This window comes from Leptinotarsa decemlineata, unplaced genomic scaffold (genome assembly GCF_025532065.1).
Source record: "Leptinotarsa decemlineata unplaced genomic scaffold, Ldec_3_MD MMD2_tig00002159_RagTag_RagTag, whole genome shotgun sequence".
In the NCBI taxonomy this organism is placed as follows: domain Eukaryota; kingdom Metazoa; phylum Arthropoda; class Insecta; order Coleoptera; family Chrysomelidae; genus Leptinotarsa; species Leptinotarsa decemlineata.
Window position 1 is genome coordinate 2,855,708 of NW_027412574.1, and position 144,179 is coordinate 2,999,886.

The following is a 144,179-nucleotide window of genomic DNA, read 5'->3' on the forward strand; positions in this document are numbered from 1 at the left end:
ACACCCATGATTTTTTAAAATTTATTGTAATAAAATTGATTTTCCACAAAAATATGTCAGGTTGAAAATGAAATAGGTTTATGTTTAAAAGGCCATTTTATTGTTTCACTTCGTTCAATATCAGTTATATTATATTTTAAAATTATTTCACTTAGAATTGTATTTTTTATGTATTCATCTAGATACAAACATATAATGAATTTTGATGGTAGATAATACATATATTGCCCCATTCGATTCACAAAATGAAAAACTCAACAGATTCATATAGATACCCAATATAACAATAGCAATAAAGTTCATTCTCCACCCTGTATATACAATCCCAATGTATATGTATATATCAATACATATACATATATAATAATGTAAATATATACCTATCAAAATCACACCAATTGAGTCGATTTTTTTCATACAGAGATCACAGAAATGGAGTTGGAAATTTTAACTACAGAATTTGTATATAAAAGTAATACAACTATGGCAATAGCCTCATATACTGGAATGTGTAATAATTTTAGGTTTGGATATATAATGCATTGAAAAAACTACCCTTTATTATTCTCTCATTCAAGTCACAGTCATATATGAAATTTTATTAAAGCATTTTTGATATTGTCATCATTTATCACTTTGATTTCCAACAAAACAAAGTAAAGCTGCCTTTAATTTAATTATTGAAAAATATCGGTTAACATTCTATCAGTAAATTGTTAATCAATGTTTTTGTGTAGTTTTGAAGAAAAGGAAAATGATTCACAAGAAAATAGAAAAAATTTTTGGCACGTAGACGTATTTCAAAACAATACAAATTGCACTGTTTTTTTTCAACCTATAACCTAGTTTATATACACATCTTATATTTTATTTGCACATGCTTTAAAGTCTTTCATTATTGGCACCAGTTAATTGTTAGATAATGCACATATTTTCATAACTTCAGTCTTCAATGATGGGGTCCTGTGATGGGAGGGTCAGGCGAACAAACAATATTTATGTGTCTTGTGTTATTACTGAGGTCAGTAGGTCCATCAATACTCAAATCCGTTGGTTTCTCATCATACTCAGTGGAAGATCTAGAGGAAGTTATTTCATCAGACATTTCGGCAGGTTCAGATTTAACTATACTCTGGGAAATATTTGTAGCTATTGGTGGTTTAGTACTAGTGGGGGACATTTGTTGTCTCAATAGTGATATGTTTTTGATGTTCTTCAGTTCAGTTGGGTTTCTGAGAAATCTGCAAAAAAGATAGAGGAAATTAATTCACAAAAGTATTTTATATAGAAATGATTGTACAGCAAGGCAGAACTTGCCAGGGAAAACAAACCCTTCAATTCTATTGTCAATCCATTGCTCTCGTTTGAAATGCCAGCAGATATATGTGTTCCAAAAAATATAAAAATCAAGTAGGCCTAGGCTGTCTTGTAAATTGTGGTGAAGTGTTTGAAAGAGAATTTTAAATTTATCAGTTATGGGGTACTCAATTCCGGAAAGCGGACCGGGCTATTAAACCAACAGCATCCTAACAGACATCTTTCTGGGAAAATTGTTCGCGAGTTGGTGGTAAAATTTCGCGAAACTGGAGTTCGAAATAAAACGAGGCAGGGTGGAAAGTGGAAAGTGATGAAGTTGTGGAGGAAGCAGTATTGCGGCAAAATTTATAGTGCGTTCAGTACAAGAAAACTAAGCGACTTTGATCGCCACGTGGAGTTTTGCCGAATTGTAAGTGAACTAGCGACGGGAAATGATTATTTCCATTTGAATGTGTTTTAAGGAGGAGTGTACTTTCTTTTTGAATGCAACAATTGTTGTCAGTGATCGGATAGTAATCCCAATATGGTTATTCGAGCAGGACACGTAAAAAAAACCATCAAAAGTTGAAATGTGTATTGATTTTGGAAATTCTATTTTGTGTCCTTTATTCGTCTTGGAAAGTGATATTTATCTATGTTTACTCCAAAATATTATTGACCCAGATATTATTAATAACATGAACCTATATACATTGAACAGGAAATTATGTTACTTATTAGTCTGTACATATAAAACATGAAATGCCTCGCACTCTACCTCATTTAATGAAATACCTGCCAGGACGAATCTTAATCTATTGTGAAATGTCACCGCCATTGCTCCGAAATATACTAAAAAGGTTTGAAGATAACCTTCAGGGGATTGTCGTACATTTATAGCATTTGCTTGATCAATACAGTTTTTAAGTAAAATACCTGCTTTAACCTTTGCATTTTTTGAAAAACGTATTATTAGCATTTTGAAAACTCCATATCTTCTGAACGGGTGAACGGATTTAACACTATTGTTAAAAATTCAAATAAAATCAGAGTTGCAATCTATGTTACTATGAGATGATATAAGGAAGTTTTTTTCAACACGGTAAAATTATATTTTTATTACTTGGTCGAAAAATAGTGGACAATATTTTGTGAGTGGAATTTTTAATAATAGTCTGTTTGAAAACTCCAGAAAAAATATTTCGGAATTTTCAAAATTTCGTGAAACTTAAAAAACACCACCTTTCATTTGGTTCAAATGATCGGAATGTATAGAAGTTGTCAACGTTAATGAAATATTATCTATGAAAAACTTTTATATTAAAAATTAGGGGATGAAATTTAGATCTTATTCGAAATTATAAAAGTAGTATTATAGCTACGTGAAATGTATTGAACTTTTAACAAAATAGAAAAAGTTAAACAAAATTGGTTCTGACATTTTTTTGGTATCTTCAGTTGTTTTTGTGATGATTACACTTTTTCACACTTGCCTTGTCTTTGTTAATAAAAATTGATATAAAGTATAGGCGTGTTTGATATTTCAATTTTTTTATTACAAACATTTTACTTTTCGGTGTCTTTTAAACTTTTCAAGTTTAAAAGACAAAGAAGAAAAAAGAAAATAAGAAAATCTTTTTTATAAAATTGTCGACATGAAAAAAATGTTATGTTATATTTCTTTCCACTCACGAAAAATCAGAAAATTTGGTTATTCTTATATTTGTTAGCATTGTTGACTATTACTAATGAAGATCTTTGGAAATAATGAAACGGACTTCATTTTTCTTGGAAATAATTGAAAATCAGATGCCGCACAAAGTCATTACTCCAGTTTGTCGATTTTGTTCAATTGCAATAGACGCCTGTGCAAAATTGAAAATCGATACCTTGTATCTTTCAGAAGAATGAAGGTATCCTTGAATTACCTGAGATTTCTCTGATAATAAAAGAAATATTGGCTGGGCAATAAAAATAATTCCGATAAACCGATGGGTCCGATATTTCAATCAATATTTATCGAATTGATAAGACACCAATATGTAAAATCATTTATCTGGTGTCAAAACGGCTGAAAAAACTAAATTACCGTGAAACTGCCAAGAATCACGACCATGTTCTAACGATTGGATAAATTGTGAGGTATCAAAAGAAACATATATGGTATACCTAAAAGTGACGATTAAAAAACACCGATCTCATCGAAAAAAAAAACATAGAGTACTTGAAAGAACGATATTCACAATTACTTGAAAATGCTTTCAAAATGAAGATCTGAGTATATTCAATTTTATGAAGTTTATCTAGGACTAGTGGCGGCCCTTTCCGAAATTCTACAAGGAATATAGATATTTCGTAGCTGCATTAATTGAATAATTTATTCAGACGATTTAATAGTTATCAACATAATAATTCATATACACATATATGTAGTAAAATGTTTTTGGGTCCCCCGAATCAACACTCTATATAATCACACCCAGTGACTCACTTACAGTTTTTCAAAGGAGCAAATTCTAAAATTCATTCGGGATGTTGGGTATATAACATATAAACACGATACTTGAATACGAATTGAGGAATACATTGTCCTAATGCTTAGGACACTTTAAAAATAAGTAAATTGTGTACGTGCCAACCAACATTTGAATTTCAATGAAAATCAGGTTGACACTGCCCCAGGAAGTAGTAAAATGTAAAATTGAAACCGCTGGCGTAGAATAAATCCAGTTGCAATACTGTTCCCGACGTGGGTTTCACCAATTAAGTTGACGTCTTCAGGAGGATGAAGTAGACTTACATCTCGGAGATGAAGTAGACTATCTCATCTCCGAGGTTATTCCAGAAACGAATGAAATTTCCGTGGCTCAGAGTATTGAGAACGTAACTCCCCGACATTTTACGAATTTTTAATTTTTCCATCTCCTGAAGACCAAGTTTGGTGAAACGCGAGTCGAGAGGAATATTGCATTTATGGTGATTGGAAAAATTGCTTGCATTTGGACTGAAGGAACTGGTAAATTCTGCAAACAAAAATCTACTTTAATTTTTCACACATGAGACTTAACGATACTTTTCACAAAAATTGGTACGAAAAAAAAAATTCAAAAGGAAGTGAGCAGATGTCGGAATTTTCTTAGGGTTGAAGTCTAATCCAGGGGTCTCCAAACTTTGAAGCCTTCGGGTCCCAATGATTTTTTCAGTTTGCTTCAAGGGCCGATTTCTGCCCTCAACTATATTTTTAGACTAGGAAAGTCGCAAAGTGCGTGACCTAAGCAAACTTACGCTTTTTTGCATTTCAATTATTATTGTGTATTGTGACACTTAACGACACCTAGTGGCGAGTAGTGGTACTATGTACTATCTTTTTCAGCTACCCGCTGGTGGCATTAGGCGTAATTAAATATTTGGAATAACCGCGTTGGTTCGAGAAAGTTCTGGTTCTAGCTAGTGTATTCCGATCACCTCGAGATGGCAGTAATAATTGCATATAAAAAGGCTAGTGGCGCAACTGCGAGTTAGTCTGCGTAGGAAAGACGAAGGAAGCGAAACTGTCTATTGTGAAATAAAGTAACACCCGTCAATAAAAGTATTTTGATTTGACTTATTGTTTTTATGTGTGATTTGTTAGTACGGAAAAGAAGCGAAAAATCGACAGTGAATGCAGAACGTTCCAAGAAAAATGGAACTTTCACTATTTTGTGATTGAGTCCAGTAATAAGGCGCTATGTTTAATTTGTAATGAAAACATAGCTGTTCTCAAAGACTATAATATTAAACGACACTATGAATCGAAACATCTTCAAAGTTACTCCAAGTATACAGGAAGTTTGTGGAAGGAAAAATTTGAAGCCTTGAAACGCGGACTCAAATCGCAGCAATCTTTGTTTACCAAAGCGAATACTGAACAAGAGTCTGCAACTCGCGCCAGCCTTCGTGTGGCTCTTGAAATTGGAAAACGTGGCAAACCATTCACCGATGGAGAAATGATAAAGAATGCTTGATTGCAGTAGCCGAAGAAATATGCCCCGAAAAGGTAAATTTATTTAAAAGTGTCAGTTTGTCAGCAAACACCGTGGCTCGGAGGGTGCAAGACATCGCAGAAAATATATCATCTCAACTGTGACAAAAATGGACATCATAAGTGGTTTTCTCTAGCATTGGATGAGTCAACGGATGTGTCAGATATTGCTCAGATGTTGATTTTTATTCGCGGAGTAGATAAAAGCTATGAAGTGTATGAAGAACTTCTTGATATCGATAGTATTCAGGGCACGACAACTGGGGCAGATATTTTTAAGGGAAATGAAAATGCCATCAACAAAAAGAACCTTCGATGGAGAATTTTGAAATCTATAACAACTGATGGAGGCAAAAATATGTATGGTAAAAATAAAGGAGTGGTGGCACTTGTGTCAAAGGCTGTAGAAAATGATGGTGGTTCAAAACCATTAGTCTTACATTGTATCATTCATCAACAGTCCTTGTGCGGAAAATGTTTGGATATGTCTGAAGTTCTAAAACCAGTCATATCAGTTGTTAACTTCATCAGATCCACTGGGCTGAATCACCGACAATTCCGCGAGTTTATTCAACGGGTTGGAGAAAATGATTAGCATATCATACTGCCGTACGCTGGCTTAGTTGCGGAAAAGTCCTTAAGCGCTTTTTTGAACTTCGAGCAGAGATAGAAATTTTTTAAATGAGAAGCAGCGCCCTTTTGTCTTTTTAGAAAATAGTGAACGGATGTGGACGTTAGCCTTCTATGTCGATTTGACAAATCATATAAACAAACTGAATTTAAGATTGCAAGGAGAAAATCAGCTTATCCCTGATTTAAACACCAATATCAAATCCTTCAGGCAGAAAATAATACTATTTCAATCGCAATTGCGTAAAAAAAATTTCACACATTTTGAAACATGTGAAATATTCAGCCACACTACAGAGACTGAATTTCCGTCAATTTTGCAATCGAAACTTTGAGTGCTTTGAAGATAAATTTTGATACTCGTTTTTCAGATTTTGATGTCATTGCGAATGAAATTAAGCTTTTTTCAAAATCCTTTTGATTCTGACATTGAAACCCTGGCTCCGCAAGTCCAAATGGAAATTATTGATTTACGGTGCAGTGATATGCTTAAGAACAAATATCAAAATTCATCTTTGTTGGAATTTTATAAGAGTCTTCCACTGGAACAATTTGATAATTTGCATAAATTTGCTCGTGGGTTGTTTTCTGTTTTTGGTACTACTTACTTGTGTGAGGAAACGTTTTCCAAGATGAAGTACACAAAGAATGTTTACATATCTCAATTAACCGATGAGCATCTTAAATCTCTTTTGATAATTGGTACAAGTAAAATTGATCCACAACTACAAAGTATTGTCGGTGGAAAATCACAATTACATAAATCTCATTAGTGTTTTTGTTTTACTGTGATTCATCGGAAAGTGCTTGTCAAAAAATGGTCGCCATTTGAAAAATAATAGTTAGACACGAAAATGTTATTTTGTAAACTTGTCTCATTCATATTCAACACACTAGTCACTAAAACTCCGCTATTGCAATTTTCTGATATCACCTGAGGTCCATAGATTAGTTTACGTCCGATCATGGCCACCTAGATGCAATTTTAAAAGTGACTCTGAAAAAATCAAGTAGGCTGAAAAAATTCCGGAAATGTCAGTTTCTGATTCAGAATTGTCTCAGAAATCCAAAAATGTTACAATATACAGGGTGTTCCATTTAAAAATTCAGAACCGGAGCCATTTCTGCTGAAACCGGAAGTGACCGGAAAGTGAAAAATATGTGAAAACTCTCCTCTCCACATACCATTTATCTGTACCAAATCTCGTTTTGATACACCTAATAGTCTAGAAGTTATGACTTGTCTAATAGATTCGTTGACACCCGGTATATACAGGTGAAACTAATAAATGCGTGTTAATAACAAATTGCCCCGTATGAAATAACATTGATCTCATTAACATGTTAAATGAAAAATATTGGATATATTCTTTCATAGTGTGTTAGAATTGTATACCTACTTCAACATTTTCCAAAGTTTAACTGAAATAACTGATATTTCAAATTCTAAGCGAAAATTATTCAAGAAACATTCTAAATTAGCAGCACTAAACAAAATTATCGCCTATATAATAATTACGCTCAACAACGAGGAAGGTGACTAGCAGCCTATAAGAGATAAAGAAATTAGGACGTTAGAGTATGAATAAGAAACGCAATTTTCAAATCATCGATTTAAAAGAAAGATTATTACTCTGCATAGGCGGATGGCATCAAGTGGACTAAGTCGGTCGAACACTACCACTTGAAAATATTACTAGAACAGATACAATTAGTGTATTCGTATTATTGAAATAACAATTGGGATGGAGTTATAAGAAACATTTGTATGACCACCCAGAAGAAATATTCCTCGGAGGTATGTAAAGCTTTTTAGGAAAAAATATTTTCGATTTTTGTCGCATAAAAATATCAGAGCTCACTGAAAATGATGACTAACGGTTGTAGCTTCCTAAATAAATAGTTACGTTTCAAAATTTCTCATATTTATTAGATACTGAACTTTCATTTTTTTGACTCATCATTACATCTTTAGAGTAAGACAATAAAATGATACAATTATTACTTCTTAGTAAAGAGTGGTACTTTGTTAATCTTGACATTGCAAGCTGCAATAACAGCTTAAACACACTGTAAGAAGCCCGTAACACAAATTGAATATTCAGCGTTTTTGGAACGGTGAAACTTTCAAATACGTCAACAATTTCCATATAGAGTCGGTTTCGTTATGAAAACGTTTCTTAGATTAATTTTGCTCATTTGAAAAAGACATTAGGTACAAATTAAAACGGCCACTTTTACAATTGACGAAACATGAAAAGAACCATCTGAATTTTAGAATTTACTATCCTGAATCATTCAACAGTGCTTGACTGGGGACAGTGTTTTTGATAAATTTTCACGGCATGCTGTAAAATTGGTATTTATTCAAATATTTTAAATTATATTTAGTCTTTGAGAAATAGATGAAATGTACTTACTGGTAACAATGTCTTTCTCCTTGAACTTTTCTTAGGATATTCACCCTATAATAATATCTTAAAGCTCTAGACATTTTGTCGTAATTCATCGATAAATGGTTTTTCTGGATTCCCCAAAGCTTTGCAAGACCCGATGGATCAACTATTTTGAATACTCCAGTTTCACGATTTTTCCAAGATATGTAACTTGTGTATCTTTGAGCAGGATCATTGAGTAATTGTTGTAAAAAATCCCACAGTAACCTTCCATCTGCAAATAATGAAGAAAATATTGTTACAATTGGATAGATCAACGGTCTACAGAAAAATCTAAGTTACGACCTACATATTTTCAAATATACTAGCAACACAAGAAGGTCTTCAATGTGCTGGGGTTTTTGCTATATTATATTAGATATATTTGATATCTTACTTGTATTTGGCTCAGGACAGTCACTGGGAAAAAACTCCCGACCAGAATTCTTATAACTGATAGGACTGGAAGCCGATTCTTGTGGGCTTCTAGGAAGTAGATATGGTATTTGAGGCATTAAACTGTAGGCACTAGGAGTGCTAGGAGGGCTTCCATTAAAACCTTTTTTATCTGCATTATCTTCATCTGAATCCGAAGGATTAGAACCACTGCCATTACTTCCATTCACATTGAAGATAGAGTGTCCGAAACCCTGGTTATCCGCATGCAATGGGCTGCTTGTTTGGCTGTCGATCGATGGAGCAGGACTAAGAATCACTGAATTACTTTGGGCCATCAATTGAGCAGCCAGTGAAGCAGCATGTGAAGAAGGCGAAGATTCGTTGTTTTGTGATAATATGTTCCAGTTAGGTGTAGGAGGATGTGAATGTGGTGATAATGGATACGGATGTCTTGATGTCGGCGTAACGGGACTATTTGGTAGCATCCTCTGCAAATTGTTTGCTTCCCGCACTAAGATTTGCAATACATTATGCAATACATCTCCGGAACCGGGAGCTCTCTCAGATAGATCATTTCTGGTAAGAAAACACATAGCTTTTCCATTCATTTGAAACATTTCATGATCTATAGGTTGTATATCAAATTCCCTTTCTGACCATTGCAAAAAAGTAATTACGTCTTCCCTATTCCAGAGTCTCGGGTCTGAAGGAAGCGAAGCTGGAAGTTGACTTTTGTAATCCCACAAAGGAGACGAAGGTGGATTCTGGTGAGATAAAGGTGGAAAACCTAATGGATACCTCCATAGCAGATCTGCATTGAACGATAGAGGCAAAGGAATACGGTCCATATTTGTGCTTGTTGCGATGGGAGGAAGATGCCCTGGAATAAGCTTCATTTTCAACCCTAAAACAAAGAAAATTATTTCAACTTGCATTTATTTTCAGTCATCTGTTATTGTTTTAAAGAAGTTAAACTTGTTTCAATCACATTATTCTTCTTTAGCATTCCAGAATTTTTATTCGTTTCAAATATAATCTTATTTTTTAATACGTATCACATTTGCACATTTGGACGTGACAGTTTAGAAAATAGATGACTTCTCAAGTCAACGAAAAATTCAAGTTTTTGAACAAGCTAAGTTGTATATTTTTTTGGTCCATTAAAATAGAGTTTTCGGTTATTGGTTTGTGGTTCTGTTATCAGTTGACTTCATCCTAATATGATTGAAAAGCTAGAACTGGGTATCAATTGTGAACGTCAAGTGTAGGAAGTTAGTGTCCAGTTGCAGAAGAGCCAATCCCTAGAATGAGAGGACGTTGAGCCAAAAAATGTGCCAACTTTCAGTATTTGGATCCGATGGTTTTAAGAAGTACCATGAAATATGTAAATGTCGGTGAGCTCTCAAAATTTGACTTTCATTTTTCGTGTTAATTTGAACTCGCTTCACTTAATAATCGGCCTCTGTCTTCACTTTCACCTGATTTTCTAGATTTGTACTCACACCAACCCATTTTTTTATCCGCAGAAATTTGACATGTTTAAAATGTAATCTTGAATATTTCATCAAATCGATTGAATCTTTATCACTAATCATTATTTCTAGGAGCAATTACAGGAAAAGTAAGTACATTTGTGAATTCCAAAGTTGCACAAAATGCAAATATAAAACTAAGCAATTGTTGAAACCCGGTTATCTGCCATTAAAATAGCGGAACTTCCGCCAGGGCAATTGATATTAGATTACCCTTCTAATGGACTAACCTGTCGGGTCGATGAACAATATTTATTGTCTACTTTCGAAGTGTGTATGCTGAGGTGGTTGAAGAGTAATTTTTTTAGCCGGTCTCTATGATGGAGAACGTCTCAACATTGTATACTGCAGCTATCTCGATAATTTGAGATGTTTTGCAAAGAAAGTAATAAAGAGTTACACAAGAGTTACAGTAAGAATTAGCGTGAGAAAAATGTTCGGGAAAATTGGGTTACAACTTTTAATGAAGTCTGGGTCAGAAGAGGCGAGGAAGATTATCTTAACAAAATCTGAAGAATTGATAGAAAACTCAAACTACGAATATCAAGATGAGAAATTGTTCCTTTGATGGACATATCCATACCCTGACCTGGTACCACTAATGAGATTTATATCGGATAGGAACAGGGCTGTAATAAACTGTATCCATCCAACAAAAAAAGCAGCCTTAACAATGATAGATGCACCACGCACACTTGCCAATCAGATATAACTGCAATAGGCTGTTACAGTGTCGAATGATCGCTCTCGTGCACTTTGCATGATAATGTTTTGAAGCACTCTGTTGCTTGGTTGGACAGAGTATAGTATTTTACAGTAGTTGCCAAAAATGTGGTTTTCATTACTTTTGGACCAAGTTCTCCATTATTGGTGAAAAATAACACTTGATACGTGTATAGGTAGTGTATCCAGCAACAGGTTACTCCTATAATTCGAGTGCTTTGTCTAAAATATTTATTATTATGAACATTGGAAGGTGAAAAGGGTACTGTTTAAAATATATGTTTTTGTCAATCTTACCGTATCGAATCGTATTTTGACATTGAGTACACTAGTTTTCAGGAAGTGTTTCAAAAATAATAGGGTTTTTTGTAGGACCTCCAACATGAGTGCATTAGAATTAATTTTCGGAACACCAAACCACACTTCCGAGGTGACTATGACTCAAAAGTAAAATTTCAAACGCTACTTCTTAGAACTTTTGACAAGGTTTTTCTGGATAATAATTTGTTGTCGGTTACTTCTGGAACAGTTTCGGTAACGGATTGTTTTGATAAATGGTAACTGATAAATCATGATAATTTGGCGATCAATTCACCGTATATAAAAAGTTTTCATTTTTCATGTATTATTACCAATTACTATTTTAGGTTTCCTTCCGAACACTAGCCACAAAATCACAGTAGGTATATCATATTTTATGAAAAAAAAAATGTTGCATCAACATTCCAATATTTCCAAATCTACGAAACTTTACCAATGACGTATTATAAAACATATTATGAAAAGGTTCAGTTTTATTTATGTTTATTCTCAGTCTGTGAAATATCTGATGTGTAAGCTGCCAGTTGTCAATCCCACCGTAAATTAAGCATCGGTGAGTTAATAAACATTTTGGTAACCAACTTCCAATATAAACATTTAGAATTGTTTTCAAGTTTTGAAAAAAACTTTTGATAAAAATTCTTAATCTGGATTCAATTTTAAAATTTCGATAAAATTATACTAATTTGTGTTTAACTATGCTATAGTGATAACGAGTCTTCAGCGGCACTGGAATTAATGAATGTTGAAGAGTACAGTGGTAAAAAACTTTTGTCTTGAATGGTACTGGTCTCATATAAAACAATCTCCTTAATTAAGAAAGTATAAGTGTGACTAAATACTTTGTTATTCTGAGAAGTTCATCAAATCAGTTCAATAAAATAAAATTCTCCTTCTGAAAACAGTTTTACTATATACAGTCCTTCTTGGATACACTTTTTTCACTGTGTTCTTCCAATAACATCTTAATATAAATGGTATGTCATAAGTTGGAGGGTAGACTCACGTTAATTAACATGGAGCAGAAAAGACACAAAATAAATAAAAAGCAAGATGACTTCTGAGAATCATTGAGAGTTAAAATGTGGTCTCGCGATCGCAAATAACAACTCTGTGGTGAGCGTCAAGCAGTGTCGGACACATAATTTTTGAACGGTACCTTAAAGGAGGGGTCCCTTAATTGAGCATACATATTTTGACGGTACTCTAGCTGGTTATTTCGATAACTAAAGTGTTAACATGTGTTAGGAATCACACGTTGAAAGGTAACACCTCGTTAGTCCTCAGATCGCACAAGTTTCGACTTTTGATGAGAGTTGTCGTTAGTAGAGAGTGACAGCTGGTTAACGGAAAAATAGATTTCAACAGTGGTTTGAATATTTTCATGTCACGATTCGAAGAAAGAAAAAACTATAAATGAAAAGTAATCATTGTGATGAAACAACTATGAAATGTGAAAAAAATGTCTCATAAAAATACTAAAATTGAGAACAGCTAGGTTTTAAAAGATGTATTGACAAAAATAAAATTATATTTATGGACAGGTTTTATAAAGGTAGTATATATATTCAACCACGGTCTATCAGTCCAGATTTTGTTCTATTCAATCGTTTGTAGAAATTCGTATGAAATTCTTCAGGCGACTTTCTATATAATAAATGGCTTATTCTATTCCTTTACTGATATTTTTGTAAAGTAAATAGTGAAATCCATTCAAAACCATCAGACTGTCACAAAATACGAAGCTGAAAAACAATTTGTTTCATATAACTACCAAATGATCTCTGAGAAAAAAATTGTGTTAGCTTGCTCTCATATAGACAAAACAAGAATTGTATGTAACAATTCTGTTACTTTTCATAATGAATATTGAAAAATCTAAGAAATTATATCTGAGTATGAGGGTGATTTCCTAACAATTAATTAGGGTCTAACGAAATCTCAAATATGTTCATTGTCAAAAATTAAATTTCTTAATAATAGTTTTTCTGAACAACTCAAATCAAGCTGAAAGCTGAGCTCAAGGATGGGATACAGTTCGACCCTCTGAATAAATGGATATTTGTTGAAAAATATTTAAATACTTTATTTGCTTTTGTTCACGTCCATCAATAAATTCACCCTTAATATATCAAATGACATCTGTGAACAATTATTTTCAAACCTTTCCTCAATTAGAATGAGCTATGTCAAAATTTGCTAACAAATTAGCAAACCTATCGACTTATCGTTGAGGATGAGAGTCGAAAATGTACCCTTAAGTTTTGAAAAAGAAATTATCAAAAGGAAAGCCTCATATAATGGAATTACCTAAATTTATTGTTCTTGGTATTCAACTACCTGAACAATTGACTATTGAGGTGTAAGATTATCTCCAACAAAAGCAAACCCTGGATTCGATAAAAAAATTCCAAAGAACTTTGTCCTCAAAAAAAATCGATTGAATTTACTGTGACGGAACTTAATTTGCCGCGATCTGTTCAAAAGGTTGTATACCCACCTTAACTTAAATTATTTTTGTATGACAGTTTTACATTATTTTTCAACAAAAATATATTTCGAAATGATTTGTCACGTTATGGTTGACTTGAATGTGTCAACGTATTTGTTTAGCAATAAAGATACATTAAGCGAGTGGACCAGAGAACAAATTTTCAGAAATCAGAAATCAAGAGGCACTGTGAAAGTCTAAAACAAACATATCAGACGTTCTGCCTTCAGATATACCCATATTAGTAATAGGAAAAAGTATTCTGTTAAATCTTTCATTCAACTGACTCGAGCCATACTGAGAAATCTCGGTTATAATCCAAGGACTGATGATGACGAATTTGGAGAATATATTTTAAAAAACTATATATCAATGTTAGTGAGCCCTGAGACAAGAGTTTTGCAGTTATTTCATTACTGTGCAGCACATATTTAAAAAAAAGTTCAAATTAATAAGGCGCTGTCAATTATTGCAATTTATTGCACTTCTCTATCGAATATCTTCGATAGTTTCTTAATATATACATTAATCTTTTTTTAATGTTTTTGCCAATTTAATTTGTAAAAAATATAAATTTTCATAAATCAATCTGTTACTCAACTCAATCAATGATATCTATACTAATATAAATGTGAAAGTTTGTTAGGATGTATGTATGTATGTTTGTGGCTCCTTCACGTCTAAACGACCGAACGGATATAGATGAAACGGATAAATACAGCTTATACATCAGAATAACATAAAGGCTACAATTTACAAAGGTTGTGTGTAATTTTGGTCATAATATAACGATAAGTATCAAGTCGGAAAAATTCTGGCTTCCTGTGATCTACCTTGGCGTGCGCTGCCTATACCGTTGGAGTTACATGCAGATAATGTATCGTAAGATTGTTTATCTTAAATAGTTCTAAATAAAAGTTCATGATAACATATATTTAGCTCTTATGTGGAAGCCACTATATGCAAAATACTGAGCCATAAATACGATTATATTGGATACTTTTTTCACAATACACATTTTAAAATATCTGTCAAAGTCTTATAAAAATTGATACAATTGTTGTTTTAGGTATTTAATATAGATAAACTACACAAAGAAATTTGGACAAATCGTTTAATCGTGATCACGATAAGATTACTTGACGCAACGCAGTAAGTCATTATGCGTCGCGTATACTGTAAGACTACGGGGGAAAATGCGCGGGGTTAGAGGAGTGGTCTAAGCGATGAAGCGCCATCGCCAAGAACGCGACCCGAACGCGGGCAGACGCGTGAGGGCAGACATCGTTGTCGGTTCTGTTAGTTTCGCTAATTTATTTATAGGTAACAATTCGATTTTTGAAGCTATTCATTACTTTTACTGAAAGTTACTTCATGTGCATGATCTACACATCCATGTATTGAGTTACTTATTTTCGAATTGATTACTTTCTTCCTTTCTTCGGAAGATTCCCTCATCCTTTTTTTTGTATCAAGATGGAGTAGTAGAAAGCCAAAAACTTTCTTTCCCATACCTAATATCTTCTTAAATAAACAACACCTATTTATTATTATGTGAATATTTTAAATTACAATGTTATACCCCTACTGATTGTATACAAATTAACATAGTTATTAATTTCAAAAAATATTTTTGAGTAAATGCTTATACGAACTGCAGAATGATAATAAAATCTTTAAGTTTGTCAAAAAGTATGGAATTGCAATAACTTCCGAATGTAAAGCGTTTCTAAATATAAAATTCGGTAGGTATACAGGTATTATTGAAAAAAACATAGTAATTCTGAGATTTACACTAACAAATGTCGTTACAAGCCGAAAGAAGAGCAGGCGCTTTCAACACTAATATTCTTCTACCTATATTTGTAACAACTAACGACTCAGTATCTGCGAACTGATAAAAGTGCAGTGTGTTTAATTTATAAATCCAGAAATGTGATAAATATATGAATGGCATGTATAATTAATTACCTGATACATCATTTGCCATCCTTTCACAATTGTTGTTGACCTTTACATTAGTCGAACTGATATCGCCTTTCATTTCATTTATATCAATATATTTTGAATTGTAGCTACTTTCCTTTCAAACTCTCATATTGTTTTCAAATTTGTTTATATTCCCGAGTATTATTATCAATATATCTGTATCAGAGCACTTTTATACATATACAATAGCAGTGAAATCCAAGATATCAAATTTGTTGTACGATTTTTGTATCTGCTTCATGTAAAGAGCACAAAAAATATTTACAACGCTGTGAAGAAATATTTTTGGTAGGTTTGTCAAAGTAGGTAAGTGTGGTAAGATTGTAAGATTGGATAAACCACGTTTATAACTTGTTTATTTCATTTTTCTAAAAAGAATAGATCGAATTCGGTATATCTACATCGTAACTATTGTTTTTATTAATTTATTTTATGAAATTCAATTGAAACCGGATTATTTAATAGTTTGTGAAGCGTCTTACTGGTACTTTGTGCTGGTATGGCAATGTCACATTATTACGTATGTCAATCGTTGTGTTGGTTAGAGGAAAATTGCAAAATCACGTTTATTAAAATCAGAGATTAATTCAACGAGAGAAGTGACACGGTTCAACTCAGTAAAATTTATTAACTTTTTCTCACTTGACATTTACTATCTCATCTTAGCTGGCAGAATTAAATCGAAATATTTCATGTTTGAAAAAAGTTGACTTGCTATAATTCTAGAATCATTACACGCCCCTCCTTTTGGATTTATTCTTTAGTATGTAAGAAATCTCAACAGATTGGGAATTTCTGGTTATATAGTTTCAGATTCTCATTCCCGTTCAGTGACTACTTTCTACAATATTATTTTGGGGAAATTTGAATTTTCCATAAGTTGGTGAAACCAAATCAAAATATTTAAATTTTGGAAAAAGTTGATTTGCTATAATTATTATTACAGTTTCCTTCTACTGGTGACATTGTTTAGTATGTAGGAAATCAAATTAGATTGGGAATTTCAGGTTCATTACAGGCTCTCATTCCTATGGAACACCGTTTTACTTTTTATTGTCACAAATATTCATTCTTCAATTTATTCACTCAACAATTTATTGTTGAGTGAATACATTGGCGTTTCATTTTCCAATACTCTGAAACAATCTTCTTCTTCGAAATTAATAAAAGCTACAAGTTATTTCATTAGTTTTGTTATTATTCAAATAATAACATTTAAAATCAAGTGTCATTAAAAATAGAGCAAATTTTGCGAACAATCGTTTTTAATGTGTCCAACAAATGCATGAATCAATTAAATTCGAACAAATAAATTGTTAAGTGGATAAATTGAGGAATGAATATTTGTGACAATAAAAAGTGAAACGGCGTTCCATACATTCCTGTCTGCCGCCTACTTTCTACTTTTTTTTTGTTAAAACAGAACAAATTTAAAACCTTTAACTGATAGGAAATTGATAAAACCAAATTACCATTTATTTGATGAAAGATAATCAACTGATGACGGCGGATATGCAGAATTAGTGCGTATTCATTCATATTATTAATATTTACCTATTATAACGAGAAATCCTCACCAAAAAAGTAGGGTAGCTTCGTTTTTACACAAAATATTTTATGTATGCTGGAGTAATATACAAAAAATTTAGCTGAATGAAATTCGGAGTACGGAAGTTAAAAAAAAGGGAGAATTTGAAAGTATATTTTTAGACTTCATTGTACAACCTACGGGGGTAGTTTCGCCCTCTAATGGAAAAGTGAGTGTTCATTCTAATAGTTGATATATGTATAATGAAAGGTATATATATTCTAATGTGATGTATGCGGAAAATATAGAGATAGGTTGAGTTAGGTCCAAATAAGTTCAGCTTCTTGACGAAGCCAATCAGTTTATGAGGTGAGTGACCTTTCAGGTCAGCTGATAACAGTGAAACTCTGCCAAACTCTGAGAACCTGATTCGGTCCGCAACGGGGCAAGCACAAAGTACGTTTTGTTTCATCACTTTTCAGAGACGACACGCACTGTCTTTCGAAATCCCAAGTCTCTCCACAGGATTATTTAGACGGCAAATATCTTTGAAAAGATCTGTAGTTCGCCCTTGTTCTAGTACCTACAACAATTGTTTGGTAACATACTTCCTGGTAGATTTCGCCAGGAATCTAAAACTTAATCCAGGTGTTCATCGGTTGTTTACCAAAGCCTTAAGCGATGCCATTGACAGGTTCTGATCCGTTCGCAGCGCCCTCCCATGCCAAGAAGAAGTCAGCAGCTTCGTTACCGTCCAGACCACTGTGGTTAGGAATCCAGACCAGAAAAAAATTATATATAGTCTTACTAGCACTACATTGCGAATAGTTCTCTCATAGGACGATTATGGCCCGAATAGAACACCCATTTTGATAAAATTTTATTATTTACGGTGTTGTTTGAATGCTATATTCGTCCATGGTGATTTGGCAAAATAGACTGTATAAATGACAACTAATTTGACAGATGTAGCTTTTACAATTGTCATAGTTCGAAAGTCTCTGTTGGAAGACCTTATACAATTTTCTAAATGATCAATTTTTCACTCTTAGCTTACAAAACTGGTAATATTTTGGGATAATGGAAGTCTGAATTTTGTTACTCTCAACATGAAGCATTGTAAAATAAATATAAATCTTAATATCAAAAAAGGGGGAAACTCCGGCGTAACACTATTAGAACTGTTAATAATCGAACACTGTGATCGTAGAATTCCCATTGTGTATTCATGCGAGGCGGTTGTCCACCATTTACTACATTGAATTGAAACCGATGGCAATTTCAGAAAATAAAGCGTTGTTTAATTTTCTAAAGCGTCTTCTACACCACTCGGGAAGAGAAACGGAGAAACGTGTAGAGATGTACTTCGACTCGCAGTTGTTTTCTGCCCCCGATACAAAGGAATTATCTCCATTTCATTTTGATTTTCTTAATTTGACATGTATTCATTGACTTATTATCCACCTGAAATATGTTTATGCCAATATACGTATATAACTGTTATTATACCCTTGTGTTGAACTTTTCCGAGAAATAGTGATATAATGTTCGGTCCGATGTTATATAATTCTTCTTTATTAAATTATTCATTACCAATTATAGGGATGATGGTGATTACATCTAACGGAAAATTGAAAGTAGTCATTGAGACAATTCGTTCTCTTTCAACACTTCCGTACAAACTACTATATTATTTCAAAATCATTTCCATTCCAAGCCACTTATTGTACCGGAAAACACGATATGCAAACGAGTTTGTAAAAACATTTACTTCACCTTGAAATAACTTCCGTGAGCGTCAAACCTACATAAATGCCAATCGTATGATTATCGTACTTTTTATAATTTGCACTGCGTCGCTGTTTTACTTCCTACTTGTATGTATGCTGTTTCTTGTCATATATCTACTAATAATTTCGTTACATGCCATTTTTAACGCATTTGAAATACACAAAAATACTGTCTTAATCTGAAGAAGTAATTCAATATTTTTCAATTTTATTTGCAGGAATCGATTATACGAAATTAGTTTAAGGACAGGAAGTCCAAACTAAATTTTATGTTTGAAGTGTCAAATCTCACGAAATCTTCCTATACAATTAAGATTTTTCGTTCAGTTTTCTCCGGGCAATTATATCATAAATCTATAACAATGTTTCTTCTTCTAATTTGGTTCTTTGGGACTTTATTTCTATACATACATACATATATTAATATTGACAGCACATAAACAAAAACTACTCAAAACTAGTCACTTATATACGATAAGGGTCAAGATGGAGGGGTGTAAGATATTTTGATTTCCGGTATAACACGAAGATAACAAGACTATATATTGGAAATATTTTGAAAATATTAAAAAAAATCTTTGTAAGGAAGCAACGACAGGTTTCTTTGTAATATCAAAAAATGTATAAAGTTGTATAGAGGTTCATATTTTCAAAAAAATATCCAAACTACAGGGTTCAAATTTTAAACATCTCAAAATCATCATAATTCGTTTGACAAAAAAAACTTGAAGGATCGAAGTTTCATATATTATCAGACACACCATATTCAAAAGTACGTGTCATCGAGTAATCTGAAATTACCATCCGGCGAATATTTTTTTCATAAAAAAATGAACTAGATTATGCGTAAAAAAAATCTGGGTAGATATGTCATGTACTTAGTAGAAAATGGCTTCCTTCTGATGGGAAAATTTGCATAATTTTGGATTGAGCTGCTGATGACATCTGCTTTGATTTTCACCTCAACCATTTCCACTGATGAACTGTTTTCCGGGATAAGTGGCCATATATTTTCCAAAGAGTCACCGTCATCGATTAGGTACTATAGTGCTATCTCAATTACGTAAACTTTTACCCAGATTGCATTTACATATCATAAAACTGTCTAAATTGTGTACAAATAGGTATAAAACATGTATACCTGTCCAAATTAAAAGAATATCGATTTTTTAACAGTTCTAACGAATTACATTTTTCTTAAACTATTTTATCTCATACTTTCTACAGACGTGGACTGTCCATTTTTGAAAATTTCATTTTTAAAAACAAACATAACCTATCAACCTTGCCACGAAAAAGTTTCAGCAAAATTCTCAAAAATGACTGTTGCCTTAATCTCTTGCAGTGGCTTACGGAAATTTTACTAATCAAACTAATATACAGCAAGCGCCAAACGTGATGGCGAGCAATCGAGCAGGTATAGACTTTCCCAGCTAAATTACTGTTGGATTACGATAAGCCACTAGCCGGCCAGAGTCGTACCTATAATTATTAGTTTTAATTAGGGTAGTGAATTGAACATGACTTTTTTAAATTAATTTTCATATTTTATTTAGTATTATAGATAGTAGTAGTAGGTAAAGTTCATTAAAATGTTATATAATGATGACGATGACATCTTTTCAGAAACAACAAATTATCCAGACAATGCCAAACGCCAACAGCATTGGAGGACAAGTAATGATACGCCTCTGTACAGAGCATTTGTATGAGTTGATGTAGTAGGGGTTACATTGAAAATGAGTTTGTGCGTATGCGGGCGGGCGGGCTTGCCATCACGTTTGGCGCTTGCTGTAATTATATAATGAAATATATAGGATCACAATCTGACAACAATGTTTTTGTTTGAATGCAATAATACTTCTGATAATTTAGTGTCTACTATTATGGAATTTGTCAATTGTCAACGAGCTGCCATCGCTTGCACAAATGCATTTTTTGGTTTAAAGTAACTAGTGGTTTAGATGAACTTGATGTTCCGATAAAGAATTGGTAATTATAGTAATTTCCAGTTTTTTCTTGTTTTTACGTTGATCCATCAGAAATGAATATTTTTTCTCTAATAATTTAAAATATGAATTTCTTTTTGTGTGATATCATCGTCATCATTCATACTTGATCACACAATTATTAGGAAGTTTATCAATATATCATAGGATCACATGCCTACATAATTTTGGATTATAGCTCGTATGAATTGATTCCCATGATTCACTATTTCCGTGGAATATAAGTCAGGCTTTCTTTTGTTTTGAAATCGCTGTACATTCTAGCCTTGTTTCCTGATTTTATTAGATGGAATATCTTCTGTATAAAATTTTTCCTGCTCTCAGTTTTGCGTTTGTAGTGACTGATGTATGCTTATGTTTGGATACATACGATGTCCAGACTTTTCTGGGAGCTTACTGAAAGCCTTCATTTTGAGAGAAATTTGTTTCGATATTTTCTCCTCACACGACTGCAACTGCATTGAGTAGACATTTTTTCAGTAAATAAGAACTATGAAGGCGATTATCACCGTAATTCATCATACTTAGTTCAACATACACATGTAGCAACGAGATTTTCACTGTTCCAGACAGATTTGAAAATACAGAAAATACATACAGAAAAAAGAAAATCTTCAACGTTTCAACGTGGTATAATTTGTTTTCTAAAGAAAGTTTTGATATTTCCTTTGTGGACTAATATTGAATGAAAAGTAGTGGCTACTATTACATTCTTTGTATCTGTTGGTAAAAATAACATTCCAATGTACCTATATGTTTTGTCTTGCGTAATTGCATCTCCCAAAGTTTTTAAATATTGAGTATACGGTTATCCTAATTTACTAGTCGATGCTTCAATCTCATCACTTTTTTGTGTAGATAAAACCAGCGGCGAACTTCGAAAAGAAAGTCGATAAAAATGAATTTTGTGTGTTGATACAGCATTGCTCTCTGGCGAAAAAAAAACTGTTGAAGCCAGGGCTTGGCTTGATAAACATTATTCGGACTTTGCACGAGGAAAATCAACCTCTGAGAAGTGATTTGCTAAGTTTAAACGAAGTGAAATGACCACTGAGAACGATGCACGCAGTGGACGGAAACTGTTACCGAAAGTCGTTCAAAAAATAAACGACGTACACCACACAACTGATTAATCTTTTAGAAAAAAACTTTCTGGATTTCTACCTAGAAATATTAGAAACCAACAATATTTTTTCCAAAAAATTAATCTCTCCTAAAAATTTGAATTGATTTCTTTCACAAATACTTTTTTGATGAATTTTCGTTACTGAAATTTTTGAATACGTAATAAAAAATAACAGACATGAAAAAAAGTGTCAAAAGAGAATGTTAGAGAAACGTAAAAATAATGATCCTAAGATTTTTGGTAATTATGATAATTATTAACACAAGTGGTTTATGACCTACCAAACTTGTTACAAAATATGGAACAACCGGTATTCGGAAAGAAGGAGATCATTATTCAACATAAACTTTTTAAAAACGCAAACAGAAACGCTGAAATGATGATCGTTAGATTTATGGTCATCATTACCATTATTTCGGCAGGCAATTTATGATCTACAAAATATAAGACACCCTGTAACCGAAAGAAGGGAATCACTAGTCCTAATTGTGATAAACACGTTTTATAGAATGTAAGAAAAAATATCGGAAACGCACAAACCACGACATTCAATTTTCATCATCATGGTTTCATTCAACATAAAGTTTTTTGAAAAATCTTAGGTTACAATTTTGTTATATATTTTGACAATGAAAGGATGATATACTATTCAACGATTTTCTACCTGTTCCTTCAGGCAAGCTTTAAATTTATTCAATTCTCTGTAAGGATTTAATTTGGGCAATACATTTTTCACATACCTAGTTATTATGAGAAATTATATCCGGGTGCTATCTTTGTCGAGATCTTCATTCTACTGAGTATCTATTCTGGATATTATGATTCAATATGGTCCAAGCATTAAAAATTAATCAAAAAGTTATTTCCAATTTGAAAGAAAAGTATAACAAATGTTTTTTGGATAACTGCAACTGGACAAGAAAATAAAACTACTATTATTCTTTTTATCTCTTATTGTTCAAGAATTTCTAATGAAATTGTTGGTGAAACAAGCGTCAAGAAGAATTTTGTAGTTCTGGTATTTGGGAACAGTGTTTGTTTTGATACATCTCTAATAATTTCATTTTATCGGAATTCACAACTTAATGTCTTCCGCTAATATTTATGTAACACAGTTGCTTCACTTCAAAAATTTTGTAAAGAAATATAAGGATCTATTATACTCTACCCTGATTTTTGTCTGAAAAGTCCGAGATATTCGAGCATTTCACTAGATATTGTAGAAGGGTCGGGACTTTTGGGATTCATGCAGGTAGACTGACGAGAAGGCGAGTTCTTGGATTTACTGACTACAAAGACCAACCGAGAAAGAACATTAATATCAGAATTCAGGTTGAATGCAATATTATATTTTTCGTAACTTACTTTTAATCATATTCAAACAACTCTAAAATTAAGTATTGTCAATAATACTGTCGAAATGAATAAATAAACTAAGATAGGTAGTCTTGTGCAATTCAATAAATATTCCATATTCTGTGCTATTTATATCAGTTTAGGATTCAGTTTAGTTCAATCGGTGATAGTGATATTATTTACTTTACATATAATAATTATTACACTGACCCGTTACTTGATGAAAATTAATAACACTATCTTTGATAATAAAATAATTACCTCACTAAGGAAATCACTAAAGGCATGTTTCACAACACAGTAGCTTTCTCAGTCGGGTGGTTCAAATTTAGAAGGTATTTTCATTAATTAGTAATGAGGGGAATATTAAGAAATTTTCAACATTTAGTAATATTCATTTGTCAATTTCAATCTTTATTGACAGTAGTTTAATAAGTCCAGTGGTCAAATCCAGAGACTTTCAATTGGCGATAAATGATCTAACAATTGTCCCATAGTACGTCAATTGAACTCCATTATGGACTAGTCCGACTACAACTTGAAAAATATTACGAGAACAATATACGCCTAGAAATTTCGGAAACGAGTGCAATACCTGGAAATGCATAAATAGGGTCCATAGAATTGATACCACAAAAGTACACCGGGTCTTAGCCGGCTAAAAAGGTCCAACTTAAATGTATTTCATCTCTTTGCTACTATGTTTCCAATCACTTCCATAACTATACTCGGGCTATTTAAAAAAAAAAGATATTTTCATTCTATGGTTCCCAAAGGTGAATAAGTATGTATGTATCTGTAGAGTAGGGAGGGTGAGTGTAAGCGCACGCACTTAGGCCACATGTGACCCATCGTACATCCTCCCGAGGAGTTGTCCTCCTAGGTCATCGTCCATCCTATCCTTTCCAGGAAGGTGGACAGGTCGCTGGGAGACATCTCCTTTATATCGGCAGGTGTAGGCCAAGACTCGCCGAACGCACACTCTCTTATTAACGATAACTCCGGATACTCGCACAGGACATGCCTGACAGTCTCATCTTCCTGTTCACACATCCTGCATAGAGGTGTGTCCACTAGCCCCATATTATGGAGGTGTTTCCTTAGTTGACAGTGTCCTCGAGAATATTCTTTTAAATCAATTTAAATCAAGAAATATATATGACAGATAATTGGAAGTTTCGTATACCTGCAACGTGTTCCCTGATAACATTGATAAGACTGCTCCTTTCTAAAATGAATGGTGCTTAACCAAAATGTTCCCCTTGAAAGTAAAAAATATAAACAATCAATTTATTTACACTGAGCATTAGTGGCGACCTGTTCCTTTTATCCACCTTTAGGTTGATAAAACTGCAAAATGTTGTGCAATTGAGAAATTCGTTTAGCATTCAAATATTAGAATAATACCGATACGAGAAGAGATAAAAAAATTAGAACTGAGTTTTTTCTGATCTGAATAGATACATTTATTAACCTGCATTACTACAAAAAGTCGGGCAGTGTGTGTGGCGGATATTTTTTAGAGAAAGTTCTTCGTGAAGTCATCAGATTAGATTATTGATTATTAAAATTGCTGAGTACCTATTCACCGCACCTCAGTGATTCATTCGGTATAATACCTAACTATAGAAAAAGAATAGATTCAAGTCAATGAATAAATTCGAAAATTTCCAAATCAACTATCTTCTCTAAAAGTTCCACGAATAATAAAAATATATCATACCCGTCGTGATATCTTATGAACCGTAATCCAAAGTAATCCAGTGTTACACCTAACAACTAGCACTACCCTCGTAGCTTTCTACGTCCTGTTGTAAGGCAGAGCTATCCGATATATTATCCCACACTAAGTCACATTCATTTCTAGACTAAGGAACAGGAAGGGAAGGGGATATTTTATCACCTTATTCCAAACAAAGCGATGTATTCCAAAATATTCAGGTCACTGCAACATCAACACGTCAAACACTATGTAACTTGATTACGTAATTCCGAATTTAACGTAATAGCACACACTTGTCAAATCTCGTAATCAGTAAAAAATTCCTACGTGGGGTAACTGTGACAGCCTGTGCTCGACCGCCACCTTACCACTATCGTTTTGGAACTGTTTGCTGTTTGTGTAGTTTCTATCACATCACATCACAGACATCACGTTGACTGTTACCCAGTTGGGATGGTTATGGGGGAGTGGGGTGGGAGAAGTGGTCACACACATAGTTATTTCAATGTTGTCAGATTTACACACCGGATCTTCACTTGTAGAGCCAAATGTGGTGTGGGGAAGAAGCCAAGACTTCCTATTTGTAACGCATGATGTGATTTCCTTACGAGGGGCGTTGAATAAGTTTGCTTCAACACATGCTAACTGTGTGGTACTGAAAAATAAGACGCATGCGCAATTTATTTAATATTTAGATGTGGCGAATGACAATAAATACCTTCATTGCAACGTTTAATGAAACATCGAAAACAAGTTAGTCAATTCATTTTTATGCAGTGTTATATATTGTGAGTGACTTCAGATCATCCGTTAAATGTGAGAAAGAAATATTAGCAATAAACAACTGAATGTATATTACAGACCAGCTTACATTTTTGGCTTTTTGAATTTTCGATAGTGAAAGTCGTTTATATTGAATATAACGACATTAAGAAATGCTACCAAAGATTCCTATTATTAAACTTCATTCGATTTAGCAAAAAAAAACTGATCTGGTAAAGAGACACCGTAAAATTCATTCTGTTCGACGAAAAGATAAACAAACGGTTAATTGAATTATTGATGTATGCTTATGAGTTCGGACAAAAAATTTATGTCTTTTTGGGAATATAACCAAAAACAAATAACTAAATTTCATGGAATCGGACATAAGAGAAAACAATATTGACGAAGATATTTTCTTAATTCATCCCAACATTAAATTTTTACAAAGTGATGTTGTACTTCCAAGATGAATGATGTTGTATACTGTATACATGTTTTTGCCACTGCTTATGTACCACTTAAACAACGTTTTCATCAAATATTAACAAACTGGATGTTCAAATAACCTCTATCTAATGTTGTCAAGCAGTTATTCCTACATTTTTATAACATCAGATAAACATTTTGAATCATTCGTTTTAGAAATGTATTAAATAGCTCATCAAGACACTAAAATAATGAGCTGAATATATATTGATAAAATAACCTTCAGTTGAATTTTATTAGTTCAGACTTCCATTGTCTAATATGTCAAAAAATGATTTCAAATCCCTAAAAGAACAAATAACATTGGAAATTAAAATGAATAGCTGAAAATAACAATTATATTGAGCAAAAAATCCTGAAATGAAATTATAATAAAATAAAACTAAGCAAGATATTCAACAAATAAAATGCAATAAAAATTAACATTCAAGTCAAGTTCTTCACGACGTTTCGATTGTTAGTATCCAAAATCGTCTTCGAGTCTTCGAGTGAAAGCACTCGAATGACCTATAAATAGTCACAATGTATCGATTCTTAATTTATCTAAACTGATAAACATTTTCAACACAGTATATAATTTTCCAGTTGAAAGCCTGAAAAACAACTTTATTCAACTTCATCTTCACACATTTGAAAGAGTAAAATGAATAAAAATTAGTAAAAATATTTCATTTTCAGGGAGATTTAGCTTGATAATAAATATATACGCCTTTGGAATTGTTTCTCTAGAAGATTGGTAATAAAATTTTTTAAATGAAGAAAAGAGAAATGAAACTTTCTATGTTTTTTACCACTTTTATTTGTAACTAACGTTACTGCAGTTTCGTCCTATACGTAGGTACAGTTACAAATAAAAGTGGTAAAACAATAGAAAGTTTCATTTTTTTTCATTATGATTTCCTACCACGTAGTAACGGCTACATCCATCAATTTATTGAAATTTTCCAAAGTTTACTGTTTGAATATTTGTTTGAATATTTGCCAAGCAGTCAGAATTTGTTTGATCTGCATTAAGCCTTTCAATACATAACATATTGAAATACTTCGATGTGAGATTTTTAAAAACCAGTTTTACGAAACAGCTTTTGTAAAATGTTTCGGTAATGTCAAACTGGTTTGTGAAAATCTCTTTTTATTATTTTTTCAATAAGTTAATTAAAAATTTTCATCAAGTATCAGGTAATTCCATCTCCAACGAAAAAACATTTTTTCATCATTGAATTTAATTGAAATGAATTGAAAATCAGTACACGTCTCAGTAATGACTTCAAGTTAGGTTGATTTAATCTGTTTCTGATTACGATTATCAAGTGAAAATAAGGATTCATCCTCTCGCATTCACATTGGATTTGAATCGCTGGAGATTATATCCATTTGGAAAAACGTTTTCAAAAAGTTCATTCCACATAAACGCAGGTCTCCAAATGAAAGAGTTCTTGAACATTATGAAATAAATACCAAAGTACCTACTTATAGTATTTAAACTGAATATACCAATAGTTAGTGATATAGAACTGAGGCATTTTCATCGAACAGCTTCTAAGAAATGATAAAAGGTTTGCAGTAGGTTTGACATTTTCTGGAATTTCGGCTAGCAATATTTTATACCTAAATTTTATCAGCATCTCCTCGAGTTGAAATATTCAACAGGTGCAAAAGTGAAAAGGTGCAAAAGTGAAAAATAATGATTCATTCAGAGTTTGATAAATTTTAATTGAAATGTAAGAAAAACAAAATAATTTGAAAGAAGCTGAGTGTTTGCTTTGGCTGAGATATTACCTTTCTGAAGTTTTTACTAATTTTTTGAGGCGCTGTTTGGCAAAACGCAACCAGTGCATCACAACCAACTCAAATTCCTTGTCCTTGGTATAGTACGGAAGTGTTTTTATAGCATCTGCAAGAGACGAATTTAATTTTCAACAATTATTTTTTAAAACATTTAATGGGTATATAAGAAAAGATATTTGTGTAACCTTATTAATTAAATAAAGGTTAGAGAGGTCTATTCTCTTTCAACCAATTACTAATTTTCCAAAACAGTAACACTGAATGAGTCTCAAACAAGATTTTCAAAACAAACTAAAAAAATTCATTAACAAAATGTAATTATAGCAGAAGCATGAGAAGAAAAGAGGTAGATGATCAATTCAGCATTTGTGAACAATGAAATTTTTCCACTCTATTGTAGAGATCCTTATTACCACATTTAACACATTTTATATAGGTACTCGCCTGGGTAATAGATAATATAAAATGATCACTCAATTCTCAAGATTGCTACCACTGTCATATCTCCAACATTGAAATTATGTTTGTCCTGTCCAGGAACACACCATTGCCATTTGACCCTTCAAAATAGTTGGCAGATATCTTCTTATTGAATTTGTGTATTCTAATACCCCAACCAGCATTAATTTGTTGAACTATAAAAAATCAAAACTATTTTGAGAAACTTTTTCACGAGTCATTTGAATGCCTTGATGGATGTAGCCGTTACTAGGTGGTAAACCATTATGAAAAATGCGTAATATAACTTTATACATTACAAGCAGAATACTTGTAGGTATAGTTCAAGTAAACGATATAGTGCAACCTACCTTCCAACAGCTCCCCTTTAATATTATAGTTGGGGAGCTAACTAATTTCGTTATTCAATAATCATTTCTGATTATATAGGAATCACAATAACTATATTATATATATTTGTTCCGTGGTTCTTGAGTTTTGGATCTTCTTGGAAAATGGAAAGTTTTCTTTTATTTATGAATCATGACGTTTCACCCCTGGCTAGGGGATTTTTCAATTGTTTATTTAAAAATTTTGTTATAACACATTGGGCATTTGACTGGTTTCCTGAAATAGAATACAATTTTTATTTCTAATCCCTTTCCTTTAAATTGATACATTTGTTGAACGTTTACAATCTTTTGTTTTGTACATACTTTGTTTAAAATTATTGTTAACTTTTCAAAATGCAAACAATATTGATGTTTTGATGTTTTTGATATAGTGCAACCTACCTTCCAACAGCTCCCCTTTAATATTATAGTTGGGGAGCTAACTAATTTCGTTATTCAATAATCATTTCTGATTATATAGGAATCACAATAACTATATTATATATATTTGTTCCGTGGTTCTTGAGTTTTGGATCTTCTTGGAAAATGGAAAGTTTTCTTTTATTTATGAATCATGACGTTTCACCCCTGGCTAGGGGATTTTTCAATTGTTTATTTAAAAATTTTGTTATAACACATTGGGCATTTGACTGGTTTCCTGAAATAGAATACAATTTTTATTTCTAATCCCTTTCCTTTAAATTGATACATTTGTTGAACGTTTACAATCTTTTGTTTTGTACATACTTTGTTTAAAATTATTGTTAACTTTTCAAAATGCAAACAATATTGATGTTTTTTTTGAGAAATTGGAATGAGCGTTGTTTTCTTGAAAATGATAGGTGGAGGGATCTTCTGCGTGTGTCGTTTCGTTGATTGACATAAATACGTCATTTCCGCCCTCATCTCCCTCAATCCTCATAAATACGTCATTTACGTCCTCATCTTCCTCAATCACCAAAACGACACACACAGAAGATCCCTCCACCTGCCATTTTCAAGAAAACAACGCTCATTCCAATTTGTCAAAAAAAAAAACATCAAAAACATAAAGAACATGACCAGAACTTTCACTATCAATCACTATCAAATAAGAAGAAGAACAGCACATCAATATTATTTACATTTTGAAGTGTCATCAATAATTTAAGCAAGGTACGTACAAAACAAAAGATTATAAACGCTCAACAAATGTACCAATTTAAAGAAAAGGCAATAGACATAAAAATTGAATTCTTTTTCAGGAAACCAGTCAAATGTCCAATGTGTTATAACAACATTTTTAAATAAACAATTGAAAAAGCCTCTAGCCAGGGGCGAAATGTCTTGATTCATAAATTAAAGAGAACTTTCCATTTTCCAAGAGAATCCAAAACTCAAGAACCACGAAACAACTATACCAAACAGGATTCAAGAACCTACTCAAGCCGTATATATTATATATATATATATATATATATATATATATATATATATATATATATATATATATATATATATCTTCTAGGCGCTCCTCAAACTAGTGCCTAGGGATGCCTAGAAGATGACAGTACAACCAGCTGTCGAAAGCGCTCGCAGATAATTAATAGAAGATGTAAAGCTTCAAATCCTTATTGTGAAATTTAATATTAAAATACTGAAAATAAAGGAAAATTAGTTGCACCATATAATATATATATATATATATATATATATATATATATATATATATATATATATTATATGTAATACATATTTCGTTTATATAGGTGAGTTGGAAAGTAGGGATTCAAATAACAGGGTGATAATTGAAAATACTTCTGAATACTACTTACTCACACAATCGATCGCATCAAAAACACTTCACTAACTAAATCAATAATGAATTTATTTCCACCATTAATATGGAAGTGTCTAATCTCCATATAGTCTTTTTCAACTAAAATTACTATTTTAATCCTTTTCTGCCAGTCTTCTTCGGCCTGATGTTTTGTTTCAATTTTCCACAAATCAACTCGATGGGATTGAAACACAAAAATGGGGTGTGTCCATACTTTTCAACAATACTCTCAAGGGCATACACTTTTTCAAATGTTTTTGTCTGTAAAACTTCAAGTAGTTGGTTTTTGGTATAGTAATTTTCAAAATAAAAATTGTTATCCATTAAAAAACTTTGTATTTCATCTTTCCTCGAATTTTTATTCGGTACTTTGATGAGCTGTCGCAAATGATAGAAAGCGTTCTCAAGAACTATTACACTATTCGCATCCAAATTTGGGATCAATGTGTTTTCAAACAATTCCTCGAAAATATTAGCTTCCATGTTCTCATGATAGTCAACATTGCAGTTCTCAAATTTTTTTTCCACATAATATCAAAACATTCGGAACCCATTCTTTACTTCCTATACAATACACAATGATTAGTCGCGATCGTTTGTTTGCAGGCATGTTAAGCATACACATTCTCGAACCATTAGTCCACCCTTTCGTAACTGTGTCGTGAGTGTCATACCAAGTTTCGTCCAAATAGAAAATTTGCCGTCGTTATTGTCTATATTTAGTTATTTGTTCTAAGTATTTGTTACGCAATTCCACTATTCTTCTGCTTTCCATAACTGCTTGACGTTTGTTTATTATTTTAAATCTAAATCTTTGTTTCTTTATCCAATTCTGAAGAGTTTTGTCACAGCAGCTTCTGTTATGGCCGGAAGTATTCAATTTCTTCCTTATGTACCAATATTGAATTTCAACACTCAAATCGCGATCAGTTCCTGAACTGAACACGACAGCGATTACCATCCCCGCATTCCCCGATTTCTTTTCGTCATCGTAACATGACTTCATATTCAATTTCAGCCAATCATAAAACTCGGTTAGTAATAATTATTCATCAAGAACCGCCAATTGTACAGTCTACGTATACTACTTCGCAGCCGGTTCGTAGGATCATCCCATGTTCGATTGATGACCTATTTATTTTGTAGAAATTCATATTGAATATGGGATAAATAACTTTTGTCTAATTTCCACTTAGATATAGATATAGGATGAAGAATAGAGGATAAAGAAAATATCTTTTGTCTAATTTCTACTAAGATTTTTATTTGTTACGACCGCTTACGGTCTATTAAACCATTTTCAAGTAAACTGAATATAGGATAGAGAAATTACCTTTTTTCTAATGTCTACTAAGGTTTTTATTTGTTACGACCGTAGAAATTAGACAAAAGTCATTTTCTTTGTCCTATAATCAATCATGTAATTTTATACCTTCATATTTCTTGGAGAAGAATTTTTGAATATAGTTTTGTACGCATTTTTCTGTCTTGAAGAACTCCTTTGTTTCTTTATTATACTTCAGCGATAATATGAGAAAATCCGTGTTTAAATACCACCATATGCCCAGAACTTTTTCTGTAGTTTCTACGGAATCCATATTCATGACGATTTCTTCTGGACTCTGAGAGGAACAATTCATTGTTTTTATCAATATTTATGAATTTGAATGGCTGCTCCTAATTTCAAAGTTGGCCTGAAAATGAATGTAAGCATCCTGTTTGGCAATCTCATAGCACTATTCCCATCATGCATGGGATGGACTCGACTGATGAGAATTTGCAGGAATTTGTATTTTTTACAAATTGCTTACAACGGGGGGGGGGGGGGGGTGCACCGAAAGTCAAAACTCTCATGACATATGTATCCAGGGGTCTATTGGGATCACCATCTCGCCAGAAGAAACGTTGTACATGTTGGTCCTCGTTTCATACTCCACTCCTCAAAAACATTTCGTTTATCAGTAAATGGAATTCTTCTCTCTTGAAATATCAGTAATAATACTCCTAGAAGAAAACTAATCGTTACCTTTCAGGAATGATGAATTCAGTGACATTCAATTTACTGTTGGCGCAGCATTCCAAACCAGTCTGAACTTTCCTGATTTGTTCGGAAACAGGCAATTACCAAACTCTTTCAAATTGCTAAGCCAATTCTAATGTAGTGAGCTTTCTCACATACTCTTTTTTGATAAGGTCTTCAACATGCCTCATTCATTTTTTTATACATTCCCGCCTTTGAAGGGCAATTTCACGGCTGCCAGGACCTTTTATAGTAGGTAATATATTTTCAGATCAAGCCAATTCTATAACATTTTTTCTCTTGAACTATTGTAGACTGCAGGATGTATTCTTCTGAGTTCTTTTGAGGAAATAGTATTTGTGGCTCCAACTCCAAGACTTTCAACTATGAAAAATGTCTTTAATGTGTCGTAGAATTCTCCATCACTCACTTTAGTTCTATTCACTGATAATTATAATGTAAGTTTTGCTACCACTAGGATTTGTTGCGGCAGGCTATAAGATTTTACTGTTCGTACAGAACCTAGCGCCTGTAAAATTACCCATGATTGAGGGACGTATTTTTCGTGAGTTATTTTCAATACGATTCTGTTCACTGATCCATTTCAGACTCAAAGGTTCCGTTTCTCCTTTCATTACGAGATCTTTAGCGATATCTTCATCTACCATATATATTGATAATCCTACTTCCGAAAAAGCAAACGTTGTTTCTTCTCTATCTCCATTTTTGACGGTAACGTTAATATTCGGAAACGAACACTTAGTGAAGAGTTTTGATGATAAACGTTAACTTCCGATATTATGGATGCATTCGATATGGATGATGGATTCTGTCAAAGTTGTTATGAAGAAGTGGATGATGCTTCCATTGGCAGTGATCCTCATTACATCTCACTAGGAATTCCCATGGAAGCCATGTTGTTTTAGACACAATCTGCACAGTTTCAAGTTTTTGACAACTTTCCATTCATCAGGTATGAAACATTCTTGAATTCTGGCAATATATATATATATATATATATATATATATATATAATATATATATATATATATATATATATATATATATATATATATATATATATATATATATATATATATATATATATGTATATATATATATATATATAATATATATATATATATATATATATATATATATATATATATATATATATATACAGGGTCCTGCAACAGTGGCGCGGTGTTCCATATCTCTATATAGGAAGCAGATAGGAATCTAATTTTCTATAATATTACCTTATTGCTCGAGCTCGACAAAATAAAAATATTGGCGGTCACACAGGGTGTTCGATTTTTTCTGGGCGGATCCCAACTGTGTCTTTTTAAATGGCAACCTATATTTTTTATCGCTTTTTCGGTTTCTTCATAGAAAATAAAATAAACTTTATGTATATCTGCACTTCGAAAATATTGACGGTTTTCGAGATATCTAGCATGACAGGTTTTTTTTTCCAATATTCGTCACTCAGAATATTTGAAATTATAAAGTGGTGCCAAGTCCAGTTGAAATTTTTTTTGGTCAAATATTCTACATTGGTAACTCTCTCAAACGATATATGTGAAATCGACCTGTGATATACAGGGTATGAAAAACCGCTTGCCAAATATTGTAAATGAAAATTTGCAAAATCTTCCTTATATTAAATGGAACACCCTGTATATTATTGATCCATAAGAAGCGCCAACGAAACCTCTACAAATTTCATTAAGTATTCCCTATGGCTTAGTTCAATAGTTTTTCTTAAATGAGCATTTCTTTCGAAAAATGGTCATTTTTTCAAAGCGAAATCCATTTGACGACTGATAAAAATATACGAAAGATATCTTGTTTCAATTTTGTACATTAGAAGGTGTCCAAACAAATATTTTTTAACGAAATAAATGTATGTACCTATCACTTTTTGCTAAATGGAAAATTATTTTTTCATTGGATGCAGAATTTCACTCATAAATCGTGCAATATCAAACCAAACAAGTTAAAAGAAAGAAACATTATAAACAACTCTTTTTTTCATGTTATTATATTCATTCAGAGCTTGAGTTCTAGATATTCAAATTTGTCAACTGGCAAATTACAAAACTACAAAAGGGAGAGTTTAATTAAGGTTGATAATGAAACTTTTATAAAATATGTTCAACATGTCTTCCATTTTCTTGAATGCAGAGCTGAAGTCTATGTTTGAAAGACTGTTCTACCCTGCGCAAGACAGCTGGTGTAATGCTGCGAAAAGCATTCGTTATTCTAAGTCGCATATTTTCGGGAGAAGTTGGTGGCTCAACGTAAACCATATTTTTTATGTATCCCCATAAGGAAAAATCTAGTTTCGTCAAATCTGGTGATCTAGCGGGCCACCGTACAGGCCCATTCCGTCCTATCCATTTATTGGGAAATACTTCATTTAGATGATCTCTCACTTCTGCCGAATAGTGAGCAGGTGCACCATCATGTTGTAACCACATTCTATTGCGGAGGTCAAGAGGAATATCATCTAACAAACCTGGTAAATCATTTCGTAAGAAATTGAGATACATTGCACCATTCATATGTCCCTCAAAAAAGTATGGACCAATTACATATTCTCCAATGATGCCTCCCCAGACATTTATCGACCACCTATGTTGATAATCCACCTGTCTCAATAAGTGAGGATTTTCTGTCGCATAATAATGGTAATTATGTCGATTTACAAATCCATTTTTATGGAATGTCGATTCATCCGACCATAAAATATTATTGAAAAAATATTCGTTTCGACGAATTTTGTTCATGGCCCAATTGCAAAATCTCACTCTTTTCTCGAAATCAGCATACAGTAGTTCTTGATGTAACTGAACGTGGTATGGATGCAAGCGATGTTTCTTCAATACTCGTTGAACTGATCTCTCACTTATATCCACTATTTCCCCAATTTGTCTTTGACTCCTACTAGGATCTTCTTCAACAGCAAGAAGAACTTGCAATTCATTATCTTCATTAGTAGCTGGCTTGATGCGCTCATGTTTGGAATAATTAATAGATCCAGTTTCAACGAATCGTCCCAAGACCTTTCGGATGCCTTTCTATCTGGATACCGTTGAGAGTAAATTCTACTTGCCAATAAACAATTCCTGTCTGATTCACCTAATATGAAAATCATATCAATCAAATCACTTTTTGATAACAACATTCTGATGAAATTATACGACAGTTCAACTTCACGATTGACTAAAAATTTCAATATTCATTTGCAGCCAAATATTTTGTTCTGTCATTTGCCAGACTACTTGATTTCCAATAAATATTTCATTCGCTGAAAGGTTGTTTTAGACCGAAAGAATATGGCACAAATTCCGAGATTTTTGAAATTATTGTAACTATTCAAGAACGTCCATTTTGTGGTGTAATTCGCAACTTGTTTATCTAGCAACAGGTAATTTTAGGAATGGGCGATATTTTAAGGAAAGGGTATTTTTTGTATATTCTTATCAGTCGTCAAATGGATTTCGCTTTGAAAAAATGACCATTTTTCGAAAGAAATGCTCATTTAAGAAAAACTATTGAACTTAGCCATAGGGAATACTTAATGAAATTTGTAGAGGTTTCGTTGGCGCTTCTTATGGATCAATAATATACAGGGTGTTCCATTTAATATAAGGAAGATTTTGCAAATTTTCATTTACAATATTTGGCAAGCGGTTTTTCATACCCTGTATATCACAGGTCGATTTCAGATATATCGTTTGAGAGAGTTACCAATGTAGAATATTCGACCAAAAAAAAAATTTCAACTGGACTTGGCACCACTTTATAATTTCAAATATTCTGAGTGACGAATATTGGAAAAAAAAACCTGTCATGGTAGATATCTCGAAAACCATCAATATTTTCGAAGTGCAGATATACATAAAGTTTATTTTATTTTCTATGAAGAAACCGAAAAAGCGATAAAAAATATAGGTTGCCATTTAAAAAGACACAGTTGGGATCCGCCCAGAAAAAATCGAACACCCTGTGTGACCGCCAATATTTTTATTTTGTCGAGCTCGAGCAATAAGGTAATATTATAGAAAATTAGATTCCTATCTGCTTCCTATATAGAGATATGGAACACCGCGCCATTGTTGCAGGACCCTGTATATATATATATATATATATATATATATATATATATATATATATATATATATATATATATATAATAAGAAAATTTCTCCTTGAGAAATAAGGTTGAATTTCCAGAGAAAAACAGCAAAGAAAACAACATTGTCATTTATGGAATAGGTGTAGAAGAGGACATTTCAGTAGAAAATGTTGTTCAAGAATTAAATAACCGTCTTGAGATTGATATCACTTACAAGGATATAAATAAGATATACCGATTGGGTATGTGTTATTGGGTATGTTCTGTTAAAGTAGAATTCATTTCCTACTTAACGAAAAAGAATGTACTACGAAACGTTAAAAAGTTAAAAGATTCTGGTATTTCCATCGTACACGATCTCACAAAAAAGGAATAAGAAGAATACAGAATTTTGAGAAGACACTTAACAGAAGAAAGGGGGAGAGGAGAAAGGAATTGCTACATCAGAAGAAACAAGTTGGTGATAAATGGCAATGAGTTTACAGTTGAGGAGTTACTAAGAATCGAAAAAGACGAAGTTGTACCAAAGACAAATAGTACTCCTGCTACACCGACGCAGAAACTGCTTCTACACTCGGAAAGTCCAGAAGAACAGCTACAAATCTCATTCGTGCTTTCGAGAGAAAACGAACCAAGAAAAACCAAGCAAAATTATGAAACTTCATTCTAACTCGTCTTCAGTAAATTTGGAAAAAAATCAAAGTAATAGCAAAGAAAAACTTCATTACACTATCATCATCCATTAATTATAAGTCTTTGTTGTTTTCATCAAACTATCATCTTTCATTTTATATATTGTATAAGCAATATGGATCAGTACATTAGAGATTATGAATACAAAACAGTCAATACAATCGAGCTTGAACAAATGTGCAGTATATCGGATCACCCTGTTGATACTTGCAATAACAATACCTTTTCATTCGTACACCAAAATATTAGAAGCATAACAAAAAATATTGATGAATTTGATTTATATTTAAGCGAAACAGATACAGTGTTCTATTGTATTATTCTAACAAAAACTTGGTTGATTCAAGACATTAATTTCTTCAGTAAAAGTGGGTACGAGACTATTTACAATGAGGTAAATATCAATAAAAACGATGGTGTTGTTGTGTATATAAGGGAAAACTCAAATTACGTGTCGAACATTATCAGCATTGGTGAATGCAAAGCAATATAAATTCAAATCAATACTCGAAACAAATAGAAATTAATAATCACATCTCTTTATAGACCTCCTTTCACGAATGTTATACCATTTCTGAATCAGCTTAAATTTTACCTGGAACAAACAAGAAAAAAACATCAGATTACCATATTATTGTCGGGGATATGAACATAAATATCAAACTTGAGGATGACGAAATTGTATCAGAGTACTTGAACATAATGTATGAAAATATTTTGTATCGATGATAATCAAAGATACTAGAGTACAAGGTAAGTCTGCTTCATGTATTGATCATATTTTTTTGAAATGTAAAACACATGAGTTCAGAGAAAAATGTAAGCCAATAATTGTGCGCTCAAATATCACAGATAATTATACTCAAATAATGAAAATGCCCATTGAGTCAGAACCTCTTCAAGCCTCAACAGAATCCTATATTGAATACACTGATTACAAGAACTTGAAGAGAGAATTATGCGAATATGATTGGCGTTCATTTTACGAGATGGCAGATATAGATATGGCTACTTCATTCTTCATTGAACTTGTAAGTGAACTGACAGGAAAACATACAAAAATAATCAAAAGAAAAAAAGAGGATGAAAAAAGTAAAGTTTGGGTCACAAAAGCCCTTATAAAATCAATAAATGAAAAAAATCAACTGTATAAGAAATATCGGGAGAACCCGAAGATTACGTTGAAGAATTTAAAAATCACCGCAATCGTCTGAATCGTTTAATGGAAATTACGAAATTAAACTATTATAAATCACAGATTGAAAAAAACAAACAAAGCTCGAAACACCTTTGGAACACAATAAATAGTATAGAATGCAAGAAAAAAAATCAACCATCAAAGAAATTATCACACACAATGAGGTATTGACCGATGACCTTAAAATTGCAAATGCCTTCAATAACCACTATGCGGCAGTGGAAAAAAGCTGGCCTCATTATTTCAAAAACCGAGTACAGACCCAGTACCTAGAAAGTTTATGTCAAATTCAATGTTTCTTTCAATTGTAGAGGAGGAAGAAATATGTCAGATTATAAATACATTAAAACCAAAAAAATCACCGGGAATTGATAAAATTAAATCAGAATGTCTTAAGGAAATTCAAAGAGAAATCGCCAAACCCATGGCATATCTTATTAACAAAATGATGAAAGCTGGTGTATGTCCCTCCATACTCAAAGTAGCCGTTATCAAACCACTCTATAAAAAAGGAAATAAATAAATAAATCAATATCTAATATTGCGAAAATGTTTGAAAACGCTCTCAAGAACAGATTTAACGGTTATATAAAGAAATACAACTTGATATCAGAAAAACAGTTTGGGTTCCGGGAAGGCAAATCTACCTAAGATGCTATAACCTGCTCAACATCCCAAATTTACAAAGCGATAGATAATGGAAAATCCAGTCTGTGTATATTTTTAGATCTCTCCAAGGCCTTCGATACTTTGAGCTATACACAGCTACTCGAAACCCTGGAAAATATTGGAGTTCGAGGAACAACTTATAATCTAGTAGAAAGTTATCTATAAGAGGAAACAATTTGTACAAATTGAACGTAAACTCAGTTCAAAAGAGTTAGTACAATTTGGTGTGCCACAAGGCACTGTCCTTAGGCCACTATTATTCTCAATATATCTTAATTTATTAACTTTAAATACTACAGGAACTATAATCAGCTTCGCAGATGAGACTGTGATAATGTATGAGGATGAAAATTGGAATGACTTGAAAGAAAAAGTGGAGTCTGATATGCCAAAAATAATTGACTGGTTTAATCATCAACTTTCAACAATAAACTTTGAAAAAACCAAATTTGTGACTTTTACAGCTTATAGAAATCATTTACCAAATTTCAACACCCTCAATATTCATAACAACGAGTCGGTTATTGATATTTACAGAACAGATACTATTAAATATTTAGGAGTAACAATGGATAGTCATATGAGATGGGATGTTCACATTGAGAAAGTTACAAAAACCTTAAGAAGTATGCTGTTTAAATTCAAATATTTGAGTAAATTACTTGACACTCACCACTTGAAGATCATTTATTTCGCCCTAGTGGAATCTCGTATTCAATATGCCATATTGAGCTGGGGTGGGGTCGCTGCTATTCACCTGAAAAAGTTAGAAACAGTACAGAAACGAATTCTGAAAATTATGTATGGAAAAGAACTAACCTTCTCTAGCAATTTACTCTTTTCACAAGCAAGAATATGCGACGTAAGACAAACATTTCTTAGACATATACTTACGCATATACACAAAAATAGATATCTATTGAATAATATCGACCACGAACATTTTACTAGAAAAAAAAATAGAATATTATGTTAAAACATCTCTGAGCAGTACAAAAATCGGACAACGAAATAAAACTTACCTCATTTCAAAAATCTTCAATTTTATGCCCACTGAACAATAAATAAATATAATGAATATAAATTCTTGTCAAATGTTGAAAAAAATAATCAGAAAGTACGTACCTACTTAACTTGAATCGAGATCTGGTTCGCTCTCTCATCGACTAACTGACCTTCTGAATCTTATGCTATTATTAAATTTTTATATGGATCAATTTAGTTTGTCAATTCTAATAATTCGCAAATTTTTTGTTTACTGTTTTTGTGTATTGTTAACTTTATCGTAGTCATATCTAAAACAAGTGTCAAAATGTTAAGAATCAATACAGAAATTAACAAAGTGAGACCAATTTAAACCACTGTATATTGTGAATAAAAATATATATATATATATATATATATATATATATATATATATATATATGACTGAATTGGGTAAAGCAGCACATTAGTAGCTAAGTTATACATTTAATCTAATCAGTATTACCAAAAGGAGGACACCTTCAATGCTGATTTAAACTCACAGCTTCTGTCACTTGACGCATTCGTAGCAAAACCATTTCATACAATTTGTACATTCAACCATTCTTTCATTGAGATATGGTCACATATAAGACAGTGGCCTCGACTGGTTCTTTCATTTATAGATGGCCAATTCAAATTTGAGCTTTGTTGAGAATATGTAGTTTGAATAGGTTACTGTAATATATATATAATAAACAATAAACCACTGTAACTAGTTTCACTAGCAAATCGTTTTATTCAACAGGTCACCTTTATACATGTGACAATGTATAATGTATAGGTACACATAATACTGAAATTTCTGGAAAGAATGTAAATAAGGAAGATACCAATTTAAACAAATTTAAAAAAAGAATTTCAATATCAATCTTTATTTGAAATTTTGTCAGATGATATTTTCATACATACAGGACGAATTTCAACATTGAACGATTGTAATTGAAATACTCACTTTAGATTCCACAAAGGGTTGAAAAAATAAAGAATATAAAAATTTTATGGAAAATAGAAAAATAATAATGGTTATTTGTAATAGTAAGTTAATGGCGTAGCCCATGCCACTGTCCCATTGGAGAATTCCTTTTTTATCGAAAAATATGTTTTATTGTTTAGTTTATTGAAAGTGCCACTGCCTAACTAAAACTGAAGTAAGATCGAATTCAATACAATGGAATTTTCAATAATTTCAAGGACAATACAAGAGTTTTTATTTTTTTATGAAAAACGACGTATCGTAGGAGAAATCTCAAAAGGACTTCCTATCTCGAATTAAACGTGAATTTATTAAAAAAAATAATGAAGTCAATTCACGTTACCACGCCACAGGTTGAAAATAATTTTTTTATTGAAAAATATAAACTTCTATCCACTATTACTGTTTATCAAATATCACTGAAATATCACAAATCTGTTTAAAAATATGTTTTTTTGTTAACCAGGTCGCACCTCTACGAACAACAACTCTCAGATGTCGTTAGAAACCTGTCGAAACTTGTGCGACCTAAGGATTAACGAGGGATTACCTTTTAACGTGTGATTCCTAACATGGTTTCAGATATATTGAATAATTTCCATTTTTTCTCGAAACTTCTACACCTCGTGTTCTCGTAATGGAACATTTTTGGACTATATTTAACATAACAACCCATCATTATTTTGTCATTGCACCCTTGAGTATTCACATATCAATAAGGAACATATACGGGTTATTCTCTGAAAGACAGTTTTTGTGGAAAAAGTCGATGCTTCTTACTATCTTTTGGGTATATGAAAATAGATATTTCGAAATAAAATCTCGAAACAACGTACCTACACAGTAGGAGGTAAATGCCAGTCGAAAAACAAATACTCCCCTGGCTAATACCACGTTGTTAGTCAATGAAAAAATTTTATTTTTTCACTCAGCTTTCTTTAGATCGTTGATGTTTCTTTTTTGGTGAACTTCCTTTTGAAGATGATCACATGGTGATCGAAACACGTGTCGAGGTGTTAAAATAACGGTTTGGTGTTGAGAAAAAACTCTATTAATATTCATTACTACACCAAAGTTTCCAAACAGTGCATCACATGAACTTTTTAGTTTGCCCGTTATTACACAGATTCTCTATTGATTTAGCTTTCGTTAATTTTTCATATTTTGAAAGGTTGTACAAAAGACTATTTTGGGGCATCTCACCTTGAACTAACAGATTGGATATTTCCGAAGCTAAAGCACATAAGTGTCAACTCAGTTTTTTATATTAAAGATGGCACTGCGGATCGATAGCAGCAACTTTCAAATATGTATATGGAATCGTTTAGATTATTTCACTTGATTGTTTTTCATGTAGAGAATCGTTTGAGAGATATTTAGGATTCCAAAAAATTTTTCTGAAAATTGTAACCACGTGTTTACGAAAACGGTTTCCAAATTGATAGACGATTATTAATACGAATTCATTATTATTTTATGAGTGAAGCTATTTTTTGAATGTAATTAAAAAATTAACATTGTTTCGTCACCAGAATTTATAAAATATTTATTATTTTTCAATGAATGTTAGGTATTACCTCACTGCATAAAGTATCATTTTTCATAAGCGACATTTTGTTTCAAGCAGCATCCTCTGGCTTACAGCCGATTTCATTTTCATCCCAGTTTTTCACGCCACTGGTCTGAGGTCATTTTTTACTTTTTCAGAGTAATTGTTCATAACTACCAAAAAGGACTATCCTGGATAGGAAGAACTAACAAATCTCTCTGGTTTGGATTCCTGGTCTTACTAACTGAAAAGTAACGAAGCTGCTGACTACTTTGCAAGGGAGAGCGCAACGAGAGCTTTCGACGAACCAGAACCTGTCATTGGCATCGCTTCAAGATTTGACAAAGAAACTCTGAACACCTGAACTTCTGAAAAGGTTTTAGATTTTTGACAAAATATCCCAGAATTGACCCATTACAAGGCAATTATACATCTTTCGAAGTATGTTACCAAATAATTGTTAGACTATAGCAGGGATGAACTACGTTGCGCCATAATGCAATGCATCAGGACGGTATAGGACGAGACTGTCTTTAGTTTTTTATAGCGGGGCGCGAACTAAGGCAGGCAACGGACAAGCACATGCCAGGACAGGAACAGGACGCGCCCCCATAAAAAACTAGAGAAAGAGAAACGAAACTTTACGTCATGTGCCCGTCCCGGCACACAATAAACCCTTGCGGGTTACGGTGGAGGGTCGAATAGACCCACTCATTTTTGACCTGATCTAACCTAACCTGTCTTGGTATGTTCCCGTCCTGTGCCGTTTTGTCGTAGTGTGCATGTAACTAAAGCCACGTCACTGTTACCTGAATCACCATATTCTTGGAGTACCAGAAGACTGCGTTAAACATTGTGTCTGTCTGCTGCAGACTGAATCAGATTTCCAGAGTTTGAAAGAGTTTCACTCTTGACCTGAAAGATCACTCACCAAATAAGTTAATTGGTTTGGTTACTAGGGTTAGGTAAGGTTAGGGTTAATAGATCCACTAACTTTGTAAAAGTTGGTTTGCCACTAAATTATCTACTGAATGAGCGGTAGTATTCAGAATTTCCAACTTCACTATTGGTCGGTAGCCGGTCGGTTCGACGTTCACTCACTCAAATCGGCACCCGCGTTTGTCGGTGGTTTAAGCCGCAAGCTGAACGATCGATTTACACTTGCTATCGTCCAACTCGTGTTAGAAATCACACGTTAAAAGGTAAAAACATAGCTCGCACAAGTTTCGACTTCTGAGGGTTGTCGTTCGTAGGGTTGCGACAGCTGGTGATTGCATTGACCTTGTAATTGCATTGGGTTTTTAAAATATTTTGACGCTGGAAAATATGAAATGAAGATTCAGAATTAATTGATTGAGACACTGGTAGTGAATTCAACAAAAAACATTACAAATATTCTTCGAAATTATCTTCTTCAGCAATATTTTCGTGACTCTATATTTTTGAATGGATCCATAGGTCTACAACTATCAAAAATCTCCAACGGGTTATGTCGGGTGATCTCGCCGGTCATTCTAATAGTCCATATGTTCCAATCCACATTATTACGAAAAGACTATCCAAACATTCCTTGATACTTATGTGCAGACGCACGATCTTGAAAACCCAATATTCTGTCGTGTTGCTATCAGAATTTCTTTCAATAACTCATGTAATTGCTTGAGTCTGTAGAAAATAAAAATATCTCTCCTCGTTGAGGTTCGTACCTTTGTAAAAATACGTTCCTATCAGATATATATTGATCAAACCGCACCAAAAAGGTATCTCAAATAATCAATGATTCCCTTTGTTAGGTAAATATCTAAAGTGGATTAGTTTGCAAGCAGTTATGGCAATTATGCCCATTTATCATGCCGTTATTGTTAAAAGAACATGTCTGAAAAGACATGTCACCTCACAGAATATATTTTTTAATTGAATTTTGTTCTGATCGTGAAACTCATAAAACTCATGAAATCTAATCGTCTTTAAGAGTCTCTGACTCTAATTTGTAAACGAGATTTACTTTAGAAGGACAAATTTTGTTCTTTCTCAATTTCCTACTGCAGGAGCACACGGCACGGAGCAGAGCACTGACGGCAGAAAGTATGAGGAATTCTAACAAAATATGATACAGAATTAGATGAACATGCATATCAAATTTCCTTGAAATATATAAATACTTACTTTTAGGAGCTACCCAAAAAATATGTTTATATGTTAAGTAAATTTGAACGATTTTCAGAATGTTGCTGCTGGATGTTTGAAAAGAGAAATAACTTTGCGGTTTTTGATCTCTTGAATAGTTAAGATGAAAAAGGAAATACCTAGGATTTTAAAGGCTATCAAAACATTCTTAGAGGCATTTGGTCTAGTTTTTCGAGTATTTCACTTTTCTTAGCTGCTAGTTTGCGTGGCTTGAAAACCTGAAACGAGTGATATAATAAGTAGGTCTGTTTTTCACGTATGATTGTGTAATTTGCACCCAGATTTGTGAAAATCATACTTGTAAGCATTTTTGCACAATTTCATATATATGTTTTATAATACTCTACATGCTACGTATCAAAAAGTTGAACTAGATGTAAAAATGCTTTTTTTGATTTATGATAAACGAATACCTGAGATATCATTATTATGTAATTAAGATTTGTCCTATAAGGCATGGACTATGATTTGTTAGGAAGTTTAAAATGTGTACACTAATTTCTTATCGACCTTCTTTGAGCATTTTTACTTTCCCCAATCTAAAAAAATATACAAAATGGAGAACTTTATACAGTTCACCCCGATAAGTAATTTCAGAGTATTTCAGAAATATCCTATAGATATATTAGTAACTGGCCGTATTCAATAATTTTGAACATCAAAAAAAAACTGAGAAATTATATACACATACTTTTCTTAACGTTTCGACTAAAATCTGCTTCAGTCTTCAGAATTGGAAAAATCTAATGATATTCCGCTGATTCGATTTATTTTCAAACATCTCAGACAGATGTCAAAAGAGTTTTGATGTCTAAAATATGTCAATGTTGTTGATTGCCTTCTGAAATATTCGATGTATTCGTACTACATGGTGTTATCTAATAATCATAATAAACATTAGCCTGTTGAAATTTCGTTACTTTCCATACCTTTTTTCAAGACGTATAGCCAAGTGGACTAAATTGGACACATTTGAAGGGAAACTAGATAGATGTGTCTCAGAAACGATGATAGATATCGATATGCGGTTATCACCATTAAGTTTGTGATAAAATTTGACTCTCAGACACAGCCATCAGTTTTTATTTATCTAGTTTAAAAACAGGAGTTTCCCTTAAAAAGTGTCCACTTTGGCCCCCTCTGTACAATCCATTTCTAAGAAGCTATTCAAAATACACGTTTCTGCAGACATGAGAATATAAGCTGAATCTTTGAGCTTACGTCTCTTAGAATGAAATTCATTGCCATTCATTCTCATCTTGTTCCATCCAACACGAAATTCACCGTCTGACTTCAAAACGTCTTCTGACAATGTTGATCCTGTTAATTCTCTATTTCTGATATAATCTCGATGATCATTCTCACGCACTTTTTTATTGCATTAATTGTTGAATCTACGTATGAATCTGGAAAAGCGTTCTTTTTCAGAACAGATCAGAACAGATCGTTCAAGTTCTGTTGTAGTAAGGATGTTTCTATGAACATTTATATCAAACTGATCTGACGACCTCTGCAACATTACATCAAGAAAAGGAAGTTGATCATCTTCTTCAATCTCTATTGTGAACTTTATTGTCGGTTCCTCTTCATTAATATAACTTAAAAAGGCATTTACATGGCTTTCATTTTCAATTTATAGATTTCCATGCATTCATAAAGATTGAATTTTGAACCTTTTTTTGTAACACGTCATTGTCGTAAGCAAAGTCATTTCTCTTTTTCAAAAGATGTTTGGCACCACAAGTCTAGATCCTTTTTTATCTAAAACAAGCGATTTAATTGGTGGGTTCATCAAATAATTTCAATGTCCTTTGACGCTTACTAACGTTTCTTGAAGTGTATGTAGTCTAATCAACAAGTTCAAAAACATGAAAAATAGAGATAAAGGTCCTAAAAATATAAGCGATAGCTCATTCGATTCGGAATCACCTCTAGAAAAATGTTTTTGAAGGATTTTGGTGCAGGTAAAAAATCGCAATTGTTATTAACAAAATAAGATTAAAAAATGGTATTTAGTTTTTCGTTAATAACTCAAAATAATATTAATATTTAAGCAATTTTGGAGAAAGCTCGTTGAAAAGGAGGAAATTTACGATAAAAAAGTCCTGACTCCCGAAACTCTATCTCCATTATTTATAATTTTAATTTGACTTTGAAAATAGGGTTCCGAGCGGCTGTTACGGCATGCGCGCGTTGCCGCTAAAGAGAGTTTATCAAAAAAATATTTTTTTATAACATAAAAATTTGAAAAAATTCTAGTATCTCCTTAACACTTGAATGAATCGAGTCCCGTAGAAATAAAAGTTTTTTCACCATTTTTCAAAAAGTTATTCAATTGTTAACTAACAAATTTTTTCCCATTCTCCGTTGGCATAAATAATAAAAGGTATAAATAATTGGCCTATAAATTTTAAACTTCGTGGAGCCCTTTCGATATATTTACTTCATACGATCCTGCGATAAAAGTTCATGAACATTTATTAATTTGTTAATTATGATTTTTTATAACTATTGCAAAATGAAATATCTAAAAATTGTTGATAATTTTTTTTCAATTGATATTTAGCTATGTCTGTTTTCACATTAAGAAATGGCAGTTATTAACATAGGATATGAATTTTTTACGTAATTTTTTTATTAAATTGTTTCGAACAAATAGAGAAATTCAATATAAAAAAAATTTTTTTGGTATTTTGTTATCTAGAGATAATTATGATTTTGAAAAAGAAATTGTTTTTCTTAATTAAAATTTTTAATTGTGTAAAATCGATTTTTCTATATTTCGATTGTTTAAATAATTAGTTAAGAAATTATTTTGCTATTAAAAATCATAATTTACACTTCTAAATAGTTTGGCAATTTTTTTTTGATTTTTTGTAAATTTTTTCATAAATAAAAAATTTTAAACAATGAAAAATTAAATAAAAAATAATCATAATTATCTCTAACAGCATAATAGCACAAAAGAAATTTTTAAAAATATTGAATTTCTCTATTTGTTTAAAACAATTTAATAAACAAATTACGTAAAAAATTCATATCTTATGTTTATAACTGCCATTGCTTGATGTGAAAACGGACATAGCTAAATATCAATTGGAAAAAAAAAATTAATCAACAATTTTTAGATATTTCATTTAACAATAGTTATAAAAAATCATAAGTAACAAATTAATAAATTTTTATGAACTTTTATCGCAGGATCGTATGAAGTATATATATCAAAAGGGCTCCACGAAGTTTAAAATTTATAGACCAATGCTTTATACCTTTTATCCCATTCTTTTTGCCAACGGAGATTGGGAAAAAATTTGTTAGTTAACAATTGAATTACTTTTTGAAAAATGGTGATAAAACTTTTTTTTCTACGGGACTCGATTCATTCAAGAGTTAAGAAGATACTAGAATTTTTTCAAATTTTTAAAATGACATTTTATGTTATAAAAAAATGCCGTAACCGTCGCGCGGAACCCTATTTTCAAATTAAAATTAAAATTATAAATAATGGAGATAGAGTTTCGGGAGTCGAGACTTTTTTATCGGAAATTTCCTCTTCCTTAACGAGCTTTTTCAAAATTGCTTAAATAATAATATTTTTTGAGTTATTAACGAAAAACTAAATACCATTTTTTAAATCTTATTTTGTTAATAACAATTGCAATTTTTACCTGCACCAAAATCCTTCAACAACATTTTTCTAGAGGTTTATTCCGAATCGAATGAACTATCGCTCATATTTTTAGGACCTTTATTTCTATTTTTTATGTTTTTGAACTTGTTGATTAGACTAGTGGGATAGATCTGGTAAACAAGATTTTGCAATTTTCCACAAACCGTCTTATACGAACATTGTCATAAATAATTCTTCGACACATCCCTATCAGCATAAAATAGCAGCATTCGATAGTATACTTCACAGACTACTGAATATTCCACTGTGGGAAAGTAATTTTCAGAGAGAACTGAGTTCTATCAAACGAATTGCTGTCGACATTCTTTGGGAAAGTTTTTGGTCTGCTACTTCTCCATCTTGATACAAAAAAGTGGGTATCTTCCAAAGAAAGGAAGGAATCAATTTCAAACAAAATGAACTGTATACATGTGTAGATCATGCAAAGAGGTTACTTTCAGACACAAACTGGAAGAAAAAGCTCTCTCGAAACAGTTATTCTCAGACAAACATTGAATTACACAAATAAAAAAAAATCGAAACAAATACTTTTATACGAACGCTGAATTATATGAAAAACACTTTTCTCTATTCCGTTTGTATTCCAAACATTTGTTACAAAGCAGTTACTATCGATTTCATTCTTTTCAAAAAACTACGGAAACAAGCTATTTACTAGGTTTTTTCCACTTCAAAAAACGATAGTTCGCGTCACAGGACATACTTTGGTGAACTCACAATATCATTCCTTTTTTTTTAAAGACAAAAGAAAACAAATAACAAGTTAAAGTTTTTTTTTCAAACGATAATGAAAAAATTTCCATTATACCTATATACTTCTTTTGGAATGACAATCCCGTAATAATACAAATTGATATTTCTATTATATCGGAAATATAAATGGAAATGTGTTTTGAAATCAGGTTCAAGGAAACGCGCGTTAAAAGATGAGACCTCGTTAATCTTTAGATCGCACAAGTTTCGACTTTTGAGGGTTGTCGTTCGTAGTGGGGGGCGACAGCTGGTTAACAGAAAACCAAAAATAAAGTTTTTATCATGTACGATCTTCTGTTAGTGAATGCTTCTATTGTCTTAATTTTGGGAAAATTCAACCGTTTGATGTTCAGATAACAGCTCTGGACTTCATTGGACGAAGCACTGAAATAAACAAAGTGACCGTAATGGGCTCATTTAGTTTTTTATTGAAAATTATATATTATAAAAGTAAATCATCTCCCAAGTATTCCACAAAATTTTCGGGTTTATATGTCAATTAACAACTGAGCAAGAGCAATTGAAAATGTAAGATCGCTCGCGGTACATCTTACGTCACACCAGGCAATGAGCTTCGAGCGGTGGCAACCGGGAATGTAGTTGGAGATTATGAATCGCTGCTTCATCAATTCAATTTAATTTTCTTCGAAGTACCTAATGTATATATCAATTCTGGGTAACTGGCATTTTTGAGACAAAAGTTCTATAATAAATAAAGAGTTTCTTGGAATTCAAAGATATAATTTTGGATTTTCCTCTATGACGTACCTAAATAGATCTTCGCTCAATATTGTTTTTTGAATTCCAGTTTTGAACAAATATTCCAGATTGAACTGTAACAATAAACATCAAAAGGCAAAGTTATTGGATAAATCACTCAAATGGGGAAACATTAGATATACGAATTTTGAGCCAGCTAACTTTCATGAGAGCTGAGGAATATTTTGGAACGAAAAAATTGAACCTGGAAGAAAAAATGAGATTCCAATAGATTAACAAGCATTTCATCTTGAGAGGTATTTTTAAAGATCAACCATCGACATCTCAATAATATCTACGACATACATACTGTATGTTCAAATTTCAAATACGGAACAGATATACTCAAGTTTCGTCGACACGGTGATTCAGAATCACCTTCACACAATTAATAACATTCAATAAAACATTAACGAAATTTTTACCTTTAACTAAATACCTACTTATCTCAACGCTTGTTTGACTGATCAAACTAAAGCAAATTCGTCACTATCATTGTTTTTTCTAGATGAGTCCTAATCATAAGAAAATCAATATCGTTGTAAATTATCACGAAAGACGGTGTTGCAAAATTTCTTCAGATAACCATTTCATATTATATAATAAATTCTATATCGGAACAATGACCGCGCTATTGGATTGTTATTCAACGGTCGATATGCAACTCTCACCAATGTATACATAAAAAGACCCACCTTCCTTCAGAACACACGATTACAATTTTGAACAGCAAAAAATTCCTACTCGTAGAACGTTACGTAACTTGCTATGTAACCTATTACATTATCAAACTACAAACCAACACTTCCGTATCGAATACACTGTTGTCTACTTAAAATGTTCGCTTAAGTTCCACGGGAGATTTTTTGAGAACCTTAAAGTGATGTTTTAAAGAATACGTAAGAACTCAAGACTGTATTGGCAGTTGTATTGGCAGCACTGAGTTAGATTTAATTCAATAAATGTTATGTATTGAGAAGTGCAATGCAATCAAATAATAATATGAATAACTGAAAAACTGTTACACATAAGAACAATTCACTTCCAAGCACAATATTAAATATTGGATTTTAACAATCGTGGGTCGATACCAAGCGCACATGGTTTTCTGTGCCCTTACATTTTTTCAAGCACTCTAATTTCAATTCACTATTAACAACACCTTTTCCCTTTATCAGTATTCTCCAAAAAATATTTACAAAAATAGATACAAAATTCACAAATCAATAACCAAACCTTTTTGGAGGTTTAAATTGACTTCTACGCCTGAGTATCCTAGACTCAATATTTGCTTGTTCGGTTTCAATCCAATCAATGTCCATTTCACTGACACCTTCCTTCCCGACAACTCTAGTATTATGATCTATGGATACATTGTCTTTTTCGAGTTCTGAACGTGGGATTTAAGAAAATGGGAATTCATTGATTTGGTAAGTTTTAATTTTTCTTAAGAACAAAACACAAGCACTATAGGAAAATCTTTGAGGCGCTCTCAGAGCAGTGCCTGTGCGAAAGTAATGATTCACGTTGAAAGAGTTCTTAAACACTGAAGTTCAAGGTGTACTGAGTTGAATCCCAAAACGATGAGCAGCCACAGTCCTTCGTGTATTTATGATATGTACTGCTCTTGACGGAATCACATGTGCCAATTCATATAAAGTTCTTATTAACCTTGAAAACAAAAAAACAGACACTACTATTGAAACTCTAAAGGAAATAAAAGAGGAACTGCAGGTGGTTAATCACAAAGTTTCTACTCTAGAAGCTGAAAATACCAAACTGGCGGGGCAAATCCAAACTTTGGACACAGAAGACACAGAAAAAATAATATTATTGTATTGTATCGAAACTTCAGATAAATCTGAGACACTGACATATCTGAATAACAAGTTAGACGGTGATATAAGAATGTTTGATTTTAATAACGCCCACTTTTTTTCGACTAAAAATAAAGGAAACGCTTTGAAACTAGAACTTCTATCGTATATAAAGAAAGTCGAAATAATGAAAAATTTACACAAACTCAAAGGAGAAAATATCTACACTGTTGATGATCTGAACCAAGCAGATCAAGCAATCAACAAAAAACTCAGGAGTTATCTGAATACTGCAAAGAAAGACGGAGTAAAGGCGGCCATCAGAAATAATCAGTTGTATATCGACAATGAACCCTATACTCTTGAAGCTCTAATATTCGGTCCTGACATCTATACCAAATACCTGATCAGTGCAAGTGGGCATACGTGTAAAGCCCTGTTTTCCTAGCGACGCATTTTTCGCGTCGCGTGCGACGTGTTACGCTCAGCTTAATACGTCACCTACTCCTCCATAGGGATTCAATAGGACTGTTTTCCTAAAGAGCGCAACACTTTCCACGCCGACGTGATGCGCTAAACGTGTTATACCGACTGCTTGGAGAATTTGGAGATGAGTCTATTCGGTTTCACGCTGCGTAAGAGTTAGGTTTTGTCCGTCTTGGAACGTTCATTTTGTTGTGTGTAGTGTTTGTGATTTGACTGAAATGAGGAAAAAAATGGCAAATATGCAAAAACTGCGTTTTTCGGCTGATAAAGACGAACTTCTGATAGAGTTTGTTCAACGCCACAGCATTTTATATGATTCAAAAGACCCAGAATTTAAAAACAACGTGAAGGAAGATCTGATCTGGAATGAAGCCGAAAAAGTCCTCATGAAATGTATTTTTTGGTTCAATAATGAAATTCTCATTAAAGAATTCATTCATTTGCGATATCCTGGCACAAAAGTTTTATTAATGAAAATCAGAAAATCCATTTTTAGAACTCATAATTCAATAACAAATAGTAGAAGTGGTTTCTCTAGGAAATGGATGAGCCCAACCAGCGAGAGTTTCTAGAAAAAGGGTACGTAGTGGGACATGTTAACACAGCTACCGTTCCAAGAATCATTTATCACTTATACAATCATTTTAGTGTTTACTTGAAAATTTCAAAGCTGAAATACGCGAAAGTTGTCATTTAAAAATCAACAAGTTGTTTAAATTAAAAACTTCATAAAATTTTCTGTAATTCTTATTTATTATTGCAATATGTATAGATGTAAATGCAATTGTTAATACATACATCTAATACGTTTAAAAAACTTTTCTTAACAAAATAAAATAAAATCGCGTTACATCAAATTTTCACGTTATATATGAGGTTTTGCGAAATGAGGTATGACAGAATATTGATAAAAACAAGCTTTGAAACTAGTAAAATGTATTTAATACAATTACATTTACAAGGATAACATGGTATGGATCAGACACCACTGCCGAGGGCTAATTATTATTACCTAGCAGAAGTAGTAGTTTTTCAGTCTGAATCATCTAGGTTCATACTGAAGTAATCAGTGAATCTACTTCTCACTTGAAATCCATCGGATTTTGAAAACCCACCAGTACCTGCAAGAGGAATCAAGTTTTGGGGTTGTGAATCTGTGAAGTTAGGAGTTGTATCTACTCTGAAGAGATTCTCAGATAAGTATTCATCCCTTAGCAAGTTGTGCAAGCAACAACACACAGTAACGACTGAGTCAACAGTTTCTGGCTTCAAATGTATAGGAGTAAAAAAAAATCTGAAAATTGCGCACATGATCGCTAAAGTATTTTCAGATACTCTTCTGGCTTTGCTCAGACAGTAGTTGAACATTCTTTTGTGTGCGTCTTGCAAAATTTATGCTTTGGAGTACGGCTTCATCACGTGCTCACTCAAACTGAAAGCTTCGTCATCAACTATTACGTGAGGTACCAAGATGTTGGAATGCGGAAGGTTTTTCGGAGGCGAAAATATAATTTTGTTTCTCACTAACAGTCCCATTTTCGACTTATTAAAAATTCCTGCATCACCCTCCTTTCCATACGAACCCACATCAATAACTACAAATTTGCAGTTAGCATCGACCATTGCGAGAAGCACAATTGAAAAAACCCTTTGTAATTGAAATAAAGACTTCCTGATGAGGACGGAGCCACAATCCTTACATGTTTCCCATCAATAGCTGATACACAATTAGGGAAACCCCAACGCTTCCAAAACTCCTTGGCTTTCTGTTCCCAGTCTATCTTGTTAGGAGGGGGCGAAAAAATCGGCACAAGCTTTTTTTGAAGTACATCCAACACCTTAGGTAGGTATTATCGTGCTTATAGCAGACGGCGATATGCAGTGATCTGTACGACTCTTCCGTGGCCAGAAACCTGAAACAAAATTAATAATAAGGTGTTATAAATGTCGTGTTCAAATGGAGTTTCAACCATTATTCAAATATTACACTTTATATAATTTTTTTTTCGGATTTATATAGGAGTCTTGTTTTGTGTGTTACAGGAGGTGATTTCAAGAAACCGTTGAGAAGTATCAGAGACCAATAAATCAATAGCCAGCTTTGACTGCGGAAGGCAGAAGTGATTGATGAAAGTGCTCCAAATCAACAAACCAATGAGGATCCGTATGAACCTGAAAGTCAAAGGCCTGATGCTGCTTCATTTCGAGTCCCAAATTTTCAGGTGGTGTTTTCTGATACGTGTGGACGGGTGTGGTCGTGGAGCAGGATCGAACCTCTTCTGATGACCAGTGCCGGCTGCTGCTGACGCAATTTTTGGTATATTTTCTCACAAAAGGACCATGCCGTGATGGTTTGGCCCTGTTTCAGAAAGTTATGGGAAGTGCCTGGATGGCTCATCGGTGTTCAACCGCTGTCCTGAACGTCTCCTGTCACGTCATTATATGTGACGATCCGAGCCAAAAAAGGATAATTTTGGTTGCGCAAAAGCAAAGAAGAACATATCTCGAAACGTGACAATTTCTGTCGATCGTTCAAATTGTGGAGCAGCCAATTTTCGAGCTTTTTGACCTTTCCATTACGTTTCAAACCATCAAAGACGGCATGAAAGCTAATGCTCAGTTCTTTCGCCATCCCACGCATCGTTTGTGATGGGTCGGTCTCCTCCTGGGTCCTCAAATCTTCGTCCTGGATTACTGTAGGTCGACTATTTCGGGGCTGAAATCTCTGGAACGAAATTTCATAAACCAACGTCGTACAGTGCGTTCATTAACACTATCATTACCAAATACCTGACTAATTTTTCGGGGTGTTTTGACAGCGTTTTAGTTCAATTTCAATTCGTAGAGAAAAATTGTTCGAAAATCGCTTGACAACAAATAAATGAACATTATCAATGAATAGAGTACAAAATTTTCTATCGATCAGTATAAACCACGACACAGTAGAAAAATATTTATTGAGATATGGAGCTTCAAAATCACATGACATTGAAATGGACAAAACTTTTGAAACAACCTACCTGATGTATTCAAAGTCCTGAATACAAAATATTAGTAATCAGAAATAGACTTTTCAGTTTCCTGTCTTTTAGTCTTTGAATTTTCAGTAGGAAATGATGAGATTTTTTTATTGTGGCACTAGGTGACCTTTTACCCCTCATCTGTAGCAAGTGCAATGTTTCAATACTCCCTCGCTGGTTAAATGGTTTTTTAGCCCACGAAAAACATTTACTTACTAATGGTTGCTCAGAAAGGAAATCGTTTTCAACCTGGATCTTGTCTTGATTCTTACCATCACTTACAGTCTTACCGTCACCGTCGCCGTCGCTCTGTTGAGATGTTACCTTAACTTTGTTTACTGCTTGACCTCTGGACTTCTGACCTCTGATTTGGACCAGTGACGATGAAAAGTGAATGCGACTACCTTCTGATGTTCAAAATTCCAAAACTCTGATTTTCTATGGAATTATGCTTCTTTATAGTTGAGACTCTGACTGAATCTGCGTTCACTTTACAATTATTGTTTGAAGCATAACCGAATCACCGAATCCATTTTAAATAATGTATCCATCAATTTTTCATCGTTGATGCCCGTAACTAATATGTCTCTCATTAAAACATCTAGTTTGGCATTTAATTGGCAATTGGAAGCTAAACTTTTTACTCCTTCTACTCACTCGCTCATTAATAAGTATGTGATATCACTGGCGATAAATGTTCCACCAATAATTTGAACAATCAAACTGTTTACCGGCGTTGCCGGTTCACACACATTTCGCACTGAAGCATAGCGATCTTCTGATAATGTGTTTTGGAGGATCGCTTTTTTTCTGTCCTCTTCGGATATTTTGTTGGCATTGAAAAACTGCTCTAGTCTCTTTTTGAATACGGTGGAGTCCGAAATTTTCTGGTCGAAAATGTTCAAGGTTCCTATTAGTCCAATCGATTCCGACTTTTTTTCACATAAAACAAGTATTCACACTTTTCAATTTAACTTCTTTCACTTGCATGTAGATTTGTTTAAAAACTTCTCGTCGCCAACTGTTATATATTGAGTAGTACAATGCAGTAAGTATCAAATATTAATATAAATAACTGATAAACTGCGATACAGAAAAACAATTTATTTACCAGATCAATATAAACTATCGGTTTTCAACAATCGTAGGTCGATACCAAGTGTACATGGTTTTTTGTTACTTTACAGTTTTTATAAGCATAACGATTTCAATCCACTGTACACCACAGTACATGCATGAGCACGTCCATTATTCTTCTAGATAACATTTTTACTCTTACGTTTACGGAATTGTATTATTAATAAAAATAACAGGAATAGTTCAATAACGAAATTTTTTACTGTTGATATTTTACAATAGTGACTTTGCGATTATCATTGTAGTTTCATAAAGAGAAAAAATCTTTTTCATAAGGACCTTTTCAAGGACTTTTTCTAAAGACCTAATTAATCCTTATCTCTCACACGTTTCGACTTCTAAGGGTTGTCATTTGTAAGGAAGTGACAGCTGGTTAACGGAAAAACAACAACACAAATGTATACTCCAATTTTAGTACATACTCGAAAGTATCAATGTTACTCAGAATTTCAATATGTTTTTCTCATTCCATTTGGGTATCAATTCAATTCAATTAAATTTCAATGATACCTTAAAAAAAACACTTGATTTTTGTAGCAAACTTGAAATATTTTGAACGAAAATTTCCTTGTACTGAAAACGAATGATATTTGTTATATTCACGTTTCTGATCATTGAAAATATTTATATTTCGTGTGTGAAAAGTATAGTATTCATTGTATTGAAAATAATTTTACTATTCAATTTATCGGAAAAGAGTTCATTATTATTATATATATTTTTTATAATGAGTGAAAATTAATATATCTCTCAGAATTTGTAAATTGAAAATATTAAAATGTATCTTATTCATTAATATATTGAAATCTGTTATTGAAACTATTTACGTTTAGTATTTCTTCTAGATTGTCTCAGGGTTAGTTAAAATAATATCATCAAATTTATTCTCAAATGGAACATTGAAAAGTTGCAGAAGTAGGCATAACATTAAAGAGGTCATCTATTACGTTTTTGAAATTGTTGCACCTATTTGAACCTAGAATCTGTTTGCAACAATTTATATCAAATGAAAACTAACTAACCAGAAATGAAATTATTTTTAGGTATTTCAGGAAAAAAATTTCTGCGGGTACTCAAAAAAGTGACAACACCGTTGAATATTGTATTGATCCACACAAAAAGAATAATGAAAATGCTTGATAATAATCGCGAATTGTCATTCACACAGGCAGGACAACACTATATTTATGAAGAACAAATTTAGAATATTGAACGAAAGTAATTTTTTGTGGGGGAAATCAGATAATATTATCGACCTTCTTTGGATATTTTCACCTTGCACAATCTGAAAAATATGAAAATTGTAATGGAGAACATGTAATGGAGAACATTCCTATATTAGTAAACTTTTTAGTTTACTCCGATAAGTAACTGCGTGAATTCAAAGTATTTTTCACAAAGAAAAATGTTCTATTTATTAGTAACTTGTCGTATTCAATAATCATGCCTATCAAAAAAAGAGCAGAGAAATTATACTTTCACTTATCTTGACGTTTCGAACAGAACACCTTGTACTATACATCGAATGTTTCAGAAGTCAATCAACAACATTCACATATTTCACATTTACAGATTCTTTGATATCTGTCGAGGATATCTGGAAATAAAGAGAATCATAGAACAAAAAACTGCTAATACACATAGATTTTTCGAATTCTGAAGACGGAGCCTACATATTTTCGCAACATCATAATGCGTCGAAATGCCATTACGTCGAGAACTATCCCTCCCACTTACGTCAGCAAAATACTAAAGCTTTCGACGAAATGACAGCAAAATTTGACATAGTGACACTCTTTGCCCCTTCGAAATGCTGTATACAAAATATTTGTTCTGTTTTGGTTATACGGGGAAATAAAGCAAGTAGCGTTTGATTTAAAGCGGAGGGTAGGTACGCACTTTTGCGGATCTATCAGAAAACTCCTGTCTCAGAAACACGAACTGTACTTTTTTTCCTATATCCTTCTAACCATACTCCTTGACATGAAGAATGTAAAAAATGAATTACCAGGTGTTTGAGTACAAAATCAATGTTAATTTTTTATATAGTTCATTATTTTTTCTGATGAAGACAAATATTCTCAGTGTCCTGTTTCCCAAAAGTTCTGTTCCACCTTATTGATTGAAACTCATCCAATCTATCCAGAACAAAATACTGTGTCTCGCTGCGCGTTTCACTAACCATGTTAGCATCATCAGGAGATGGCTAAAACTAAATCTAACGGCTATGTTAATATTTGTAATCTAGACAGACCATTACCTTACTTGATTTGGTTCATTTAATTGATTCCTAGTGTAACTCATTATGTTATATTATTATTTTTCCTAATGTTAATTATTTTACGTTATGATACCTAATCTTTACTTTGGAAAGCATCTGAAAACCTGTTGCCATGTATCCAATAATTTCAAGTATTCCTCACTTATTCTGTGGTAGTTTTGTAAGACTTGTTGAGCAGCACTGTACTTATCTGTGTCGCTTGGTTTGGAAAACGCGCACCGAAAGACAATATTTTGTTCTAGTGTGGGAGAAGAAATTTTAATTATATTTATTTTACGCAAGAGGTTCCAATTCTACCTATCGTGATAGGATGCTTATGTTTATATAAATCTGAATTAGAATAATCAAATCTGCCTCCAACCCATCCTGAATGAAAGGTTTTTGTTCATTTAATTTCAGGAAACACCGATTTCCTGTTTAGTGTCGTTGAGTGTCATCTTGAAAATACTTCTTTACTAGTAATTGCTGCTTGTGATAAATCCGTGAATGACATAATCTCTTGAGGGAAATAAGTTCCGGTACCGTTGCTTTCAGAATTTAATTCCAAGAAGTGCATCTCATAACCAAATTGTATAGTAAAACCCCGAAGAGGTGAGGCATATGACTTCCTGAAAAATCTTGTTTTCTCAGACTTACCTAGTAATGAAACTAATGCTCAACTCAAGAAGTTCACAGATCCAAACTATTGGTAGTAGCAGAGAGGTACAATTTTTATTCGTCACAACAGGAAGCAAATGAGACATTCAAAGCGTTAATTATTAATCATACCTAAATTGAATAGGTTTTCATTTTATTGTGAGACATACAATGGCTTCTTCGGGCGTGGAATAATGATTCTTTACTCATTTTCCAGTTTAACACTCGAAGAAGATTTGTTATCCAGTATTTTTTGCCATGGATGTTCTCCTTTGACCCATTTATTTATATCAGGTATATCCAACCTGTCACTGAACTCACTTTCCTCTGAACTCAGCTCATCATCCGCCAATCGTGACAATTTTAACACTAACTCAATGCAAGTATCTCTTGTTTTTTCTGAAGCAGCTCTATATGTTTTGTCCTTAATTCTTCTTTTCAAGGGCGAATTAAAGATTGGCTTGCTGACGTTTTGATTCACGGTTCTTTGTTTTTGACATATTCTGACTTCTGCTACATTTGGAAGTTTGCCAAGTCGAAGGTACCGAACTAGACATTTCAAAAGTTTTGCTCATGTTCGTCTTTGGCAGTCTGTTTTCACTTCTTTCAGTTATGGAACTATAAGATTTCAATAGCACCGGACAAGACTTAACTTGAGAAGATTTTCCCTGAGCCTTTGACTACGACGTAACAAAAGTTTTTTGGACATATAACCACATATTAGTTCTGTTAGCAGCGAAAGACCATTTGTTAATTATTAACATTACCTAAAATGTATATGATTTTTTTTTATATCAGGCTGAATAACCGATTTTTGATAATTTTTAAAATTCGGCTTTCAGAAAGTCAAAATCAATTTTTTATTTTCGTTAGCAACTAATACAAATCAACGTCAATATAAATTAGCCCAGGAATTGAAACAATAACACAAAGATTGTGTTGAAAAATTCAAACACTTAGCCAAAGACTATTGAGTTTGGAAGTTTTCTATATCATGCATTATATGATGAAGTTGTGTATGGTTTGAAGTCTGAAATAGCAAAATGGAAGTCCTACGGTGAAAAATTTAACTTTCTGAAAAAGCATTTCAGTTTTTAACTATAGTTTTTAACAAATAGAAAGTACTGAAGGTCAGTTGAGAATCCCAAGTACAGAACAGTCGATTCCTAAACTCAGTACCTAGGAATCACAATGGTCAAGTCTATCAGCCTTAAACGTTGTGGCCACAACAACAAAAGTCCACAACTTGGACTTTATAAAAGAAATGTTGTTATTAAAGAAATATTTTGGAATGAAAATTCGAAATATTCACGTCCCTCAACGTTCCTATACATGAATAATGCCGCCGCCTTCTGCTGGTCTGGCTCGAAAGCCTTACAACTAGGCATCTTCCCTCTATTTAGCGCCACCACTGTCAAGGGAACCCCTACTCCTCCGAACTCACCCCCCATCGTGCAGTCGACGCATAACGCCGCTTGAACGATCCTATAGTTCCTATACAGTATGATATATACGATGAACATTGAATTATATTTGACACACAAGCAAAGCAACCTCATTTCAAAATATGTAATTCTAATACATATATATATATATATATATATATATATATATATATATATATATATATATATATATATATATATATATATCGAGGAGAGGAGATATATATATATATATATATATATATATATATATATATATATCTCCTCGATACTGTCATCAAACTTGTTCCGATTTCTGTTAGAGTACTGGTACACATAGTATTGGCTTCTGAAAAAAATCAACACCTTGGTATCTTCACAACTTTTACATCTGATAAATTGCATTTTCCACACTGGTGGGTATATGTCCAGATGGAATCAAAAGAGCGATAGTTACACCGATTTTTGAAAAGGGTGATAGAAAACGTATTCGTAACTACAGGCCCATTTCATTAATTACGAATTTTGCAAAAATTTTCTAAAGAACTATCAAAAACCGACTGACAGAATTTATGAATGAATATAATGTAATATCTGAACACCAATACGGATTTAAAGAATGCACATCTACCAATAACGCAATATCAGCACTAACTGAAAATATCTATCCAAACGTAGATGAAAGTATGGCCACTATCTGTATGTTCCTTGATTTGGCCAGAACTTTTGACACTGTGAACCATTCTCAGTTGTTAGAAGTACTGAAAGATTTGGGAGTTCGTGGAAGGTCACTAGATCTAGTGGTGAATTATTTATCGCGTGCAAATTAATAAATATATTAGTGCGGAAAATGTGATTCAATATTCATGACAACTCTAATAAATTATCCTAACTAGTCTAACAGTCCATGTTAGTAACGTGGAAAAAGTGTCTCTTTTTAGGAATAAAGACCTTAAGTCTACTATTTTGCCACAGGTCCACCCATTTTTATTTCAAATGAAAATAATATGTCAAGAAATATCCAGTAAAAATCCCTCTAGTTTTTCTGCAATTGTACACTTTTGATATTAACCATTTTGAATGTTAGGAATAAAACACCTCCGTATTTATTCTTCGAGAGACATTTTTGTGGATGAGTCAATATTTCCTACTGATTTTTGAATTGATCTCTTTTCAAAATCTGAGAAATAAACAAAGTTGAATCAATAGAGGATCTGCTGAAATGGGGAAAATTATTTCATTAGTTCGCAGAAAGAGCTCTTATTGAAATTAGTAAAAACAGTTACCCGTGATTACACAATCATTATCACAAACAACAAACGTATCTACCAACAAACGTCGTACCTTATATTCCCGGTTAGTCAGAAAATGGTGACGAATCGGTTACAGATATGATGTAAGAACAACCTTTGACACGAGCAAAATCCTGAAAATTCGGTTGAAAAAAGATATAGTGTATTTATAATATACCTTGTTCCTGTGGAAAAAAATATACAGGTAGAACCATAGAATGAAACTTCAAGAGATCTAGAAGCAAGAAAAAATGAACGTCGTGAATATATAATAGGAAGATGTATTTTAAAATCAACTAGTGATCACACAAAAAAATGGAATTAAACAAAAATTGTGACAAAGAAACCTCACGAAAATATGAGAAGACTCAAATAACCCGCATATATTTTTTAACAGGTAACAAGTGTGTTTCAACCAACTGTGTAGAAATAGCTCGTACCTGGCTACCATTGCAGAGGGGAAATATTGAATACGGAAATATGAACCGGAAAAAATTCCGATTATGTGTTCATGTAAACTAACGAGTGTGATATATAATTCCTTTGACGTTTTCAAAAGAAATATACTTTTTTCTGATTGAGTAAATTTATTGCATTTTGAGAAAGACAAGAAAAGTTTTCTGAAACATTAACCATTTGAAGAAAGCTAAATATTGAAATTTCATTTCTCCATTGATTATTCAATTCATAGGTGAAATTTACTTTAATGGGGATGAACTTTTAGTTTGCCCTTTATTATATTTCAGCAGATTCACTATTGATTTAGCTTCGTTTGTTTTTCAGATTCATGGTGGCACTGGTTCGCTTCACGATATCCGCCCTGTCGTGAAATGTCCGAAAATACCATACTATAGATATGAGCAGAAGCTAGAATCTCCATAGCATCCACCCCTCTCGCTTCTTAGCGGTCCTCAACTTGCTGCGTAGCTCTTTAGCGAGATTAATATCTAACCTCTTTTGAAAACAGTTTCTGGTACTTAACTATCCATCGTCTGTTATTGTTTCCTGTTTCTACTGTGTGTAGTGTGTGCATGGTGGCTTCCTGTGCCTGCTTGATGACTAGTGTGTTTGTCTCTGATTAATGTGTATGAGTGTAAATGACCGGATTGTGTGTTTGTGTTTTATGTGTTACAATAATCGGAGTCGCCAGATGGCAACTCTGAAATATGGTACTTGGATCTTTCTATGGGCGCTTGTACTTCTCCCTTCTTCGGAATCTAGGATCGTACTTGTTCAGTAGGTCATGAATATCACTCAGCGTGGGATTCGGGTGTAACCGAATTCGCACGAAGGTGTTTTCGGCGTGGTTTTATAGGAGGACATTCACGAAATGTATGCTAAGATTAATCTGTTGGGTATAGGGGTCGGTAAGACAAGAATTCTTGTCTTAATAACAACTTCTTGTCTTGTCGCGAGAAAAAATCAAGAAATTTATAAAAATCTTGTCTTGACGTTATCTTGACGTCCTATATCTTGTCTTGACTCAAGAAATTTCAAAATCTTGAAATTTCGTGATTACCCAGTCCGGTGATTACCGAACGCAAGTTAAATGCTTTATCCCGTTTAGTTAAGTAATGTTAATATTACAAATTGGAAGTCTGTACCGGTTTCGTTATATTTTGATGCGAGTTTGTGAATATTGGTGATAAAAAGTAAATTATATTGAAATTATCTCTTATTTTTTACCATCAGTGACAGTGACTCTTCAGTAGATAGTATGTCTACTGAGTCATTTGGCTCCGATTCTGGATCAGAATATGTACCTTAAAGCAATAGACAGAAACGTAAGCGTTACGGTTTAAGTAAATTTGAAATAATCAGTGAGACTAACGCAACTACTAGTGCGAGTGTGAATACTGAGAATGACAAAACTGAAACCAGTGAGACTGTAGCTGTTTGCGATAGTGGAAGCAAAAGGAAAAAGCAGCAGCATTTACCAATACAGAATAGTGGTAGTAGTAGTACTAGAGGCGATACTGCCACTAGAGGCGATACTGGCACTACAGGCAAGAAAAAATTTTATGACTTTTTTGAAATTGAGGTGGATACCAGTAGGTACCACTGGCAAAAACAAAAATAATAAATTAGTCAAATGTATACCATATTTGCAAAAACATAATAAAAGTGTTTTCCTTCTGGGTTAAAAAGACACTCAACAGCAAAGCATGGGATGTTATTTGATAAAGTGTTTTTTCAAGAGGTGCATTATCGAAGCAAGTTTCAATGTTCTGCGTCTAGTGAAAGTGGAAGTAATATTATTTTAGATTGGATGAACCGGAGTCAGAGTAAAGAGAATGTTAATTGAGATTCAATAGAATATTGCTGAATTTGTTATTTAAAATTTACTCTAGGATTAGGTAAATATCATTTATTATTTTTAATTTACATTTTTGTAAAACGTTTTAGCAAAGAAAGTGTTCAATAAATTAACAAATAAATACGTTTTAGAGTTTTCATTCTATAGTCAAGATATTTCAAGATTTGTTGTTTTCTTGAAAAGAAATCTTAGTATTGACATAAAATTTCCTGTCTTGTCTTGAAATCTAAAATTCCTTCTTGTCTATATCTTGTCTTGAAATAAAGACATGAAATTTTCAAGAACTTGGCGACCCCTAGTTGGGTACCACCAAACGGTGTAGAGAGGATCAAAATATTTACTTTTTGCAAGGTTTCGAGTACTGAACGTAATATTGAAATTCTGAAAAAAAAATTCATTCATCATGCCTTCATACAAAATATAGTTGATAATTGTAGCCGTTTTATTTTTTTATTTTAATTCTCAAATATTTATCCAGTTCACCCCATATGTCGGGGCGAAGAGGATTACATATTTATTTTGCAGAAAAATCCACTCTAGTCAAACAAAGGCAGAAGAGAATCTTCAAAAATTTCGAAAAATATAATTCAAACTCTTTATATGGGTGACATTGAAAAAATAAATAATTATATGTGTACTCCTGTTGGTACGTACAAACTACAAACTTCGCAGTCTTTATTCTAATTGATCAAAGTTCAGGTTATGAAAAATTTAGCGGCCTCTACGAGCTTCTATGCGGATAATTTTTTTATTTATTTTTTTGTAATATCTGCAATATCGTCAACAATCGGATAGAAAAAATAGATTTGTTAAATGTTTACATTTATCCTGTAAAATTCGAAGTTAGTTGATCATCATTGAGTTTTAAAATATCAGCAACGAAATATCTTGCTCTTTGTTAAAACAAATTCTTCAACTGAATTTTTGCAGCTGCAGCATTTTTGTCACATTTGGTATTTTCTTCATCCTCATTTTCTTCATTCTCTTTTTTTTTGCTTTCGTCAGAGCTACTTTCTTCAACCTCTGGATGCCAACGTAATAAATAAGTCCTCAACCGAAACACTTTTTCTAGGGCGCACGCTTAGTTTCTTTCCTAGGAGCTGGTCATTTTTCGGTTTTAAACTGGGACAGATGAATGATAATAGTTTTACACCAGGTTGTCTCCCCCACTCCCTCAGTGTTAGTATTCTCTTCATTGGGACGAAGATGTTAATTTTTTTGAGAAACCTACTGAGGTCAAAAGAAACAATCGCAGCGATCTTGATACTGTTTACCTCGTATTTGCTCCTTTTGTGACCTTTTCCTTAGTTTCGTTAGAAAGCTTCGGGAAAATAGTTTTCAGTAGCACGCCTCCATTTTTTACTCTCCATTTTTTCAACACCTGTCGCCATGATGCCTTAAGAGGTCTGAAAGTGTCCAACATCCTGCGGTAATGCTTGACTCCACGTTTAACAGACTTTTACAAACTCGGACTCATTTTTGTGAAATTTGTTTTATCACAGTTTATTATATTTGATGGTGGTATGTTTATAAGTATGGTTTGTAGTTAAGAAAAAAAATTCAAGTTACGGAAGTGAGCACCCGCTTTGTATTTTCAGCTAGCTTGACAATTTAATCACGATGGCTGGTCAAAAATAATTGAAAGCAATTCAAAACGTAAACGTTTTTCTCGTTCACATAACTGGTTAAGACATTGCTGTATCATATAGCGAACATCGTAACTTTTAAAAGGAAATCCCTTTTCTGCACAAACTAACAAAACTTCAACTATTTTTTTTTTCTTCTTTATATTGAGGGTTGTGTCAGTCACATAAAAATTTACAGATGCTTTCTTCATATACATTTTCCCAAATCTTATTGCTCTTAAATATCTTTCAAACAATTCAGAATTATAGGTCTCATTAGTTCTATGCCTAAGTTATTTTATATATTCACAAGGTATCTTATTATAGAAGTTGAGAGTACAATACAGGGTGTAACTGAATAAGTGTAAAACATTTTAGGAGGTGATTCCTCATCGAAAAAAAAAGATAGGATCTTTCATATAAAGAAACTTCATTGGAGCATCCCTTGTTAAGATACAGCCCCTTAAAGGGAGTACACAAGCACTGAAAAAGTTACAATATTGAAATTAACCTGACGTTTTGTACTACCAAAAAGACACTTAGCCAGTAATTTATTTGGTTTACCCCATGGTTGTAAGGGGTGGAAAACGCAACCCCTAAAATTTATTTCCAATGTAACTTTTTGTCTTGTTTACCATTTGAAAATTTATTTCCGATAGCCTGTTTCATTCTAAACAAAAAATGTCTCTTGGGTTTTTTGCCAAAAATAAAACCAGTTCGGAGCAAAAAATTATTTTACGAACAATTACAGAGATACATCGTCATAAATGCGAACTGGATTTATTGTTATTTTATAGTTAGTACCTGCATTTAACGATTAAAGGGCAATGAACAAAACTAATTTATTATTAACAAAACACACAACATGTAGAAATCATAGTAAATGTTCAATATGTCTACCTCCAGACATAACGCATGCGTCAAGACGTCGGCGTATTGAACCACGTATTCGCTCAAATATTCTTGGAGTCTCTCTGATTACCCTGCACGCATCGATGATGCCGTTTCTTAAGTCCTCTACATCGCAAACAGGAGTACGATAAACCAAATGATGTAAATGGCCCCAAATAGAGAAATCGAGAGGATTGAGATCCGGGGATCGAGCGGGCCAGTTCTGTGGTCCTCCTCGAACTATCCAATGATTTGCTATGTTTCACTTAAATGCTGACGTGCTACTTGACTAAAATGGGCGGGAGTCCCATCATGCATGAAAAACATATCCTTTCTGACGCCCAAAGGAACTTCCTCCAGCAGTACTGGATGCATTTCTCTTAAAAATTGAACGTATGCCTCACCATTTAATCGAGGAGGTAGAAAATGAGGCCCAATTGAATCATCCCCAATAACTCCGAGCCACACGTTAAGAGAAAACTGTTCTTGATGGTTAGTTTCGACAATAGCGTGAGGGTTTTCATCAGCCCATATGTGGTAATTATGAAAATTAATAATCTTGTCCCGAGAAAAACTACATTCGTCTGTGAATTCTATCGTCTTCAGAAAGTCACAATTTCTTCTAATCATTTCCAGCATCCAATTGCAAAATTCAAGACGGTTTGGAAAGTCTCGCGGTAACAGTGCCTGTATTCGTTGCAGATGGTAAGGGTATAAGAGTTGTTCCTTTAAAATTCGAAATACCGTCATATGATCAACATTTAGCTGGGAAGCAATCTTTCTAGTAGTGGTAGTAGGTTGTTCTTCAATCAAATTAAGTACTGCTTCCTCAAGTTGTGGTGTTTGTACTTCTCGATGACGACCACAATGCTGCGTTTTTTTGTCGAATGAACCATATTCTCGTAATCGTTGATGAAGTCGAGCAAATATTTTATGTGAAGGATACTGCTGTTGAGGATACATTTCAGCAAATCTTCTAGAAGCTTCTAACCCATTCCCCTGCGACAGACCGTAAACGTAATGCATATCAGCCATTTCCTCATTTGTGTATGCCATTTTAATAACAAGTGAATTATTAATATAACAAATTGAGAACATAACAACAACACACAATTAGTATTGATTCAATTTCGAAAATTCACAAACTGACAGCGTCATACCAATTTAATTGTCACTATCGCTAATAGTGACCTACTAGATAGATTAGTTTCGTATTTTCGCATTTATGACGATGTATCTCTGTATTTGTTCGTAAACAAATTTTATGAACCCCCTTTAAGGGGCTGTATCTTAATAAGGGATGCTCCAATAAAATTTCTTTATATGAAAGATCCTATTTTCTTTTCGATGAGGAATAACGTCCTGGGCATCGTCAGTACCGGGCAGGTGGTCCTCGATTGAAGATAATATGTGAATAACCAAAAAAATAACTACGTAAACACAAGCGAGACATAAGTGGAACCACCTATTGGTGTGGCACCCAAGTCAACTTGCCAAGTTTTTATGTCAGTATTGGTAGTTTGACCAATCAACCGACAACTGCGGTAGCAGAAACTTGGGAAACTAACCTGAAATGCCATCGGAAAACGAATCCACATGTTTCTAGAAATGATATGACATCGAGAAAGGTTAATGCAGTCAAGGTGCTGGAAAATAATTCCATGAAAATCAAAATATAAATAGATAAGTACTATTTTGATCATTCCCATATTGATTTCACATTAAAAGCCACCGGTAGACAGCTGTTTCAGCTTATTGGGCATCGTCAGTACCGGGCAGGCGGTCCTCGATTGAAGACAATATGCGAATAACGAAGAAAAGTACTTAATAAAAATAACTGCGTAAACCCAAGCGAGACATAAGTGGAAACACCTATTGGTGTGACACCCTAGTCAAATTGCCAAGTTTTTATGTCAGTGTTGGCGGTTTGACCAATCAACCGACAACTGCGGTAGTGGAAAATTGGGAAGCTAACCTGAAATGCCATCAGAAAATGAATCCACATGTTTCTAGAAATGATATGACATCGAGAAAGGTTAAAGCAGTCAAGCTGCTGAAAAATAACTCCATGAAAATCAAAATATAAATGGATACTATTTTTATCATTCCCATATTGATTTCAATCCTGTAAGAAGCCCGAAGAAGCCATTATATGGTGAAACACGTGTTGCGTTTTTGTAAAAATGTTTAGTGAAAATCTCAAAATAAAGTGTTTTTTGAATACGTTAAAAGTAATAATTTGACCGCTTAAATAATTTATTATCTCCACCCCGCGTTCAACAAAAACTCAAATAAAAACGTGTAGCATGGCTATTTATTTTTTTAGTTTTTAGTTTTTTTTCATATACAAAAAAAAAGTTACACATGATACATTATTGAAATTTGGCAACGCCTTTTAAGGTATGTGGTATTGCGAAATATTAAAGATTATTAAAATAGTATCATTCACACGATACTCACTCACTGTAAACACGATGCACACGACCAACAACTTGATACACCGAACCCTCTTTCATACAGGTAGTCTAGTTCACACACGCGGGAAGTGCAACACACAGTGGTAGGATATTTCGAGAGGAAAAAAGTTACTTTCATTTCCTTCACCCCATGTGTTCGCCTATATCGAAAGTGCCTGTAAAGGCTTCTATTTTTCTTGAACAGTGTAGACTAGACGATACGCTGCTCTCCGTTTATTGAAGGATATAGTTTTTCTTCAGTACTATATGCATTTTCTATGTAGATTGGTCTTCGTTGTTGAGTTCTGCCATAGTATTATCTTTATACTATGGTTCTGCCAGACTGTCGAAGATTAGTGCGCTCGTGAATACGTTAAGTTGAAAATTTGTTTTACAAATGTTATATTATTACCGTTCTCGCTTAGCAACGACTCGAGTTATTGCTGGGACTGAGATATAACCTTGGTTCTCGCATGTATCACTGATGATGTTTGACACGGTAGCAGTCGAAACGTTGGTACTACAAGTTCCATTCGACAACGGCAGTGAATGCTTATGTTCATAGAAAGTGATATAACTTTTGAACTATTCAGAGATACGATGATGGATCTAGATAAGAAAGATCAGTTAATATTTGAAATTAATTAAAGACCAAGTTTGTATTCATTGTTGATAAGCTGTTATAGCAATTTGTTTATGAATATTAATGATTTTTTGCCATTTTCGTATATTTAACGAGTCATAACGTGTTGGAAAACAACATTGGCCAGTGATGAAATATCTGCCAAATTATTTTTTAATCATATCCATATCTTTCATACTTTAAACTATAAACGTGTTTCAATTAACACTTATCGAACTCGTGTTTCGTTTTATACGATATTTCAGATTTTTATTGCATCATTTATTCAGTTTGGTATACTTATTGAAACGCTTATATTAGCTTCACTTGCAGGTTTGTTTGTTAGTTTGTTCGTTTGTTTTTAACCGACTCCTTTGGAATAGATTTTGACTAACTTTAAACGAACATATTGATTTGAAACTTTGTACACTTATCAAGAATCGGTAAGTCCTATGTCTTGATGTAATTAATGACTTTTAATAAGTCTGGAATCAGAATGAATTTATCTACAAGAGACTCCTGTAGAACCTTCTTTAAAAAACATAATATTCTAACGGTAACTGCATTATTTATACTGGAATCTGTGTGTTTAATATATAAGCATATATTAAATTTTGCTGCATCCTCTTCCCATTATAACACCCGAAACTGCAGACACACTCTGAAACTCACTGTGCCAACAAAAAACATTACCAGAGAATCCATATTTTACAACGGAGGAAAAATGTACAATCATTTGCCTATGGACATAAGATCTGCCAATATAAATGACTTCCAATTCGGCAAGTTAGTCAAACAATTTCTATCTGATAGACCCTATTATACTTTTGATGAATATTTTAACGATAGCTTTCAAATGACTTTTATATATATATATATATATATATATATATATATATATATATATATATATATATATATATCCTCCATTTTAACATAGTTTGTACCCATGCACTATTTATATTTTTTTATTTTAATTTCAGTTGGTATGTATTGCATTTTTTTAAGTAGACAACCTTTGTCTACAAGATTATGTCTTATGATGATAAATCATATTATTATTACAAAAAAATTATTTTGTTGTGAAAATGCGTGGGGTGCTAAATATCCATTGTTATAAATACTTGGTTAGGAGCTGCTTGCCAGATTGGAGCCATAATAAAAATATAATTTAAAGCATCTCACGCTTTTTTCGTGAATAGATTTATTCTGATTTCAGACTTAATAAAAATCATTAGTTACACCAAGCCATAAGACTCATTATCGATGTTTTAAACACAATCTTAAATTAATTTCTAATTATTTTTTATTTTTTAGTTTGTGTTGCTATTAAAGCATGTTTTTCAGTTTTTCAAACTATTATTTACTGTCTATATATTACAACGAGTTATAAAAGTATCTCTCTGATTGTGCTGCTGTTGATTTATTTGAAACTAAATCAATTTATATCAAATTCTGGGTTTCAAAATAGGCGAAATTTTTTTGTAAACTTTTATGACATTATCTTGTTGAATATATATTTATAATTGCGAAAGTTACTTCACTCAACATTCAAAATTTGGTATATAAGTGCTCCTCAGGTCTTAGATGCGCACTCAGAATAGATTTTTAATTATTCCAACTGGAGATCCCCCCGTGGGGATAAAAGGGGTGCGTTCAAATATGAAAATTACCTTTTCATCACTGTTTCTCCGTACCGCTATATTTTTGGCTGCTGAAATTTTGTTCTTTTTATGTGCAATAAGAAAGGATTTTAAAAAATTTCAACTGAGGCGCCAGCCATAAAATAAAGTTACCTTTTCATCACTGTCTCTCCATGCCGCTATATTTTTGGAAGCTGAAATTTTGTATGTAAGTTAGTTTTATGTTGTAGATGTACAATAAGGAAGGATTCTCAAATATTTCAACTGGGGTGCCCCCACTGGGGATAAAATTTGCGCGTTTGCATATGAAAATTACCTTTTCATCACTGTTTCTCTGTACCTCTATATTTTCGGAGGCTGAAATTTTGTATACATGTTAGTATTATGTTGTAAATGTGCAATGAGGAGGAATTTTTATATTTCCCAACTGGGGAGCCAGCCGCCAGAAAAAAGACGCGTTCATAAAAGGAATTGTATAAACAGACTTCATTATTGGCCGAAAGTGAATGATAAAATATTTTGAATATTAGTTGAAATGAACTTGAGTGAGTTTTGGATCATTTTTTTCTTGAAATCATGAGATTTATAGTTTCTTTGCAGATTCTCAAAACGAATATAAAACTGCTAATTATTACTCGAGAATAACTAATTCGATTTCCGAAAATAAAAAAGTATTATATAGAGAATTGAAATATCTATCACATAAATTATCACAAGTCCCTCTTTTTATTGAAAAAATGTTCTTTTTAATCACATATTACTAAAAATGATACTTTTTCACGTAAATCTTGTCCGACCTTGATATCTTGTTCCTTTCAAAAGTTGGGAAGAGGGGAACTATTTAGTCCGAACTATATATATTTGATCCATACAAAATTATTAGTTTTACTACATAATTCTTTTTATTATAATTATAGATAATGTAAATGTAACTTGGAAAATATATGTTTTATTTACATAAATAAAAAAATTGGGGGACAGATTCAGGTAGATTCATTTTCACAAAGATATATTCAGTATATTACTCAGTGTTGTGTTATAAAATTTGGAATGTGATTTCATTAGCTAACATTAGCAACATGGTTGCGAGAGGTGCTCCAGTTGTAGATATTGACATATAAATATCAAACATAGTTGTATGTCGAGTAAGATGCGAAGGAACATGAAACGGAATCAAGCCTATTAGGATTTTAGCTAGAAACACATGCCTGCGGTTTGCATATTTTTTAGGTGCTTCGTCCATGCATTTTCCCTGCTTGTGATTATATCAAATCCACTCGCTAAATTATCTAATAGAAGTATTTATTCATCTTTCAGATCATAATGATATTAGACATGCCAAAAAAATTTATTATATAAATAAATTTATAACTATATGATAATAAAAACACTATTCAAAACACTACAAGCGATATAGGAAATTTATTTGGACGTCAACATGTAGGTCACAAAACCTACGTTTTTTTGGATATCAAGTAAAAGATGCACATTCTTGGATAGAAGATGAATTGCTATAAACAACATAATACAGGCTGATTCACGGTGGATGGCACATTAGACGTTTCTGGTGAACCAGACAACGGATCACTTTGAAAATTTAATGGAGGACATGTTCGGACATTCTCTAGCCAACTGAAATATTTTCGACAATGCGGTGTTGCCGCTTCTATTAGAAAGCAGTAGCAACTTTGATTTTTCAAATGGAACACTCTGTATATAATATTATTTTTGGAATCTCCAACAATTGCCCGACAACTTTTCTCGATATTTCCCTATACCTATCTGTTACCGTTTTCGAAATAAAAATTAATTTCAATTTTTTTCTTCGAAAATCATGACTTCTAAAAATGCCGATATCTTTTAGTTAAGAAGTACTATGATATCGAAATTTGGTTTGGAGTTAGGTGATACTTGGACACTTCCCACACGTCAGCCTAATCTCCGTTACTTCAATACAGGGTGGTAAAAAAATACAGTTTTTTCGTTTGCTTGAAAAAGTTGCTGAAATTTGATTATTTTAAATAGAACACCCTGCATATTATTGAAAATTCGGAAAGCTGCTGAAATTTGCTTTCTTTCTATGTATATCATACCTATACCTAACTAGTCAAGTTTCGGACTTATGAACATTTATTTGTGAAAATGTCCCTTCAGAATGGTATTTCCATTCGGTATTTGGTAAGCAGGCCATGATTACTATTTGACAGTAGCGTTGTGATATTCTCCTAATAATATCGACATTTTCGTCACTTCAGAAGTTGCAAATACCTTCAAAACGATGGAACAAAACTATTCAAACGAAGTTCTTATGAATTTGTTTATTATTTTTGGACAGTGTTACAAAATTATCAGCAGAACATGTTGAAAGTTCAATGAAATGTATCCGAATCTACCGCCAATGAACCTCAAGAAATTTATACGAATTCAGAACAATTGCAATGCATTTGGATCAACTTTAAAAGCACCAAGAAACTTGCCTCGACCCGTAACTTTCGAAGACAACCAGATTAATGTCTTAGCATATTTTCACGCATTTCCCGAGTCATCAATGAGAAGTGCTGAAGAAGATTTGGGTATAAAATATTCATCGGTTCAAAGAATCTTGCGAAGACATAAAATGCATGATTATAAGTTCACCAAAATTCAAGCAATGAAGCCTCAAGATCCTCAACAGAGAGTAGAGTTTTGTGAAATGTTGTTGACACGCATTCAAGAAGATCCACTTTTTTTAAATAAAATTATTTGGACTGATGAATCGAAATTTTCGAGAGAAGGGATTTTCAATAGAAAAAATCGTCATTATTGGTCCAGTGAAAATCCTCACGTCACAAAAGAAGCCGGATTTCAAGAAAAATTTAGTTTCAATGTCTTCTGCATGTTGATGAACAACAAATTGAGGTACGTGATATACGAGGAGTCATTAACATCCAGAAGCTACCTGAATATTTTGGAGAATACTGTAGACAGTTTCGTGGATAATCTGCCACTCGAAGATTATCGAAACTGTTGGTACCAACTAGACGGAGCTCCTGCACATTGCCCAAGAGAAGTGAGCGCAGAACTGGATAGACTATTTGACGATCGATGGATGAGGCGCTTGGGACCATGGAATTGGCTAGCGAGATCACCCGATCTTAATCCATTAGATTTTTATTTGTGGGGAATGTTTAAAGAAAAGGATTGCCCAAACATTTGAAGATTTGGATCCCAATGAAATCAGATCTGCCACCACGAAAGCAGTCAACACCCGCATTTTAAAGTGCTTGGAAGTGAACGGCCAGCGATTCGAACATATTTTGAAATATTCCACATGATTGTTTTACTTTTTTATAATTATTCATATCAATATTTCCAATTTCAAGTTTCTTGGTGCTTTTTTAAAGTTTATCCAAACATATTGAAATTGTTCTGAATTCGTATAAATTTCTTGAGGTTCATTGGCGGTAGATTCGGATACATTTCATTGAACTTTCTACATGTTCTGCTGATAATTTTGTCACACTGTCCAAAAATAATAAACAAATTCATAAGAACTTCGTTTGAATAGTTTTGTTCCATCGTTTTGAAGGTATTTGCAACTTCTGAAGTGACGAAAATGTCGATATTATTAGGAGAATATCACAACGCTACTGTCAAATAGTAATCATGGCCTGCTTACCAAATACCGAATGGAAATACCATTCTGAAGGGACATTTTCACAAATAAATGTTCATAAGTCCGAAACTTGACTAGTTAGCTATAGGTATGATATACATAGAAAGAAAGCAAATTTCAGCAGCTTTCCGAATTTTTAATAATATACAGGGTGTTCTATTTAAAATAATCAAATTTCAGCAACTTTTTCAAGCAAACGAAAAAACTGTATTTTTTTACCACCCTGTATTGAAGTAACGGAGATTGGGCTGACGTGTGGGAAGTGTCTAAGTATCACCTAACTCCAAACCAAATTTCGATATCATAGTACTTCTTAACTAAAAGATATCGGCATTTTTAGAAGTCATGATTTTCGAAGAAAAAAATTGAAATTAATTTTTATTTCGAAAACGGTAACAGATAGGTATAGGAAATTATCGAGGAAAGTTGTCGGGCAATATAATATTATATACAGAGTGTTCCATTCGAAAAATCAAAGTTGCTACTGCTTTCTAATAGAAGCGGCAACACCGCATTGCCGAAAATATTTTAGTTGGCTAGAGAATGTCCGAATATGCCCTCCATTGAATTTTCAAAGTGATCCGTTGTCTGATTCACCAGAAACGTCTAATGTGCCATCCACCGTGAATCAGCCTGTATAATTCTGAATAATTAAAAACTTCAACAGATAATCATCTTACGCAGTAAGAACAAGTTATATCAAGACATCCCTTTGCATACGGGATGGTTAGTGTTTAGTTCTACTCTGCATCTATATTTATAAAGCAGAGCTTTACCACTGATATGGTAGTATAAAGCAGATCTTCATGAATATAGATGCAGGGTAGAGTTAATACTTCATGTTTTGAAAATAAAGCCCTACAGCTATCTCTCGGTGCTATGTCAAATATAATACTGATTATTCTTTCGTGTAGAATGTCTTGATTGAATTCTAACTCTCCTATTGTTTTAACAGACATTGATATGGTAGGGAGATCATTTATATAAATAGAAAACAGTAGCGGCCCTAATATTGACCCTTGTGATAAACCAATCATAATATCTTGGATGTGTGATGCAGTGTCATTCAGAGTCACAACCATTTTTCTGTCAGATATGAATAATTTAATCAATTTGAGTACGAATCCTCTGATACCAATGTTGTACAATTTACTGATCATAATTTAATTATTTACTGAATCAAAAGCTTTCATTAGATCAACTACAATTGATACTACATACTTGCCTTATCAATGTTATTGTATATGAACTCAAATTTACTAGCAATTGTTGTTGCAACCCATCTAGCTTTTCTAAAGCCATGTTGCTGATCAGATAGGATTTTGTATTCTTCAAGAAATGAGACAATTCTATTTGCAACTAGATTTTCCAGTATTTTTGATGGGACACTTAAGGAAGAAATTTGGCTAAGTTGTCAATATCTAATTTATTTATGAGGTTCACTAGAATGCCCGATAATGTTGGGATGATATATTTCAGAACTTTCACTCTTATATCATCCAATCTACTCTATGATTTACTTCTCAGATTATTAATCGTAATTAGTATTTCAGGTTCCAACACTTTCTCGAAGAATATTGAGTTTTTATCGAAATCATAACATTAAACAACCACTATTGTTCAATCACCGCAAAATATGCAGTAGAATCTGTCTCGAGGAGCGACCCAATTGAATATTTGAAGAGAATTCAAATAGAACAACCATTTTATATAATCCCCACTAACCTAATTGAATTAAAAGAAGTTATTTGAAAATTTAGAAATGAGAGAACCTCAGGTATTGATGAAATGTCTATCAAAATCTTCGAGACACTGCCAGATTGTGTTTTGAATGTTCTCGTCCCATTGATAAAATAATTCCCTTACGAATGGCTCATTTTCAGAATTTCTAAAAACTTCTGTATTTATTCCGCTGTTTAAAGGTGGTGTCATAGAGGATCCAATGAATTACAGACCTATATCACTTGTTCCGACGTTATCCAAAATTATTGAAAAAATCATCAAAAAGCGACTACTATACTTTCTCTATAATAACATATTGAATCTACAGCAGTATGATTTTCAAAGTAACAAAAGTACCAGTGATGCAATTTTCAAATTTTTCTATAAGGTTTATAGTGATAAAAATTCTGGTGTCTATACAGCAGCGATATTCTGCGATTTTTCCAAGTCATTTGACCTTATATGTGTGATTGATGACTGGTTTATTTTGTGGTGATTCATGATCACTTTAATGAAATAAATAACAACACTTTTATCTAATCACCATTATACATTTTTTTTAAATTTATATGACCGGTTTCGAGTTTAAGCCCAGTATAAAAGTATAAAAGTATAAACCCATTATCAAGTTTTATACTTGATATTTATTTATTTATTTATTATCAAATATTTCACTTGTTGAAAGGTACAATGGAAAAAAAGACGAAAAAACATATCTTCCAATATACAATAACAAGGAAAATTAAAAAAAGAAAAAACTATTTACATTTACAAATGATTTGCCAAATGAAAAAGAAACACAAAATAACATGGAAAGGAATAAAATCATCGATAAAATTCATCCAAGGAGTAGCAATTTTTTTCAATTAAAAAAGTTTTCAATTTTGATTAAAAAATATTTATATTAAGGGCTGCCTTTATATTTACCTCTAATTTGTTGAAAATTTTCGGTCCGAAATGAAGATGGCTTTTCTGGTAGAGGGCTGTTCGATGTGATCGAGGTACTAGCAAATTTCCAGAGCGAGTTGGATAATCATGAGTTTGCATGTTCGATAAAAAACTTGATTTGTTATTATAAACAAAAATACATAATTCATAAATATATATCCCAACAACCGTAAGAAGTTTCACGTATTTGAAAGAGCTCCTGCATAACTCTCTCCATCCAAGTTTAGCAATTATTCGGACTGCCGATTTTTTTAATATAAAAATCCTTTCCACGGACGATCCCGTACCCCAATTCAAAATCCCGTATCGCAAATGACAATGAATAGTGGCATAGTACAGACTCAGCAAGATTTCAGCATTACAGTAGATAGACAAGAATCTTAACGCATAACAATTTTTACGTAGTTTTTCACAAAGTGAGTCGATATGTGGTGTCCAGGTGAGTTTGTAATCAACTGTGATGCCTAATAATTTAGTTTCTTTAGAGGATTCTACATGAAAATTATCATCCTCATATATATTGAAAATCTCGGACTCATTTGTAACCATAGTAAATTTCATCAGCACAGTTTTAGTTATATTGATTTTCAGGTGATTTTTACTTGCCCATGTTATAATTTGCTGGTATACCTTTCCAGTAATATCTGATAGAGTTGAGAGATAATGGGGTTAAACCCGAAATCGGTCGTATAAATAGAATTAACTATTCATTTTATAAAAGGCATTTGATCCTGTTAATCACGGAACCTTTCTGCGGAAGCTGAAACATGATTTTGAGCACATAAGCTTTAGATGGTTTGAATCATATTTATTGCATCGAAAGCAATTTGTAAGACTTTCGACAGACTCTGGTGTGGAAGGAATCAAAGTAGATATCCCTCAAGGTTTCATCCCAGGACCCATCTTGGACTTGACTGCTAGCATCACGTTATCTGCATATGATACCACGTTTCTGAGGCGGTAGGAAAAAGATCTTACAAAACTAGCTCAAGATGCCACTGAATATATGGTAAAAATAAAGAGCTGGTGCGACTCACACAAGCTTTCATTAAACTTCAATAAAACCCATCTCCTCACCATCAAATGTGAACTCCCAAAGCTTAGTTTCAATAACAACATTCTCGAGGTATAATTGTCCTGTAAATTCTTAGAACTTCACACAGATTAAATCCGAGGATCATATTATTGAGCTAAATAAAAAATCGCCTCTGGCTGCTTTTCTATCAAGTCATTTTCAAGAGAACAGGTAGAACCTCTACAAGATCTGCTTACTGTGCCTTTGTAGATGCACATATAAGATATGGTATTGCCTTCTGGATAGCAAAAGCATGCTGCAGCCTGTTTTTGTTTTACAGAAGCGAGCTGTCCGGTATGTGTCTGGGGCAAAGTTCCTAGATCACTGCAAACCAGTTACTACTTTAACATAGTTTGAAAACGTTTGTCAACAAGAACATTTTCTTAGGACAATAAACATATTTCTCTCTCTCTTTATTTCTTTTGTCACCCATTTTTTTTTTATTTTTGCTCTGCTGACATTGTGTATGTTATTTATATTCACTTTGGGACATGCCCCATAGAGACACCATGAAAATTCATTCATGAAAGCATCAATTGGATAATTTGTTCTAAGTCTTATTCAGAAGAATAAGTCCAGGCGATATTGCTCAGTCGTGTTCTGAGTTCTTGTAAATTTTCATCGGTACATTTTCTTTTCGAGCTGGTAGTAGTAGTTTGCGACTAAAAGAAAGAATATGGGTAAAATGTTCAGCTAGTGAAGTATTATGAAGATATACAATTACTTCATCTTCTGGAATATTAGTCATAAGATAGTCAATTGCTTAGCTTTGGACCATCCTGGGACAATCGGATATATACTGATAAAAATTATATTATTATTATCTGTGCAAGAGTATCACTCAGTATGCCATCATTTTCTTGATTGCTGTTTGCCAAAGCAAGTTCTTCCGCTGGGGTCTGGTCAGCCTTATGTGAATATATATCCGCTTCAACTTCTATTGGAGTATATTCTTTGATAAATTCTTGGTCTCCCAAATTGAGTTTATTTCAGTTCCTTTCCTGTCTTCATTTATTTGTTGCCGAGGAATTTCATTTTATGCAGATTCTGAGAAAATATATTTTTTACTCAAATCATCTAAAGGAACAATTTTTTCAGGCCAGTCTTAACTCCCTACACTGATAATTTACCTGGATTGATGACCTTTTTCAAGTCTGCCATGGTTTTACTATTATCCTGATCATTTTTTGGTAACATAAGATTTCTTTGGACAGGTTTATGTGTCGGAGATAGAGACCGGTTTGTGTTTTCTTTGGCATGTGATATTCTGTTTTTCATTTGTCTTCTTGACTTTACCAAAGTAAAATTTTCATCTTCCCAAGTGTCCTGTTCTTCCACTTCACCTTGTATTTCATGAGAGTTTTGTTTGTAAACAAGTTCAGTACCATCTGTTTGTGTTTGCCAGTTTTTTGTGTCACTGAATAATTCCAGATCGTAATCTTTATCTTTGTGGTTTTTATAGAGACCTGTTTTCATGCTTCTAAGTTTATCTGATAGTTGCTTCACTTTTTCTTCCAATAATAAAATTTATTTTGAAAGTTAATTGAATTATTTTCGTTTTTCTCCCTTATAATTTGCCTAAAAAAGACATTTTATTTTTTCCACCATTTCATTGTATCTGCATCACTTTGAGTACTCACTGGATTTTCTTGAACTGCTATATATCCTTTTACGTGTCCAGTCACTTCATCTGCATAGCAGACAATTTTTTCTTCATCAATGAACTCAATTTTTTTTCTATGAACGCAACTTCTGTGATATGTTTTGCCACATTCGATAGAAACTGTGACTTGCACCGGTTTAGTTTTGCAGCATTCAAACGTTTTTGTGGGCTTTTTATTGAAGAGTTCTTTATCGGCCATCTTGAACTTCATATATCATCAATATAAAGTCAATGATTTCCGATAATTGAAAATCGAATTCCTTCAGATTGTCATTCCTCGAACTGGCTGAAGCGGAAAACAAACAACAGGCATCGCCCCATCTGCCTGTGAATGAGGTAACCAACCGCATATTCGAAATTTGCCGTATTCCTCATGTAAGGAAAGAAAACTCTTCACATATAGTCAGTGGGCATACTTGAAGACTGAGTATAAATCAAATCATCTAAACTATCTAAAGGAACAATTCGTTCAGGCCAGTCTCAACTCCCTACACTTTAGGTTAATGGACTGATATCTATCAGACACCTATCAGAAAACAACTACTCCCATGGCTAATACCACGAAGAGCTTTTGATCATATCCAACACGTGTTAGTGCAGAATTCTTCTCTGAAGTTATTCCTGCATATGCTGTTGGCGATACAACTGCCGCAATAGATTTTCGATTATTGGGACACACGACTATAAAGTCGATGATTTCCGATAATTGAAAATCGAATTCCTTCAGAGTATCATTCCTCGAACTAGGCTGAAGCGGTCAACAAACTTTGTCATCGCCTCCTCTGTCTGTGAACAAGGTAACCAACCGTATATCACTTGCAGACCGGTTTCGGGCTGTTTGGCCACTCGTCAGTGCAAGGTAGTGTCTATCATCAACATAAAGTCGATGATTTCCGATAATTGAAAATCGAACAGTTCGTTCAGGCCAGTCTCAACTTCCTACACTGCAGGTTAATGGACTGACACCTATCAGAAAACAATTACTTCCCTGGCTCTATATGTTTTGATTTATAGCCAGTTTTCAAATATGCCCACTGACTATATATGAAGATATTTTTTACTCTTGATATGTTTTATCAAGGCCTTGGTCAAGTACCATTTTTCAACCTTGTTAATACTATCTCCTTTTGAGTAGTCATCAAAAAGTCATTGCAATCCAAGACGCTGATGTTTGGTTGTGCAAGGTGATATGGAAAGTTTACAGCAAATCAAGATTTCTTTCATTGATTTCAGAGTTCGAATCATAATTGGTTTGTATGTTTTATCTGTAAATGTATATTATTCAGATTACATAGAAATCTATTTGAACAAAAAATGACCAAATCGTTTTTGACGTGAATTTTCAATTATTGTTATAAGTTTATTTTTTCCCTCTGTATTGAGCATTCTATTCCCTGATATATTCATTGTTTTTTGTCTCGAAGTTGGAGCTGTTTGAGTCTTTTTGTCAATTTTGATATTTTCGATCCCTTTTTTTTCGGCGCCACTGGCTATAGAACTTACTTCAGTTGTGGTTGATTGAATTTTTTTTATGAGCACTACAGTTTGGGTACCGATTGTAATGTATCCTTTTTTCCATCTGTAATTTTTTGTTGAAAATAAGCTATTTCTTTTTCCATCTCCTCAATTTTTTGTGCAGTTCGATTTGAATAGTTGTTTCTGCTTCCAGTTTTATTACCTCATTCATAAATAATTCCTTATCTTTTTGCAATTTTGTTATGAAAGTGTCTTTCATAAGTCCGTCATTTGAGAGCTCATTTTTTATAGTTTGTTCTAGCAAGCTTACCTGTTCATTATTGCTCGGGTTTTGGTCACTATCACAGCAAACTATTTTATTTTCATCAATGCACTCTGAATATAAAGACCGCTGCAAATTATGCATATATAGTGAATGAAAGACTAATTTTAAAGGAAATATTGCCGGGCCACATTAAGGTAAAGTTCACAATACAATGTTGATAACTTGGTGATTAAATTTTTTTAATTAGAAAATCATCAATCTTGAATATTTCAGTCAATATTTACAATAAAGTAATTAACGTTGAATTTAATACGACGCAGTAACAGAATGACAAGAATATTCGAAAATTGAAGTTAGTGGATGTTTAGCTTTTTTTGTTATTCACATCAAGGTCAAATTTAACAGTGGTATCAATATATTCAGATGAGGCAACTCGAAAATCAGTTACATAGAAGACTAAGTTTAAATGTTTTCATAAAACACACAATGCAAAAGAAATTGACAGGTGTCTTATTTGATTAATGAAGTTTTTGAAATATTTTATTGTGTTAAGATATACAATATGAAATGTAGATTTGGGTTAAAATTTAAAAAAATGATTAGTACAGTTTTGAAAATTTCCTTGATACAGGAGCAAAAGGTAAGAATATATTTCACGAAAATGGTTGATATCAGTTTTTTTATTGAAGCATGAAGGTGATTGTGAGATGAAAGTTATCTCTAGAAAGAGTCCTTTGTATTTGTTATGGTCAGATGCTAGTATTTTTGTGGAATTGCCCATAAAATGACTTTCTTTGTATCCGTGATTACTCAAAGCAAATATTTCTGGTCTCAATCTACAAATATTTTTATGAGAAGTTATTCTATCTTTTAATTATCTTGTTGTTTATCCAATATATTATCCATTGCACTTGAAGCATGGTATACAATAAGTTAAGTCTGAACGTAACTTTTGATGATATAATCGCATTTTCAGTTGAGGTAAGATGAAGAAGCGTTTAGTTAACCTACCTACATACTATTAATGTATTCTTCAATCACATTTATCAGGTAGCAAATATATCCACTCTTCATTTCGCACAATTCTCTCATAAATTAGCCCTGTGGGTGTCCATACTCTGAAGTAAAACAATTTTCTGTCTTTTCGATTGATAATATTAGAGATTCATTGTCTTCAGGATGCATTCACTTCCAACTTTTTCATTATATGTATTCAATATTTTCATAGACAATACTTGTTAGTGTGAAATTTCATACAGGACATATTTTCGATAAGAGCACACCTTGAGGGTGACAAGAAAGAATATTCTTGGTGAATTGAAACTCCAAATGGGACTATCGTATTGTTTAGACATTTATTTTATTCTTCCAGATCCCAGGATTTGTTTTCAATGCGGTGAGCGGTATGTTTCCAGAAAAAACATTATTGATATTTCTGGTAACTTTGGTCCTATCGGTTGATGGTCAAAGTTTGCAAATATGTAAATCTGGAATATACAATCAATCAATCAATCAATCAAACTGTACTTTATTGTCCAAGAATAATTATTCTTATTGACAAAGTGAGTAGATAACAATGAAGTGGATATCCACTGTGTCCAATACATATGAGAGACAAAAATATGAAAATATAAAATGTAAAGATGAATAATTATATATATATATATATATATATATATATATATATACATATATATACATATATACATATATATACATATATATACATATATATATATATATATACACACACATATATACACACATATATACACATACACATACACATACATACACACATACATATACACACACATATGTATAAATAAAATATCCATATAAAATGTCCATATAAATAAACAACCATGACAAATAGAATGATGACATTCACTCACATATATTCGAAACTAATTACAAAACAATATCTAGACATGCAAATATAAATGATTATAAATGGTCATTGTAATATTCCTGCAGGTCATAATACGCTTTTGAAATGAGAAATGCTTTTATCTCCTTCCTGTATTTTTTTTTATTTCCGATTGCTTTAAAATGTTCAGGCAAATGATTGTACATTTTTTTGCTTTCGTATATTATTGAATTTTTAATTTGAGTCGACCTAGGTATTGGCAGGGAGATATGGCAGTTATTTCTGGTGTGCCTGGGATTTAATGGGTTATCATTCGATAAATGTCGGTTGTGAATCAAGCATACAGTCTCCATAATGAAAAGGCATGTAAGCGTAAGAATTTGATGCTTGATGAATAGTGGTCTACAGTGATCCCTTGCTTTGGCCTTGTACAAATAGCGGATTGCTCTCTTTTGTAGAATGAACACAGAATTCCATAAGGTTTTCCTACAAAAACCCCAAAAGGGTAGTCCGTATCTAATATGGGATTCTATGAGTGAAAAATATGTGTTTCTGCCAATAGCTGTACCAAGCTCGTTTGTCACTACTCTAATAGCATAACAGCCCGATGCTAGTCTTTTTTTCAAGGACGTTATATGTTCCTCAAACCCTAACTTTCTGTCAATGTGTATACCCAGGAATTTAGTGCTCGTTTTATTTTCTACTTGATGTGTTCCTAAGACCAAGTTTTCGAATTCAAATTTGAAGGTAATTATATTAGTTTTTTCCACATTGAAACAAAGATTATTTGAGTTACACCAAGATTCGATTTCGCTGAGTTCATTGGAAATAAGTGTTTTTAGAACATCCACATTTTTTCCATGCCATAGGATAGTGGTATCATCCGCAAATAATGTATCATCCGCAAATAATACAAATATCAAAATTGAAGGTTATGAACCGTTTTCGACTTTCAAGGAACCATGCGTTAGAATTCTTTCAACATGAAGTTTTCTCAAATAATTAGTCTCACATTCCAATGCTTGAATTGCTCTCTTATTTTTTTTAATCTAGATCTAGATCGATTTCTTGTATTTGGTTCATAATGATCATTGGTCTGACTAGTTTTGTAATTTAATCCGGATTTTTCACATTCCTTACAAACAGTTTTCTTCTTACTGACTCTTTCACAATTCTAAAAAAGCCCGGATTTGTTTCTGTCGTTCAATAAAAAGTGTGATTTTACCACAAAGAATAACTCTCCATAAATACTGTTCTAGTCTTTAGCATTGCTATTATTAATAAAATCATCTAGAGGAACAATTCGTTCAGGCCAGTCTTCACTTACCTACATGGTAGATTCATGGACCGACATCTCTCAGGAAACAATCACTCCCCTTGCTAATACCTACCACGAAGGGCGTTGGATTATATCCGACAGGTGTCAATGCAGGATTCTTCACGACCCCTCTTCGTCCCGCGCCTGTTAAATAAAAATATGAGGCTTCAATTCTCAAATGGATTTAAACTAAGTGGTGATCTTAGTGATGTGTGATCAACGATAGAACATTTTTAAATAATTTTTGTGGAGAAAACATGAGAAACTAATATCATTAAGAAATTTCCGGAATTCCTTTGGAAATGAGTCGCATTCGAACTGCCGCTTTTTCGAATGCATATTAATAGTCGTTTATTTCAGAACGGTACAACAGCATGTCTATCTCGGCTTTTAATCTAAATATTGTGTCGGAATGCTGTGAACTTCCGGCATATTTAACTCTCTGCTGAAAGTCTTTATCGAGGAGGTGGAACCTAGCGTTCTAACGTTCTATTTTTATAACATGACACATCTTTGTTTCAGTGTTCGATACTCGAGCGAACTACATACTGCTCCTTACTGTTCGCGTCTTAGTTTGATGAGAAAACTTTCTAAATATGCATTACGTTAATGGATTACCCTTGAATCATCAATTTGTCCACCCGAAATTTCGAATAAAGTAATGAAAACTGAACGAGGTGGCTTGTGCTTCGCAGAACATAATTTTTTAATGAAGAATTACTTTTCTTTATGAAATTCATTGAAAAGTAACCCCATGTTATAATTTTGACTCAATTTTAACGTCAGTACTTTACTAATTATTCCGGTAATAGTACGTATATTGTGCAACAAGTGCAGCAAGTAACATATTTCACAAAATGTGGAATATGTTACTTGCAGTTACACACAATTACACGAGTGTGGAATAGTTTCTGCACGAGTAGCTCACTATAATTTTTCAGCTATCAAATTGAAAATATATTTATTAAACTCGTAACTTCATATTTTACAACTTATTAGCTAATTATGACTGTAAAAATGTATACAGACAGTACCGAAGTTAGCATGTTACGGTTCAATTTTATTCAATCGTTTAAAAACTTTTTTATATTTTCAATATACTATTAGTTCCATCAATACATTTTTCAACTTTGTAAAAGTTTTTTTGTATCAGATGGAGTAGTAGAAAGCCAAAAACTTTCTTTCCCAAAAAATTAATCACTCCTAAAAATATAACCCCTTCAATTCAAATTTTTATATAACTTTCCTGCAGATTGGTGATCCTTTATTCACTTTTAACCCACCTATGGGCCAAACAAGATTATTCCGATATAATAAAAAAAAAAATTTGACGAAAACAAATTCGGTACATGATTCCTAACTGAAATTTTACCTGGTCAAATTCTTTTATTGGTTAAGTACCTAAAAGGAATTTTGAAATTATCGGCAGTGTGTAGTTTCTTTTTGCTTTTTTGTGCTTTACAGCATTTTACAGAAGTATTAAAAACCATAGCTGCAAACGCAAGATTTATACTAGGCAGATATAATCAGTATCTACATCTCCTATTACTTTCCCAAGGAAAATCGCCGTGAAAACCCCCTCCATTGTCGAGGGGTTAGTAGAATATTTTCGTGTAATTCGACTCGTAATAAACCTTAACTTATGATTTTTCTTTTCACACTATTCATGTAAATATTGTCGGGACGAAGAATATTTTCTTCAGAGTGTTAGCTATCCCTATAGAAAAATGTATCTGCAAGCTAGAATCAAATAAATTGGAAACAACCGCTTATTTGAACGATTTATTTTTGTGGTTTCTCCAGGATATATCGTAGCTGTGGGCTGAGAGCACTGTCAAATTTCCAATAGACTAGGGTCGATAATTTTTGAAACAAAAAAAAAAAAAAAATAACAGTGAGATGAAACCCATTAGAAAAGGAGGGGAATATGATGAAAATGAAAGAAAAAATAAATTACGGGCGATCTGAGTTCGAGAAGTGGAAGGGACTGGTTTATCTCGATTTCCGGCAAAACTTTTGGAGATAAAGATGAGCAGATTTTGCATGAAAATAGGGAAGCATTCTTTCCACGCATTTTAAATGTAATTCCCAATTACCTGTACGTTAAGCCCGTATGAAATCTTTAATCAAAGGTATCATTTGCCAGTACTGCATCCAAAGTTTTGCAGTAGGACCTCTTTTTATACTAATTTCAGATGCTCAATAAATTTTTCCTTTATGACGTAAAAATCTTTGTAATGCAAATTGTCTTTAAAATTTTCTGTTCCTAAATCCAGCAAAAATGTATCCATTAGCCCCTTTTCTGTGTCTGACAACTCCATTGGTGATAAAATTAATTCAAACAAGGCGAGCTGTACTAGAAAATGTCATCTGATAGTTCGTGCATATACGTGCCCGGAAATAGCTTTGTCGGACGAATTTTCGGCATATATTTCACAAAAAGCCTCATTAAGTTCACTACCATTCATGATGAATCTAATTGTTTGGAGGAACGATATCAATAAATGAAATCCCCCAAGTCTTACTTGGATTGAGGATAAATTGTAGAGATCATTATTTGAATAAATACTAGCTGAGATTTCGCGAGCTTTGTGGTATAGTGGTTGGTCAAAGGTTACGAACAAAATATTTTGATCTTGTTTGGCATTGTTTAGCCGCTTCTTCCAAGGATGTAAAAATGGTATCATAATCACCCGGTGGATTTCTCATAAAAGCACAGAAATAATTTTTGAAGTATGATAAGTCAAATTAGTGTGTACCTTTTCCATGAACCCATTCCAACCATCGGATTTGTTGTTTGCAAATTTGGAATAAAACCATGTAAAATCTGCCGAAGAAATTTCATAGTTGTCCGTAACACCTGAATTATCTTCTATCTGAACTGTTTTCAATCCAGCGGAATTTTTGTTTTAAAAACGTTTCAATTTCATATCTCTTACGTTTTTTGAGTAATTAAAGTGTGAATTTTAATAAATAGCTCAAAATTGCACATGATGATTAAAGAAAATTTTTCGAATTCGAGATTTTTTCGATGATTTACATTTTCTGAGAACATTTACTATAGCAACGCATATTTTTTCACGCCATTAGAAAGTAGAGATTCAAACGAACAAAAAACACACTGACTTTTTGAAGAAAGCTGATATTTTGATGCGAAAATTTTCGATTGAAAATTAGGGTGCTTTTTTTGATATTAAGTCAAAATAAGGTGGATAAATAAATATTTTGAAACAAATAAATTACAGTGTATTTGGGACATAAAAGGGTAAGTTTCCACCAAATTTCGTAGAAATTTTTTTAAGATGAAAATAAAAATTAAAAATTTGGTTATTTGAATTTTTCACATGAATTATGTGAAGAAATTGTGAATACGAAAGTTGTAGATCTTTTTATTACCTAAAACTTCGCTATTTAACTATTTTCCATAGGACTTGTAGTTTCGTCGGAAATCGAGATCGTAATTTATTTTTTCTTCAATTTTTATCATATTCCCCTCCTTTTCTGATGGGTTTCATCCTACTATTAATTTTTTCACTCTTCACCATTTATGAAGCCAATCAGCCCTGGTGTACAAGGCGTCAGTATCCCCAGAATACTGTTAAAGCAGTCTGCACCCCCTCGCAACTTTATGAGAATTACCAAAGAAGCAGCTATATTTAGGCTAAGTTCATTGAACAATAAATAAACTTGCTTGTGTTTATATTATCCTACATCTTTCAATACGCAATTACCTAATTGCGATAAATGGTGTGAGTTTTTACGTGACGTCACATATTAGCGTTTATTAAAATTTGGTTTTATCTTTCTCTAAGGTGAATTCATTACTTGACTCAACTCTTGAAAATTAGACAGTTTAATGTAATTTGATTGGAATCCAAATGAAGTGTCTTTATTAGTAATACAATTGGAATACATTTTTTTTTATGATAATGGATTCCTGCACCAACAGGGCAGTTTTCCGGTTTTTATCTGGCCCAGAAAAATTGGTGGCGTTCCACTTTCTCCTTCCATCAATTTGAATTGAATGCACCTACGATTTAGTGCACATCACTGACCTACTTGGGTTTGTTTGTTAGTGGTGTTTTTATTTGGTAAGCCTATTGTAATTTTTCAATATGATGGACAGAAAACCCACGTAACAAGCAATATCAGTTGCAGGTATATTATCTTGAATTTTCACTGATTTTTCTATTTTAGAGATAGATATAGAGATTTAGAGATAGATATTCCCTTAGTGGATGCTGTTCCGTTTTCGATCGATTGCATGATTTTATTTGCTAATGACATTTTGGTTGACACGCTGTCATCGATATATAACTTTGCCGTTGTGGCCGATTTCCACTTGCCATATCGCATAAGGCTTATTATGTTTGCACTCCTGGAAATTTGTAAAAAAGTAAATCTTTTACCTTCTGTTAAAAATTCCTGTAAGTGTGAATTTTCTAGGAACTTTCGTTTTTGTTTTTAATATATTTACCAAAACAACTGAGCCAATGTCCTCAATATCACAAATTTAAATTTTTTTTTAGCTCTTCCCGTCTACATGCTCCTATTATTCTTGATACAGTCTACTAAAAAGCAAAATAACAGGTGGGCAAAATTTGTTCTTTAATTAATGAAGAATGAATAAGTTTTTTCATCGTATCTCAATTAGTTTACAACTTCTGTATCTGTATCTGTAGAGCAGGGAGGGTGAGTGTAAGCCCACGCACTTAGGCCATATGTGACCCATTGTACATCCTCCCGAGGAGTTGTCCTCCTAGGTCATCTCCATACTGTCCTTTCCAGGAAGGTGGACACAGGTCGCTGGGAGACATCTCCTTTATATCGGCAGGTGTAGGCCAAGACTCGCCGAACACACACTCTCTTATTGACGATAACTCCGGGCACTCGCACAGGACATGCCTGACAGTCTCATCTTCCTGTTGACACATTCTGCATAGAGGTGTGTCGACTAGTCCCATATTATGGAGGTGTTTCCTTAGCTGACAGTGGCCAGTCAGAAATCCTACTGTAAGGCGTATATTTTTTCTGGTCATCGCCAGATATTTCTTCGGCGCCAGCTTCCCAGGGTCACCCAAGGTGATCCTGGCAAGATCGCATCCTTTGATTCCATCCCATCTCTTCAAGGATTGAGCATGGGTGTAACATTTGACTAGTTCCGCAATTGTCGAAGTCATCAGGCCGTGGGTGCCACTGGGTCCTAAAATTCTTAGTCCAGCCACTTCCTTGGCTAAAGAGTCGGCAATGCGATTACCTTTACTCCTGTCGTGCCCTTTAACCCACCTCAGGATAATGTTATTATCTACCGAGGATTTGGCTAAATCTTGGTGGCACTCTAGTACTAGCCCTGAGGTAACACGCTGTCTGTTAGAGGCTAATAGTGCTTGTCTGCTATCAGTGCAGGTTGTTATGTTTTTGCCAGAAATTCCTTTCTTGGTTATTTCTTTATGGCGATTGAGATACCAGCCAGTTCTGTTTGGACCACGCTGGTATTTCTTCCCATTCCCCACTTAACCCTTAGGCTAAGTGATCTGGAGTACACTCCACATCCTGAGCCTTCTTTGGTTTTTGAGCCGTCTGTATAAATCCGCATTACATTTGTAGCATCTGACTCTGTGTTCTGCTGAATTTGTATTTTTTAGGGTTTATTTAACACAAATGTGGGTTCAATTGCATCACTTGTTGCCTGCAGCAGAGGTTGCGCAGTAAGCGCTTCCCGCTATAGGCCCAGCCTCAATTGACCCATTTTTACTTCGAAGTTTACACCAGCCGTGCGCAATCGTACCATGGCCATTAACTCAACCTCCCTATCGTACAGATCTAGAGGTATCAGACCCGTGATTAATTCCATTGCCGCGGTTGGTGTTGTTGTCATGGCTTCTGTGATGTTTAAACAAGCCAGTCGCTGTATTTGATATAATTTTTGGATGGCCGTTGCTTGTAAAACTTTCGTTCCCCATGCAATGGCTCGATACGTTAACATAGGTCTTATTATTGCAGTGTAGATCCAGGTGACCACACGGTGTGAAAGACCCCATGCACGCGCATGGGGTCCTCCGACATTGCTCATAAGCCACGTATGCTCTTTTTGCTCTACTCTGTAGATGAGAGTTCCATGTTATCTTCTTGTCGAGGATAGTACCAAGGTACTATGGAATGTTATTTTTTTACTATCAATACAGAAAACATCATATTCCGTACTATACATATAAAACCAGGAAGTTGTAAATTCCGTGCATATACACTAAACTATGTGAGTAGAGGGGGAAAGACGGGTCTGGACCTCCTCCCAAGGGTATGCCCCCCCAGATACACACCACTGACTGTGACCTTGATTCGTTTTTTTATTCTCTGCCTATGAGTTGACCTTGAGTTGTGTGTAACATGATGAGGTGAAACCCCTTTTTTACTCTCCGCCCATGACTGGCATTGAGATGTGTAATGAGGTGAAACCCCTTTTTTACTCCCCGCCCATGACTGGCATTGAGATTTGTGTGATGTCATGACCGTGAACCGCTTTTTACTGTACAGCTATGATTTGGCCTTGCATGGTCACATGACCTTGGAAATTTCCTAAGCGATTTCGAGCTTCGAACACGTCATATGACCTTGGGAAAAATTTTGAACGATATTACTGATGTATTACCTTGAGTTTGAGTGATATTTAATAAAATGACGTAGATTTACCTTGCATTGGAGTGGGGGGTTATGCACATATAACATGTGTGTTGTGAATGTTTCTTTTTTGTCCGTATTCTCATCATAATCGTGTGGTATTATATAAAAGATGTATACGTGTAGTGAATGTGGAAATAGTTTCACTCGGAGTGATAACTTGCGTCGTCATCAGCGAGAATCATGTATTCTTGCAAATAATGAAGGACCATCAATGTCGAAGAGGCCTAGGTTAAACGCTCCATTATCTCCAGAAATGCAAACCTGTTTGTGTTGCAATTTGAATATTGCAAGTGATCAGATGAATATTCATCGGAGGACTTTGCAACATAGAACAAATGCATGTATTCAATATGGGGACGGTGTTAAAATCATACGCACAGCATTCAAGTGTAGAATTGTGAGCTATAGAGTGGATAGTCAAAACCGTCACATTGATTACCCAACATTTTTCAATGAATTGAAGCAAAAAGTTTTTAAACTACTCGAAGAAGTGTTAGTTATCCATAAAAGTGTGAAAGTCAATATGGAGGTGTTTGGACGTTACTATCTTCAAACTAAGGAGAATTTAGAAGTAAAATCATTCAATAGTCCCAATCAAGTTGTCGATCAATCGATGGATTTGAATGTGATTTATAACATTTTTATTGATGCTTTAACTGCTCAAGCAATGGAATTTCAACATCGAGATTCAGGTAAGTGATGTATTCACAAAATTGGTTATTAGATGTGAAGAGAAAATAAATTTTCAGGTTGGACTATCGAGGAAATTCTGTTTATGGAAGTAAATGTTAACAAGTATAGTCCCCTTGGAGGCTCTTCTTATATCAAGTTACCCAAATTCATTGAGTTGAAGAAAAGTGTTGTGAATGTTATTAATCAAGATCAATACTGTTTTGCATGGGCTGTAACTTCAGCTTTGTATCCTGCCAGTGTGAGAGTGTGTGAAATTTCATCTTATCCTCACTTCTCTACCGTGTTGAATGTAGCAGGTATGGATTTTCCAGTAAAGTTGAAAGATATTCCTAAATTTGAGATTATGAATGATTGCTCTATCAATGTTTATGGTTTAGAAAAATGTTTCAAAAACGGTAAAGATTCATATGATGTTGTAGGCCCGTTACATTATTCGAAACGTAGACTTAATAGTCATGTGAATCTGCTTAATATAATGGATGATTCTGGTAACAGTCATTATTGTTGGATTAAAGATTTATCGAGATTAGTATCATCTCAAATATCAGCACATGAACATAGAAAATATTTCTGTGATGGTTGTTTATTATACTTTAGTAATGAGCGGGGTTTATTGCGACATCAATTGAATGATTGTAATCACATATCGACAACAACACCAACCCCTAAATTCAGAGTTGATAAATTCGGTGAATGCGTACCTGAGAATATTTTGAAATTTGAAAATATTGAGAAACAGTTGAGGGTTCCATTCACGGTGTATGGAGATTTTGAATCAATCCTTAAACCACTGCACACAAATGAGCCAAATCCTGCTAAGTCTTTCACAAATCGAACCTATCTTCATGAACCATACGCTTTCTCATATTTCATAAAGTGCTCTTTTGATGATTCAATTTCAAAATTCGTATTGTATAGAGGGGCTGATGCATCTAAAGTTTTCATTTCAAAGTTGGAGGCTGACGTCACCAATATATATCACAAATATTTGAAAAATATCGTTCCAATGAACCCTTTGACTGTTGAGGAAGAAAATGATTTCAATAATGCCACTACATGTGCTATATGTGGAAAGACATTCGAAGAGAATGACATTAAAATCCGTGATCATTGTCACCTGACAGGAAAAAAAAATATTGGGGCAACACATTCCATATGTAATCTCAATTTCAAATTGCCCAATTTCATTCCGATCATTTTCCATAATCTCAGTGGGTATGACTGTCACTTGTTCATAAAAGATTTATGCACCAATAAAAGTAAAGTTGACGTCCTCGCTCAAACTAAAGAGAAATATATTTCTTTCACGAAACATTTATTTATGGAAAACAAATTAAATCGAAATGGGCAATTGAAAAAAGTATTTTTGAAATTAAGGTTCATTGATAGTTTCAAATTTATGAGTGCATCTCTTCAAGAGTTGGGCGATAATTTAGATGAGAAACATTTTGTGGAAATGAGAAAACATTTTCCAGAAAATGATAAATTTAAACTTATGAGACAGAAAGGTGTTTTTCCATACAGTTTCATCGATTCTTTAGATAAATTGAATTATTCATCTATACCATCAAAGGCGGACTTTTTTGACAAACTGAATGAAAGACATATTTCTGATAATGAATATGATAGAGTGAAGCAGGTATGGAAAACATTCAATTGTCGTGATTTGGGTGAATATTCTGATATTTACTTAAAATCAGATGTTCTATTACTGTGTGATATTTTCGAAAATTTCAGAAACATGAGTTTGAGTACATATAAATTGGATCCTGCACATTATTTCACATCTCCAGGACTTTCTTGGGACGCTATGTTGAAATATACAGGCATCAAGTTGGAATTATTAACTGATATAGACATGGTGCATTTTTTTCAAAAAGGTATTCGTGGCGGTGTTAGTCAATGTTCGGAGAGACAGCACATTGCAAATAATCAATTCCTTCCGAATTATAATCCTAATGAAGCTTCATCATTTATCATGTATTTGGATGCAACAAATCTGTATGGTCATAGCATGTCTCAATCACTACCTTTTGGAGGGTTCACATGGTTGACCTCCGATGAAATAAGTAAACTAGATATCGTCAGTATTCCAGATGAAAATTCTCAAGGATACATTCTTGAAGTTGATATTCACTACCCCGTTGAAATGCACGATTTACATTCAGACTTACCATTTTTGGTTGAAAGTATCATACCGCCTGGGTCAAAGTCTAAAATAGCCAAACTTATACCTAATTTGAATGATAAAAATAAATATATCGTTCATTATAGAAATTTGAAACAGGCGCTTCGTAATGGTTTAAAGCTGATTAGAACCCATAGAGTTCTCAGATTCGATCAGTCACAATGGTTGAAAAAATATATCGATTTAAATACTAAACTGAGAAATGAAGCCACCAATAAGTTTGAGAAGAATTACTTCAAATTAAATGTGAACTCTATTTATGGGAAAACTTTGGAAAATGTTTACAACAGGAGAGACATTCGAATTGTTACACATTGGGAATCTATACGGGGAGGAATGGGTGCTAACGCTTTGATAGCTCGCCCTAATTTCAAAACATTATCCATAATTGCAGAAGACTTTGTAGTCATACATATGGATAAAGTTAAGGTTTGTTACAACAAACCATTGTATCTGGGGTTTAGTATATTGGATATGTCGAAAACTGTCATTTACGACTTTTTCTATGATGTTATTAAAAAACATTTCGGATCACGTTCTTCTCTTCTCTACACCGACACAGACTCTTTGATTTTGAAAATAATGACAGATAATTTTTATGAATTTATCATTGAGAATGTTGATAAATTTGACACTTCCAACTATCCGTTGGAAAATAAGTTCCATGTGCCAGTTAGGAAGTCGGTAATTGGAAATATGAAAGACGAACTTCCAAACGATACTATTATTAGTTTTCATGGGACTGGAGCAAAAGCATATCACATCCAAAGTGTGTCAAATGAAATTAAAAGGGCTAAGGGTGTCAAAAAATCCGTGATTAAAAATCGGATTTCAATTGACGATTACATTAGGATTGTTGAAACAGGTGGAACAATATTGCGAAAGATGAATGTATTCAGAAGTGATTTACATGATATTTATACTTTGATGTGTAATAAAGTCGCTCTGTCGCATAACGATGATAAAAGATTCATAATTCCGAATACTACCAAAACATTACCTTGGGGTCATTCCGATATTGAATTTTATCAAACAAGCTCCCAACAGAATCTGAGAATTCTTTTGGAAGTAATGAAAGATTCCAACAATACCATCGATGAAAACCTAGATCTCCTTATTGCATTATTGGAAGAGCAATCGAGTAATTGAATTTTACAAATCTAATTTTTGCTTTTAACATTTTGGAAAATTCATATTTGACGAAAAGAATCGTTCAAATCGTTTGTGGTGTCACTATAAATTAGAATTAAGATTTCATGTTCATAAGTGATTGAGTCACAATTAGTTTAGCGCGAGTATATGATTTAGAAAAAATATTCAGTTATTATATTTTATTCCAAAAACTGACAATTGCGCGTATTCGCCATTTTTGGGAAAAAAGGATGTTTAGTATCTGAGTTTTGTAACTTTGTGGGTAGAAAATATCGATATTCAAACAAAAATTTATGATTATATGTCTCTGAAGTCTAGACAATTTCATTATTTTAATGAAAGGAAGCGAGAAGATGTTTAGTTATTTGGAGAAAAAATATTTTATCATTATATGCTGTTGATGTCGAGACAATTTTCATTCTTTTATTGAAGGGATGCAAAAGGTTGTTTGGTTTATTTTTGGAGAGAAACTATTTTATGATTATATGGTGCAGTATTCTACTCAATCTCATTATTTCATTGAAGGTATGCCAAAGGATGATTGGTTTATTTGAAGAAAAAATTCGGGTAGGAAACCCTGACCGTAAAATCCATTAGCACGTTCAGAAGTGCATTGGCATATTTGAGATAGAAACCCTCGAAGAGTCCATTCAGGAACTTTTATAGCGTGTCTAGACAATATTATTTTATTGAAGGGATGCAAGAGGTTGAATGGTTTATTTGAAAAAAAATTCGGGTAGGAAACCCTGATCGTAAAATTCATTAGCACGTTCAGAGGTGCATTGACATAATTGAGGTAGAAACCGTCGAAATGTCCATTAGGATATTCGGGAAGTTTTTATAGGGTGATAAAGGCGGAATTCTAACAATTTTGTGATTATATGACCCTGAACTCTGAACAATTGTAAAATCTCAAATTAGTTTCTACCAACAATAAACTGTTACTACCCTTTTCTTCCATTTTCAATTTTGTATCGTTGGGACAAATCATAAGACTCGAATTCAATCCCCACCAGAAAGGGCTGACCTTTCCGAACAGCAGAACAGAATCAGAAGGGACGACACATCATTCTGTTTTAGTATCTCTTACCCATCGAACTAACTTGCAGTGACACACTCAAGTCAAGTGATATAGTTGACTCAAGCAACCCAATAATCATCAACGATTCTTAGCAGTTGAAGTTATCTCAATGTAAGTACAGTGTACTATATTATTCATTTCGAATTGAAAGGGTTATAATTTTAGGAGTGTTTAGTTTTTTGAATTTCTAATTTGTATTCAATTCAGTGTTCATATAAAATTATCTATTCCAAAAGTATTTTTTTTTGTGTAAATCAACTGATTTTGATGAAAGTAGATGTTTTCGAAAGAGAGTTTTTATTTATACTTAATATAACCTTGAATATTCTGAACAAAATTTGAATGTTTCTGAAAGGAAGTTGAGATGTGACGATGATATATGAAATTCTTTTCTGAAATTGCTTCCTTCTTTTCAGTTTCAAAATTTTTTTTTTGTATAATTCAGTGTTCATATCAAATTATCAGTTCAGAGTTTTTTTTCATATAATTCATTGTTTTCTATGAAAGTAGTTGTTTTTTATGTGAACGTAATACAACCTTGAAAAGTGTGAAACAAGTTTGAAGGTTTCTAAAAGGTCATTGGTTTTTATGTGAACGTAATACAACCTTGAAAAGTGTGAAACAAGTTTGAAGGTTTCTAAAAGGTCATTGAGATTTTGATGATGTTATATGGAATTCTTTTTTGAAATTGATTCCTTCCTTTCAGTTCAATAAAGCAGGCAGGTGAAGCAACTCCATCAAAGCCTTCAAATCTTAGCAGCTGAAAATTCATCTCGATGTAAGTACAACCTACTATATTATTCATATCAAACTGAAAAGGTTATATTTTAAGATGAGAATAATTTTGGTAAAGAACGGTTTTTGTTTTTCTATAAAGTTTTTTTTTTTGTATGATTCAGTGTTCATATGAAAGTAATTGATTTGAATGTAATTTTTGTTTCATGTAATTCAATGTTTTTTTGAAAGTAGTTGTTTTAGAAAGGGTACATTGTGATTAAAAGTTACTTCTTCGTATATAGTTACCTCTTTTGAAATTGCTTTTTCTGAAAGATTTCCACTGTTTTGTATCAAGGTGATGAAAAGAAAAGATGAAAACTTTTTTGTTAGCTAATTAAATTTAATCATATTATATTGTCTATTATTTTTTGATTTCAGAACCATGTCTTTGTTGAAAGAAGCTTTATTAAAACCATCAAGCTCTGTGAACCGATCAGAAATGTGTGAAATGGAGCGCAGGGATGTAATTGTCCACCAGAACGTGATCATTCAGGAAGGCGGGGAGATACCACAACCGGTGATGACTTCCATTCAGCAGATGCACAATGCTAAATCATTTTTAAATGGATTCAATCCAAACCATGTGGAGATGAATGACAATCCCTCAAACATTGATAATGTGATGGCGACTCACACCCAGAATCTTGATGAGTCACTTCCGAACTTATCACAAACTGTTGTGAGTAACATATTAGAGATGGAGGAAACATATTCAAAGAATATGGGATCTCCACATAGTTCAATCATTCAGAACAGTTCGGATGATGACCTTGAGAGACGAAAAAGAAAAAAAATGGAGAGTGATGAAAAAATAATGAAGAAGGCGAAGAAGTCTAAAAAGTCTACCTCGAAGTCGCCATCTAGAAGGAGACACAAGGCGAAACACGAAAAAAGGGATAAAGTCAAGTCGATAAAAGTGAGAGAGATGGAAGTCATAGCAGGACCTTCTACATCACTCCATCAGGTAATTATCATTACTCAAACACGACAAGATGTTAGTTCATCATATCCTTTCATTCCACAGGTTCCTGAATACGATAATGTTAGTGCTGGAAGCACGCCTCCCCCAACGATTGACCTCGAAAACTCAGACGATTGGTTTTCATTTATGAGATCCAGGAGAGACAAATTTCTAGAGATGTATCACGCTTACAATGGCTTCGAAACGGAATATAGAGCGAAGAAGGAAAAACTTGTTGAACTGGAAGAGCAAGTTTCTCTCCTCAAAGTGGAATGTGAACAAATGAGAGCAGCTCAACGAGAGAGATCTGCTCACATGAAAAAACTTTCTCCCAAAATTCGACAATTGGAAATCTTCAGTAAGGAGATACATGAAAATTCCATCTTACATCTCTTGTAAAAATTTTTATCTTTCCCTATACATTTGCAATTCATGTATCATAATATTTTCTATATTATTTTCATATCTGTATTATTCAGAGCAATCGTGTCGAGAAATCTCCCCCAATAAATATTTTGTAAATATTTTTTTTTGTATGTTGCTAATAAAGTTATATGTGAGTGTCACTTTCTAGTCATATTTAAAAGTGTAAAATTGATTATTCATATTTGAAAAAATGAATAATGAATGTATCAGTTAATCATTTAGTTTAAAAAAAACAAAATAAAGTTATGTTATGCAATTTCTATTTATATGTAAAAAAGTATATTTTATATTTTGAAAAATAAATAAGGAAAATAATGATTAGTCATTTTTATTTCTAGAAAACAAATAATATTTATGTATCTTACTTTCTACTCATAACTAAAAGTGCAAATCTGATTATTTAAAAAATATATAAAAGTAACAATTAGAAAGTTATTTTCAATCTCTGAAAAAATTAAAATGATTGTAGCATTGATTATTAAATGTCGTCAATGCCACAGATAAAAAAAAAATTCTACATCCTATATTGAGATGGATGACTCAGATGAAGACAAATCAATGGTTATTTTTCAGAAAACAGAATGAGATTATCATTCATTACATTCAAAAGTTATCTGTCGAAAACAAAGTCAATCGTTAGGGTTAAAACTCCATGTCAGAGGGTATATGACATTTCATAACACAAGGTCGTATGAGATAGTAAAACCAAGGCCAAAACTCCATGTCGGAGGGTATATGACATTTCATAACACAAGGTCATATGAGATATAAATATGTTGTGTTCATATATCGAGGTCATGTGACACAAAATATAATCAAGGTCATATGACACACATATCCCAAGGATTTGTGATGTTATTCATTGTCAATGTCGAAAGATTGGAAGTTTTCAGCTTTACATTGCAAGTAACTGACCACTTGTTCCCTCATAATGAATCAAGTAAAACCAAGGCCAAAACTCCATGTCGGAGGGTATATGACATTTCATAACACAAGGTCATATGAGATATAAATAAGTTGTGTTCATATATCGAGGTCATGTGACAAATCCTTGGGAAATATCCCAAGGATTTGTGATGTCATTCATTGTCAATGTCGAAAGATTGGAGATTTTCAGCTTCACACTGCAAGTAACAGACCACTTGTTCCCTCATCATGAATCAAGTAACACCGGTTGTGCAAGAAGCCGATTCAACGAGTGAACCATATTTCGTTCCTTCTGAGGATTCAGCTTATGGAGACATTCAAGTTGAAATTATCAATTCAACGGGTGTGGACAACAACTTCGATGGATATTCAGACACCACAATTGATTTGGATGAGGACCGTGGTTTCGAATTCGACGCTGACGAATACGGTCTATTTGACGACCCAAATGATAGCGACGGCGACTTTGGTGTGATGAATGAATTTTTTCCAATCTTTCGGGATTCACCCAGCCCTGACCTTATGGAACCGTATTTGGATGAAGAAATTGTACAAAATCAATTCGCCGACCCCCCAGAAATCATTATGATAGCTGATTCTCCAGATCCTGAAATAGTCGTTATCGATGATGATCAGAATGGTTAGGTTACGCTAGTGTACTCGGAGTGTACATAATTTGGTTGGTGCACACGGAATACTGCGTGATTTGGGGCAGTGTTCAACCTAAGACATTATTTTATTGAAAACTGATTACTCATATCTATCACTTATAGATGTTAGAAAAAAATTAGGTAAGTTCAATACAAAATTCAATGTGAAAAATGAATGATGAATATAAAGATAAAGCCAATTGTTTGTTTCATCTCGTTTTGTGTTGATGTTGTCTCGAAAATTTGTTGTTGCAATGATTTTTATTTTTCAAATATCTACTATCTCTGATAGGTTTTAAATTATTAATATCATCAACACGAAAAAAACGACTTTTTGAGCTCTGAAGAAGAATTCAATTGAATTCAAATCGTCGACTAGAATACAATTATTTTTTAAGAAAAAAACTTGGATGTCTCAACAATATACTTTAGTTTATCATGTATATTGTGTCAATCATATTTTTTGAGAAGGACTTTTTTCTTATCCATCAAAAGGTTCATTATTAAAATAACATCAACAATAGTGAAATCAATGATATTTATTATAACATTTCATTGTGCAGGGACATTGTTACAAATAATGCATGCATCTAAACGGCGAAAATTCGTCAGAGGTCTGTCACAAGATTCACACCAAGTTTGTGTTATTTCCATCATCGATATAGTGTAATGTAAATCCATATGTTCATATTCGCCACCATTATTTCTATTTCGATGGGAATAAAATCTAAAACAACACCAACATAATGTGTGGATGCTATCATTAATGGTTCGTATACGCACATGAGAGTCCGTCACACAGTACAGATCTAAATTATTTTCCACTGTCTCACTAATGTTCATCCACCGGCTCCCTATTATAATGTTGCCATTGTCTGTCGCTGGATCATCATCAATGCCTTCATCTTCAAGTTCTGGATCCATTACACCTTCATTATCCTGCAAATTATCAGCAGCAGCTATGGCTCCACCATCTTCTTGTGCTACATCGAATATATCGATTTCTCCTCCGATGTTATCTTCTCCTTCGATAATGATGTTGGGAAGTTCGTCTTCTTCATCCGAAAACCAATTATTTTCATCTTCAAGTGTCAACCTTGTCAAAACTTCATTAATTTTTGCAGAATTCATTTTTCTTTATTTCTGAGTGAAAAGCTTGAAGTTACTAATAGTACTAGTGAAGTGAAGTTTCAGAATCAGCATTCGATTTTTATGATTTGTTCGATTGTGGAGGTGGTAGCCCCACCACTCTTCTCCCTCTATTCTCTCTATGAGTTTATGATAGGAAAAATAGGTTCATGAGAGTGCAGTTGAATTTGTCAGTTGAATATTGCACCATCTAATAGTGAATACTAATATGCCTTTTCCGAAAGAATGGAATTCAAAACCGAAAGTGTGTGGCGATCCAATTAAAATTGATAAAACTATATTTTGTAATAATTGTCAAGGTTATTGGCCTGAGACGTATATTAATCCATGTACTGGTTTGTGTCGTAGATGTGTGTTGGAGAATCCAGTTCCAGTTCCGAGTCCATTCACAATTCCGAAGACGTCAAATGATTCATCTCCTGAAGTATGCGTCCATCATCAGTGCTACAAATGTTTTACCAAAATCGTGTATAACAATATAGGAATTTGTAGAAGTATGTGTGTGAATTGTGCATCAAATCGCGAGTTACTAATTCAACGTTGTATGCGTTGTGATAACTACAAAGTAGATTGTTGGAACAATTTATGTAGTATGTGTAGAAATGGATGGATATTATGTGAAAATGTTGGTGATTTCCATCCCGATGAGAACTTTCACTTCCGGGATTGTTGGTGTTTGGAGAGTGAAGATCAGATGAGGAGACTAGAAATCTATGGCAACGTTATTCGATCTTACATTCCATTGGTTATGGTGCCACCTATCACAACGAACGCTAATAATTAAACAAATGCATTAATAGATATAAATGTGATGAATAAAATCAGTTTGAATATTGTTTGTTTTTTTTACTATTTAAAATCAAAATTCAAAAAAAAAAATCAATTTCATTTATATATCTTTATTTTTCATCAAAAACAATAATACTGCAATTACATTAATGAATTTTCATCAATCCAAGAGTTATGATCTCCAGAAAATCCCAACCATTTCACAAATAGGCGACGTCCTTTCTTTTTCAAAACTCGTTCAACCAAATATGTATTGGGATCTTTCGCTTTATTCAACTCCATTTTATAAAAGCAACCTTTGATTGGATGTCCATTCACATCTTCTAGCTCATAAGTTATAGGGTCTGTACTATTAATTTTCACAACTTTAAAAAGTTCAGTGGTGAAGTTTGCAGTATAGCCTTTGGCGAATATGTTTTTAAATTTACTAATTCGTACCATATCTCCAATTTTGAATTGACTTTTTTCACGTTTACCACTTGGCTTCTCAGATTTTGTATAAACGAACAATTTTGTAGATGGTTTTACCTCTGCAGGCTTCATGCCAATGGTGCGATGAACTTTGTTGTTATATTGATTGGTAATTTTAGGAAGAACTTTCAACCACTTGTAATGGCCTTGAAGTGAAAATTGTTTATAAAGCCAACTTTTCAAAGTTCTGATAACTCGTTCGGCAATTGAAGCTTTTTTTGTGCTGAATGTTGAGTAATGATTGATATGGTGTTTTCTCATTAACGATGAAAATTTTGAATTATAGAACTCACTACCGTGATCAGATTGTAAGTTTCTCGGCACATGCTTTGCATCTTCCAACACACTTGCCATAGCTGCAGTAACTGAATCAGCAGATTTATTTTTCAACGGTTTTGACCATACATATTTTGAATAACAATTGATTACTATGAGTATGTATCTATTCCCGTTATTTTCTTTAGCATATGATTGCATTTCCATCAAATCCATCTGCCACAAGTCCGAAAATCCCTTTATTATTGTCTTTCGACGGGGAAAATTTCGACGCGCTGGCTTATGTATTTCTTTCACAATCTCCCATTTTGCATCACTCATATTACTCAAGATTATTATGTTAAGGATTCACTTCTCTACTGTTCAAGTGCAGGTTTAATTACTGACTGATCAAATTCATCAACTCGCTCAGTAAAAGTACCAATCAATTCAGTTATAACGCTAATTCACATTTCCACATTCCTCAAATCATTTAGTGATGAGTCAGTTTCACAAACTGATTCTGTGTTTATGACTTTGTGATTAATAGACTAATCCTTCTTCACGTAATTCCTCAATTATGGACAATATTTCATTATCGTGGCCGGTATGACCAGCCATTCGTGAACTCCAAAGTAATCGAAGGCGATCAATCAATTCTTCGAGTTTATTCCAATATACATAATCTATATGCTTATTTCTGATATATTTTTTTTGGGTTGGCGGTTTGATCATGCCAGCACCTTCTCTACTAGAGTTTGGCAGAGGGTTTCCATTGGATAATAGTGGTAGAATTATTTCACGATATTTCTTCCAATTATTCGATAGTAGACCCTGTTTTCTTTCATTATATTTATATGCCGCCTTTGTTAATTTGAGTATATCACCATAAGTGCTCATATCGGAAGAGGGAATATTTCCCGATGGTACTTTCATGAATATCAATTTATATAATTTTGGTGTGCCCTGATATGTGGCAATAGTTTTACCATTTTTCTTGAACACAATTTTCTCATCGATAAATTCCACATCAGCTACACCCATTTGTAAATTTCCCGTATCAGTGTTCATGTGTACTCCAAAGACTGTATCGTATGAGGGATTTCCTGATAGTAACTTTTGTATATGCATTTGTACTTCATCACCATTATCAAGTGCATTTGGTGATTCTGAATTTGAAGTTGACAATTGAGAAGATTGATGAGGCTTCGAAAAAGCACCTTCAAATTTTGGTTTCAACTCACTTTTAATTATAGTTTTAGCGGTGAATGGTGTACCACTATCTGTTTTCTGTATAACTCCATTCATTTGAGATAATCCTCCAGTATTGGCAGATATTGCTTTCAATGGTGTTATTATTGGCTCGTAGATTCTCTCGAGTGTTGATTGATCACCTTGGCGACTATTCTTGATATAATTGAATTTCTTTCGAACGGCATCCGTTGCTTCAATTAATTTTCTTTTTAAACATATTTCGTCATCATTTTTCCCCTCCATATTGTTTTCACTCCGAAAATGAGTACAATGAAGTGTTGTCTACACTATCCAGCACTTGAATGAATCAATTATTTCAAGAACGTCAAGGATATATGAAAGCGTCAAATCCTTTTCGATAACGTCCATCTAGCACTTCTCGATCCTTATCAATTACTAAAAATCCATATTTATCTTTCCAACATCTCGCACACATATCTTGAAATTGCTTGAATGTAACATCTGGTGACACATGGTCGGAAAAAATATGATTGAGATTCATATCATCTTGTTTGAACAGCACAATAAAATTTGCATTATCTCGAATCAATTGTTTTGGGACTCGTGAATATGTTTGGGCTAGATAGAAACAATCCACATTTTTATGACGACCCATACTGAAATATGATCGTATAACATCCTGTTTCTCACACATAACATCATCAAAAATGAATATCGAATCCGCTTTGGCATCTGACGGTTCTACTATTTCACCTGCGTTATTGGCGAAGGTGTAAAATCCCAATCCTCTAATTGGAGTTAGCACTTCACGTAAATACTCATATTTAGGTTGATAAAGAGATTTTGAATACAGATAAACATTTGCAAATCGTAATCCTAGAGGATGAGTCAGCAGAGAAATCATAACATTTGTTTTGCCACAATTAGAAGGTCCAATAATCAGTCCGCGAATGGATAGTGGAAGTAAAGATCCATGACGCTGTTTGACACCACTTCCCGATCCACAACCCACTTTTTCATCGAAATTATCGATGGAAAATTGTTGCTTTTGCTGTAGTATGCGCATTGTATGACAGTTGGAGACTATATAAGCAGGGTTCCATATCGATTTCTTTATTTAAATGGGGGTTATGAACCGATGCAGATCTACTAAATTGCATTCGAATAAAGTTGGTAGAGGATTGGTAAATTCACTCATTAATAATCTACCATTCGAATTACACTTACCTGGCTATCAGTATTGCGGTCCCGGCACCAAATTGCAGAAAAGATTGGTGAGAGGTGATCCAGGTGTCAATCAACTGGATGTTGCATGCAAAAAACACGATATTGCATATTCACATAATCCCAACAATCTTGTAGCTAGACACATAGCGGATCAGGAACTTGCTGAAAGTTCTTGGAATCGATTCAAGGCAAAAGACGCTTCTATTGGAGAGAAAGGAGCCGCTTGGCTAATTACAAATATAATGAAGGGAAAACGTCGATTTGGTATGGGTTGCAAGTCACCATCCAAGCCGTCGCGCATACAAAAAAAACGTCCTATCAAGAAAAAAAAAGCTACAAAAAAATTAAAAGATTCTAAGTTAATAGCTTTTGGATCTGGAATCGTTAAGAAAGTGCGCGATGTTTTACACAAAGCGGGAGGAAGTGAATTTATTGTCAAAAATTCTAAAAAAGCAACTGAAATTGCATTAAAAGCTGCACGCAAATATACGCGAGATGCAGGTGGCAAAAAGAGAATTCGCACACCTCGAATCATACCAATTCCTAAAATTGGTGGAATACTACCACTCATTCCAATTTTTGCTGGTTTATCAGCGTTAGGAAGTTTAGCTGGTGCTACAGCTGGCATAACGAAAGCAGTTCAAGCAGCCAGAGCGAGTAGGGAGCAGTTGAGTGAAACAAATCGACATAATAAACACATGGAGGCAATTGCTTTAGGTAAACAAGGGAGTGGTATCTACTTGAAACCTTACCGTAAAGGATTAGGACTATATCTGAAACCTCAAAATCCAAAAAACTCATAGATTTGCTACCTCAAAGAGCTCTCTCCAACATCGACCTCATCTATCACGCTAAGAAAATGATGATTCCATATTTTCGGGGGGTATATATGCGTGATGATTTACCAAAATCAGGACCACGCCGATATGAATCTGCTATAGTAAATCTGGATAGTCGACATGGCCGAGGAACACATTGGGTAGCATACAGAAAAAGCGGCACTTCTGTGAAATATTTTGATAGTTTTGGTGATTTACCCCCTCCCAAAGAATTGATTTACTATTTCTATAAGGGATCAAATTCTATCAATACTATTACTTATAACTATGAGCGTAAACAACAATTCAACACAGTATGGTGTGGTCATTTGTGTTTGAAGTTTCTCCAGAACAAATCATGGAAATAACACCAGCACAGGACAGAAAGAGTATCAAGAGGATGAGTCATTCATTGATCGCATATTCCAGAGCACGCACTTTACGAAAAATGAGTAAAGAACAACTCGCTGATATGCCGAAAGAGGTGTTGATTGGGTGTGCATCACATGAAATTGCATCTGTATGGGATAAGTTACCACAAAACCTACAAAATGATATTGATGTGATGAAGTATCAGTACTGCCAAGAGCATTACAATGATTCCAGCGGCGGCAGCAGCTGTATTTCTGATGTGAATGATGGTCCACCTACAAGAAAAATTTTCTGTTGTTATTGTAAAGTGAATGATGTGAATGTAGTCACACATAGTGATATGGATAGATCGCCGAAAAAGCAACGATTACTCCACAATTTCTGCTGTCAGCAATAAAAAGACTTGAATCAGTGAAAATTCATCAGTCATGTCACGTACGTTTTCATTGTCGGGATACTCTAGCGAGTTGAGCGCCAACTTCTACCCTCCCATCGAATTGGATGCCACCAGTAATTATGGTCTGGGATTACATGGTTTCTACTCTTACAACTCCATATTTAATGTAGATGCTAAGAATAATGTTATCGGCTATTCGCAGACAATAAACTCACCCCCCACTATTATAAAAATTCCACCTGGGGCTTATGAAATTGATGAAATCAATAAGGTGATTCAAAGATTCATCAAATCCAAAGAAGTGAAACTAGAAAATGGGGATGAAGAAAATATCAACGAAGTATTTCTCCTACATGCAAACAACAACACTCTGAAATGCGAAATGCGCTCCAAATATTTCATCAATCTCAAACATGAAAACACCATTGCTGAACTTCTGGGGTTTGATAATAATGTGTTCGGTTGTGGTGAAACACACGAATCAACATTGCCTGTGAATATCAATAAGGTAAGAATAATTCGTGTGGATTGTAATGTTACAGCTGGAGCATATTCAAATGGTGATGAAATCCATAGCATCTTTGAATTTGATATTGATGTAGAGCCCGGTTACAAACTCACCAAAGAGCCACAAAATATTATATATATGCCAATCCAACCTGGGGGTCGTCAGTATCTCGACAATATCACTCTACGCATATTGGATGATAATGGTAAGCTGATCAATTTCAATGGTGAAAAAATAATAGTTAAATTGGAATTGATAAAGCTATAACAATCATCATTTCTTATATGTTGAATCACAACATCAACGACAGTCATAAGTGTATCACAAAAATGAGTGGAGGAAGCATCGATAAGTTTGGTCGCAGAAGTAAGGCTGTTTCAAATACTGTTTTGCGAGGACCACCTGGAGCCGGTTTCAAATTGACTTCCGATGGAAACTTCGATATGGAAAATAAACGTTTGAAAAATATAGCACAACCTGAAGAGAGTACGGATTGTGTTAATCGTGATTATGTTGGTTTTTACATCTCAAAGATTAGAGGAGAAATAGATTCTGACATTGATAAAATTAATTTGAGATTAGATAGAGTAGAAACACATTCCTCATCTGTTAGAAAAGATCTCATTGCGCTTGGACTGAAGTTAGTAGAAACTGTGAGAAATTGTGAGCATATGGAAAAGGATATCAAATCGATGCAATCTGATTTGAAAAAACAACCCTCGATAAGTATCCAAACAATTGACCAAAAACGATGGTGAGCGATGATCATCTGTGAAAAAATCAATATAAAGCTGAAACTGATAAAATAGTAACTCAGTATTTATTACTTCCCAGCGCTGTGCAGATGATAATATTTGATGAAGATATAAACTCTACAAGTATTGTAAAAAAAAATGGGATTGTGCTTTAATAGTCATCGATTGCAGCAGCGGCAGCTGATGAATCAACGTAATGCATTTGGTGGAGAGTATAGTCATGTGCATTTAAAGGAGGGGAAATCTAAAAGTCGATTCATTCCACATATGTTAGCCAAACGGTCAAGATATAGAATAAGTGCTAGTAGCGTGAACTTTCTCAAATCCATTGGTTTGAAGGTGCGATATAAAAAATAGTAATAACATGGCTACCATCACCACAAGTGATAAATTGGAGGTATTCGAAGAGCCAATGTTCGACCATTCCCTCATTAGCCATCATGAGCATACATATAAGCCGTATGGTTCACCATATTACAAAAATTCAGATGAAATAAGAATTCCAATCAATTTTCAAGATCTTATACTGGATATAGCAGACAGTTACATTTATATCGAGGGGAAGTTCACACCATCTGATACCACGAAGCAGTGCTACCTATCCAATAACGCCCTCGCTTTTCTCTTCGATGAAATTCGCTATGAAATGGGGGGTGAACAAGTGGTCGTTGTTCGAAAACCTGGTATAACTACAACAATGAAAACGATGATATCATTCGGACAAACACAAGCAAATTCACTACTACCGATAGGATGGGGTCTTGATGTGAATAAACAAGATATATTGGATTCCGTCAGCAATGTATTCAGCGGCAAATTACCCTTGAAGTATCTCATGGGTTTTGCTGAAGATTACAATAAAGGGATATTGAATGTGAAGCAGGAGCTCATTTTGATTATAGCACGCTCATTCAAAAATTCATTCATAGGAGAAGTTGATGCAGATTTAGAAATCAATAAAATAGAATGGAGAATCAGACACATTGTGCCGGAAGATCGCCAAAAATTGAAACTATTGAATCGCATCAATAAAAATTCTAATAATGCTAAAGTGAAGGTGGCTTATCGTATGTGGGACCTTTATGAATTACCCACACTTCGTGATACATCCTCAGATATATGGGCTGTGAAGACAACCAACAGTCTCGAAAGACCACGATATATCATTATCGGCTTTCAAAATACTAATCAATCCGAAAATATATCAAAAGATGTAACTAAATTCTCACATGTGAATATTAATAATATTCGACTATCTCTGAACTCTGAAGTATATCCATATGAGCGTTGGAATCTGGATTTCGATAAGAAGTTAGACTCATCAGCCTACTATGCATATGAAAACTTCCAACGCAGCTACTACGATAAAATTATGAGTGAGCCGATGATGGATATTGGCAGCTTTCGCAACAATCCACTATTCATCATCGACTGCTCCCATCAACCCGATGCTATGAAGTCATCCACTGTCGACATCAAAATAGAATTTGAAACACGCAAGGTGAAGTTTCCAGCAAACACCAAAGTATATGCACTCATCCTCCACGATGCTGTTTTATCATATAATGCTCTTAACGGCTCTGTTCAGACTGGATTATAATAAGATTGACATGTAATTCATCATGAAATATTCGATAAATAATAAAACAATCAATAATTATTTTTTGTCTTTTATTCACTAGATATAGGCAAATATGCAACATTATTTTATTCATACCATATACAACAGATTTCAATTATTTACATCACCATCAGTTAATGATTCTTCCAGTTGTGGGTTAGGGCTTCGCGGTTCCAATTGATATTTCTCTATAATATTCTGCGGCAGGTATGTGCATATATCGTAAAGAAAATGTTTCAAGTCTGCTTCAATTATTAGCTTACAGAAGTCATCCAAATTCCTGCTTCCATACGAATATTTATGACACAATGCCACACCAAGTTCATACTTTTCACTAAGCTCCAAAAGTTTTCGCACCTCCTCAGCATCATAACATACACTTAAATCATAATTTGATGAATGTAGAGCGTCAAAACTCAGATCAGCCATTTCCCAAGCCATTTTTCTTATGGCAGAATCCAAATCCACAGCTTCCGGCCACTCTTGTGCTGAATATTGCATCCACATATTTGCAGAATGAACAGCTCTGAAAAAACACAAATCACATTCATTAGTTTGGGAGATATATTGTGAATGGAAAAAAAACACTCACTTGAAATTTGACCATGATTGAAGCGAGAGAGTTGATACATATTTCATATAAATAAACCATATTTTCACTATTTACAAAGAGAATAAAGACACAATCAACACCATCAATCTAAAATATCAAATTTTACCAATGAGCGGGTCTTGGCACCAGGATAATCCTGAGAACTTTGACCCATATATGTAAAAATGAATTTAGATTTGGTTGAATTCACTTCACGAATAATGTCCTCTGTGAATTGCTCTGTGACACGTTTTGGTAGCCACGATTTGAAGGAAGTATTACTTTCCTCATCGAATAAAACTACTTGGATGGATTTACCATATCGTGTAGAAAGCATAGTCATTTTTTCAATTTTATAACCCTTATCGACAATCAATGATGTTATGGATCTCTGCTCTAAAACTTCATTTTGTTGATTAATTGCAAAATTAATCTTTTCAATGTCAAATTTCAAATTATCCATTTCAAAAAAAAATAGTGAAAATTACAGTTCAAGAATATAAAAAATATGTTCACCTCTATGACGATGTCAACACTCACTACTTGGATTGCTAGTTACTTCTCGTTATCACCTTGAAACTCAACAAATACTGATCACCTATTCGAACACTTGAGATTATATGAACTGAATGTGTATGAAACTCCATACTTATAGAAAAATTATCAGGAGGGAAGGGGTTCAAGGTTACATCTTCTTTATATTTGAGCTCATGTATCAAGGGCAAAGCCGGTTGTCTATCCACACTTTGTGTTTAAGGTCATATGACGTGTTCCGAGGTCAATATCGATCAGAATTTTCTCCCAAGGTCATATGACGTGTTCGTAGCTCGAAATCGCTTAGGAAATTTCCAAGGTCATGTGACCATGCAAGGCCAAATCACACACATCTCAATGCCAGTCATGGGCGGAGAGTAAAAAAGGGGTTTCACCTCATCATGTTACACACAACTCAAGGTCAACTCATAGGCAGAGAATAAAAAAACGAATCAAGGTCACAGTCAGTGGTGTGTATCTGGGGGGGCATACCCTTGGGAGGAGGTCCAGACCCGTCTTTTCCCCTCTACTTATGTGGAATATCATTCTTGACTTGATTCGGAATCGAACTCAGGATAGTTCGATCAAAAACTGATACACATTCCACTATCCAACCACACTTTGCATATGTCAAGAATATAAGGTTTTTATGAGAAAATTATGGTTGCATTTTTCACATATTAGCTAGATATATGTCACAATTATTGAGTACTGTGGAAAAATTTCATCTATACGTCAATGAAAGATCATTAAAATGGACTCTAGTGATGATGAGACTACTACCCCACACATTGTAGAAACGGCAAATAATTTCAGCGGAGTTATTACCCGAACCTTCCAGAATCGATACTTCTGACCGCTCTGGATTGAATGATTCCATACAGTCTATCTCGTCTTGTGTTTGTAGATTTTTTGCTAGAAAAATACTTGTTTACTTTGTAGTAAATATTCAAGATAGCAAAAATGTATGTGATTTTCTGGAACTGTAACTAGCGTTTCCTAGTATGACTGATAACCAGTCCGTGCAAAGCTTGTTGTTAAATCATCAGAAAATGGAACTTTTAATGGATGATGATCAACTGTATTTATTGCCAAGGACTGGTTTAAGTTTGACGATAGTCGTGTCCCTAAGAGTTCTGGCGATGACTTGAATTTATTGGAGCCTCTGGAGACACCTCACATTTTGTTTTATGAAAGAGAGGACATTGGCAGATCAAGATCTCCAGATGATGTGGTGCTGCAGGTTTTTCCGGGTTTTCCTGCAGCTGAAAAATCACTGGAATCAATGAAGTCGCATTGGAGCGCTATTTAATTTTTGTTGTTTCATAATTTCATGATTTGTATTACTTTCTTCCTGAAATTTGTCTCCTGAGCTGTCATCTAGAATTCGCAAAATATACATGAGAAATTAGAACAATCCGAAGTCTAGTTCAAAATGCATTTCAAATCAAACTTTCTTTTCCGCCTCCAAAAAATATGAACAGTGTCATTCGATTTGAAATAACATGTAGATGATTTTTGAAAGAATTCAAGTGCCGCTGGCAAAAACTGCAAAAGTTATGAACAATTAACTGAAAAAATGGGGTTTGGTTTTTTGCAAATATCCCAATAAACATTCTACATTTTTCAAATGGGAAAAAGATTAAAAAAAAGGGTAAATTTTCAATGTCGAAACTGTTGACCCAATATTTATAATTCTTTCAGAGGGTTGAGAATTTGTCATAAAACGGGTACCTACTCTGGCTTGCGCGAGACACCCAAACTTTGGACCTTTATTCCAATTAATATTATTCCAATTAATAAATATCAAAATTAAGAATCGAAAAAATTCAGGTACTTACTGGATACATGAATGAACAGTAATCCGCGATCAATGAATTTTTATAATGATTTTCCAGTTAATTTTGCATTAGTTAATTAACAATTGTTTTCTACTTGAGCAGGAACAATGCTAGTGCAAACATTGTTGAATAACAAATCTGAAAATTTTTTAGAGCTATTTTTGACAGGTCTCAGAATAGATTTCCGTTGGAATTCATTAATGATTGGAAATATGTTTTTTCAATTATTAACATCGATGCGTTTTTTCAGGATCAGAAGCTACATGAAACATTTTTTTTTTTAAATTTTTATCTGCTATCAACAGAAATTGTTGTAAACAAATGTGTTGTTTATACGATAATTAAAAAAAATCTAAACATAATCCTTGATGCAAATTATGATTTTAAAAAAATCGTTTATTAAAAAAAATAATACCTAAAAACGGATTTGTTAATCAACAATTGTTTCTACCACTTGTAGTTGATATTGGGGATCCATTTTTTCAAATCATAATTCATGTTGCTCTTTCATAACTTGAAAAAATTGTATTCATTTGAATTTTCATTGTATATCCAACGAAAAATTAGCTCTAAGCAATCAAATTTTTTCTATATATTTTTTCCTCTTTCTATACAATGTAACAAAAAACAATCATATATTATTTCTTGAGAAATGGTTTTTATGTTTGAATTCTTCATAACTTATAAACTAAACTATTACCCGGGGAACAGACCAACCAGACAGAAGCTTTTTTCCCCTACATCCATGGAGTCCCTGACAAAGTGAGCCGAATTCTGAAGAAACATAACGTAAAGACATTATTCACAGCCAACAACCAAATCTCCACTATGTTAAAAACACCCAAGGACACGATACCCAATGAAGCACAGAGCATATACGACATACCATGTTCAAACTGCCCCAGAAGTTTCATCGGCCAGACCAATAGAAGAATTTCCAACAGAGCTTATGAACATGATCAGATCCAGCATCATCTCTCTTCAAACACCACCAGAAAACAGGCCACACAATAAACTTCGAAAACACCAAGACCATTGCTACGGAGAAAAATCTTCAGGCCAGGATAATTCGGGAAGCAATCGAAATTGAGACCTCGTCCTCGAGTCATGTAAGTACAAATCTAAGAGATTCTTGAGAATGGCTCCAAAGCAGGAGTCGAAACGATGAAAATTATAGACGCGGTTAAACCCGGACAACAGTATCTCAAATTACTGACCGCGGAAATATATCCGAACATAAGTGATTTATGACTGTTAAATTTATGGATGTTAAAGTTTCCCAAATTTCCATGCGGTTTTTCTTGTTGACTTGTTTTATGAGTTTTATGTTCTCTGGTGGTGGGAAATTTTGTTTGTTTTGTATGTCGTGTGTTGCGAGGTTTGATTTATATAATATTGGATTTATGTATGCCTTTTTGTGCTCATTGTACCTTTGGATCAGTTTTTTCTTGGTTTGGCCGATATAGAATTTGTTGCAGTCCGAGCATTGTAGGTATACTGTATATCCCGTTTTGGTCTTTGTCTTCTTCTTTTTCATAGTTGTTTATTTTTTGTGTTATCTTCGTGTTTGGCTTGTATGTGATGTTGATGTTCAGTGGTTTGAAGACGTTTGTTAGTTTTTTGGTTTGGTGTCCTACGTACGTAAATGCTGTCCATCGTTGTGTTGTTTTGTCTGTTGGGGTGGCTTGATCCTTGTTCTGTATTTTTTGTTTGATTCTGTTTTCTAGTTTTCCAGAACAATAATAGCAGTGATGTTGGTGAAATCACGAGTAGTTTTCTTTATGTAGATTTTTTAATTACAGCGGAAATGTGTGATTTATGGCTAAGCGTGGAGTCTAGGATCACACCTAGATCTTTGGTTTCAATATCAGAATGTAAGGTCCGATTATTTATACTATATTCGAAAGTAATTGGGTGATGTGTTCGATGGAATTAGATAGGTAATCTATATCGTTTTTATAGACACAATGTATCAGCTTCACTTTTAATTATTTTAAAACATTTCAAATCATCGGCAGATAGCAAAGCTTCGCTTTCATGCAAACAACTGATTAGATCGTTGATAAATAGTTTAAACAACAGGTTTCCCAAATGTGAACCTTGTGGTACACCCGATGTAACCGCGATGGTATGAGAATAGTGATGATTTACTTTTAACAATTGTTCTTTTCGTAAAATAGCTCTTGAGCCACTGCATTATTTGCCAAAACCATATAAACAAAGTTCATGGATCAATAGCTTATGGTTAACTTTGTCAAAAGCTTTGGAGAAATCAGTGTACACAGAGTCAATTTGCAAACCCTTAGACGGAGCTTCAGACAGAAAATCAATGTAGGTAATCAGACCTAGTTCAGCTAACTTTTTGGATGTAAATCCGAATTGTTGGGTCCCTATAATTGGGGAGCAGTCATAAGTAAGTTAGGGATTGCGCTAAGAATAGAATTTGGACGATAATTACACACGTTGGAATATTGGGGTGACATGAGGTTTTCCAATAGTCCGGGAATTCGCCAGATGATAGGGAATTATTGAATATATAGAAAAGTGGGCCTTTGTTGATATTAAGTTCGGACAGTTTTTCGTGAATTTTAGAGATTTCAATGTGATAATTGGACACATTAACCATATATGTAATATTGGTATCATAAGGATGTGAAGATTGACTTGTATATACGGAAGAAAATTGATTAGCAGAAAGGTTGGCAATATCGATCCCATTGGTAGCAGTACGATTACCAAAAGTCATTGTATTAGGTATAGTGTTATTTTCCCTTCTCCTGCTCACAAATTTCCAAAAGGATTTAACATTATTGATAATAGAATGTGCGGTGCGTTGAACGTAATCTGTATAACATTGTCTGGATAAGGGTTCACATCTAGATTTTAAATTGCTGGATTCTGCGTAACTTTCTGGACACCTTGCGCCCTTGTAGATCTTGTGAGCTAATTTATTCTCAGCTCAGGGGAGTGCCAGCATGGCAATCTCCTTTTATTGAAGACAGGATTTCAGATGAATGAATAATAAATTAAAAAATGGAAAATGGTGGAATCCTCCAAAGAAAGGCTAGGAATTAATCAAATAAGCGAATGAATGTTATTTACGTACTGTCATCGATGACATGGGTGGATCTGACCCATTCCGTGATGAAAGTCTATGAACGAATTGAGTGCTTTTTCTTATAATGTTACTTGTATTTGGTACTAAATAGCCAATAAGACAAGTGTCTTACGGCAAAACATCCGAGTGTCTTACCAGTGAGGATAACAGTGTTCCATGTAAGTGAAATTCAACTTCTTTCATTAATTATATTATGTAGGAATTCTGTTAATGATATCTGATTCGATTCCATTACGAATGTTTGGAATACAAATGGAATAGAAAAAATGTTTTTCGTTTAATTCGATGTTAATACAAAAGTATTTTTTTCGAAAGTATTTTTCTTTCGTGTAATTTAATATTTATTTAAAGTACTTTATCGTTTAATTCAATAGGAATGCTATGGAAGCAAATGAAGGTAGTTGTAACGTGTTCGAAAAACACTTCATTGTGAGATTTTCACTAAAAGATTTTATAACTTTATTTTGCCATACAGTGGCTTCTTCGGGCGTGTCTCAAGGTAGTTGTTGATCAATTTAGGTTGCCGATTGTAAAAGTGCAATTTATGAATTCGTGAGCAAAATGTCCCGTTTAGGATATACAAACGAAAATTTTTTAAATTTGATCATGATCTGTGGTGAATGTAATCGAATTATCGACCTGAAATGCAGGTTATTTGCTGAAAGGTATCCGAAAAAAACTCAATCCGAATCACAATACGGAAAAAAGGCTGCTGAAAAATTGTTTGGATCATGAATCATTTCTTCCAAACATAACCAAACGAAAGCCTCACATGGATAATGAAGATCTGGAAATAGATGTTTTTACATATTTCGGGACAAAATATCAAAGTCAGACAAAATTTACGTAACAAGGTATAATGTTTAATACCCTTTAATAAAAAAGACAATAGAATTGCATCACTCGTCATAAAGAAGGTGATTTCAACTGCTTTTAAAGAAAAGGGGCTCTTTGGATAACTCGTTTTATATGTATTTCAACTCCATATCCAACACTTTTTTATTTTTGGAAATCGGATCAGCCTCCTTTGAGTAATTAGCAGGATTTGCAAGCAAATGATAAATATCATAATTTCGAGAATGATTCAAAACTCACTCCAGTTCATTTCAGTAAATGTTTTAGATTCACTCCCTGATAATATTGAATTTATTTTACTGATATATTTCTTACGTTATGGGTTTCGTTCTCAAAGTCATTCTAAAATATTTTACGATATGTTCTAGTTCCCGATCGATCATAATGCAATTCTTTAGTCGAAGTCCAGAAAATCTGAACTAATTTACGATTCGTAAGTAATGAAACTAAGCAATAGAAAGTTTCTAGTTGAACCGAAATCGGTGCTTTTAACGAAATCACAAAAATTCATGCTCTACCAATATTTTCAAATTCTTCGAACTTTCCTTACGAATCTCATCCTATTCTAGTACACAATGGTTACTGTAACGACATTCCAAAGCTGAATGCCATATAATTTTATTATTTGTTCCTTGAAAATTCAATCTTCAACAATCAACATTTCGACCAAAGATTCGAAATTGAAGTCGAAAAAAAAAATAAGTTTAAATTTGCAATTTCGGATTTGAATTGATTAATGGATACTCATTGTATGCTTTTCGTCTTTCCGAAACTATTAGATATTGAAAAACAAAATATAACTATACTGGGTGTCACATGGAGCGGTTGGTATACTGTAGGTATACTGTTGTCGGAATTCTGAAGTGATTCAAAAGTATGCCCTACTTGAGTAGAAATGTGCATGACCTCAATAATAATAATAATAATAATAATAATATAATAATAATCAATGAAGATGAATATTCTGTGAATACTTCAGGGATATGATTCGAAATGAAAATTTCATGTACCATTATGTTTTTCAGATGCTGGTTTCATTTGTACAGCTGCCAACTTAGAATAAATGAAAGCAAAGAACTTCACAATTAGGGAATTAGGGATAAACTGTTGACCAATTTCAATAGGTCTAGATCCTTCTGGTCGGTAGCTGAAGCAGTTAATCAAAACTTACAAAATCCACAATTCCACCACTAACACAAGCGGATGGGTCAATTGCAACAACAGCCATAAAAAAAACAAATCTAATAGCTGAAAAAATTGCGTTTCCACTCCACAGTCGATTTTCTGGAAAAGGCACCACCCACTATTCCCATTTCAAAATCCACAATGCCGGAAATTACTGTCCGACAACGTCTAGTCAGGTGAATTTTGAAACAGCTCAATATCAACAAGGCGTCAGGTTCCTGATGAAGTGCCCGTCATCATACTTAAAAAATGTGCAAATGAACTCGCACCAGTATTTTGCAGACTTTTCCTTGTTGTTGGAAGATTGTTCGCGTTCAGCCCATTTCCAAAAAGGACAAGAAAAATCTTCCAAATAACTATAGACCAGTAGCTTTGCTATCATTGGTATCAAAAAGCCGTTAACCACCATATTCCTAAATGTATGGAAAGCTTTAACATCTTCAGTGATCATCAATATGGCTTTCAGAAACAAAAATCAACAGGCGACCTTCTATTGTATGTCACCCATATTTGGAATGAGACAATTGAGAAACATGGAGAGTCAAGAGTTGTTGTGCTTGACATTTCTAAGACCTTTGACCGTGTGTGGCATGAGGGTTTGCTGGCCAAACTTCGATGCTTTGGCTGGTCGAATCATTTTTGTGTATCGTTCTCCAGTTTCCTGAAAAATACGTCGATGGATATCTCTCGAATACTGTCACCATCAACCCTCTTTTTATTGTATATCAACGACTTATTGGAAAAAATGGAAAATCAATTATATTGCTTTGCTGGCGACACTATACTAGTCTAGTCATTCCATTTGGATTCCAGGACATCGGCTGTGGATGAACATCTTCACCGGCAGCAGGAGATTGCATATCTTAATGAGGAACTACAAGTGGTTTCGAAAAAACCCAGGCATCAGTTTTCTCCAAAAAGATTTTGATTTCTGCTTCGATAAGTTTGATGGGGTTAAAAATAGACACCAATATGTCTTGGCATAATCATGTCGCTGGAAGCTATAAAGCTCAGATCAGATTTTTTTTGAAATATTGCTCTCATGTATGGAGCTCCGCCCATAAGTATATCCTGAAGGTGCTGGATTCCATCCAGAAAAAAACCATACTTCCACGAAAAGTATTCAACTGACTTGGCACGTTTGATTCCACCAAGAGCGGTACACATCAAAACAATCAATATGGGAATGATCAGAATGGTACTTATTCATTTATCTTTTGATTTTCATGGAATTATTTTCCAGCAGCTTGACTGCATTAACCTTTTTCGATTTCATATCATTTCTAGAAACACACCAATAGGTGGTTCCACTTATGTCTCGCTTGCGTTTACGCAGTTATTTTCATTGGGTACTTCTCTTGGTTTTTCACATTTTGTTTTCAATCGAGGACCGCCTGCCCGGTACTGACGATGCCCAATAGGCTGAAACAGCTGTCTACCGATGGCTCTTAAATTGAAATCGATATGGGAATGATCAGAATGGTACGTATTTATTTATCTATATATATATATATATATATATATATATATACAGTGTGACCCATTTAAAATGGAACCACCCCTGTAGAATGTGCATTTTTCAATCAATCTCAATTTTTTTTTATTGAAATATTAAGCATGAAAAACTGTATCTTGACACTAACTTTCACAATTTTAGTTTCATTTCCAAGGCACTCTATGGTTTTTTTGTTTGTCAAAAACGGCAAAAGTTTATTAGGCAATTTTTGTTTTCAAATTTGACTACACCACTGGATTCGTAGTCATTATAAATCAAAACTGTCAAATTTTCATTAAAAAATATTTGTTAACAACGAAGTTACAACAACTTCAATTTTGGAAACAAAGTATTTGTTTGTAATTTTTATTCAGATTATAGACATATTTGAGATCTGACAACACTGTCATCACCAAGTAGAACACCAGTGAATTTGTACAGTGAAAATCCGAAGTCAACAGCTCAATGCGTTCTACAGTTATAACTCCTGAAAATATGGTAATGTGAGAGATTTGTGGTGCAAGCGTTTTGTAATAAAAATCTGACTACGCCACTGGATTTGTGGATAATATTCCCTTAAAATCATTCATTTGAGTGTAGGTTACGAGAAGTGAAAATTAAAATAAAAATTGAATAATTGAATAACAGAAAATTAAAAATTCATTTTCAAGTTATGCAGTACTTAGTACATTCTTCCGCATAGCCGCTAAAATCAAATTGATTTAAAGCATGGAAATCATTTATTCAATAATAAAACAGAGAGCAGGACAAAAATTGTTCCCTGTAAATTCTTCATAACTCAGCTAAAACAATCTTTTAGAGGAGATATCAATAATTTGAGGAAGCTGAACTCATTATGCAAAGGTTTTATAATAAATCAACAGTAGGCTGTGATTTTGACAGTTAATCATAAATAAAATAATAGTTGTTAGTTACGTGCATTTAATAATGGCTTTGCAATTATCATTAGAAGAAAGAATTGAAATTGTGAGAATTTCTGGGGACAATTATCATAGTGAAAGAGAAGCAGCTAGGATATTTAATCACAGACATCCAAATCGACTTCCCATTGACAGAAGCACCGTCAGTAAAATTAACAAAACATTTAAAGAAACCGGTGCAGTTAGCAAACATATTTTAAAAAATAATCACCGAAGAAGAAATTTAAACGAAGGTGCTGTTTTAGATTATTTTAGAAACCACCCAAGTTTACGAGTCGCCAGTTTGGATTTAAACTTACCGAGAGAGACTATTCGACGATGTCTTAAACAAAACAAAATGAGAGCATTTAAACCTAAATTTCTTCACTCTTTAAAGGCAGGTGATGAAGTGAAACGTATGGAATTTTGTTTGTGGGCACAAGGCGAGTACCTGAATACAAGAAATTTTTTAAACTGCATAATGTTTAGTGATGAAGCTTCTTTCAGCACCAATGGGGTAGTTTCATCACAAAATGCTCGGTATTGGGCTACGGAAAATCCGCACTGGATCATAAATTGTAAAAGTCAATATTCCGAAAAAGTTAACGTTTGGTGTGGTATAGTACAAAATAGAATAATAGGTCCATATTTTTTTGATGGAAACATAAACGGGCAAAATTTTTTGGAATTTCTAAATAACCAATTATCGGACGAAATATATAGATGAAATGCCTCTTGCGGAACAAGTAAATTTATATTTTCAGCTCGACGGCTGTTCCGTGCACAATTCGAGGATTGTTAAAGAGTGGCTAAATAACCAGTTTCCAAATCATTGGATAGGACGAGGTAGTGACTTAATTGAATGGCCACCTAGATCGCCTGATCTAACAATATTAGACTTTTTTCTGTGGGGTATTCTGACACAAAAAGTATACAGAACAAGACCAACGAATCGAGCTGAACTCATGCAAAGGATACGACAAGCTTGTGCCGAAATTACAGTTCAACAAATAAGAAATAGTGTAAACAATATTCGGAAGAGATACGATAAATGTATTGAACTTAATGGAGGTTTGGTAGAAGCCACAAAAATTTGAATGTTTAGTTTTAAATCAATGTTTATTTTAGTATCAGTTTTTTCTTAATGGCAATTAATTGTTGAATAAATACTTTGAAACTTGTTTGTATACATTTTGTTTTCATCAGCTATAGAAGAAGGTAGAGTAAGTTCAGAATCTCATAAAATGTGATTTTCCAGGTGCGCTGTTACAAAAGTACTATTATTTATTATTGGGAAACTTCCAAAAAGCTTACAAGTATGACCATTAATACTTCAAGATTCTATCAAGATTTGGTAAAAGCGCAATTGCGAGATCCCATGACATGAGATTCTGAACTTGGTCTACTACTGCGTAACTTGAAAATGAACTTTTAATTTTCTGTTATTCAATTATTCAATTTTTATTTTAATTTTCACTTCTCGTAACCTACACTCAAATGAATGATTTTAAGGGAATATTATCCACAAATCCAGTGGCGTAGTCAGATTTTTATTACAAAACGCTTGCACCACAAATCTCTCACATTACCATATTTTCAGGAGTTATAACTGTAGAACGCATTGAGCTGTTGACTTCGGATTTTCACTGTACAAATTCACTGGTGTTCTACTTGGTGATGACAGTGTTGTCAGATCTCAAATATGTCTATAATCTGAATGAAAATTACAAACAAATACTTTGTTTCCAAAATGGAAGTTGTTGTAACTTCGTTGTTAACAAATATTTTTTAATGAACATTTGACAGTTTTGATTTATAACGACTACGAATCCAGTGGTGTAGCCAAATTTGAAAACAAAAATTGCCTAATAAACTTTTGCCGTTTTTGACAAACAAAAAAAACCATAGAGTGCCTTGGAAATGAAACTAAAATTGTGAAAGTTAGTGTCAAGATACAGTTTTTCATGCTTAATATTTCAATAAAAAAAAATTGAGATTGATTGAAAAATGCACATTCTACAGGGGTGGTTCCATTTTAAATGGGTCACACTGTATATATATATATATATATATATATATATATATATATATATATATATATATATATATATATATATATATATATATATATTTTATTTATCGTTTTATGTGAAATTTGATTTTGGCAGTAGATTTTGCTTAAGAAATGATGTCAAATGGCGTCTACAAAATAGGTTACGTGATTTCCTTAACCTGTCAAAATTGACATTTAAAAAAAGAAACATCGAAAAATGACACTATTCTTCAAAATATCCAAAAATATCAAAGGATAAAAACATTTTCTTTTGTAATTTTATACCACACACCAAGTTTCAAACCCATAATAAGTATTTTATATTTTCACTATTTTTCCGCATTCCTGCTTTTTCTACTTATCAAAATTAAAGCACACCTGTACTAAATCATTTATTTTAACTGAACTCGTCACCAAATTTCTTTTTTTGTAATATAATAATATTTTAAGAGCCTCTTTGATGTTAAAAACAAATTTTGAAAAATAAAAGTTGTCAAACTTGATGCAAAGTTCATCTAGTTTCAACGGGGCTTTCCAAACTATACAGTACTTGAGTACAGTACAGAGTGTTTATTGTTTTTTTAACAAAAAATACAGTGGAATTTAATCTTAATTAAAAGGAACTGAAAATAAACATGTACCTATACCTAATAGCAAAAAAACACGAAAAAGACTCACGACATTAAATACACTACATTTCTGTATGTCTTCCATCGCGTTCTATGCAGATAATTGTCCTTCTTGATACATCTTTTATTGAGTTGCTGATACTCACAGGGTTTATGTTTAAAATAGAGTTTCTAATAACAGTTTCTAGGTGATTCACGTCACGAAAAGGTCTTTGTTTATAAACGATTTGTTTTAAGTAACCCCACAAGAAAAAATCTAGTGGGGTTAAATCTGGCGACCTAGGCGGCCATATTTGCTCCATATTTCGTCCAATAACTTTGCCCCTAAACATTTCTAATAGTTTCTCTTTGACTTGTCTTGAACTATGAATAGGAGCCCCATCACATTGATACCACAGACTGTGTCTTATTTCAACCGGCATATTGTCCACTATATCACTGATCTCAGTATTTAGAAACTGCAAATAATCCTGAGAAGTTAAATTGTGTCTAAAAAAGAATGGTCCCATTACCTGATTATTTAAAACACCGCACCACACATTTGTTTTAAATGTATATTGGTCCTGACATTCTATCACAAAATGAGGATTTTCCTGAGCCCACCACCTACAATTCTGGGAACTGACTACGCCGTTCGATGTGAAGGTAGCTTCGTCGGTCCATAGGATTTTGTAAGGAAATTTTCTGTTTAATTCTACTTCTCCTTGGTACCAGAAAGAGAAATCTAGTCGAACATCGAAATCAGGTCCTTTAAGGTATTTATAAATTTGGGTTTGTAGAGTTTGAATTTATTTTTATGTAAAATTGCTCTTACGCTTTCTCTTTCAACGCCAGTTCTATCTACAATATTGGTAATACTTGATTTTCCCTGTTCGATAACATCCAGGCAGACAGCCAACTGAACCTCATCATTATTGCGTGATGGATTATGACGTTTTTTAAAAGTATTTTCAACTGAACCAGTCAGTTTAAATTTTTTTAAAATCCTACTTACAGTGGATTGCTGTACATATCTACCAGGATGTCTTGCGTTAAAAATATCAGCCACTTGTCGATGCAATGTGTTTTCACCACAAATTAGCACAATTTCAATTTTTTCTTGTAAAGATAACATATTATTTTAATTTTCATACATTACATTGAACTAACGGGCATTAATTTATTCAGTGACAGTGACGTTTTCTAAAACACATTATGTAGTTTCATATTTTTTCACAGCCTACCCAGTTTTTTTAAATTAGTGTTGTTAGCGGAGTAGGTAAATGTAAATACTATGAGTTTTTTTCTTTTATTGAATGGGCTTCAAGAATCACGAAATGATGTTTTCTAATGTTCCGTTTTGTTCTAATTCATATTGTGAGGCCATTTGCTCATTAAAAAACTCAAGTACTGTATAGTTTTGAAAGCCCCGTTGAAACTAGATGAATTTTGCATCAAGTTTGACAACTTTTATTTTTCAAAATTTGTTTTTAACATCAAAAAGGCTCTTAAAATATTATTATATTACAAAATTAGAAATTCGGTGTCGAGTTTAGTTAAAATAAATGATTTAGTACAGGTGTGCTTAAATTTTGATAAGTAGAAAAAGCAGGAGTGCGGGAAAATAGTGAAAATATAAAATACTTATTATGGGTTTGAAACTTGGTGTGTGGGTATAAAATTACAAAAGAAAATGTTTTTATCCTTTGATATTTTTGGATATTTTGAAGAATAATGTCATTTTTCGATGTTTCTTTTCTTAAATGTCAATTTTGACAGGTTAAGGAAATCACGTGACCTATTTTGTAGACGCCATTTGACATCATTTCTTAAGCAAAATCTACTGCCAAAATCAAATTTCACATAAAACGATAAATAAAAAGTTTCCCATTTGATGCGGACTTTATCGGTGATACTGTTGTTGGAACTTTTCTATAGTTAATTCTATAGTAATAAATTATTTTACCATAATTTTGTTAGTTCTGATGACATTGAAAAACAATTGGACCTAAATTGTCAAATAAAGAAGCGCTCCACTAGGAGCGCTTCTTTACATGCTAAAAATACAGTGTCTTACTTAGACTCACAGTAGCGAAGGATATAAATAAAAATTATGTAATGTGTTCACAGTTCAATTTCAGAAAATGAATGGTATTGACATAGAAAATGGGATGATTTCAATCAAAAGGCTGGAACGGCTGTGAATACTTTGAATGCAAGAAAAGAAGGAGCAATCTCTACCTACACGTTGCATTGCTTTTGTCGATCGTGGGAAAGGTTCTCCCAACGTCTTTAAGACGTTAAATTCGGAATGGTTTAGAAGGAAATCCGGTCAACCGTAATTCAATGACGAATAATTTATTGAACATATGGAGCGAATAAAAGTAACATTCCAATATTATTTTTATTCTTTCTCTTCTTCTCAATGTATTTGTAATTTTACCGGCCATTGTTTTTGGATGAGAAATTTCAAAGGGTAGAATAAAAATTAAAACAAAAGTTACCTTTATCGATGTTATTATTGTCAATTAACTTTCTCAGAAAAACTTGTTACAATAGATGGTAAAACTGGAACATTTGGCGTAGAATAAATCCAGAACAAGCACGTTTCCCAATCAACAGAACTATAATAACCTTCTCAATCAAGGTGACATCTCCTGGCGATGAAGTAAGCTAATTCCTAATTCTAAAACTATTTATATCTCATATGATACACTTTCACTTTCCAACACACATCAATGATTTCTTGAAAGTTCTCGTTAATTTCAACAATTGATTAATAAAAAGGTAAACAATGGCTATTTGGAATGGGACTTTTGTCACTGTCCATAGTTCCATCATGTCACACTATTTCTAGACGTTCGAGAGCATCCAAAAATCTGGTGTCATGTACCGATCTCAACAACTTTGGACACTAGATTTTTCTGGTCTCCGAAATTGGATACGGCTGCGTGTTCTTTGAAACGAGTTTTAATGGCTCGCTTAGTCTTACCGATATATTTTTGTCACAATCCACATACGACATAGTGTTGAATCGTTATTATGGAACGTGATAAAAAATCAAATAACAGTCTAAACATTCAAGCGAAGTTAAGCAACGTTTCAGTACATTTACTGTTTTTTGAATAAAAGTTGAGAGATTTAATTTTCTTCTGTGAATACAAATAAAAATCGAATGGGCTCGTTGAGTTTTATTTGATTTTATGCTTCATTATAACAAGTATTTTGATAGTGCTTGTCACCCAATATAATACAATTGCGAAATTTCCAAATCGTCAGCACATACTGTTATCAAGATACTCTACTTCAAAACTCCGCTTTTGTCTCAAGCTAGTGTGACGTCACGATATATGTACGATTAGCGGTTCAGCGTCTGAACCATATTTGAACTGTTAAAATCGAAATATTACATGTTTCAGGTGGTCAGTCCAGAAATCTTTCATTGAAAACACAAGTAATTTCCCACAGGTGGACTTATTCAAAAGTGTTTTTTGAAATATTTGTTTTTCATTAAGAATTGAGGCTCAACTGTTGTGGTCATTTGGCTTATTCACATTGTATACACTTCTAAATTTTGAAATGTATATATAGTTAGTGGCATATCCAAACCCCGACTAGTTCTTCACATCTCGGTTTATGTTCTACCATTTCTCTTCTTCTGCAGAGCTCGCATCTTAGTACAATTATTCAGGTTTCATTTTTTTCCAGCGATGAGAAATAAAAGTGTTTTTTCCACTCAATGCATTGATTTTATTATTACTTTGAGATAATAAATTGATGGATGTAGCCGTTACTACGTGGTAGGAGATCATGATGAAAAGAGAAATGAACATTTCTATGATTTTTACCACTTTTATTTGCAACTGACGTTACTGCAGTTTCGTCCTATTCTCAAACTTGAACAATAAACTAACAATGATTCATTACATTCGCTAATATATACCATTCAGGTACTTGATTGAGTACCTGAATTTACAGTACACAATGCGCATGTGCCAATTTAAAAACCGAAGAGTAAATTAAATCTATTTGGTCATTTAACAGGTTGCACCCGCAATGTTGATGCTTGTGAATTTCCAAGGATTCTAAATAATTGAGTCTGCAACCCTTCCTGGCATTGTGCAGAATTTCCGGATCGCTTAAATTCGGAAACTTGTGGTTGCATGCCAAGAAATGATTTGAAAACGTCGAATTATTTTTTCCTAGTCTGAAGGACCTTTCATGTACAGCATACCGTTTTTGGAAATTTCGTCCGCATTGTCCCATATAAACACTATTACACTCCGGACACTTAAGCTTATAAACTCCAGATTTTTCCAACTTGTCGACCTTATCTTTGGCATTGAAAAGGAAATGAGATAACCTGGCATGCGGTCTGAATGCTACTTCCACATTGTTTTTTCTGAAGAAACCTGCGATCCTTTCTGTTCTTTTTCCAAAATATGTTAGCGTCACGCATTTCTTGATTTCTGGTTGTTTGACCTGAGGATATATTAATCTGCAAGTAAATTTCCGGCTTTGTTTCCTGACTAACTTCTGGATAGTATCTGCGTTGAAACCATTATTATGACCTATCTATGTAATTGTATCAATTTCCCTAGCTAGATTGTCTACAGACTTGCTATCGTCCAACCCGTGTTAGGAATCACACGTTGAAAGGTAAGACCTCGTTAGTCCTTAGCTAGCAAAAGTTTCGACTTTTGAGAGTTGTCGTTTGTAGGGGTTGACAGCTGGTTAACGAAGAAACAAATTTCAAACTGATTTTTTTAAAACCTACTGACTAGTATATGAGAATGCATGGTAAAGAAAGGATTTGGCTTTCTTCATCTGCATATTTATACAAAGATGAGTGGATCATGCAAAGAAGTGAATTTTAGACACAAACTGTAAAGAAGAAGCCGTCTACAAACAACTACTTTCATAAAAACATTGAATTACACGATTTCGTAATGAATGTTTGGGGTACAAGCTAAATAGGAAGGTTACTTTTCATCAGTGTTATCTAAAAGTAGTTGTTTCGAAAGTATTTTTTCTTTCCTGTAATTCAATGTTTATATGCAAGTAGTTGTTTCGAGAGAGTTTTTTCTTTCAGTTTGTATCTGCAAGAAAGATCCATGCATGATCTTTATATCTTTATGAAAATTTTATTTTGAAATTATTTGCTTTCTTCCTTTCTTTGCAAGTTTCCCACATGAATAGACAAGTAGAAATCCAAAACCTTTTTTTCAATTTAAATGAAAATGTATGCTCATTGGACGGAAATCAAAATTTTAAAACGTGTCATGACAATTTTGATCTTTTTCAGTGTCTATTTCTCATTAGAAGGAGGTATGTTACATACATATTTGGAGCGATATTTGGAGCAATCATTAAATAAAAAAAATAAAAGGCTAGTTTGTTCGAACACACATATCGCTCCCGGATGTCACGCAGGTAGCCGTTGCCTCGTGAATACCAGGTCTTCTGACCGAAACCACACATGAGCGGTTAGGTCTTGCGAATGTGTTGTTTTCTGCAACCAAATACTTTGCGGCTGAAGCCCAATAAGATAGAAACACTTGACTGAAACTTGCAATTTTGGAATGTTATGTGCGTGATCCTTCTTGATTTACATCGAGTACACTCATGAACTTCTCTTTTATGTATTTGCAAGATATACAGCGATAAATGATAGTTATCCGTATACTGGGCACTGGGCGTACATATTATAAACATATATATTATAAACATATATATATATATATATATATATATATATATATATATATATATATATATATATATATATATATATATATGTATGTATATAGGTGGTTCAAGTACTTTTCTGGTTTTTCACATTTTGTCTTCAATCGAGGACCGCCTGTCCGGTACCGACGATGCCCAATAGGCTGAAACAGCTGTCTACCGGTGGCTCTTAAATTGAAATCAATATGGGAATGATCAGAAAGTATTTATCTATTTATCTTTATATATATATATATATATATATATATATATATATATATATATATATATATATATATATATACGTATATATATATATATATAGTGTGTCTCACCAAAATGATATACACTGCATGCCATTAGCGATGGAACAACCCATTTTTACGATAAAACATACTAGGGACCAAAACAGGCTCAAAATTCCTTCAGATTTGCAATCAGGCAGTTTATGAAAAATTATCGATGACGGTATCTAATATAACTGAGGAAGACCATTCGTAAAACTAATTATGGATGCTGAACATCCAAATTTTATCCCAACCAGAAGAGAGAGCTCTCTGATTGATGAGCAAATATCGCAAAAAATGGAAAAAATCTATTTTCAAAGGTTCACATCTTGAAAACTGTACATTTTTGAGCTTTGACTGTGGACACTTTCTATCAGCATATCAAGAACTACATATCAAAATTTCGGCAAAATTCACTGCAAGCCATTTCTCATAAGAATTTTGGAGGGTCCTTTATTAAAACATTGAGGAAACAGTTTGTCAACCGAAATAAAATTAATCTTCATACTCATTGCAACACCGAAACAACCGTTAATTTTTAAAGAAAAAATCGCCCTCGGTAAACAGGTAGAATTTAGATTATTTTACCTACTTGCTGAATTGTTGTGTGAAATGAAGAGATTGAATTACATCAGTTTCACTAAATAAAAATCATGTGGTGCCCTGAGATTACCATGGAAACAATAGTGTTGAAAGATCTTGTTGTATTAACCCTCAGACCAGTTTTCATTGCATTTGTTCTTTCTAGTATTGTTGTTCCTTGTATCACTGTTGTTCGTGTTGTTCCTTGTGTTTCTGTCATGTTTTTGTTCCCATTATGTACATTGTTTGTTTGTGTTGGGTATCGTTCCTGTATATCAGTTGTTTTCTGTTCGTGAGTTCGTGTTCATATTTTGATATTTCTGAAGTTCCTATTTCAACATGGCACGTCTGTCACTTCAAGAAAAAATTGATATTGTTGGTGAAGGCGTGAGGTCCGCTAGGGGTAGATGTACACCCTGGAACTATTCATAAAATATAAAATATTTTCGTGAGCACCGACCAAGTAACAAAGGACAGAAAAATTATAAAACGACATATTGAAGATTATACTACATTGGCGGCTCATCAAGCTGCTCCTAGAATTAGTTTGAGAAACTTATCGCTTCAACTCAATATGAGCTGCAGTAAAATATGGCGGTGTTTAAAGAGGCATAACATGCATGCGTTCAAACCCAAATTTCTACATATTTTGCACGAACGAGATGAAAGCCGCCAGATGGAGTATTGTTTATGGATGCAGGGAAATTATCTCAATGACAGAAATTTTTTTATGTTCACAATAGTGACATAACAAGGGTTTGGTTGAATAGGAACTTACCTGTGAAATGGATAGGACCAAATAGCGCTCTCGTAATATGGCCACCACGAACCCCAGATCCAACTCCACTGAATTTTTATTTATGAGGAACGTTGAAAAATAAATTTTATAAGGGTAGGCCAACAAACAGGGAAGATTTCCGTGAAAGAATTATACGGGCGTGTAGAGAAATCACACCTAGAGAACTGAGAAGAGTTGGAGAAAATAATAGAAGCCGCATAGAAAAATGTGTTCGCTTGGAGGGAAGTTTGATAGAAGGCACAAAAATATAAAATTGTCAACAATTAAATCAATTAAATTGATTGTTTTATTTTTCAATTAAAAACGTGATTTTGAAAGTACTAATTTGAAGGAGTTTTGAACTACATAAAATTTTTCGCCACACAAACACTTGGTTTTTTTAAAATATTGGGAAGATGAGAATCTAAATTAACATTAACCATCCTAAAACCTCACTGTTATCATGTTTCCATTCCACTTACAAATCAGGTTTTCTGACCCAAAATAAAAAATAAATTATTTATGTGGAAACAAAAGTCAAGTTTTTCTCAAACGAATGATTTTTCATCTAAAAATTCTGATTTTCTAGGACAAGTTCATGTTTTCATGTCAAAACCAAAAAGAATCTACCATAAGTGTTTCCATAAGAATTAACTGACAAATTCAAATTTTTCAGGATTGGAATTTTTTCAGGCAAAAAGTGTATTCGTAGTAAGTTGGTAGTCCTGATCACGAATCGAAATGAATTTTGAGCCTACTTTGCCCCCTAGTATGTTTTACCGTAAAAATGGGTTGTTCCATAACGAGTGGCGAGCAGTGTATATCACTTTGGCTAACCCCATTTATGTGCATTTTGAGTATTTCTACAGTCCTGAGAGATTCATCATTCTTTTTCATCTTTCAGATACGTGGGTGTTCATCCCGATAAGTTGCTGCATAAAATTTAATTATACACATCTCAAAGTTTCGGAGGCTAAAATCTGCCTCCGTCTTCAGAAATGGAAAATCCAGGGTATTCGCAGTTTTTTCTTCGCTGGTTCCCTTCTTTTCTAAACAGATGTCAAAGGATTTCTGAAATGTGAAGTATTTTAATATTGTATTTCATCAGTTCGGGCTTCCATTGTCTAATATAATATAAATAGATTTGAAATCCTTAAAGAAATAAAAAGATTAACCGAAAATAACAATTAAGAAATAACATACAAGCAATAACCAAAAATGTTTTTCCGACCGGTATAATATCGGCCATCCAAATTCCAATAGTAAACCACATGTGGGAACGGGATCTGGCACACACGCCGACCGGTGATCGTCGGCGGTAAAATATCGGTGAGCAGCCGTCCATTGCCACTGTATCGCCGGCTATACCGGGAAGTAGTGGCGTACGTGACTAAATACACTCTTGCATACTCACCGAATTTTTACCGACCATTCCAGTTTCAACTGCTCGGTGAAATTGTAGTTAGGTACTAGGTATTAACTTAGTTTTGGTAGTGCGTGCTAATTACGATTTCAATGGGTGATTTAATTGATAATGATGTCCTCGTTTCGTTAGTGGAGGAAAGACCTGTTTTATGGGATAAGACTATATACACATTTAAAGATAGAAATCTTACCAGGGATGCATGGAGAGAAGTTTGCTGCGCTCTGAATTACAATTTTGAGGTTATGGAGGATATGGATAAAAATGCATTTGGTAAGTAGTTTCCTGTATGTCATGTTTTATTCGTCCTAATCTCTTGTTTACAGTCTACGGCTTATTAAACAAATCAAATATTAACATATATATATAGAATATTAAACAACAAGCTGAAAATGTAGGTACCCAACAAATAGAAACTTATCACACCTTTTCATTACTCATATCTTACTCATTTGCCAGGGAACTGCCTCGATATATATTACAAATCGAACATTGTTAGCTTGTAGACCACCCTGTACTGTTGGATCTCTTGGCAAATCTTCCAAGCCACTTATTGTTGTATCTTCTGCCAAATAACCGTCTCGGTCACGAACAAAATTGTGCAGAACAATGCACACTTTTACAGTGTCAACTGCAAAATCCGGTTCAGTGTTTATAGGCCTGTGGAAGATGCGCCATTTGTTGGTCAATATCCCAAATGCACACTCGACATAGCGCCGAGCCCTGCATAAACGATAGTTCACGTGGTCATCTTGTTTTCGGGCGAGTTGGATTCGAAATCTCTGACTCTTTCATCATGATTTGTTTATATATACAGGGTGTCCCTGGACTTCCTCTTTTCCTCTCGGGAATGTATAGATGGGGTCAAAATATCACCAGTACTTCATATAACTTTTTTTCCTAAAAGTCTTCGTAACCAAGTTACGGGCCCTCGAAGTTACAAAATGAAAAATGTTTTTCTTTGATAACTTTTCAAGTGAATATTCAAAATCATCCAAATTTTGGTAATTGACTAAACAAATGAATTCCGTCGATGAGCTTTCATGCAGGAGTCAGTTGTTTTGCTACAAAGTCAGGAACGGACTACCCCCGATGGTCCACACCCCAAAACTTTGAAATGACAGATATTTTTCAATATTTTTCAACAAAATAAGGTTACTTGGACAATTTTATGAATAAAAGTACTCGTGTGGAAAGTCGATCGGAGCAACGAGTCTTGATAAAAATGTAGTTCTACTCGACGACATCAAACCCGCTCGTCCACCATTATTTGAAATGAATAATTATCAAAGCAGAAATAATAATGATAACGTTAATTCAACAACATTTATAACAGGAATAATACAAAGTATGCTAAAATGAAGTCGTAAACAAAAAGTACAGTACCTATATGGAAGTTTAAGTCACAATTGTGATAGCAGATATTTTTTCAAAAGAAATATCAAGTTCTGTAGATTCGTGGTGTTTTTAAACTAACAAGCTACTCTACTATGAAACATCGAATTCATTCCATATTTTGTATGTACATAATACGTGTGGAATAATCACGTTTCGTGTTGATCAGTTATCTGAATCTCATGAAACTCAACATTCGAATGTTTCAAATTCTTCTTCACAGCTAAACTGTTGAGGAGTTTCACTGATAATTATAATTTTATGGGAGAAATTCTTTAACACGAATCTAAATTTAGCTGAAAAAACGCACATCGGAAAAAATATTTACTATACTAATAAAAAGCAAACGAATGAACTACAAAAACGGCTGCACATGATCAGGTGAAAAATATCCAGGGAATAATTATGTTCCATTTCTTTCACAGATGTTGACAAAAAAACCTTTTAGAAAGTTTTGATAAAAAATGAGAAACTGGAATGCGATTTTGTTTTGTTGAGTGGTGCGTTGTCATATGACTATCATTGTATTGTCAATATTCTATAGGATATTTTGAATTTATTTGATATGGCCGAACAGTTTACATTCAATGAATATGCAGATATGCATGTATTTTATGGACGAGCATTTTGTAATGCTGCAGAAGCTCGTCGTCTGTATTCCGAGCATTTTCCCAATCGAACGGTACCGTCAAGAGAAACATTCGAGCGTGTCGATCGCAGCTTGAGGGAGAAAGGTATGTAATAATTGATAATTAATTTGAGCACGTTGTTTTATTTCGATATTATTGTAGGTACAGTTTTGCCAAAACGAGGTGGTGAGGGCGCTCCTAGGACTGTACGTACCGTTGTATTGGAGGAAAATATTTTGGAAGCCGTCGCTGATGATCCTTCAATGAGCATCAGAAATCTATCAGAACAGTTCCATACATCCAAGTCCACTATTCATAGAATAATTAGGGAACAACTGCTCCACCCATTTCACATCCAGAAGGTACATGTCATGACACCTCAAGATTTTCCAGCACGACTGGAATATGCCAATTGGTTCATGGATAGGCAAAGAGAGGATATGACTTTTATTAATCGAGTTTTATTCACTGATGAAGCAGGTTTCAGTAGAGATGGAGTTATCAACTCTTGTTAACGTTATCATTATTATTTCTGCTTTGATAATTATTCATTTCAAATAATGGTGGAGAGCGGGTTTGATGTCGTCGAGTGAAACTACATTTTTATCAAGACTCGTTGCTCCGATCGACTTTCCACACGAGTACTTTTATTCATAAAATTGTCCAAGTAACCTTAATTTGTTGAAAAATATCTGTCATTTCAAAGTTTTGGGGTGTGGACCATCGGGGGTAGTCCTTTCCTGACTTTGTAGCAAAACAACTGACTCCTGCATGAAAGCTCATCGAAGGAATTCATTTGTTTAGTCAATTACCAAAATTTGGATGATTTTGAATATTCACTTGAAAAGTTATCAAAGAAAAACGTTTTTCATTTTGTAACTTCGAGGGCCCGTTACTTGGTAACGAAGGATTTTAGGAAAAAAAGTTATATGAAGTACTGGTGATATTTTGACCCCATCTATACATTCCCGAGAGGAAAAGAGGAAGTCCAGGGACACCCTGTATAGATCTGTATGTTGAATATGCGGCGCGGCCGAGATTTTTCTTGCCGCCTGTGGTATCCCTCTTGGCGGGATAGTTTCCTGGTGAATAGTATTTATTCATGTGGCCTCGAGATTGTTGTGATCTCACCCCGTGGCAGGGCCTTTGAGGCGTTCAATTTGTCTTGGTTGTGGGTGCGTTAACCGTCAGCATGGTTTGCAGGACGGGAAAGTTCTTCAGCAGGGTCTGTAGTTGGTCGAAGGCCGTGCATAGGCCGTCGACCGAGCTAGGGTCACTGCTATTTGTGGATTTTACGGCCCTCGCATATGAGACTCCGTTTCTGTCGTGTTTGTATTTGTTCCTGTCGGCCTTTTTGTTTGGGCTGGTAGGTCTCTGGCTTTGGTATTGGCCTTTTTCTCTTTGGGATGTTCCGGGCACCCTTGATAGTCGGCTGGGTGTTCCCCTTTACAATAGCATTTCGCCGGGGCTTGCTTCGGCTTTTTACACTCGGCCGTTAGGTGGCGGCCGGCGCATCTTAAACACGCAGGGACTGCTTTGCAGTTTTTCTGCGGTGTCCAAACTTTTGACAGCGGTAGCACTGCCCCACTGCTGTTCGTGGTCTTTGTGGCTCACTCTTCACTCTCACATTTAAGATTTCCCTGACTTCGTATATATGGCTCTGTTTCTTGGTGACGAGGACCAATATGAGCGGGAGTGGCTTTTTGTTTTGTTTCTTCAGTCTGGCTACCGATATAACATCGAAGCCCTTGGCTTTCATGTCGTCTTTGATTTTTTCGGTTTCGAGGAATTCAGGCACACCTCGGAATACTACTCTTAGTGGTTTTACTTCTTGCATTGTGTATGTATGATGCGGGATTTTTTCTTGGTCTAGTAATCGAACCATTTTTCTGAAGTCGTTTGCTTGCGGGTTGGACTTTGACACCATCATTTGTGTTTACCGCCATCGTAAAGTTTACATTTTCTCGTGCAGCAGTTTCATTGAATTCTGCCCACTTATCTTTTTGTCTGATAGTGATAGGTGGTGGTTTGATTGTTTTTGGGCCGGTTGCCTGTGTTGTTTTAGGCATCGTGACCTCCTCCTCGTGTATTTCAGTTTCCATATCTTCGGATGTATGGTTTTCTTCGGGTTTTTGAGGTTTTGGGACCTCGTTGGCTTGGATGTTTTTATTTTCAGGGTTATTGGCTCTGAGTTTCTTGGGTTTTCTAGGCGGCATTTCCGTCTTTTCTGTTTTTGACACCTCGCTTCATGCCTGTGTTTTGGTCTTGCTGTTTATTTTAGGTTGTTGTGGCTTTTTGGGAGACTGTCTCCGCCGGCGTTTTTTATTGATAATCGCCTCTTCTTCAAGGCTGTTTTTCGAGGAATAGCATGACATATCATGAATTTGGTCATCCGTCATTTTATCGTATCCGCAGGATCTTTTCTTTTCTAGTTCCTGTCTTCTTTTTCGCATTAGTATGTGCGTCGAAACGAGTTTCTGGGGTGTAGATCTAGTAGTTTGGATATCATGGCTAATACTATATCTATCTCTTCATTGCTCGCATTGAGTACAAACGTATCAATAATTGCGTCCATCTTAACATGTAATCGCTTCGAATGCTCGAGAACAACTCTATTGATGATCGATAAACGATAGTTAAATATTCTCTTTTCAAGCGTTAGGTATGTTCCACCGTAGGGCCTCATTAAATGTGTGTGAAGACCAAATGCTTCATCTCCAACAAAATAGTAAGGAACTTTAGGAGATTCTGTCTCCGGCAGGTATTTTTCTTAAGGTAATTAATTGCAATGAGTTTGTCAGTATTGATTGCCAAAGAGTAAATTGCCTGAAAATGGAGTTATCACAATCTTTGCCAAAGCTTCCAACATTAACATACTCAAAACGATATTTTGAATCAGCTACTGCCATTAATACTACAGAGTAATAGTCTTTGTAGTTAAAAAACATGGAACCACTTCTTATCGGGCAATTTATACGAACGTGCTTGCCATCAACATCACCTATGCAATGTGGAAAATTGGCATTTTTTTCAAAATCAGAAGCAATGGTTTCAAGATAATATTCAGAGAGTTCACGTACACACTCATTTTTCATTACTAACCAGATGGCTTGGCATACTTCTTTTATTATTTTCCTTGGAGTATAAATTCCAACTGTGAAGGAGTAATTCAGGTCAGTAAATGTGCACCCATTAGCAAGATATCTGGAAAAAATGGTTTAGTATCAGTATCATGCTTTATAAAAAGGTTTACAATTTAACGCTAATTAGAACACTAATTGAAAATTTTATTTTTTAGTAAAACACTAATTAGAAATAATTGTTTCAGGAAAAGAAGTAACAAAGAGATGGGGCAATCTTCGGGATGCGTTCTCAAAATCGAAGAGGAAGATACAAGAGCGTAAGAAAAGTGGAGCTGGTGCCCGTAACATTAAGAAGTACGTCTACGCTGACCAAATGCAATTTTTAAATAAATTGTTCCAGACGAGGGAAATTGCAGAAAGTTTAGAAGGTAGAACGGACAACAATGAAGATGAAGATATTGATACTTTACCCGAAGCTCCACTACCCACCAAGGAGACTATCCGTGAGAACCCCAAACCGCGAGAACACAAAAGACGTCGCCAGCCTGATGAGGTTGAGCTAAAAAAGATAAAAGCATTAGAAGAACCACCACTTAGTCCTCATATTTCTTTCTTTCAAGGTCTTTTGCCACATTTGAACAATTTCGACCACAGTGAAATTCTTGAATTCCAAATGGGTGTTTTGAAAGTTATTTCTAAAATAAAAAACAAACGTAAAAATACTACTCAACCTCAACCCCTTCCACCGCAGACACCTTCCTGTGAAATTGTCGGTGATTGTTGAGTCGGTAATTGTTGAGTTGGTGGTTGTTGTGTTGTGATGCTGGGTGTTAATTTCTAATTGACTGATTATTTTCTATTGTATTTATTGTTTAATCTGTGAATGAAACTGGATAAGCGTTTTCTTTCAGATATAATGTATCAATGATACTTCTTTATAAAAATTTTCAGCTGTATTGCATATTGTTTTTGCCCTGTAAAGTTTTTCACAGCTATAGCTGCCTACGTGGTCATGTTAGATGTAGCCTAGGAATTCTAGGTCTTCTAACTGGAACCACAAATGTGCGGTTGGCTTGTGTTGTTGACTCCGTGCGTATGTGTTGTTTCCTGCTTTTCGGAAGTGTTTGTTTTCGCCAAAAATATACATTTCAAAACTCGTACGTACGCCACTGGCAGAGAAAATTAAGAAAATTGTACATCAGAAAATGCGCCTTGAGGCATGGAACATATGTACCAAATATGCCAAAGATGTCTACAAAATTATCTCAGTTATTATTAAAAAACTGATCATTTTTGAAAACTTTGCCACCCTGTATCTCAAAAGTTAAGGCTTTTAGGACATACGTCCATAGGAAGTTTTTTTCTTAAAATGGGTCTATGAATTATCTCCTTAAATATTAGCATGTGTTTAAGGAACACCCTGTATATATATATATATATATATATATATATATATATACAGGGTCCTGCAACAGTGGCGCGGTGTTCCATATCTCTATATAGGAAGCAGATAGGAATCTAATTTTCTATAATATTACCTTATTGCTCGAGCTCGACAAAATAAAAATATTGGCGGTCACACAGGGTGTTCGATTTTTTCTGGGCGGATCCCAACTGTGTCTTTTTAAATGGCAATCTATATTTTTTATCGCTTTTTCGATTTCTTCATAGAAAATAAAATAAACTTTATGTATATCTGCACTTCGAAAATATTGACGGTTTTCGAGATATCTAGCATGACAGGTTTTTTTTTCCAATATTCGTCACTCAGAATATTTGAAATTATAAAGTGGTGCCAAGTCCAGTTGAAAATTTTTTTTGGTCGAATATTCTACATTGGTAACTCTCTCAAACGATATATCTGAAATCGACCTGTGATATACAGGGTATGAAAAACCGCTTGCCAAATATTGTAAATGAAAATTTGCAAAATCTTCCTTAGATTAAATGGAACACCCTGTATATTATTGATCCATAAGAAGCGCCAACGAAACCTCTACAAATTTCATTAAGTATTTCCTATGGCTAAGTTCAATAGTTTTTCTTAAATGAGCATTTCTTTCGAAAAATGGTCATTTTTTCAAATCGAAATCCATTTGACGACTGATAAAAATATACGAAAGATATCTTGTTTCAATTTTGTACATTAGAAGGTGTCCAAACAAATATTTTTTAACGAAATAAATGTATGTACCTATCACTTTTTGCTAAATGGAAAATTATTTTTTCATTGGATGCAGAATTTCACTCATAAATCGTGCAATATCAAACCAAACAAGTTAAAAGAAAGAAACATTATAAATAACTATTTTTTTCATGTTATTATATTCATTCAGAGCTTGAGTTCTAGATATTCAAATTTGTCAACTTGCAAATTACAAAACTACAAAAGGGAGAGTTTAATTAAGGTTGATAATGAAACTTTTATAAAATATGTTCAACATGTCTTCCATTTTCTTGAATGCAGAGCTGAAGTCTATGTTTGAAAGACTGTTCTACCCTGCGCAAGACAGCTGGTGTAATGCTGCGAAAAGCATTCGTTATTCTAAGTCGCATATTTTCGGGAGAAGTTGGTGGCTCAACGTAAACCATATTTTTTATGTATCCCCATAAGAAAAAATCTAGTTTCGTCAAATCTGGTGATCTAGCGGGCCACCGTACAGGCCCATTCCGTCCTATCCATTTAGTGGGAAATACTTCATTTAGATGATCTCTCACTTCTGCCGAATAGTGAGCAGGTGCACCATTATGTTGTAACCACATTCTATTGCGGAGGTCAAGAGGAATATCATCTAACAAACCTGGTAAATCATTTCGTAAGAAATTGAGATACATTGCACCATTCATATGTCCCTCAAAAAAGTATGGACCAATTACATATTCTCCAATGATGCCTCCCCAGACATTTATCGACCACCTATGTTGATAATCCACCTGTCTCAATAAGTGAGGATTTTCTGTCGCATAATAATGGTAATTATGTCGATTTACAAATCCATTTTTATGGAATGTCGATTCATCCGACCGTAAAATATTATTGAAAAAATATTCGTTTCGACGAATTTTGTTCATGGCCCAATTGCAAAATCTCACTCTTTTCTCGAAATCAGCATACAGTAGTTCTTGATATAACTGAACGTGGTATGGATGCAAGCGATGTTTCTTCAATACTCGTTGCACTGATCTCTCACTTATATCCACTATTTCCCCAATTTGTCGTTGACTCCTACTAGGATCTTCTTCAACAGCAAGAAGAACTTGCAATTCATTATCTTCATTAGTAGCTGGCTTGATGCGCTCATGTTTGGAATAATTAATAGATCCAGTTTCAACGAATCGTCCCAAGACCTTTCGGAAAGATCTTTCATCTGGATGCCTTCTATCTGGATACCGTTGAGAATAAATTCTACTTGCCAATAAACAATTCCTGTCTGATTCACCTAATATGAAAATCATATCAATCAAATCACTTTTTGATAACAACATTCTGATGAAATTATACCGACAGTTCAACTTCACGATTGACTAAAAATTTCAATATTCATTTGCAGCCAAATATTTTGTTCTGTCATTTGCCAGACTACTTGATTTCCAATAAATATTTCATTCGCTGAAAGGTTGTTTTAGACCGAAAGAATATGGCACAAATTCCGAGATTTTTGAAATTTTGGTAACTATTCAAGAACGTCCATTTTGTGGTGTAATTCGCAACTTGTTTATCTAGCAACAGGTAGTTTTAGGAATGGGCGATATTTTAAGGGAAGGGTATTTTTTGTATATTCTTATCAGTCGTCAAATGGATTTCGCTTTGAAAAAATGACCATTTTTCGAAAGAAATGCTCATTTAAGAAAAACTATTGAACTTAGCCATAGGGAATACTTAATGAAATTTGTAGAGGTTCCGTTGGCGCTTCTTATGGATCAATAATATACAGGGTGTTCCATTTGATATAAGGAAGATTTTGCAAATTTTCATTTACAATATTTGGCAAGCGGTTTTTCATACCCTGTATATCACAGGTCGATTTCAGATATATCGTTTGAGAGAGTTACCAATGTAGAATATTCGACCAAAAAAAAATTTCAACTGGACTTGGCACCACTTTATAATTTCAAATATTCTGAGTGACGAATATTGGAAAAAAAAACCTGTCATGCTAGATATCTCGAAAACCATCAATATTTTCGAAGTGCAAATATACATAAAGTTTATTTTATTTTCTATGAAGAAACCGAAAAAGCGATAAAAAATGTAGGTTGCCATTTAAAAAGACACAGTTGGGATCCGCCCAGAAAAAATCGAACACCCTGTGTGACCGCCAATATTTTTATTTTGTCGAGCTCGAGCAATAAGGTAATATTATAGAAAATTAGATTCCTATCTGCTTCCTATATAGAGATATGGAACACCGCGCCACTGTTGCAGGACCCTGTATATATATATATATATATATATATATATATATATATATATATATATATATATATATATATATATATATATATATATATATATATATATATATATATATAATTCCTTCTGATCACCTGATATAAACACAATTTCTATCAGGTGAGAAGTTTAAACTGATTGTTGATTGTTGGTATGAAACAGGTTTTTTGAAGACTTTGCCTTGTTTACAATACTGCTAATGTGTTTGTTAATCTAAATAAAAATAATATTTATTTGATTTTATAGGATTCTGATTTCTTGAATGGTTTTTCACAGTAACTAGCAGATTCAAAATTAAATATATGAAAATAAAAGTTCAGGTGTTTGTCCGTTGAACAAGAACAAAAAAATTTGTTTATTTACGACATCACATTAGAAACCTCTGAAATTATCAGTGTTTCTCTATTATACTATGCATGTTATATACATATATAGCTTCCTCTTGTATCACTTTTTCTATTAAATAAACCCGCTTCAAAGTCCGTTGCGTACTTTTAAAGATCTAAGCATTCAGCGGCAGCGGGAAGCGACTTTGTTTTATACGATGTGGTGATTAATGGTTTTACCAAAAAAAGCTAAGAAATCATACAGATAGATACTTATCTGTTCAAAAATCTGTTTTTCCGTTAACCAGTTGGCACAGCCCTACGAACGACAACCCTCAGAAGTCAAAACTTGTGCGAGCTAAGGACAAACGAGGTCTTACGTTTTAACGTGTGATTCTTTACACGGGTTGGACAATATCAAGTGAAAATCGATCATTCAGTCTGAGGCTTGAACCACCGAGCAACACGGCGGCCGATTTGAATGAGTGAACAAAGCCCATATCGAACCGATCGGCTACCGACCGACATATAATACATAAATATATGAAAAGATAGGATGATTTGGAAATAGATATGATGTTAAATCTTCCTACAAAACCACAAATACACTGAGATATATACCCTTCTTCCAAAACCCAACAACGTATGAAGAAAAAAGTTGCATTTATGAGATACCTTGTTTTTACTGGAGTTCAGTTCCAACACCAAACCGTTCTTTTAAATACCTCGATACGTGTTTCAATAACCGAGGGATCATATTCAAGAGGAAGATTAAACTGTTCAATCTTATTTACTGGAGTTTAGTCCCAAAACCAAACCGTTAT

The 144,179-nt window shown here is 33.6% G+C and overlaps 5 protein-coding genes, 2 long non-coding RNA genes and 1 pseudogene across 9 annotated transcripts; 4 read left to right on the forward strand and 4 right to left on the reverse strand.

The window, feature by feature from the left end:
* Positions 1-542: 542 nt before the first annotated feature.
* On the reverse strand, positions 543-25,842 carry aop (ETS variant transcription factor anterior open). Of its 2 annotated transcripts, none has more exons than XM_023174237.2 (4): positions 25,550-25,842; positions 8,780-9,685; positions 8,368-8,617; positions 543-1,241 (listed from the first exon to the last, which is right to left on the reverse strand). In XM_023174237.2, exons 2-4 carry the CDS (start codon positions 9,675-9,677, stop codon positions 950-952), a joined length of 1,440 nt encoding a protein of 479 aa, XP_023030005.1. In that variant the 5' UTR covers positions 9,678-9,685; positions 25,550-25,842; the 3' UTR covers positions 543-949. The 2 variants fall into 2 exon arrangements, with proteins under 2 accessions (XP_023030005.1, XP_023030004.1); XM_023174236.2 differs by lacking the exon at positions 25,550-25,842 and adding an exon at positions 25,370-25,543.
* On the forward strand, positions 9,846-55,237 carry LOC141479897 (uncharacterized). Its single transcript, XR_012465832.1, has 3 exons — positions 9,846-10,175; positions 43,488-43,705; positions 55,066-55,237. It is a non-coding gene; the product is annotated as an uncharacterized lncRNA (long non-coding RNA).
* Positions 53,942-57,829, reverse strand: LOC111517939 (uncharacterized). The gene is made up of 2 exons (XR_002723881.2): positions 56,043-57,829; positions 53,942-54,935 (listed from the first exon to the last, which is right to left on the reverse strand). It is a non-coding gene; the product is annotated as an uncharacterized lncRNA (long non-coding RNA).
* Positions 57,830-92,620: 34,791 nt separating this feature from the next.
* LOC141482983 (uncharacterized) lies at positions 92,621-97,317 on the forward strand. The gene is made up of 2 exons (XM_074177056.1): positions 92,621-93,731; positions 93,789-97,317. Exons 1-2 carry the CDS (start codon positions 93,149-93,151, stop codon positions 97,067-97,069), a joined length of 3,864 nt encoding a protein of 1,287 aa, XP_074033157.1. The 5' UTR covers positions 92,621-93,148; the 3' UTR covers positions 97,070-97,317.
* Positions 97,318-97,945: 628 nt separating this feature from the next.
* LOC141482984 (uncharacterized) lies at positions 97,946-100,576 on the forward strand. Of its 2 annotated transcripts, XM_074177059.1 has the most exons (4): positions 97,946-98,264; positions 98,860-98,931; positions 99,309-99,894; positions 99,955-100,576. In XM_074177059.1, the coding sequence occupies exons 3-4, from the start codon at positions 99,313-99,315 to the stop codon at positions 100,288-100,290; spliced, it is 918 nt and encodes a 305-aa protein (XP_074033160.1). In that variant the 5' UTR covers positions 97,946-98,264; positions 98,860-98,931; positions 99,309-99,312; the 3' UTR covers positions 100,291-100,576. The 2 variants fall into 2 exon arrangements, with proteins under 2 accessions (XP_074033160.1, XP_074033159.1); XM_074177058.1 differs by lacking the exon at positions 97,946-98,264 and having other exon boundaries at positions 98,682-98,931.
* Positions 100,577-111,504: 10,928 nt separating this feature from the next.
* On the reverse strand, positions 111,505-112,201 carry LOC141482985 (uncharacterized). Its single transcript, XM_074177060.1, has 2 exons — positions 112,064-112,201; positions 111,505-111,997 (listed from the first exon to the last, which is right to left on the reverse strand). Exons 1-2 carry the CDS (start codon positions 112,108-112,110, stop codon positions 111,583-111,585), a joined length of 462 nt encoding a protein of 153 aa, XP_074033161.1. The 5' UTR covers positions 112,111-112,201; the 3' UTR covers positions 111,505-111,582.
* Positions 112,202-115,402: 3,201 nt separating this feature from the next.
* On the forward strand, positions 115,403-139,532 carry LOC111517938 (uncharacterized). The gene is made up of 3 exons (XM_074177061.1): positions 115,403-115,547; positions 132,951-133,742; positions 138,822-139,532. The coding sequence occupies exons 2-3, from the start codon at positions 133,562-133,564 to the stop codon at positions 139,358-139,360; spliced, it is 720 nt and encodes a 239-aa protein (XP_074033162.1). The 5' UTR covers positions 115,403-115,547; positions 132,951-133,561; the 3' UTR covers positions 139,361-139,532.
* LOC141482941 (uncharacterized) lies at positions 137,946-138,693 on the reverse strand (annotated as a pseudogene).
* Positions 139,533-144,179: the final 4,647 nt, after the last annotated feature.

Coding starts and splice junctions, on each gene's coding strand:
- aop (XM_023174237.2), bottom strand. CDS start 9,677: ATGAAGCTTATTCCAGGGCATCTTCCTCCCATCGCAACAAGCACAAAT. Junction 8,618..8,779: donor CTGTCCTGAGCCAAATACAA/GTAAGATATCAA, acceptor CATTATTTGCAG/ATGGAAGGTTACTGTGGGAT. Junction 1,242..8,367: donor GGAGAAAGACATTGTTACCA/GTAAGTACATTT, acceptor TCTTTTTTGCAG/ATTTCTCAGAAACCCAACTG.
- LOC141482983 (XM_074177056.1), top strand. CDS start 93,149: ATGTATACGTGTAGTGAATGTGGAAATAGTTTCACTCGGAGTGATAAC. Junction 93,732..93,788: donor ATTTCAACATCGAGATTCAG/GTAAGTGATGTA, acceptor ATAAATTTTCAG/GTTGGACTATCGAGGAAATT.
- LOC141482984 (XM_074177059.1), top strand. CDS start 99,313: ATGTCTTTGTTGAAAGAAGCTTTATTAAAACCATCAAGCTCTGTGAAC. Junction 99,895..99,954: donor CTTCTACATCACTCCATCAG/GTAATTATCATT, acceptor TTCATTCCACAG/GTTCCTGAATACGATAATGT.
- LOC141482985 (XM_074177060.1), bottom strand. CDS start 112,110: ATGAAATATGTATCAACTCTCTCGCTTCAATCATGGTCAAATTTCAA. Junction 111,998..112,063: donor CAATCATGGTCAAATTTCAA/GTGAGTGTTTTT, acceptor GTGTTTTTTCAG/AGCTGTTCATTCTGCAAATA.
- LOC111517938 (XM_074177061.1), top strand. CDS start 133,562: ATGGGTGATTTAATTGATAATGATGTCCTCGTTTCGTTAGTGGAGGAA. Junction 133,743..138,821: donor TATGGATAAAAATGCATTTG/GTAAGTAGTTTC, acceptor TAATTGTTTCAG/GAAAAGAAGTAACAAAGAGA.